The following is a 106,954-nucleotide window of genomic DNA, read 5'->3' on the forward strand; positions in this document are numbered from 1 at the left end:
AAGAAGGAAAATTGAGAGGCGGGGGTAGTTTGATGGGTTGCAGATACCTCGTCTCAATTCTGGGTCCTGGGGCTATGCTTGCAGCCCAGTGAGAGCGCCATCTTCTCTGAGACCTGGGGTTCTACAGGCAGGGAATTTCACTCTTCACCATCCTCATTCCCTTTTTCTTCCTGTTGAATCCAGACCATAGCTTTTCCTTTTCTAGGTCATGCATGAAGGTAACATATGAGTCATAGGAAGAGAATGAATACTCACTTCCTTGGTTTTTCAGAACCTTCTCATTCCAGCTTTAGAATAACAAGAATATCTTAACTACAAGCTAAGTGATAGGCATGACATCCTCTTCAAGGGAAGATCATCACTCCCTTTTTCTTTTTGTTAATTATGAAACAGGTCTCTGGCAGAAAAGGGGCCTCCAAGGGTTTCAAAGACGTTTGGGGCAGAATTTACACCAATACGTTCACTCAGCAGTGAAACAAATATTATAAAGTGTCTATTATATGCAAGGTTAGATGATGAGGGTGATTTAAAGTTAAATAAAGCACTTTGGAGAATCTTAGCTAGCTGAGCTGAAAAGACATGAACAAAATTGTGAATTGTGCCAAATACAGAGGATGGGGAAACAGTCCCAAATCCCTCCCCTCTCCTTAATGAGATGTTAAAGCTCTTGATTAGGTTAATTCTCCTTGTTACCCAGGCTAATTCTTTGAAGCCTTTGTTCTGGCATTAATGGAGTTACCTTGATAAGGTATTAGCTTATTAAGTTATGGCCTTGGGTACTGTTAATACCATATTAAAGATTACCGATTGAGTCACAGATAGTAATCCACCTGAGCTATACCTTGGACTTGGCCTTTTTTTAGGCCTGGAGAGCTGGCAATACCCAGGAGAGAACCAGAGCCTACAGAGGTAGAGAAAAGCTGGTCAGACACACAGACACAGTTCAAGTTACCTGAAGGTAAATCCACACAATGCAGTATCAGGGGGCCAAGGTGGGCCCAAGGATAGAAGCAGAGAGGCAGAAGTAAACAGCAGGGAATTCCTAGACCAAACAGTGAGCTGAAAAAACACGGGCTTCTATCAGTGGAGGGATGGTGGCAGAGCAGAAGCACAGGCCTTGGACGATGAAGAGTTATGAGATCAAGCTTCCTATACCCACAGCCAGAGGAAAAGTTCCTGAACCAAGTGGAGGAATTCTTGCACTAAGTAGGAACTAGAGTCAGGCTGTGGAGGGGCAAACCTAGACCCTGACCTTCACAGGTGCTGGGATTTGGGTGGATTGTACTGGTCCAGGTGAGCAACAGTTGACTCTCTTCCTTGTTGTTATTGGCAGTGATGGAGTCTCAACCCTGGGATACTACTATAAAGCAGGAGAACATATAGTTCTTTGGGGGAGGAGAAGGTTCATCACCCAGAGAGGAGAATTGTCTTGGCTGTTAAAGTGTTCAGGTGTCAGGTCCTTGGCATGTTTTGTTGGATTAATTAAAGCTTCTTCTGTATTTGATATATTGTCAGGTGGAGCAAGTACATGCATGAGAAATGAGTGCCCCTTTTCTTTTTCTAAATAGACTTGAAGAGTAGCTGAATGATAATGTTCTCAGTGGAAAACCTGGGAGGGAGCATAAGCCAAAAAGATGGTAATTAGTGAATTCCCGAGGTTGAACCAAGATCATGTAAACCCAGAGAAGTGGTAGGCAGAGACAGAAAGGGAGGGCACTGCAGGACCAAGAATGGCATGGGCAGTTCCAGGATGAGGAAAAGTGTTAAATATACTCAAGTAATGGTGAGTAATCTGGTTTGGCTAGAGGCAAGATATAGCCCAAAAATGTGTGTTGGAGCCAGATTGTAGAAGGCCTTGAATGCAGGAGAAAGACTATTCACTGGGCAACGGTGAACCACGTAAGGTTTTTTTAACAGGAAAGTAACATGATCAGAGCTATGCTTTCTTGGAGATTATTAGAGATTAACCTAAGAGAAATGGACAAAATAGATTGGAAAGTGGCGAGACTGGTGGTTGGAAGACTAGTTAGGAGGCATAATGGTGAGTCTCATTCTGTGTTTCATAAAAATCACAGCCATGGAAGAAAATAGGTTAACCTGATACCATATCATAAACAATGCTAGCTTGGTACTTGTGGCTATTGGCTACGACTGCAAAGCATTACAAGAGAACAAGCCTGACCTCTCCTGGACATAGAATTGACTGTTAGAGATTCTTAAAGTCTAGTATGATGTAGAGAAAGACAAGGAATGTAGAAAATGGTGTAAACCTTTCCCAACTGAAGGTATTCTAGTACTCTACTTCTAACAAATGATTTGGTGTGAAGTCAAGAGTCAAAAGTATTAAGCTTTTATTATAAATGCCAGTCACTGTGCTAAGTTCCAGGGGTGAAAAGAAAGTCAAAAATAGTCTTTGCCTTCAAGGAGTTTACATTCTAATGGTGGAAACAACATGCAAATACATGGGTACTTGCACAATAGTCAGTCAGTAAACAAACATTTATTAAGCACCTACTATGTGCCATGCACTGTGTTAAACAATGCAGATACAAATACAAAAAAAGAAACAATCCCTCGAGGAGCTTATAATCTAATGGGTGTAAGTCAATACACAAAAGGATTAAGGGGCAGGTGGTTGGTTATCTAAGTGCATGAAGGAAAAGTCTGAAGTCTCTGAGGAGAGCAGCTAAGATGTGTGAGCTGAGCGCTCTCTGTACATGGAGGGTTTAGGGCTCATGGCTCCACCCTCTACAATCCATACAAAGGAAATGGAAGGCAATCTCAGAAAGGCATTAGAAACTGGGCAGATAAGACTAGGTCTCCTGGAGAAAGTGAGATCTGAGCTTCATTCTGAAGGAAGAAAGGGAAACTAAGATACAGAGGTGAAGAAACAGAGCATTCCAGGCATGCTGGAAAAATGGTGCAAAATCACAAAGATGGAAGGTGAAGTATCTGAGGATTAGCAAATAAGCCAGTAGAAATGAATGGCAGTACGTGGAGAGGAAAAGGAGGAAGAAGCCAAATTGTGAAGAGGACTGTCAAACAAAGGACTTGATATTCAATGCTGGAGTTAATTGAATGAGTGGGGGATGACATGGTCTGGTCTACGCTTTAGAAAAATCACTTTGGCAGATGATTCGAGGATGGCTTAGAGTGGGGAGAGACTTGACACAGAAAAAAAAAAAAAACAATCAGGAGATGAGTGCAATAGTCCAGGTGAGAGGTGGGTGAAGGCCTGAACTAGTAGGGCCACTGTATGAGTGGAGAAAGAGACATAAACATGAGATGTTGTGAAGATAGAAAAGGCCAGATTTGGCAATGGATAACAGGTGAGTGAATGACAGTGAGGGGTCAAGGATGACACCAAGGCTGGGAACCTGGGGACCAGGAGAACAGGGGTACACTGTCAATAATAAGGAAGTTCAGAAGAGAGGAAGGCTTGTGGGGAAAGATAATGAATTCTCTTTGGGATGTGTTGAGATGCCTACAAAATATTTAGTCTGAGATACTCAAAAGGCAGTTGGTGATACAAGACTAGAGCTCAGGAAATAATCAGGGCTAGATATGTAGATCTAGGAATCCGTTGCACAGAGATGATATTTCAATCCATGGAACTAATGAGATTACCAAGTGAGACAGTTACTGGGGAAAAAAAGAAAAGGGCCCAGGAAAAATTCTTGGAGGACACCTATGGTTAGTGTGACATGGATGAAGATCCAACAAAGAAAGAGCGGTTAGGAAAAGAGGAGGACTCAGTGAGTACAGCACCAGCCCTGGAGTCAGGAGGACCAGAGTTCAAATCCAGCCTCAGACACTTGACACACTTACTAGCTGTGTGACCTTGGGCAAGTCACTTAACCCCAATTGCCCTGCCTTCTCCCCTCAAAAATAAAAAAGAGAGGCGGAAAACCAAGACAGAGAAATGTCAAGAAAGCCTAAATGAAAGCGTATCCAGGAGGAGATGAGCAGTGTCAGATTCTGAGGAAAGGACAAGGATGAGGATTGAGAAAAAGAGAATTGCTTTCAATATTAAGACATCATTGGTAACTTTGGGAGGAAAGTTTTCATTGAATGATGAGATCTGAAGCCAAGGGTTTAGAGGTGAGGAAGTGGGCAGGAAGTGGAAACGTCTAGTAGAGATGAATTTTTCAAGAAGCCCAGCCAAGAAGAAGAGGATGGTCCTATCAAATGAGGGCATATGTATATATACACACAAAGGTACATATACGTGTATGGGTGGAGAGGGGCTCCTCATTATTCATGGATTCATGAATTTGCCTCCTTGATAAAATGTATCCATAACACCATAATGTGTACTTGTGGTGTTTTCACAGTCATTTATGGACTTGCGCACAGCAGCAAAAAACTGCAGTCTCCCATTGTGAATGTTCCCAGATGGGTGGAATAAGGTGACACACTTTTCCTTCTTTTATCAGCTCTTGCATTGTAAACATGTGTCCTTTTCTCAGTCTATTTGGTGCCACATTATTTTGGTTTTTGCACCTTGTGCTTTTTGTTGGAGATTTCATTATTTACCTAGTAATGCAAGATGCTGGATAGAGGAGAAGGCTGCCAACCGTGAGTCTCCTTTCTAATAATCCAAGCATGATCTGATGAGAGCCTGGACTGGAAGGGGTGGGGGAAGCTGGAAGTGGCATTACAAACTGGGGAGAAAGGGACACTCTGAGGGACATTTTAAAGGGGGAAATAATAGGACTTAGAGAAATAAGAAGGAGTCAAAGATGATGCCCAAGTTCTGAACCTAGATAATTGGGAAATTGATGGTGAAAAGAGACAAGCTAGAAGGGGAAGTTGGCTCAGGAGGAAAGACAATGAATTTGGTTTTCACATGTAGAATTTGTAGTCATATGGGCATTTTGCAGTTAAAGTGCCTAGCAGAATTTGAAGAATCGGGACTGGAGTTAGGTGAGGAAAAAAAGGCTGTAGATATTAGATTGGGAGCCACCATCTGAAAGGTCATTAAAAGCATAAAAATAAATGAGCTTGCAAGATAGACAGAGAAAAGAGAAAACCTGAAGAGTTCCTTAGCAGGGAGACAGGAGGAAAAAGAAACAGTTGGAAAAACACTTTCACATCTTCCCAATACTTGTGTGGTAAGTAAGGAATGCTTTATTATCTCTATCTTATTCATGAGAAGACTGAAGCAGAGAGAGAGATTAAGCCTAAAATCACAATGTTTAATTAGGGGCAGAAGCAAGCTCTGTGACTTTTTACTCCAAAGCCCCGAATTGTTTCTTTTTGTCCACAGGAGGAAGGGAAGGGAAGGGAAGAGAACGTGTATAGTAGTGCCTACTATGTGCCAGGCTCTGTGCCAAGAGCTTTAGAAAGAAGCGCATTTCTGACTGCTTGGGAGAATGAGCTCGGAACTCTGCAGATAAAGAGGGGCTTTCTGGGAAACAGCCCTTGGGGTAGCCCCTCAGCTCCAAGGGAAGGCGGTCAAAGCTAGGAAGCTCTTTAGAGCTACATCACAACAAGATTTACCAGTGAGACAAGTTTGAATTCTGGACCTTCAACCAAAAATTTCAGAGGATTACCTTCCTCAATCCCTGGACTTCACATATACAACCATGTAACAGTATGAGGTCTGGTCCTGATTCAGCCTCTTAGTTTCCTCTCCTCTGAGAAAACAGTATGATGGATGGTGATAATGATGATGATAATGATGGTGATGGTGATGCCAATAGTAATAATAGCAGCGAGAATTTATAGAGAGCTTTAAGTTTGCAAAAGTACTTGTAAAATACCTAATTTTATCCTCAAAACAACCCTAGAAGGTAATCCTATGTTATTTATACGCATTTTACAGATGAGTAAGCTAAGGCAGACAGAGGCCAAGTGATTTGGCCAGGATAACAAAGCTAGAGTCCGAGAATTGAGGTCTAGCACTCTGACCTGCTGTACCACCTAGCCAAGAGGGGAATCTATTCCAGGAATGGGGAACGCATGAACAAAAAAAACACAGACAAGAATGGGAGGATGAGAATGAGTGGAGAAAGGGTAGTCCCCGAGCCCACCTCTCAAAGGTGACCAGCAACCTAACTGATAAATCCAGTGGTCTTTCTTAACTCTCCTCTTCCCAAACCTTCCTCCACACTCTCAGCTCTGGCTTTAATGACACCACACCTTTCCTGGTTTTCATCCTTCTCCCCAAACCACTCCTCTAACACCTTTTCTCCAGCTAGATGGTCAGCATCCCCTAATACTGTTCTCCCTCCATTCTCTCCTTACTGACATCCTAATCCTAGTTTCTACTCTTCACCATACACTTAAAGTGAACTCACCTTCATTGATCTCTAGGGCTATGTACTCCTTTTATTAACTATAGTCCAATTTGTATTATAATCATCTATGCATGTCTAACACCTCTTAAGAGATTGTAACCCCTTCATGGGCAAGAACTTTATTTTTTTTTATATTGCTATCTGCCCTCGCACCCAACACCTAACATGGTCTTAATAAACACAATGTCCAAGTACTCTGGTGAATGAAAAACTCTCCTAGAAATGAAACATGGGTCTTTCTCCTCATAGTTCACATGTTCCCTTTCTATCTACAAACTCAGTGTTTAGCATTGCTGAAATTGCTGACAAACAATGGAAAAGAATGCCTTGGACTTTCCTGAGTCTTCCCTTCCTCTCCCACTGTCTATATAACATTTTCAATTACCCTACATATTGTTTTTTCCCCCATTTCTCCGCTTGGTGCTAACTGTCTAGGTCGCAAAGAGAGAAGTGGAATCATGGGGTCACTAGAAAGGTGAGACTGTCAGGGCAAGAATTGTCCAGAAGCTTCACACAGCCGTTTCGCACCTCCTACATGGTCTCTCTCCTCCCTGAAACCTCACATGCCAGCCCTGGGCACTAGATCACATAGGCGCAAGAAATGTTCACTGATGGTTTCCTGTCATCATTACTGGCATCATCACTGCATCATCAACAACAGAGATTTGTGGAACCTATGCTATGTGTAGAGTACTATGTTAGGCATAGGAGATAAAGAGAGGTTTAAGTTCTAGTCCTTCCTAGCTCTCAAAGGGCTTACAGTCTAGTTGGGAAAATAGAACATATTATTAATATTAATAATGATGATGATAGGACAAGTTATCATATGCTAAGTACCAAGTGGTACAGAAAAGAAGAGGCCGCTATCATCAAGGAGGATGTGGTGGTTAGGGAAGTCTTCATGGAGGAGGTGGGTCTAGAGACAGACTTTGAAGGAATGATAGGATAAGGGGGAGAAGGGAAGAAGGAAATTTCCAGTTAGGAGAACATTGTGAGCAAAGGGGCACAGACAGGTACATAATATGTTTCAGAAAGCAATGAGCAGAAGGGTTTAGTTGAAACACAAGGTTTGGGGAGCACTAGGAAATGAGGTTGGGGAAGTAGGTAGGAATCAGATTGTGGTGAGTTTTGAATGTTAAATAAGATAAGGAGTAAACATTTTATCTTACAAACGATGAGAAGTCACTGAAGGTTTTTGAATGATAGCATGTTTACTTGTGCAAAAGGAAATTTTTAAAATCACATATAGGATAAATTGATTAGAAAAAATTAGAAGCAGGAAGATGAGCTGGGAGGTAATTGCAAAGGGAGAAATGATGTGATAAGAGACTGAACAAAGTTAGAAAGAAAGAAAGAAAGAAAGAAAGAAAGGAAGGAAGGAAGGAAGGAAGGAAGGAAGGAAGGAAGGAAGGAAGGAAGGATGAACGAACAGGACTTGGTAACTACATGTAGGTGATGAGAGTCAAAGATGACTCCAAGGAGTCTGAGGGACTGGAAGAATGATGGTACCCCTGGGACAAATGGTTTGAGGTAAAAGATGGTGTTAGCTTTTAGACAGACTGAGTTCTAGAGGCGATGGAAGTCAGGAAGAAGCAGCATGGTGCAGGTAAAAATATACTACATTCGGACACAGAAGACCTCAGTTCAAAACCCCGTCTGACAAGATCTCCTATCTACTTGTTGACCGCCTGGGCAGAGTAGCGTCACTTTTCTGGTCTCTTTCCTTATCCATAAAATGAGAGGATTAAATTAGATGACCTCTAGGGTCCCTTCCACTTCTAAATCCATGACTGTGTGATCTAGGTGAAGACGTCTGGTAGACAAGATGACAGATTTGAGGACAAGAGATATCCGAGCTGAAGGCTTAGATGTGGGAATTACTCGCATAGAAGTGGACAGCAAGAGCAAAGAAGCAAAAGAAACCAGCATAGGAGAAAGAGAAGGAGCAACCTAAAAGGTAGGAAGAAGGAGCATGTAGAGATTCCTCCAGCCACTGGTGCCTGCCCTCCAAAATGAGACTATGTTTATTTTGTATATATTTTGCTTACATTTATGTTTACATGTTATCTCTCAATAAAATGTGGACTCCTTGAGCACAGGGGCTATTTCATTTTTGTCTCCATATCTCTAGCACCTGGTATAGCCCGACACATGACACACACTTAATAAATGCTTTTTGACTAAATAATGGTTTCTGGAAAGCTAAGGGAATAGACAATTTCAAGGAGAGGAAATTGCTAATAGAGATGAGTATCACAGATAAATAAAAAAAATGAGGACTGAGAAAAGGTCACTTTATTTGGTAATTAGGAGATTACTAGAGATTTTGGAGAAAATACTTTCAGTAAAGTAATGAGAAAAGAAGCCAGTGGGTATTTAGGAAATGGAAGCACTAAATGCTGAGAAATCAGGTTACAGTATCATTGAGAACTGGATTATCATCTAATAACTAGATTCTAATTGAACTTCCTTACGTTACAGATGAGATGTCAAAGATCTGAAGGGTCATCCCCAAGGCAGACTTGAAGACCAAGGCTCTTTTCACTGCCATTTTTGAAAGGTTCAGAAAGAAAGAATGTACCTGGAAGGCATAACAGAGTCGAAAACAGCTTTAAGGAATGGGGAGGCCTGAGCATATTTGTAGGTAGAATGGATAGAGAGGAACAGATCATGGAGAGAAAATTAGGGCTGTCCAAAATGTGGCCCACCTACAAGCATAGAAATTTACATAAATGCTTTAGTGAACAAGCTGAGCCACTGCAGAGCTCTCGCTAAAATGTCAAATCAAAATATGTTGTCCATTGTTTCAATAAAAACCTAAGGTCGGACAGCCCTAGACTAAGGTCACAGAAGGGACATCAAAATCTGAATGGGATCCAGGACACGGGTAGAAGGGCAACCCTTCTATAGGAGGAAAGGCCTCCTGAGATGTAAAGGATGGGTGAATAGTCACAGATATTTTGAGGTAGAGAAGTAAACAGTGGAGATTGTGTCTGATGATCTGGATTACTTTTAGTAAATTAAGATAGGAGAGGCAGCATAGAGAGTGGGTTTCTGAGTAAGGAAGACCTATATAAGTCTTTTATCTGATACACAGTGGCTTGTGACCCTGGGCAAGTCACTTAAACTCTGGGCGTCCTCTGGCAAAATACTAATTTATTATTATTTATGACTGTATTTATTACTATTTATTATTATTATTATTACTAAATTACCACCTTCAGAGAAGGTGCCGATCATTTCATTAGTCGATGTAGTATGTATATGGAACTCAGGACACCTATGGATTTGCAGATTTTTTTTTTAAAGGCAAGGAGTAGGATTATATTTTAGGGTAGGTAGGGGTAATTAGTAACTTATGGATAATAGAAATAGATTAAAATAGCTGCTGTAGGAAACACAGTAAAGATTCAAGTAACATCTTTAAGTATATAATATGTGAAAAGTGCTAAGGACAATAAGGCAAAAATAAAACAAGAGCACCCTCAAGGAGTCTGAGTTCTAGTGGAAGACAATAAGAAATAAAAGAATTGTCAAGCAGCAAGGAGGACCTGGTTGAAGTATGATAGCATGACGCTGTTGTAGACCCAGTCAGCATGGCTTCATAATTTTTTTCCCAGCAAATCAGAAATGCCCGTGTTTAGAGTCTGTAAACAAAAGAGGGAACCCAATGATAAGCCCAGTGAAAAATCAGAAGGGGCTTTAGGACATCCTGGGATGAATGTCTTGAGTCCAAACTGGGTAGAAAAGAAAGCAAAGTCAGAAGGAACTGATGGATCATGCAAATAGGGAAAGGAGGAAAGGGACCAGAAGTCGGGGTGAAGGCGAAGATCAGATTTACAAGGTATCTTCTACAACAGTATAGCAGGAAAGTGAGAAAAGGTGACGAGCTCCAAGTGTGGCTTTGCCAGTATCGGGCTGAAGTAGATTGAGCGATGGTGTGTTTATCTCCCCATCGATGCCTCGCAGATGTTCAATAATTAATATCCCACGTGCTAATCTTATCTCCCCAACTAAATAACGAGCTCATTGGAGAAAGGTATCCTTGTCTCACACTTCTTTGCTATTTCTGCTTCCCTACACACAGCCTAGCCCATGTGGCACACAGCGGGTCTCCAATGCTTGTTGAGTCACAAAACTAAGGACGCGGGCTGCACAGCGATGGTGGCTTGGAATTATGAAATCATAGAAAGGCGGAGCTGGAAGGTACATTAAGGGTTCACATGGTCCAACCTCCAAATTTTAAAAATGAGGAAACGGGCTCCATGGATATTAGGTGCCTCGCCCAAGGTCACACACCAAGATTTAGGGGCAAGGCAAGGCTAGAACTCAAGGGTCCCGACTGACTGCCAGGTTGTCGGCCCCCTTCCCTATCAGACAGGCAGGGAGTTCTGGATGGGAAGGCCATGGGGAGAGTGAGGGTAAGACACGCAGGGGACGAGCCCCTAACACCTGCTGAGTCAAAAAGGGAAGACCTCCATGGGCGGTGGGAGAGGACCCCACCCTCCAGTCCTTCGCTTTTATAGCTCTGGGCAGGGGGCGGGGGTCGTATCACCAGAAGGAATGTGGGAGGGAAAAGAAGAGCATCAAACCCAGCTTTTCGAAAAGCACGAGAAGGGACAAGTTTCCATTTCCCTCGCAGTACTTTCCTGGGAGAAGGGCAAATACTCTGGCATAGAAGAAACTACATCTCCCAGAATCCCCTGGGGCTCCAGGGCTCACAAATGCCCGCCGACGTCACCAACAACCAATCCGCAGGTCAAGAGGCGGCATTTCCTGTTTCTATTGCTGTCTTCCCCCAAGGGTTTGTTTGTTCGTTCTTTTAAAGATATCTGGAGACCTTTTTGGTTACCTCAAAGATATAAGAGATAGTTTCCCGTAAAAGGATGACTCCCGCCTGACCTCTAACCAGTGCCGCCCCCACCCCCATCCCGTCCTATCCCCTCAGTAAATCCTTCCTGCGGAGGCCCACTCACCTACTTCCTCCACTTTAGTGCCGCCCTCTCCTTTACGTGATTGGCGAAGACTGGACTGATCCAATGGTGATTGGTGAGAACCAGTGTCACTCTGAATGGGGTGCGAGAGGCAAGGGCCGCCTTCCCAGGATGGTGATTGGGAGAAGGAGGAAGCTGGGGATTGGCTTTGGCGTTTTGGGGTAGCTGAAGGAGGAGGAGGGAGGAGAAGGCGGCTGAGCAAACTGAGCCTCGGGGTACAAGCGTCGGACGCTGATTACGTAGTACAGGGAACATCAGGAGCCCGCGGGAAGGGGGCGGGGAGTGTGCTGGAGGCTGGCACATGACAGGGATGGGGGGAGGAAGAGGGAGTTGCAGGGAGGCATGTGCTGCTGGGGAGAAGGGCGCGTGCGTGCTGGAGTACCACGTGGGGGCCGGAGCCTTGAGTGGCAGGGTGTAGCAGCTGCTTGGGGAGGGGGCCTGGGGGTGTAATGAGCCAGCCACTTTGTAGGTAGCATTTAATCACAGCGGAAGGGCTTGGGGTGGAGGAAGGTGAACAATATACAAATTGGTAAATTGCATGCAGGAGACGTCATCTCCAGGTGCTGGGAGTTTCTTTTCCTTTCCCTCGTCTGTTTTTGTCTGTCAGATTTCTGACGTGGAAGGCATTCTCCTATTGGAGTGGTCCTAACCCCTCTGTTGCTTGATCGTAGACACGCTCTGGAAAAACCTCCAGGAAATGTCAGAAAGAGAGGCGGAACAGGAGCCCCAGGCGGCTGGGATGCAGGCCTCTAGCCCCCCTGCCCTTGGAGGCCTAGGCAAGACCCGCTGCCCAATGTGCATGGAGCTCTTTAAAGCCCCCAGGATCTTGCCATGCTTGCACACATTTTGCACGACCTGCCTGGAACAGTTGGAACCCTTCTCCGTCCTGTTGTTGGGACCACCAGACCCAGAAACAACCTCCCATCGTCTGTGGGTCTGGGATAAGCAGCCCCAGCAGCTGGAGCCACAGCTTAGCATCCTCTGCCCGGTCTGTGATACGGAGGTTGATCTGCCTCCTGGAGGAGTGAAGGCCTTAACCATGGACCACTTGGCCATAAATGAGGTGCTGCTACAAAATCTGCAAGAGGACGCTCCAGGTGTGGTGTGTGATCTGTGCAGCGACAGGGAGGTAGAGAGTCGGTGTCTCACCTGCAAGGTGAATCTCTGCCAGTTCTGCAGCCAGGCTCATAGGTAAAGAAGGGCTCGCCCCCGTTTGTCCTGGGACTAAGTGGAGGGCACAGAGCCCTGACACAGAAATTCAGTATGGGAGAGGAAAACTGTCTCCAATGGAGTTGAAGTAAACTTTCCTCTTTTTTGTGGATTCTACTGAACCAGGAGGGGCCCCAGTTCAGTTCAGTGATCATTAAATACCAACTGCATAGAAGACACTGTGCCAGACAAAAAAGAAAAATCCCAGTCAAAATGTCATGTTGTAGAATGAGGATACTGAAACCCACAGAGGGGAAATCACTTGCCTAAGATCACACAGGTCATAAGTAGCAGGCCTGGGAGCAGAATGCAGGACTCCTTTTAACACTACAGCATGCACAGAATACAACTTAGAGGGCTTTCAGCATTTGTGTTAACAGAAAGCCACTTGGTCAAAGGTTGTGCCAGGCATTGGAAGGCCCGGTTTGACTTACCTTAGTGTGTCCACTGCTGCTCTGTGAGGTAGGCCAGTGTGTGCTGGCAGCAAGTGAATGTCTTAGTATTTGGTGGGCAAACCAACTCCTGAACTTTCTGTGCCCCCAAGGACCCTTCCCACCCCCCAGTGTTGTTGAGGCATTTCAGTCATGTCCAACTCTTCATGACCCCATTTGGGGTTTTCTTGGCAAGGATACTGGAGTGGTTTGCCATTTCCTTCTCCAGCTCATTTATAGATGAGGGTGAGGTCAGGGGTGTAAGTGACTTGTCTAGAGTCATCTCGCTAAGTCAGGGCCTGGCACTCTTACCTACTTTGATACCTAACTGCTTACGGTGTTAAGTGGCTACAACAACCCAAGTTGCTTGTCCATGGTTTTTTCTCCTTAGTAGGGCCATCTGAGAAATAGTTTCTTCTTGTCTTTTAATCTGCAGTTGTGAAATGATCCTTAAGTCTCTGTCAGACAGCTGACAGCAGGTCCCTCCTGGGTGACTTCCTACAGGCCCCCTTCTAGCTCAGGATCATGCTTGTTTTGTTACCTTAAATAGATTCCTAGATGCTAAACATGGTTATGGTTTTGTTTGTTTAGAATTGGTCACTGACCTGGACCTTTCTCTGATACTAAAAGTAACTTATGGAGAAGCCAAAAGAAGGCAGCTTGCGTCAAAGGTGCCATTGACTATCGGGGACTCTCCTGGTATTCTTCTGATGTCTGTTATAAGTGTTTGCAAGTGGTAGAACTCTCTGAGTTAGGAGCAGCTGGACATCAGAAGTGACTGTGCAACAGGGAAAACTTGCACCGGCTGATTTGGGAGAGTAGCTGCTACCCAGAGGAAATGCCCTTCCGAAGCCTTTGACTTGAACTTTATCTGGATTGCTTCCACACAAGCTACTCAGTAATTCAGTTCCCTTGCAGGGTCACTGCTGAGTCATGTAGCAGATTTTCCATCTCCTACTGTAGAGTTTCACTGGAGAGCACCTGTCCTGTTGCCAAAAGGCAAACCATTCTGCAGGCTCTTGTTTCAGCTTGTTCAGACCTAGGTACGAGAGTATAATCCCCTTTATGATTCAGTGTGACCTTTTGGAATTTACTACCCCTTGTGCCTTGAGGTGGCTGTTTTGTTAGATTGCTTAGAGATTTGGGGGTCAGCTGAAATTTGCCTAGATTTTAGCATTCTGAGAAAACCATGGACTTAATTTAGAACTCATCTGTAGGCTATGCTATAGAGCCTCTGCTGGTTGTCAATAGAATTTAAATGGCTTCTGATCAATAGTAGTGGCAAAGAGACATACTTAAGCATATTGGAAGGAAACATTTCCTAATCGGTTGGTTATCCAAGAATGGAACAGGCCACCTTGGAAGGTAATGGGTTCCCTTTAAGGAAGATTTTCAAAGAAAGGCTTGATGACTACTTGTCAGCTATATTGTAGAAGGGGTTCCTAATCAGGTATTGATTAGAGTAGATAGCTTCTGAGGTGCCTTCCATGTCTGAGATTCCATGGTTACCATTTCTGTGGCTCTTTGTATATTTATTCATTTAGTAAACTACCTTGCATTCTCTTTTCACTTACTGCTCCTACACATTTATGTCTGATCACAAGTCAGTACAGTGATTTCATTTTTTCACAGAATCAGACACATTAAGTAATTTGACCCAAAGAATTGGCAGAAGTGGGCTTAGAACCTATAGCCCCCCTATATTTCATAGCCACCCTTCATTTTGCTGAGTAATAATCTCCATCTAATCATGTATCTGTCTGTTTAACCTAGGCGGCAAAAAAAAACTGCTTCCCACTCTGTCGTGCCCATGCAGGACCTGAAGGGATACAGCCAGATCGGGAGGCCAATTATGTGTTCTGTCCACCCTGCCGAGGAGCTGAACCTGTACTGTGAGCAGTGTGACCAGCCAGTGTGTCGGGACTGTGTGCTAAGTGACCATCGGGAGCATGCCTATGACTTGATCAGCAACGTCATCCACAAGCACGGGAACTCCATGCGGGAGCTTCTTCACAGCACCCGGCCCCAAGTGGGCACCTTGGAGAGAGCCCTGGCCCAGATTGAGGGTGTAGGCAGTGCCCTCCGGAGCCGCATGGATGCCCTGTCTGCTGACGTCCGGGAGTTTTGTGATGGCTACATCACCGCTATCAGAGAACACCGGGATCAATTGCTGAAGCAGTTGGAAGACCTCCGGATCCAGAAGGAGAACACTCTGCACCTCCAGAAGCTCCAGGTGGAGCAGCTGCTGGCAGACCTGCGGACCGGGGTCGAGTTCACGGAACACTTGCTGAGTAATGGCTCTGACCTGGAGATCCTCATCACCAAAGGAGTCGTGATGAACCGGCTGAAGAAACTCAAGATAGTAGACTACAGCATTGGCCCTGGGGTGGACGATGGCATCTGCTTCTCCCCACAGGAGAAGGCTGGCCAGTATGGTGGCTATGAAGTTTTTGGGGTCATTCTCACCAAAGGGGTTGATCCAGCCAAGTGCATTCTCCAAGGGGAAGGTAGGGAAGCACTTGTTGTTCATCTCTGGTTGGTTTTGGGGATGAACTCTTCCTATACTGCAATTCATGGCCCAGTACTCACTTTGGGAGCATTTCCCTTCTGGTGAGTTTACTGAGGCAGAGGAGACCCCATTTGAGACATTGGACACCTGCGTCCTTCTTATCTAGTTACCGTGGGAGTCAGAGGGAGACACTTTATAGACTTCTTTTAAAGGTCACGAGGTTTAAATTTTTTCACTTGAGGAAAGTAGCAGTTGCCTAGCAGCTCAGAGACGGCGCCTTCTTTCTCTGAAGTGGACAGGTATGAGAGCAAGAGATGACAGCAGGGCCTTAGCAGTCACGCTGTGCCCTGTAGTGCCCACAAGTTACATTACAGCAGGCTCCCAGGGGAGACAAGGAAGGACATGGGGGAATTCTAGAAACTTCATTTGGAACAACAGACTCCTTTTCTCTTGTGTTCTTTCCTTAGGTTGGGTTCGTAGACTTATAAATGTTAGAGCTAGAAGGAGCCTTGTTGTTTTACAGATGTGGAAGGTGAAGCCCAGCAGTGGTGACTTGCTTTGTCCAAGATCCCAACTAGTCAGGGGCAGAATTGGGAATAAAATCCAGTCCAACGTGTGTTTAAAAACTTCTATTTTACAACTCAGTCATCCTTTTTTTTTTTTTTAGTAAAATCTCTTCCATAGGAAGAGATCAGCAACGCCACTGGAAACATTTGGGGCTGCCCAGCAGCCTGTGGGGTAGCCACAGCCAGTCCATATCTACAAGACATAGGTTAGCAGGCCAGCAGTAGCATTTAGGGGGATCCATGGGGAATCCCCAGGGGAAAGCTGATTCAGGCCAGATTCCTCCAGGATTTTCTCCAGTGACCCAGAATCCCAGGAGGAAGGGGGCTGGGACCAGAGAACTGTGCTCTTGTGGAGTATTAAGTAAGGAACCAGCCTGCTGGAGATTCTTTGGAGTTTCTGTTACACAGGGTGCCCAGCTCCTTCTGAGGACCATAGCTTCTAGGATTCCTTCCTTCCTGTTCAGGGATCCACCCCTCCTTTCTGGGACTTAGGCATTATTTAGATGCTGTGTCTTCCCCCTTCCTTTCTACGTAGTAGGAATTTTGATTCTGTAGCCACTTTGTTTTTCCCATGGCCTAGGAGTCAGAAGGCAAAGACTGAATATTTTAGAAACAGGAACCTTAGGGGCAACACTTGAAGAAAAGGAAAATATCAGTGGGGCAGAGAGGAGCCTTTCCTTAATTCTTCTGTTCCTCTTACACTTTAGCCCTTCCTGAAAGGAAGCATGTTAACTTGGGGTGTGCTGGTCCTTTAACTTTTCTGGGTCTCAGTTTCTTCCTCTATTAAGGTGCTGTACTAAGTGACCTTTAGATGATCCCATAAAAGGATAGCAGGGACCAAACTGAAGTGCTGAGTGGTTTGGTTCATTGTGCAGTTGGCAGCGGCGGGTCTTGAGACCACCCTTAGGCTTCAGGGTGGTCCTGAAGCCACATGAGTTTGGATTGGAGATGGAGCTGGCTGAAGCTCACAATTGCCCTGAGGGTTTGTTTTCTACTCTGGGTATGGCTCAGGTTCAGGGCTCCTATGGGGCTGCCATGTGACCAGTCTTTCTAGAGAATGCCTGGAGATTCTCTTGCCTGAATCTCTGGTTCAGTCTTGGGAGTGGGCTTGAGGTATGTTATAGGGCAGTGTTGCAACAATTCAGCTAGCAGCACCTGTTGAGGTGTAAGACCCAACAAGACCAGCATACAGGAGCTGCCAGCACAAGTTCTTTTGATCTGCTTTACTAAGGAAAGTAACTGTAAGGGGTTAACAATCTTCCTTTTAATCCAGCATACAAATATTATTCACTTAGTTCAGGAGGAAAAGCCAGCAACCCGAACTTCAGAGCAAATACAAACAAATTACCAACATACATTAGAAATAGACCAAATCACAATTCGTAGTTACCAGGAAAACATCAACATCTGGGTTCCCAAGCCAGGAGGCTCTTAGAGTGGCTGCCCAGAGTCCCATCCCACTCTTCCAGTGGCTGAGAGCCCCAAGGGAGGATGCCAACCTCTGGTTTTATGTGTCTTGTTCAGAGTTAAAGGTGAATCATAAACATGCGACTCACCCAAGTGACCTAGAAGCATCACAAACATACACCTTAAACCCATGTGGCCTAAAAGCTTCTGATGTCACAAATATATGACTCAAACCCATGTAAACTAGGCTTTCCCTTGAGGCAAGGAGGTCATCAAAGACTCCTAATTGAATCAAAGAAACAAAGGCCAAATTCTTCAAGGGCACTTGATTAAATATGTGTTAAAAGCCCACCTTAATTACTGTACAGGCACATAGCCTAAAAATGGCTGTGGCATGAAAGTGACTTGCAGTTAGGGGCACTACAACCCGGGGCAGTCACTCAGTGACAAGGTAGAAAGCATGGCCATGGAGCAGGCTGAGAAGGCAGGAGACAACGGTAAATTATTATTTTTCTCTAAAGGCTGTGGAATACACTGTTGTCTAATATGAGTACTTTCAGTCCTTTAAATTTGTTCTTTTGCAGTAATGATTGACTTAATGCTTGCTTCCTTAGACATCCACAAAGCTTGGGAGAAGCAGAAAGTCACCTTTACCCTGCTCTGCAGAGATACCCTGGGAGAGCCCATGGGCAGAGGAGGAGAGCACATCCGTGTGAGCGTCAGCCATAAAAATAAGAAGGACTGGTTGGTATCCAATGCTAAGTTTCACGGGTAACACACACCTAGAACTGAAAAATCCAGACTCCAAGTATTTAGGGATGTAGGTTCAGTGACCACCGTCATACAGGCAGAGCTGCCCCCTGGGGTGCTTTGGAAATTGTTTAAAAGCAATGATTCCCATTGGCTATGCCTTTCCTTCTCAGGAGAATGTTATCTGGGTGGGGGTGAAAGCAGGACACTCTTCATTGGTGACATCAGACCGGGTATTACATGGTCTTGTGACCATGTACGGATTGCTGTCATGGGGTTTTCTCTGAGATCCATGTCTCTAGGCTTTAATTTGTGTTGGACTGATGAGCAGTGACTTCCTCAGAACCTAGTATCTGCTTTGCCACATGATAATATTAAGAGTACACTGTTCGTGGAACAAAGAGGAAGAAAATTCTAATAGGAAGAATAAGATAAAATTAACTGGGATTAGAGTCATAGAAGCAGTTTTGGAGATGAAAGGGATCTCAGCAATAATTAACACCTCATCCCTCTGTGTTTCTTTGAGGAATGAGGCAGTATGGTATACTGGAGAGTACTTGCTGTGGACTCAGTGGACCTGGGTTCAGCTCCTGCCTCTGACGCGATGTGACCTAGGCTCAGTCACTCCTCTGTAAAATTAGGGAGTTGATAACTTTAGAAGTGGATGGCCTCACAGGTCTGGCCAGTCCAGCCCCCTCTCTTTCATAAATGAGGAAATCAAGGACCAGGGAGAGATAATGTGTGTAAGGTCATTGAGTTACTGGGAGTTAGAGGTGAGATTTGAACCCAGATCCAGGATCTGATTCAAGAACCTGTTCTTCCACCATATCATGCTGTGTGGTGTAGACAGATGCTGAGTTCTCTTGGAACTCTACAGTCTGTCAGCTCTGGTTCATGGTACTTGTTCAGATGTGGAATTAACTGGAGGAAGGTAACTCTCCAGTGAGCTACCTTGGAAAGCTCCCTGACAAAAGGGAAAGCCTGCATACTGATTCCCTTGGCCTCTGGGGACCCCAAAGTGTAATCGGTTCCTGTAACTGATGCTCAGGCATGTGTGAATGAGTCTTTCGTGAACTCTTGTCCCTGTTCAGTGTTCTTAAGACGATGGTCCAGGATAACAACAATGGGACTTACACCATTTCCTTTATCCCCGAGGAGCCTGGCCCCTACACCGTGTGCGTCTGTGTCAGAGGGCAGCACATCCAGGTGAGTGGCACGTTCATTGACGGTCATGCTGCCCTGATCACCTGCACCATCGTAGCCTCCTACTGCTGAGGATGGTCCTTTTCCCATCCTAGGCAGACCTCATCATTACTTTGGTGGCCACCTTTGAGGTGCTTCAAGTAGGATCTGTAACAGGATTACCCCGGTGGTGAATAGAAGATGTTCTTTGGAGCACAGGGTGATGTGGCTGATCACGAGGTCCTTGTATTCACCCTCTCTCTTCTTCATTTAGTTCATTCTTTCTCAATCAGGATACCGTACATCAAAATGTCCATAATGGTGGAAGACAATCTACTGACAAATAAGCATATTAGAAAACCCATCTCTGTCCTCATTCCCCAAACTTGAGGCTTTTTGACCTTACTGGAAGAGTTCAGGGAGTGTTGTGTCCACTCTACTTTGCCCACCTTGTATTTGTGTGGCTTCTTATGATTGGTTTGGGACCAGAGGTGGTGTATGACAGACAGACATTTTGGAGATGGGAAATGGAGATGTTGAGATGGAAATTGTCCTGTTTTTCTTTCCATGACATCTAAGAACATGAAATTTTAGATCTGAGCCTTAGAAAGTGGTAGTAAGCAGTCTACACAGCTGATTCCTCCTGGGCATTTAGCAATTTTGGGTAGAAAGGATGTAGTGTTTGATATAGGATTCACTTCAGAGATTGGAGTTAGCTCATGCAGAAATTAAACTGTCACTGGTAATCATTTCCCAGATGGAAAGCCTATCCTCAAACACATCCCTGTTTGCTCCCCTCCCCCAGAATACTGCTGAATGGCTGAAGGTGGGAATTGGATAGGCCATAAGGGGATGGAGGAAGTGAGGCAGAGTGGTCAGACATGATTCCAGGAGCTCCCAGGGCACCAGAATGTATTTAGTATTGGGGCATTAGGCATCCTAGGAATTCACGAGATATGACAGGTACTCATACAAACAGACCCACTTAACTTGGTTGTGTTGGAAAACTGCTAGTACACATGAAGGTATACATGTTTCCACTCAACAGAATACACTAGGATCACAGATTTAGAGCTGGAAAGAGACCTTAGAGTCAGGAGGGTGTGATGAGAATGACCACACGGAAAAGCCCAAAAGATCTGGTAGCATTAAAAATAAATTAGTTATTTTTGTTGTTCAGTCATGTCTGACTCTTCTCGACCCCATTTGGGATTTTCCTGACAAAGATCCTAGAGCTGTTTGCCATTTCCTTTTCCAGTTCACTTTCCAGATGAGAAAACTGAGGCAAACAAGGGAAAATGACTTGCCCCAGGTCACACAGCTAGTGTCTGAGGCTGGATTCAAACTCAGCTCTTCCTGACTCCAGGCCCAGCCCTCTGTCCACTGTGCCACCTGGCTGCCCCAAATTAGTTATTATGAATTATTTTAATCACATTATTTAATCAGCACATAGCCAGGAGTGCAAAGTGGCTAGGCGAGGCCTTGGAGATAGCTGAGACTCACAGGGTGTCTCTGGAGTTCAGTTGCCTGGAACAGAGCCTTATATTACTTTAAAGTGCTCCGAGGGTCGGTTGTGAAAAGCAAACTGAGGTCTTGTACCCTGCTTAGCATGAACACACTTACATATAGAGGCTTATGCTGTTTGATGGAACAGATTTTACCTCCCTGACTAAATGGCAAGCTTCCTGAGGACAGTAATCATCCTTGTGTTTCCTCCACAATACTGGAACTATTACATGCTACCTAAATCCTTCCTTCCTAGGGCCTGTCCTCTGATTTGTTTGTGGTTTTGTAGGGCTCGCCATACACAATGACTGTGAGAAGAAAGTTCCGCCAGCACCAGGGGATCTTTCATTGCTGCTCATTCTGTTCCAGTGGGGGCCAGAAGAACGCTCGCTGTGCCTGTGGAGGAACCATGGCAGGTGAGGGACCCCAGCGTCTGACCACGTGTGGCAGGACCTACGCTCCTCCTACCTCGTCCTGCAGTCACTGGATGTGCCGACTGACTTAGTGGTGGTCTGGAGGGAAACCCAGGAAGTCTTTGTGCACATCGGTCTGAAGGGTTCTTTTAAGCTGAGAACTAGGCTGCAGGTTTGAGAACTTTCTAGTTATGCTGTGAGGCAGCTAATCCTGCCTGGTGTGGACCCTGGGGGTTGAGCCAAGTCAGAGGGGAAGAACAATCCAGTTAGGCCACTTCTGGTTCTGCACGTGGAAGGGAGCCCTGCGAGGCGAAGGTTTAGAGATTCCTTTGGCCCAGTGGGAGACCAGAAAGCAGATCGCAGAGTGTCCACTCCCCTCCTGTACCCACTTATTTCTCTCCACTTTTCCTTGTCTGTCATTCCCTTTCAACCAGGCTTCACTCAGCTTGGTACAAGGGGAAAAAATGCTGGTTTTGCAATCAAAGAACCTGGATTCTGGTCTTGCCTCCAATTCTTGTTCATGTGATCTCGGACAAGTTACTTCCTGGGCCTCAGATTATTCTTCTGTAAAGTGAGGGAGTTGTCTTAGAAAGGCCCCAGGTCCCAGCTATCTCCAGTGCCACTCCTAGCTGCTTTACACTCTTGGCTATGGGCTGATGAAATAATTCATGATTAAAATAACAATTCATAACAACTAATTTGGGGCAGCCAGGTGGCACAGTGAGTACAGGGCTGGGCCTGGAGCCAGGAGGACCTGAGTTCAAACCCAGCCTGACACTTACCAGCTGTGTGACCCTGCAAAAGTCACTTAACCCTGTCTGCCATCCCCCAAAACAAACCATATTACCTTTCACTTATCTACCAACTTAAGATAACAGTTCTGGCTAATGCGGTTGTTGGTTGACAGATATTGTGAAAATCACGTGTTGCCAAGCTCTGCGTTATAACCTCTAAGTGCCTCTTCAGCCACAGATAGCCAATAGATAGGGAGAATGTTGTTAAGCCTTCATTTTTTTTTTTTTGGAGGGGGGGAGGCAGGGCAATTGGGGTTAAGTGACTTGCCCAAGGTCACACAGCTAGTGTGTCAAGTGTCTGGGGCTGGATTTGAACTCAGGTCCTCCTGACTCCAGGGCTGGTGCTCTACTCACTGCGCCACCTAGCTGCCCCAACAACAGTATCTTGGCTGTAGTGAATGAATTTAATGCCATACTATGGCCAAAGCTGGCTCTGTTAAGAGTTGCTTTCCTGGGCTTTCTTTCTGAAAGCCGATGCTTGGTCTCCTTTCCACTAGACCTAGGCATCTGCCGCTCAGTTAACAGGAAGCTTTCATTGAGCAGCACTGCGTGCAAGGCACAAGGCTAAGGCTGGAAAGAGAAAACGAAACAGTTCCTGCCCTCAAGGGAGCTCACGTTCTATCAGGGAAAACCATGAATGCAGAAGTAGACAGAAAATACGGACAAAGGGCCTGCCCTTAGTAAGCCTTGTTCCCATCGGAATCTTTAGAGTCCAGTCTAATTCTTGCTCTTGTTTGTGCTGGGCAGGTGGGTACCAAGGTTGTGGACACGGACACAAAGGTCACCCAGGCCGCCGACATTGGTCATGCTGTGGAGGCACAGAGGAGAAGTCAGACTGCTCATGGAAGGTGGAAGTGGGGAGTTCCCAGAGGAGTCTGGTCAGGACAGTGGCACTCTGAGCTGATGATGAAAAGGCTGAGTTTGCATGAATGTCACTTACCAGTAAGTCCCCAAGCCCTGTGGCAGAGCTGCTGATTAATTCTTAAGAAACCACTAAAATAAACGTGCCTTATCTTACCATCTAGGTCAGTGCACGTGTGTGTTCCTGAGGTGATGACACCCAAATGAACCTTCAGACTAGGTGGTCTTTGTATCACTGTCACAAAGTATCTCACAAAAAGCCACAGACTCATGGCTTGGTATGTCTTTACCACTACTGGCTAAAAGCCAAGGTATGTTTCTTGCCGCTGGTGGATCAACAGCATTGCCTTCATCTACAAAGGGGCTGTGCTGCTAGATGATAATCATGAAAAAGGGATATTTTGTAATCTAGAGCTTTCCTTTCGATAGCTACTGCTTTCAGGCTACTAGAGTCGTTTCAGTCACGTCTGACTCTTTGTGACCTCATTTGGGATTTTCTTGGTAAATGTGCCGGAGTGGTTTGCCATTCCTTTTCCAGCTCATTTGACAGATGAGGAAACTGAGGCAAACATGGTTAAGTGACTTGCTCAGGGTCACGCAGCTAGGGAGTATCTGAGGTCAGATTTGAACTCACAAAGAGGAGTCTTCCTGATTTCAGGCTTGGCACTCTGTCCATTGCACCATCTAGGTGCCCCTACTGGCTAAAAGTCAAGGTTTGTTTCCTGCTGATTGTAAATCAACAGCATTATCATAAACTACAGAGGTTTTGCTACTAAATAATAATCATGGAAAAAAAGGATATTTTCTAATCTAAATAGAGTTTTCCTTTACATAGCTGGGTATCTCAGGCTACCAGAGTTATAAGATATACATACTTTACATTAAACCTGTAAGATCTTATTTTGGTTAACAGGAGTAATAACTTGAATATATGGTTAATCATTTTATGTCCTTGTGGTACAGTTTCCTACTGTGAGGCTGAAAGAAGACTGGTTATAATTTAGCATTAAACCTGTTTTGTACACTTTGATCTTGGATGCCTTTTGGAACACATACAAACTAGACTTCTTATGTGTACCTCATTTAACAAAATGTTACCTACATAAAATCCAGCCTTTTTCTTGAACACTCCTCTTATAGAATTGTTTTCCAAGACCCCTTTTCTATTCATTGTGTATGTGATAAGTTTTTAGTTTGAAAAATAAGCACGATAATCCTCAGTTTTGCATTTTTGTGATAAGATCTCCTAAAATCCTACTAAAATTCTTCATGGTTTTTCTCTAAAGTAGCAGTCCTGTACAATAAAGAACAGTAGCTCTAAGCTTACCTTGTATTGACTTTCTGGCAATGTTAACTTTTATCAGATGATGAGAAAGAGAAGCTGTACTTAGTGGCACCCAACACAACTAGACGAGTATCTTTGGGCAGTATGGGGTCAGCTTGGAGCCACTATGACAAGCAGCACCAACTAGAACAAAGAAGCATGACTTGCCAGATGCTGCAAAGCAGCTGTCAATAAACTCCAGTAGTTGGACAGGGCAGGGGCCAAAGGAAAGAGTTGACATTTAAAGTTACCTTCCTTTCTTACAGTTCAGAATGATCCTCTTCTCATATAACCTCTTTTCAAGGAGCCTCTTAAAAACATATCTCCAAAAGCTGCCATTTTATAACGTGGGGGAGCTAATAGCTCTTGTTTGTTTGCACAATGCCTTTGTTTAAACAATTCTCTACTAAAAAGAGGGGAAAATCTCTTTAGAAAGAATGTTGAAAACAACTCTGAGACACCACATCACCTTGGCTGAGATATCAGAAAAGGAAAATGACAAATGTTGGAGGAGATGTGGGAAAACGGACAGTGGTGCACTGTTTGAGGAGCTGTGAACTGGTCCATCATTCTGGAGAACAATATGGAACTATGCCCAAAGGGCTATAAAACTGTATACCTTTTGACCCAGAAATACCACTACTAGGTCTACATCCCAAAAAGATCAAAGAAAAAGGACCCACATGTACAAAAATATTTATAGAAGCTCTTTTCATGGTGTCAAAGAATTGGAAACTGAGGGGGTGCCCATCAATTGAGGAATGACTGAACACATTATGGTTTATGAACATGATGGTTGTGCTGTAAGAAACGATGAAGGGGAAGATTTCAGAAAAACCTGAGAAGACTTATATGAACTGATACAGAGTAAAGGGAGCAGAACCAGATGAACAATCTACATGGCAACAGCAATACTGTAAAGATAACCCAGCTGTGAAAGACTTAGGAACTTTGACCAATACAGCGATCCAGCACAAATCCAAAGAAATCATAATGTACAATGGTTTTGCTTTTTTTTTTTTTGGAGGGGGGAAGGCAGGGCAATTGGGGTTAAGTGACTTGCCCAAGGTCACACAGCTAGTAAATGTGTCAAGTGTCTGAGGCCGAATTTGAACTCGGGTCCTCCTGATTCCAGGGGTGGTGCTCTAATCACCGCACCACCTACCTGTCCCTCATAATGTACAATGATATCCACCTCTAGGTAGAGAAATGATTGAAGCATATTTTTTTTTCTTTATTTTTCCTGCTTTTTCTCCCCAGAACATGGCTAATGTGGAAACATTTTGTATGTATATACATACACATACACACACACACACATAGTCTATATAACTATATATATGTGTATATATACATACATACATATATTTAGAGAGAGAGAGAGAGAGAAAATATCAACTTCCTGAACTTCATAGATTATGATCTAAATACCAATAGAAAACCCTGAAGTACTGAGGTACCAGCAGGATAATATAGCAGGGAAGCTGCCTGGTGGACTTTCTCTGAGAGGATCCTGCCGCTCTTCTGCCAGATAGGAGTGGAGTCTGCTGAGACCAGCTGTGTGCACGGCCATGTTCTTGGGCTGAGCTGGAGGACACCAGCTTGCTCCCATTATCACTAACAGTTTCCTGAGGACTTTGCTGAGTGCTCTAGAACACAACACGATGCACATTTCTGTGAAGGTTGTCAGGAGCCATAACCTCTTAACCCTATAGCTACTCTTTTCTACATAAACAGAGAATATCCCTTTGGGTTTCTATGGTCCTTTTTTCCCCAGGGAGTTCACACTGATTTACAAACAAATGCTCAATCCTCAGTTTTCCTGATGACCGTATGACTGTTTCCTTCTGGGGCTATGGGAGCAGGAAGACGAAAAGGTGACTGGCTGAGAGTGAAACAGTAGAAACAGAACTGACATGCCTGAGTCTCCCCGTCATGAGAAATGATGAAGGAGGTTTCAGAAAACCTGGGAAGACTTATATGAACTGATGGAAAGTGAAGTGAGCAGAACCAGAAGAATAATCTACATAGTAACAGCAATACTGTAAATATAATCAGCTGTGAAAGACATAGCAACTTTGAAAGATATAATGATCCACCGCAGCTCCAAAGGAATCCACTTCAGATAAAGAACAGATGAACTCAGGGTGCAGATGCCCAAACAAATCAACCTAAGAAGCATCTGAAAATTCCCCAGCTAGGTTGTTCAGTTCTTAAGTGGAAAATTAAACACCAAAGAGGATTTTGAGGTCAGCAAGAGTGAGCTTGGTGAAGGATTCCCCAGATCCAGATAGAACCTGTGTGGCTAAATCCTTCTTCCTGGTCTGAAGGTGCGAGATCTTCTCTTCTACTGTGTCTTCACAGACAAACCTAAAAAACCCAAAACATAACATCATTTTCTTTAGGCTGCACGGGAAAAAAAGGCAAAAACTTGACAGAACTTGAAACTTGTGCACTATCCTTTTCATGGAAGTCAGAGGTTTTTATTTCTCTAGTGCCTAGATGATTGACGAACTCTTTAATAAATTCAAGTCATTCCTGAAAAATGTGACTCTAGATGCCTATTTTCTTTTGAGATGAAAATAGTGGAGGAGGACTAAGTCAGCAAAAAGATGCCTTTCTGCAAGGTGGAGAAAGTCTAGCCTCAACATACCTTGCTCCATTCTGACAGGTTAGAATGCTACAAAGTGTACTGGGTTTATTCAGGCACGATACTGTATCTAGCAACAAGGCCTCGGGACATCCTCTACCAGAATCAAACAAAGCTGAGAACAGGTTTTGCAATTCAGGGTAAGTGCCAAAGAACTTTCCATTGGCTCCCTTTATTAAAATAAGGCTTGCCTCAATATCCAGACAGATGCCTGTTTCCTTTTGTGGCACAAAATAAGTATCTAAAGTTCCCCTAAATTTATTTCCATTTCTTTACTGATTATGAGCCCCAAGAAGGGCAAGCCTTAGCAACCTGCAATACAATATAAATGAATTCAACAATTTTAAGTAACTACAATGTGCAAGATGCCACATTGAGAAAGATAAAGATGTATGACCCTGTCCACGGGATCAATAACTGGAGGGGAGCTCAGATGTTGAGTCCAACCTGCAGATGCACAGGAATGCCCTCTACATCCTCAGCAAATGGTCATCCGGCCTCCACTCTCAAGTTCTCCAGGAAGTGGCAGGGAGCCCATTACCTCCTGAGACAGAGTGGGTTTCAGGAAAGACTTCTTGCAGAAGAAAAGTTTAAGTCTTTTAGGATGGGTAAAATTTCAGAAAAAGCTGAATGTTTAATGAATAAAGTCAGCTTGCTGCAGAGTCAAGAAGACTTGTGTTCACAACCTTTCCTTTAACAATCAATGGTTGTGTGATCCTGGGCAAGTCATATAACCTGTCAATGCTCCCACAAAACTCTCAGGAGTATAAGTTACAAAATTAATCTGACAATACGCATTGGGAGAGAGAGTTTACCCCATTAATTAATTCACTTGTCCAGAGCTTTTCCCCCCCACCCTAAAATATGAACAGGCCCAGAGGACAGAAGGTAAGTCCTAGTAGAGGGGATGGCAAAGCAAATGATATACTGAAGAAATAATGAGTAATTAGTAGCTCAATTTGGCAGGGACAGAGCCCATGAAAAGGTTTATAGGGTGAGAGAAGGCTAGAAAGGCAGTTTGGCACCAGGTTGTAGAGTGTCCTAATGCTAGAATAAGGAACTTGGACAGTGATGTAGGGAAAAGAGCAGTGTGTGGAGTCTAAGGATCTGGATCTGAATCTCAGCTCTGTCACCTCTGTCTATAACTCAATCTTTCATTTGTAAAATGAAGGAGTAAAAAAATCACTGAATTAATAAATAAACCTAGAAGTAGGTTTAAACCCCGCCCCCCAAAATAAACCATTAACTTTGATTTAAAAGAGAAAGGAAAACCAAATACAAGTATCGAAAAATGAAAAAGAATTCACAACAAATGAAGAAATAAAGGGTATTATTAGCAACTATTTTGCCTAACTATATGCCAATAAAATGAACAACTTAAATAAAATAGATGAATATTTACAACATACCTAGATGAACAGAATAGGAAATAGAGAATTTAAACAACTCAATCTCAAAGAAATTGAACTCTCAAAGGAAAAAAAAGGACGAATTCTATCAAATATTTAAAGAACAATTAATTCCAATATTATTCAAATTGTTTACAGAAACAGAAAAATGAGGAATCCTACCAAATTCCTTTTAATATATAAATCTGATCTTGACACCTAAACTATGGAGTCAAAAGGAGAAAAAAAAACCCTATAGACTAATATCCTTAATGAAACCTGATACAAAAATCTGAAGTAAAATGTTAACAAAGAAGGTAAAAGAACATATCACAAGGATTATACACTATAACCAGTTTGGATTTATTTCACAGTTGGTTTAATATGAGGAAAACAATAAACATAAGTGACCATATTAATAACAACAGCAATGATTCTATCAAGAGATGCAGAAAACACTTTTGATAAAAGTATAAATATCCATTTTTGTTTAAAAAAGAAACACAATTATAAAACATAGGAATAAATGGAGCCTTCTTTCCCACGATAAATAGTATATATCTAAAATGAAGAGCCAGTATTAAATGTAAGGAGAATTTGTGAGATTCCTCATCAAACTAGCAGGATATAAAACAAATCCACACAAATCATCAGCATTTCTGTATATTATGAACCAAATTCTAACAGGAAGAGATAGAAATTCCATTTAAAATAACTACAGAATGTATAAAATACTTGCGAGTCTATCTACCAAAATCCACAGAGGAACTAAATGAATATACTTACAAAACACTGTTTAAGGAAATAAAGACCTAAATAAGTAGAGATATGCTAACTGCTCCTGGATAGGCCAAGGTAATATTACCAAATTAGAACTAGAAAAAAAATAACAAACTTGTTTGGAGGAGCAAAAAGGTCAAGAATCTCAAGGGATATAACGAAAGAAGTGGGCGGAAAGGGTATTACCAGAGCTCAAGCTATACTACAAAGCAGTAATTACCAAAACAATTTGATCCTGGTTAAAATACTGAGAGACTGACCAGTGCACAATCTATGTGGGTCCACAATACACTGAAACACAAACCTAGTACCCTAGTATTTGATAAATTCAAAGACAACATAATCTGTGATAAGGACTCACTACATGTCAAAAACTGATGGGAAAACTGGACATCTGTCTGGCAGAAATTAGGTTTAGACTAACCTCACACATTTTCCAGGATAAACTCCAAATGGACACATGATCTTAAACTGGTCGCAACCCCACATGGGGTCTCGACCCATGGTTTATGATGCACTGTAGGGGTTGAGCATGGAAAAAGTTTAAGAAGCTCTGATCTAGACGTAAAAGGTAATTATCATAAACAAATTAAAGGAACAAAGAAGAAATAACGTCTAAGAACTATGGATAAGGAAAGAGCTCATGAGCAAACAAGGAATAGCAAGGATCACAGAAGATAAAGTAGACAATTTCAATTACATAAAATTTAAACGTTTTTTGCGCACAAAAAAGAAAACAACCCAATGCTGCTAAGATTAGAAAGGAAACAGTTAAGTGGTTAAAAAAAATATACATCTTTTTAGTAAATTTCTCTAATAGAGGTATGATTTCCAATACAGATATATAAAGACTGATTCAAATTTAAAAGAATTAGGGACATTCCTCAATTGATAAACAGTCAAAGGATATGAACAGGCAGTTTTTGGAGTAAGAAATCCAAACTATCAATAGCCATATATAAAAAGTGCTACAAATGACTAGAAAAATGAAAACTAAAGAAACTCTGAGGTTCCGCCTCACATCCATAAGATTGGCAAAGTTGACAAAAAGGGAAAACGACAAATTCTGGAGAGATTGTAGGGAAACTGACACATTGATGCATTGCTGTGAATTGGTGGAGCCATTCTGGAAAGCTATTTGGAACTATGCCCCAAAAGTTAATAAACTGTGCAATACTCTCTGATCCCACAATACAACTACCAGGCCTGTTTACCAAGGGGATCAAAAGAAGAGGAAAAGGTCTTACATATACAAAAAATATTTACAGCAGCTCTTTCTTGTGTTAGCCAAATAGTTGTTGAACACATACATAAATCATTTCAAACCAACAAACAAGGTAGAAGACTTCATACCCTATCAAGAGAAGGCAGAGTAACTTGTCAAGAATCTTAGAGGGACTTTGAGTCCTGAAAGATCATTTCTCACCTGTGTATGACCACATTTTTCTTCTGTCCAACTCGGTAAATTCGGTCACAAGCTTGGTCCTCAAGTGCTGGATTCCTGCCAGGGACAAGAAGAAAATAAAGATTTCAGCAACTTCAACTGTACCTGCCTAATGATGCTAAAAACTTGCTCTTCAGTGTCTCACAGTAACACTGTGTAACTGTCTATCCTCCACATTTTTTGGATAGAGGTGACTCTTCTTAATAATTCCTTGGCCAGTCATTACTTGAGAACTGTTAGCTATTGAGGCAAGGGTAAGATTAGATCTCTCTCCAAAGAGTCAAACTGTCTTGATGCTCAAAAATATCTATTTTCAACCCCAATCTCTTCTCTAATGCCTTCTCTCAACATTTCAGTGTCATACCCTTTAAAAATCTCTGGGAGTCATCTTCAGTTTCAGGAACTGCCATGATTGTTTACCCTACATTCCTTATTCAATCTTCCCTCATAAAGATATGTGTGGTACCAAGCACAATAAAGCCTGAACCTAATTTTCCAGAGCTCAGCACAGTATGGTAGCTTTAAGTGTGTCAATTCTAAGTTGGGGGGGACTGAAGCACAGCAAAAGTCCCTGGGAGCACTGCTCATTATGGAAATTCCTGATTGGAGTAAGAGTTCAGAAAAAAAGAAATAATTATTAATAAACCTCACAGCACATAATTAATTTATCTTTATATAGAGAGTATAACTGTGTTACTGGTCTTTATCCTGTCAAGTCCAACATAAACACTAATGTAATTCAGCTCCCTTTACATGTAATTGGAAAGTTCTTCATGTTTTTTCCTGAGTGACATTTTTTTTTAATCCTCTCAAGTTGAAATGTTCTTGGGCTGCAGAAAATGTATTTGGAAACTGGCACGTTGTGTTGCAGCTGAAACTGACAGGTGTTTGCTCTCAGCTGCTAGGAATGGCCCTGCTTCAGTTACCATGGCAACAGATGTGAGCTTTAGCAATCAAGTGGAAGACTTTAAGTCATCATTTGAAATCTACTCAAGAATTCTGGGACACCCCTCCCCCACCCCCACTGTTATTTCTCTTGTAACAGCACATAAGCAAACACACATCCATGTACACAGCACAGGCACTTCTAGAGAATAAAGAACTCAATGAGTGAAGCAGATCTCTCCCTTCCACTCTGGCCATCTGGCCAGCATAACGAAAGAAAGCAGCTGGTACCAGTGCATATCCAGAAGAAAAAGGTGGTTCCCTCCGGTTAGGTTCAGTCCAACACCTCCAGCCAAAAGAGAGATCAGCATCACCTTCAAAAGGAAGCACATGTTATGTCACTAATTCTGAAAGGCCATCATGATCATCCCATGGGCTGCTGCCAGATATTTCCTCCTCTCACCAATTACTGCATGATTCCACAGGGATCACAAGATCTTCTTTCCATCACTTCCTCTTTTTAAAAACTCCCACTTTACCTGTTCCAATCAGCCAGACATCAAAAATAAAGCCACTGTCTATGACAAGCACAGTGCTATGCTGAAGTACAATATCCTTCCTGTAGGCTCAGCTTGAGAGTCAGGTACAAAGCTGGAGCTTTGATACGTAGTTCAGACTAGCCCGCTACACCAACTTGTCTGCTCTTAACAGGCTATGAAAATGGAGAACCCCAGGAAGAGCAAAGTCCTTACAAAAAAACATCATGTTAACAAATACATAGGAGGAAATAATCCTGTGTTCAGAATTTGGGTGTTTTGATAGTGTCCAACAATTCATACTCTACCCCTGGGGGAAGCAGACTTGAGTCCAACTCTCAACCTTGTATGTAACTGCCAAAAAAGAGTCAGCAGTTGTGGGTGCAATTATAGATTCTGTTTAATGGTAACTAAACTTGTGTTGATATCAGAGACTGGCAATCCTATTGTTAGCAATAAATTACCTCTTAGAACTCGTGACATCAAAGGATCACAAAAAAAATAAAAGAATGGGACCTATGAAGCCAAATATCATCTGCAAGAGAACTAATTGCCTTTGGCAAGGCTGAAGGCTGTGACAGCCTCATACTGGCATTGTTATTTACTTCTCTGCAGACAGTTATTATCAAATTGACCAATCTGTGCCCTGGTGAGAGAAATGACAGACTGCTGATCTTCAAGAGATTTCAGTTAGCAGATTTCATGACCTGTTTCCTACCTGAGGCCCCCTGCAGTTGTTGTTGAAGGCCTCTACCAGGTCCATCCTCTGTTTGGGATTGACAGAGCCATCGATGACGGCATAAGTCAGCCCACGTCGTTGAAGATGCAGAGCTACAATTTTCAGCATGGAGGTCCATTGAGACACAATGACACTAAAAGATAGTAAAGGGAAGAAACAAGCTCTAACTCAGTCTGTAGGTCTCAGGATCCCTGTTATGCATGGCCTCAGAATATGTTTCTGCTTAAGCATCATCTCCAAATCCCTATAAATCTGATACAGGGGAAAGACCACAGGCTCTAAAGTCAGAGGATGTGGGTTCAGATCTCACCTCTGAAGCTATCAGTCAACAAGAGATTAAGTACTTGGTAGCAGCTGCTGCTGCTGTCGTTGAGCTGTTTTTCAGTCTGTCCAACTCTTCTGACCCCATTTGGGGTTTTCTTGGCAGAGATGATACTGGAGTGGTTTGCCATTTCCTTCCCTAGCTCATCTGACAGATGAGGAAATTGAGGCAAACAGGGAAGAGTAACCTGCCCAGGGTCACTCAGCCAGTAAGTGTCTGAGGCCAGATTAGAATTGAGGAAGATGAGTCTTCCTGACCCTGGGCCTGGCGCTCCATCCACTGGGCCACCTTGCTGCCCATTAAGTACTTATTAGGCACCATAAACTCTGAACAAGTCACTTAACCTCCCTGAGCCTCAGTTTCCTCACCTGTAAAATGAGGGGGTTGCAGTAGGATAGCCTGAGCTTGCTTCCAGCTCTAGATCTGTGGTTCTTTATGCCCATCTGAAGAGGTGGCTCTTCTTGCCAACGCCAACCCCTTTACTTGTGACCTCGGTCACACCCACTGAAAGCTTTCTCCATCCGTTATCCCCCTTTGGTCTTTTCCTACTTCAATGTTTCCCTTGCCGGAGGCTCCTCTCCTACTGCTCAGAAACATGACCAGACCCTGAGCGTTTTTAGAAAACCTTCTCTTGGCCCTGTCATCCTCTCAAGTTCTGATCTTTCACCACCAAGCTCTTAGACTTGCCTATCATTGCCTCCACTGCCTCCCGCCACCCATTTCTGGACCCCTCTTACAGTCAGGCTTTCAACTGCACCCCTGGATGGAAACTGCTCCCTCCACAGTCAGCAACAGTCTCTTCACTGCTAAATCCAGTTCTCAACTTCCTTGACCACTCTGTATTTGTGACAGCATTGCCCACCTTCTCCCACCAGCATCATCTCTCCTTTCTTGGCTTCTGTGATACTGCCTGAGCATAGTGACAGAACATTGGACTTGGGAAGCAGAAAGACTGAGTTAAAATGTTGCCTCAGACACTTAATACCTGTGTGACCTTAGGCAAGGTCACAGCTCTCTGCCTCAGTTTCCTCCTCTAAAGTGGGGATAATGACAGCATCTACTCCACAGGGCTGTAGTGAGGATCAAGTGAGATTATGCATATAAAAGCACTTTGCAATTCTTAAAGCACTGAAGAAATGTTAGCCACCACCATCATCATCATCATCATCATCAGTATTTGTCTGTTTATTTGACCGTTCCTCCTTAGTCTGAGAGAGAGTGAGAGAGATGGAAGGAGGAATACATATGTGTATGTGTGTGTGTGTGTGTGTGTGTGTGTGTATACACACGTATATATATACACACACACATATGTACATATATATACAAGGTATGTATACGTGTGTGTGTGTGTGTGTGTGTGTGTACATAGAGAGAGAGAGAAATCTCCAGATTCAATCTCTCTCCTTAACTCCAGTGTCAGATCACTAATTTCCTGTTGGACAGCACCACCTGGCTGCCCCACTAGCATTTCAAATCATACATATAAAACTGAATTCAATGCTTTTCCCCATAAAAGCCACCTGACATTTCTGCAGTACTTAAAGCTTGCAAAATGCTTTACATACATTATTGGACCTGGGCCTCACAACAGCCCTAACCAGGTTGTTACCACAGTTACTTGAGGGTTTCTGTTTTTTGTTGTTCTAACCTGTAATTTTCATGCGTGCAGGAATTCCCATCATGAAAACTCCCTCCACAAATGCAAACTAGCAACTCTCACCTCTAACTTAAGTTTTAGAGAACTGCATAGGTGACTGAGAAGTAATTTACTCCAAGTGATACAGTTATTATGTGTCAGAGTCTAGACTTCATTCTAGTTTTTCCTGACTCCATCCTGCCTGCCATGCTGTTTCTCACCATTTTACTGATAGGGAAACAAACTCCAAGGTTCAGTAACTGGCTCCAGGAGACAGAGATAGTACAGGCAGAGGCTAGATGTGCAACTTAGCCTTCCTGAGTCCCTAGCACAGTACAGATGTTCACCAGCCATTTCTGCTCTCCTCTGTGCTCCCCTAACCCCAGGGAAGGCAGGCATTGCCCCTTTCACTCACATTCCCCCAGGTTTATAACCCTGGAGTCCTCCAGATCCTTCAGCCTCTCTCCCCCAACATCCAATCAGCTAGTAGCCCTCCCCAAGCTCTTTCACTAACATCCCCAAATGGCTCTTATCCTGGTTCATACTTTCTCTCCATTTTGCGTTCTAGTTCCCAGGCTCTTTCCCTTAAAAATATCCAGGTGCCAAAATGATCTTGCTTAATCACAGATCTGACTGTGTCATCCCCTTGCTTACAAGTTGTCCCTGGCTCTACTCCCTAATGCTTCTGGGATAAAACAACATACTACACACACAAACTCTCTCTATATATATGGCTAAACTAGACTACTAGTTATTCTCTGCACCCAGCTCAGCATTCCACCTTGCACATCCATGAAGTCACTCAAAGGCTAAGCTAAGGTAGCCTGGCTTCTCAGGACTTTCTCGGATTACCTTAGATCTCTCTAGGGGTGTACCTGTTATAGCTAGCTCCCCAGTAGAATGAAAGCTCTTGGATGGCAGGAATGATTTTGGTTTTGTATCCCCAGAGCACCTTATACATAGTAAGCTGTTGAAAAATGTCTATTTAATCAAACTGCCACATCCTTGAGACCTATCTCTGAGGTTGCATAAAATCACAGAATCTGACTGAAAGGGACCCCAGCAGTCACCTAGTCCAAATCATATAGGAAAGAAACCCCCATTATAACATGCCCGATGAGTGAACCTCCCAATGTTGCCTGAAGGCTTCTGAGGAACAAGGTCATACCACCTCCAGAGGCAGCCTGCCCCACAGTGGAAGGCTCTGATTCTGCCAGTATGGGTTTATCCCATGAATTGATGGTGAAAAGGGCAAGGAATTAATTCTTTGAACTGTTTATGCTAAATAATGTCAAAATAAAGTAACAGCCTATAGTTAAATTTCTTTTTTGTTATTCTATATCCTTGGTATACACCTAGAAAATAAATCTATTATTCTATCAGAGACGGGAAATAAGAGAGGAAATCAGACCATCTCTTCAGCAGCTATTAACCTCAAAATGCTTTTTTACTTTTAGAAAGTCTCCCCCAGACATTTAACTTATCATTACAGGGCTCCTATAGAGATTTCTTCTTCAGTCTGAACCATAAGAAAATTTTAATTCATAATCACAGATAGGTGATGGTTTACATCTGCTCTAATTACTGTGGTCTTTCCGTTTTGGTGTGAAAAGGTTTTTTTTACTATCACAGAAAATGGATTAAAAACAGCATCTAACTCTTCAGTTTAGTCACAACCAAGCTTTAGGAAGGTGAGGCACTGCATTTACCTTTTTTGAAATTCTGAATTTTTCTGGATCAGCTCCAGTTCTGCTAACAGAGATGATATCTAGATAAGAGAGAGATTAATTTGTAAGTTTATGAAAATCCCAGTCATATATTACCTGTATATATTATAATTTAACCTATAACATTGTAAGAATCCACAGAGCTGGTATTATGCTTTGTATACAACAGTATCTAGCAAAGCATCGTGCAAAGATGTTTTACATCTAGCCACCCACATCTACCACTCCCCACTGCCCCACGTTTAAAACCCTGAACTGAATATATTTGTTCATTTGTATCCTTCCCATATGATCATGGTTTTTTGTTTTGTTTTTTTATGAAATGGGCATATGTGCTACTCATTATTAGTTCCTATGAATAACCCCCTATCAATAAGCCAATCTCCTAAATAGTGTGAGTAGGTGAAACAGGGAGTAACTCTCAAATGACTCCCTTTACTTGCACCCAAATGAAAACTTTCATTGGATCCTAAACAGAAATGAACTTTAAGTTCCAGTTTGATTAGGTCACCTTGTAATTCAACCACTGTCAAATATTTTTCTTTTAACATTTTAATAATGCCTTTTTCCTTTACACTAGTCATTCCCAAAGTGCCTACTTCAGAAAGCCTCTCTGTCAACATATATTTGTTGAATGACTAATTTATTACAAAATTCACTTCCACTTTTCTCCTCTACTCTAACTTGCTGTTCCAACCCATCTAGTGTCCATGACTGGGTCAGCTGGCCTCCATTAAAGTTCTAGGGCACTGGCTAAAGAAGAGACCAACCAGAATTTAAACAACAAAGCAACCAGTCAAGTCAGCAGGTATTTACTGAAAACTCATAAAGCCAAGTACTCATTTGGGAACAGCTATAAACAAAACATGGGGACTGAATCTAAAAAAGACCAGGTTCATCCTGCTATGTAATGACAACAATATTATTAACAACAAATTTATATAGCGTTTCAGTTAGGGTTTCCAAAGTACTTCACATACATTACCACATTGGATTCTTATGACACCCTGAGGTAAATACTATAGATATTATATCTTCTTATACATGAACAAACCAAGGCCAATCCACTTCGTATGAGTTGTCTGAAATGCCAGCGGGACAGCAAGGTTGTGGTATCAAACAACAAATTAAACGTGTGACTTGAGTTAGAGAGATTAAATCTGGATATGTACGTATGTGTGTTTGTCTGGATGTATGTACCTATGTTTGGGAGGCCTCTAAATGGAGACAACTAATTGAACCCATAGAAGCAGAAGAGATTAACCAAGCATGTGTAGAGTGAAAGAGAGAAGGGACAAGGACAGAGTCCTGGAGTACACACCAATGCTATCTGTTGGGTACTGATGATCCAGCAAAGGAGACTAAGGAAGAACGGTCGAATAAACAAACAGACAAACAAATACTGATGATGATGATGGTGGTGGTGGCTAACATTTCTTCAGTGCTTTAAGAATTGCAAAGTGCTTTTATATGCATAATCTCACTTGATCCTCACTACAGCCCTGTGGAGTAGATGCTGTCATTATCCCCATTTTAGAGAAGGAAACTGAGGCAGAGAGCTGTGACCTTGCCTAAGGTCACACAGGCAACATTTTAACTCGGTCTTTCTGCTTCCCAAGTCCAATGTTCTGTCACTATGCTCAGGCAGTATCACAGAAGCCAAGAAAGGAGAGATGATGCTGGTGGGAGAAGGTGGGCAATGCTGTCACAAATACAGAGTGGTCAAGGAAGTTAAGAACTGGATTTAGCAGTGAAGAGACTGTTGCTGACTGTGGAGGGAGCAGTTTCCATCCAGGGGTGCAGTTGAAAGCCTGACTGTAAGAGGGGTCCAGAAATGGGTGGCGGGAGGCAGTGGAGGCAATGATAGGCAAGTCTAAGAGCTTGGTGGTGAAAGATCAGAACTTGAGAGGATGACAGGGCCAAGAGAAGGTTTTCTAAAAACGCTCAGGGTCTGGTCATGTTTCTGAGCAGTAGGAGAGGAGCCTCCGGCAAGGGAAACATTGAAGTAGGAAAAGACCAAAGGGGGATAACGGATGGAGAAAGCTTTCAGTGGGTGTGACCGAGGTCACAAGTAAAGGGGTTGGCCTTGGCAAGAAGAGCCACCTCTTCAGATGGGCATAAAGAACCACAGATCTAGAGCTGGAAGCAAGCTCAGGCTATCCTACTGCAACCCCCTCATTTTACAGGTGAGGAAACTGAGGCTCAGGGAGGTTAAGTGACTTGTTCAGAGTTTATGGTGCCTAATAAGTACTTAATGGGCAGCAAGGTGGCCCAGTGGATGGAGCGCCAGGCCCAGGGTCAGGAAGACTCATCTTCCTCAATTCTAATCTGGCCTCAGACACTTACTGGCTGAGTGACCCTGGGCAGGTTACTCTTCCCTGTTTGCCTCAATTTCCTCATCTGTCAGATGAGCTAGGGAAGGAAATGGCAAACCACTCCAGTATCATCTCTGCCAAGAAAACCCCAAATGGGGTCAGAAGAGTTGGACAGACTGAAAAACAGCTCAACGACAGCAGCAGCAGCTGCTAAGCACTTAATCTCTTGTTGACTGATAGTTTCAGAGGTGAGATCTGAACCCACATCCTCTGACTTTAGAGCCTGTGGTCTTTCCCCTGTATCAGATTTATAGGGATTTGGAGATGATGCTTAAGCAGAAACACATTCTGAGGCCATGCATAACAGGGATCCTGAGACCTACAGACTGAACTGGAGCTGAACTCAATGCCTTTCCCCCTAAAATCACCTGACATTTATGAAGGACTTTAAAGCTTGCCAAATGCTTTACATACACTATCGGATCTGGGCCTCACAACAGCCCTGCCAGGTAGGCACCACAGTTATTTGAGGGCTTTCTTTTTGTTCTTGTTCTAACCTGTGATTTTCATGAGTGTAGGGAATTCCCACCACGGAAACTCTCTCCACAAATGCAAGCAAGTAACTCTCATCTGTAACTTAAGAGTTTTAGAGAATTGCATCCAATACGGTCAAAGAAAACATCACTCTTTAATCTCTTTTCCTGCAAGATTTCTCCCACCAAACATCAAGCTCATTCAAAATTCTTTAGAAGTAACAGAAATAACCCTGCTCAATGACCCTCCAACAATAAATATCATTCAAGGCATAAAATAGGGAGATGCTAAAGCTATTTGCCAGTGTGAAGGAGAACATCCAGAGTAAAGTCCAGGTCAAAGAACAGTTATCTGTGTATGGTGAGGTGCTCGAGATGTTCCTGTTTGTGGATCACATTATGCTGACTGCGTCAAACCCCACACCTGCAAAACCTTCTGGAAGTCTTCTGTAATTACCTGAAAGAGTGTAGTCTGTCATCCACACGAAAGACCAAATGGATAAAGAATGTCAGTTGCCCAGATTTCAACATACATTTGGATGGTCACTCTCAAGAGTTTGTCCAATGGTATGTATTTTAGAACAGACATTAAAGACAGAGAATGAGCTTGGCCCAAAGTTGAATAAAAAGAGAGCAGTGGGCCTTGTATCTTCAGTAGCACCACTTTATCAGCATTGCTCTATGGCAGTGAATTGTTCTCTTGGTTTTGCTCACTTTGCTACACAAAAATTCATAGTAATCTTCCCAGGTTTCCCTTTTGCTATTTTTTTTTTTACTGTGCAATAACATCCCATTACTTTCATATACCATAATTTGTTTAGTCATTTCCAAACTGACTGATGGGTTTACAGTTCTTTGTGACAACAAAGTGCTACTATAGATATTTTTTGTACAGATGAGCATTTTCTCTCTCTTTGACCTCTTTACTGAGTAGTGATATTGCTGGGAGGGTACAGACCAGGGATGGGGAACCTGAGGCCTCGAGGCCACATGTGGCTGTCTAGGTCCTTGGATTTGGCCTTTTGATTGAGTCCAAGTTTTACAGAACAAATCCTTTTCTTAAGGGGATTTATTTTGTGAAGTTTGGATTCAGTCAAAGGGCTGAACTTAAGGGCCCAGAGGGCCACATGTGGCCTCAAGGCCGCAGGTTCCCCACTCCTGGTATACAGTTTAGTGACTTTTTGGGTAGAATTCCCAAATCCTTTCCAGAATGGTCAGATCAATTCATAGTTCCAGCAATAGGGCGATAGCATCTAGCCCAATTTTCTGTTGTCAAGATCTTTTTAGATCCCAACTGTCACCAGTGAGTTAGTTTTTCCTCCTAGTGTTGTGTTGTCAAAAATTTTGACAAGAATGTCATTTATGCCTTTTTCCAAGTCACTCATAAACATGTTAAATAGCATAGGGCCAAGGAAAGTTCCTTGAGGAACTCCACTGGGGATTTCCCTCCAAGGTGACATGAAGTTATCAGTACTACCTCCGATTCTGGTCATTTAACCATTTCCATACTGGCTGGTTCCACACTACCTGGGGGAGAGAGGAAAATTATACTATCACCTACCCCAAATTGCTCCATCTTTATCATAATTTTAGCATAAGATACTTTATCCAACATTTTACTAAAAATCTACTACGTAAATACATCTTTAGCATTCCTTGATTTACCAATTTGAAAAGCCCATCAAAGGGACATAAGGTTGGTTTGGCATAACATGTGTGACATGGCAGTGAAACAAACTAATGAGATCTTGGGCAGCACTGGGGGGATGGGGCAGAGCTTCTTTCAAAATAAGGAGATGCTGTACTCTGGTCTGGTCCAGACCATATCTCAGGTACTATAGCCCATTTGGGACACCACAGCTTAGAAAGGACATCAATAAGCTAGAGAGCATCCAAAGACAGGCCAAACCAGAATGATGAAAATCCTAAAGTTAATGTTGTATAAGCACTGACTGAAGAGTCTTCGATCATTCTGCCGGGTAGAGAGAAGTCTGGGGGGTGGGGGTGGGAGACCTGCCAAATGTCTTCCAGTATGTGAAGAGCTATGAAGAGTGATACCCTGAACTCCCCTTTCCCCCAGTTTCCATTAACTGATCCACCTTATAGGAGGTTTTAACATTTAATTCAACAACAAACCTATGAACTTCAAAGGGCAGATTACAAAATCTCAACATTCAAAGGGACATTTGAGGCCAACTGGACTAACTCACTCTAATTCTGAAGAAACAATAACTCCCTAAACAACACCCAGATTTTACGTTATGAAATCCTCAAGTAAGAAGGAATCTCCTCAATGAAAAATCATTCTTCTCATTTTAAAGGTAGGGGAACAGGCTCAGAGTAGGTAAATCAATCAACAGTCATTTATCAAGTGCTTGGCATTTGTCAGGCCTTAGGCTAGACACTTGACTCGTAAATGACCTAGCTAATAAATGACTGCGGCTGCACAATAGCCCAGGTCATCAGACTCCTCCATCTTTCTTCCACACCACGGCTGGACCTTTCTTTACCCTTTGGCTAACTCTTGGAATTGCTGGAACGGGAAGGCTCCTGTCCCACACAGCCCTACTCCTCTGTGCTTCTCAGCTGTTGAGGCGTAATGACAGGAAACAAGCTAAATGCATTTGAAATTTTAACCAGACAGCAGTATAGTTCTTCCTGTTCAGACAAAAATCATTCCCTTGTTCTCTATAGGCAGCAACTCCCCTTCCAGGTATATGTGAAAACACAAAAAGCTCCAAACTGGGCCACAACAGTGATAACGAAGGAGCTCTGAGATAAGAATGGCATACTTCAGACAGAAATTCGGAGGACAGGACACGCACTTAGGAGAGTGGAGAAGAAGGGCACACAATTATAATCCAGCTAACAAAGAGGGTGGCTGGAAGCCAGTTACATCATATCTCTGCTACCCTCTGGAAGGAACTGTCAGCCTTAATAAGCTTTAATGGAACTAGAATGGAGTGATTAATGAACGTAGCAGGCTGTGTAAGAAACAATACTTACAGCTAGAAGGTTTTCAGTGAGCAAAAAGCCACTGGCACTCAGGTACAGCCTGCATTTCATGGATTGAGTCCTTTTGTGGCTTTCTGATAAAGCTCTTTCTCAAAGAGTGTATTTGCAGCTTTGTTCACTGCTTAGGCATTTCCCTACAATGTAAATGGATATGTGACACCCTTTTTCATCTCCCAGAAAAAAAATTAAAAACCTGTCTTGGCCTTTTTTAAATGCCTCAGACCATGAATAATCAGCTGGTATCACCTGGCCCTTCTCAAATTTACTGCAGTCTGGCCAGCTTAGCTCTCTCCATTACAGGGTTTGGCCATTACCAAGTCTGAAAGAAATTGAAGACTGGAGGAAAGAGAAAGCCATCAAAAGAAATCCAAAAGCAACAAGGAAGAGCGAGACTTCTACCCCTTCCATCACAATGATGATGACTCTCTAACCACACAGTACCTTGGTACTCTCTCTTGTGTCTTCAAAGAGTTCCACCTTGAATCGTGTGCCATTAAGGCAGACAGTGGCAGAAGGATCTGGGGTATGGAGTTCTGACAAGGTCAAAGCACTGAGCTGCTCCTCCAGGGAAAGCAACAGGCCTTCACTCTTCAGCTCAGTCTGGTCAAGAGTCTAGACATAATAAAACAAATCCAACATCAGCAAAAGTGGCCTAAAGGCTTATGCCAGTTTAGGAGGCTGGCCAAACTGCTGAGCCAGGCTGAGGTCCGTGTCCAACACTTAACAAAATACTTTACGATGCACCATTAGTAAGTCCTCACAGAAACGTTAGCCAGAGTATAATTCCAACCATACTAAAAGCCTGACAAATAAGAAAAAGTTGAAAGGTCACAAAATATAAGACATGTCCATTTCTCCCAGTTTTTAAACTCAATTTCAGTTAGTTAAACATAAGTGTAGTCCCAGAGTAAAAGACAGTTCCATTCAGACCTACAGGCCCACAAAAATCTTAATTAGGAGAGTGGGGACACCGAATTACCTAGACATAAGCACATAAATGCTCCTTTAGTTAAGTGGTTTATGGGCACTAGCTGACACATTTCAATCTAAAAGCCCAAATAAGAACTGCTTACAGCTCTGGCTGCCCACGAAGACCATACTGAAGAGTAAGTATGCCACTAAGTCACCCAAGTCTGTGAAACCAAGGCATTCCCAGGCGGCCTCTCAAGAAAAGATTAACTCTTGACCTGACAGACACAAGTCAGCAAGCAGACAGACAGAATCATAACTAAAATGGACCCAGGAGCTTCTCAGATCAATTTCCCAGGGTATCACACAGTGATACATTGGGGGGTCTCCTTACCGATTTTAATAAAGAGAGGTGACAACAGCACTGGCGGAGTCTCAGCAACAATGACAGGATGTGGATGGTGCTAGAACACTGGGAACCAGCTGTGGGGCTTCGCCCAGGATCACAAGATTCAAATTCCTTTTTCACTGCCAAAGGGAGAAGAAAACCAGAAGATGAAGCGAAGGGCAGAGAGAGAGAGTTGTTAGAAGTGCCAGGGCAGGAAGAGGTCTGTTTTCAAGTTCAGGGTGAAGTGCTAGAACATACTTTCAGTTCAAGAAAGAATTTCCCAAGCTCGCAGTTATTGAGACAGCCAGTAGGCTTTGTCCCCATCAGATTGAGTGCCTTGTGAGCAGAGACTGTCTTTTGCCTTTCTTTGTATCCCCAGTCCTTAGCATAGTGCCTGGCATGCAGATGGTGCTGAATCAGTAACATGCCTCAAGTGTACCTGTGGTTTTCTGCCTTCAACAAGGGACCCAAACTAAGTGAAATCCTGGTTTCAATGACTGTTGACGATGTGATTTGGGGTTTTTTCCCTCCACTTGAATTGTTTTAAAAATACACAGGTTCCATTCTGACCCGAACTCCCTCCTTAAGTGGTTTGAAACAACCCTGGCCCGGCGTGATCACTCTGGTCTCTGCTTAGGACTAAAAGGGACCTTAGAGGCCATCAAGTACAATCCCTTTATTTTAATAGACAAGGAAAGTGAGGCCCAAAGAGGTTTAAGTGCTGGACCATGGTTATCTATTAAGTGTCTCAAGCAGGATTTGAACCCAGGTCTTCTTGACTTGGAAGACAGCTTTTTGAATACTATTGCCATGCTACTTCTCCAAGAAAACACCTTATTAAATGCCCCAGATGGTATTTTGCTGGGTCCCTTTCCCTACCCTGACAAGCACCCACTATCATACAGCATACTCTCTTCTAGCAGCCTCCCTCCTCTGGATGTGAAAGTGAACCTGGGCACTTCAAACTCCACTTGGCAAGAGGGTGGCAGATTCCAGCACCTCCTGCCAAGCTAGAAAGGTGGCCAGCTGACAGACGGTGGGACTGAGACAACTTTATCACGGGGGGGGGGGGGGGGGGGGGGGGGGGTCCGGTCAGCATGTGTGCTTACAGAATGACTGACACAGCTATGGAGGAGGTCGTCTATTACAACATGGAGGGACGGAAGGAGCATAGGGAAGAGCCCAAACTAATTAACTTGTCGATCTTCTGATATGAACCCTTACCTCTTGAGTAAAGCTCACCTCTACTGAAGGGATTATCAGGGCTCCTTCCAGATGGCTTGTTTTCACTCAGATGCCTTTTTAAATAGGACTGTAGAGTTGACCTGGATCAAACAAGGGAGATGCTATGATAACCATGACAATGCTCTGCCACATACAGCACACTTCCTACACAGCTGCCCTGTGGTGCTCAAAGAAACTGTAAAGTGGAGGTCATGATCACTACAGGTTTGCGCTGGCAGCATGCAGCTGATAAACAATTACGGTCACCAGAGAACCTGTCGGCTGAAATCAATATAATAACAATGACCAAATATGATGTCATAAGAACTAAAAAAAGAGTCTGATTTTTAACAAAAGACAGAAAAAGTCACAAAGACAGAGGCAGAAAACAACAGCTAGAGAAAACCTGAGGTGGAGGGGGAAAGACAGCAGCCCTTAACAAAGTACCATTGAGTGAGGTTGAGGAAAAGGCCAAGCGTGATTCTGAGTGTTATGTACTAAGACAGCAGAGAGAAAGAATTTCACAATACTGGTATGAGTGGGGGCCAAACAAAACCTATGCATATTACATTAAGATCGAGGGATTGTTGTTCCAGAAAACAAACATGAAAGAACAGAATCAAAAGGCTGGAATATTGAAAAGATCCAATGAATTAAATATTGGTCAACTCACAACACATAGCCTATGGGGGCCCAACCTTTCACATATTACCAAAGGAAAAAGAGCATGGGTGATATGAGAGTGAGAGAGAGAGAGAGCAAGAGAGAGACAAAGAGAGAGCGAGCAAGAGACAGAGAGAGAGAGAGAGAGCGTGCACTTCTTTGATCACACACCTTGATTTTGTAAAAAGGACATCATACACAGCTTTTTCATCTTCTGAAAGTTTCAACTGGTGCAACTTGAAGTGACGTTGGGGCAACACCACCTGGTGGAGAGTATAGGAAATACTAAGCTGGTGTGTATACGTGCAGACATATTTATCTTAACATGCCATTTAAATGATACTGCAGAGCAGATTCACAGCAACTTCCACTGGAAATCAAGCTCCTAGTCATTATGTAAACATTAGGTGCCACCTTGAGGACAGAGTTCTGATAATGGTGCAATCACTGCAAAAAGTAGCAATCCTGTGGTCTCTTCTGAAGTGGGAATTTAGGAGCTACAGAACCCATGAAGGTAAGCTGGTAACCACTTCAGCACAATGAAAAGAACGTCAGCTTTCTCCTACTCTGGCCACCCAACTGAAAGATATAAATGAAGTTACCAAGGGTTTTCCAGTTGAATCCAGCTGGTCTTTCGTTCTCCTCAGTAAAAGACTCTTGGTTAAAATACTTAACCTCTCCCCTCCTTTCGATGAATCATTGTCGACCTGACTCTTCCACACCTTAAACTCATCAAATGGGGAACAACGGAGAAACCTGATTTTTGGAGAGGATGGAACAAGATGGAAAAAAGGAACAGCAGTGAAAGGTTAAAGCACAACCTGAGAGGAATAGTAGACCATATTCTGAGTTTCATTTGTCATCCAACTACACTAAAAAGAGATCATCACAGCAAAACCCTATCAACCAGATCAAGACAGCCCAGGCAGTCACTAAAACCACATGATAACATGGGAATTTCTCCATATATGTCTGTGAATGTTTGACAGTCACAAGAGCACAATAACCAAGAAGACAAATTCTCCGTAAGTCAGTCCTGTATCCCTTGCATCCCTCTTGTACACATTAAGGAACAACCAGTAACACTCTTTTTGTCTGCCTCAAATAACTGGGGACCTTGCCCTAGACCCTGCTTTTTGAAGAACATGTGCATGACTTTCTGTTTTCTTAAATGGACTTTTTGCTTCATTTTTAAGCCAACTTATTAGGCATTTGAGAGGCAGGGTGCTATGCTTGAACAACTGCATTAGATTTGGAGTTGAGAGAGACATAGATTCACATCTCATGCCCAAGCTTATCAACTGAGTAATCACATGAAATTAGCTTAACCACTCCAAGTCTCAGTTTACTCATCTAAAAAACAGAAATAATAACAACTGTAAGCAGCAAGGGGCCCTGACAGAGAGTAGGCAGCAGTCCCAAGTGGATCAAATTCCCCCCACCATTCTGCCAACACTTTCCCTCACATGAGAGCCCATGACCCTACGCTTGAGAACCTCAGGAAGAGCTGTACTGCCAGACCACCAACCTTGCTTCCCAGCTCCCACAGGCATCATCCTGGGGAACAGCTCCTAAGGAGAAGTCTCATCATCGCTGCCTGCACCAGTACCTCCCACTGAACAACTGTCACCAAAAGACAGGTAGGCACAAGAGTGCCAGCATGCAGCTCCTACCCCTACACCCTTCACCACCACTACCAGCCCTGCTTCCAGCCTGCCCCTGCAGCCATTGCTCAGGGAAGCCACCCTTGTGGAGATGAGATCTGGTAACTAATTCTGCAGTTACTGCAGACCCAGAAAAGAAAGTGCTCATCCCCAAAGTCCTTGGCACTGTGGCATAGTTCAATGTCAGAAACAAGAAATGACACTAAAGAAGGCATATGACCATGTCTTGATGCTTCACCCTAAGGACCACTGGGCCTTCCATTTGACTTGTAGCTAAAACCTCCTAGCTATGTTGTCTCCCCTCTATTAGAATGAGTTCTTTACAAGCAAGGATGGTCTTCTCTCTTTGTAACCCCAGCACTCAGCACAGTATGTAATACACAGAAAGTGCTTAATAGATGCTTTTTCTTTCTTTCACTCACTCATTTCATTCCATCAAACATTTAGCTCACAGGGTTGCTTGGTGATTCAAACAGAAGCAAATAGAATGTATATAAAGCACCTTATAAACCTGATAGAACTGCAGAAATGTGAGCTACTTCTCTAAATACAAAGACCTCTTATAAAGACACAGTCATTTATCAATCGGCTATGAAGCACTGATTTATAAAGACCTTTTGCCATCAAAAAGATGAATAGACTCATCTTCTGTTATGTAAGAAATCCTTCTCACATTCAAGTTCTCCATGTACAGAAGTTTGTAAAGTGCTACAAAACTCACCCACATTCCTCCAGAATCTTAGAGAGCTAGCTTACCTCAGCAATGAATACATGTCCAGTAGGTTGTTCTGAATAGGGGTTCCAGTGACAGCCCAGCGGGCAGCAGCTTGTAGCTTACAGACAGCTATGGAGGTCTGCACTCGGGGATTCTTAATATTGTGAGCCTCATCCAGTATGATGCGAGCCCAGACTAACTGGAGCAATGGTGATGTGCAGTCCTAGAGAAGATAAGAACCAACAATAGCTTGGAAGAATGGACATTCATAAATTGGTGATGTGGTAACTTCAAATGGGAAGACTAATGTTAAGAACATTAAAATGGGAATTGGTTTAGGACCTAAAGTAACTCAAGAGGTGTATACATAAGCAAGTCATTTAAAGTTGCTCTTCCTCACCCTATCCATATTTTTTCAGTAAGACTTAAGGTCTGGAGAACACCTAAGAAGACCCTGACTTTCTAAAACAGAAAGCAATCTTTCAAAAACATGGTAAGAGAAACCCTCACCATTCACGATGGCCATATTCAAAAGATCATCACAAATGGATAAATCTGTAAACACTAAAAATTGCAACTGATACTTGCTGCAGCAGCATATACCCTAAAATGCAAGTGACGCGGAAAATATTGGCATAATGACTGTTCAGGGACAACACAGATTCATGGGGCTGTCATTATTTTTCTTTAAATTGGGTTTGTTGCTACCATAAAAAACATCCTACTACTAAAAAACTGTTTCATTTAATAAAGAATTATCAATATCACACATTCTTCCTTATAGTACACTAAAACCACTCATAAACTTACCTAAGTTAACTTTCTTGATTATATTCACTACTTTCCCTATTCTTTCACTTCTTACTCATCTTCCACAATCATTTCTTTTTTCTTTTAGATACTATGAATATGGATATAGACATGTCCAGCATGCTGTAGAATTTACATTATTAAAGTATCCAAAAAGTACAGTAACAACCTGATGACCCTTGTGGAAAAACTATGAGTTTACACATATAAGCTTCATTATGTTATTATTACAGTTTATGTAAAGTGGACCTATTTCTACTGTAAGAAATAATTTGAAATATGCCTAATTTCAACATAAAGTAATATATACAAATATATAAATAATAATAAATAATGTTTGTTGAAGTATGTTAAGAGCTTGATCGCGGAAGTGACAGGGAAGTTGTCAGGGAAACATATTCACTCCCACCAATAAGGCATATTATAAATAGCTTTCATTTTTACAGAATTAGAGAGACGAGCTGTTAATTCCATGAGTTAGGTAAAAAGTTCCACCCCAGCTAATGATATATGGTTTCTACAACTGTTTTCCCTCAAAGTACCTTACCTCCACACAGGCATCAGCAGCAGGGACATCTCCCTCTTCCTTCCTGGTAGGGATCTCCTTGGCAAGAAGACTATAGGTGGTAATTACTACATCATATCTGGAGAGGCTGTATGCACAGAAGACACGGACATGAATCAATCAGGAAGGCAGGACTAATACTTGTACCTGAAGGACCTGTGCCTGCCTGATCGAGTTACTGGGGGGAAAAAGTATTTTTACAAATCTAATATGAACACATTAATGTGAACTATTATTCATTAAACTAAACAATGAAATTCTTCTACACAACTTCTCTAATGTATTATCTCATATATACTAAATAAAGCTGAGCTGGCTTCACTCCTAATAAAGGAAGGATGTGGAAAAAAAAATCACGGACACTGAAAATCCCCTAAACTAGGAGAAACACAGACTAGGCCTACTTTTAAATAATAGTACTCTTCCTTGGGCGAGTGCTGCTGCCACCTGGTGGCCAACCCAAGGAATCCCAAGGCCTTCTAGGTTATAGCCTTCAGTAGTGCCAAAAATAAGCAAAGACCAATATTTGGCTCTCAGTAAGTGCATATCACTCTACTCTATGATGAAAGGAAGTAGGTTCCATTCTAACAACAAGAGGGATCTCCCCTTCCTTTTCCAATGAGATCCCTGGTGAAAGATGGTTTGATCTTTCTCCCAGCTCCAAACATGGGTGAAGGTGGATAAATTTTGAAATTGAAAATTTGTGTTTTGGTCATCATACATACCAGCAACATCAGTTAGACTGGAATCTAAATGGGATAGTAAGTAGGTGACAGAAGAGATGCCACCATCTTGGTCTTACTGGTGAAGATTAATTCTAACCTACAGCCCCCTTTAGGCTAACTGGATATTGAATGCTTTCTAAGTCATCAACAGTCTTGCACTTACACTTTTGCGTGTTGCTCCCGATTAGACCCATGGTAAAGATAGATCCTCAGTTTGTTGCCACTCACACGTTTTTCTATTTCCTTTTTCCAATGATGAATCAGGGAGGCAGGGCAGATAATTAGAGTGCCATGGGATGTAAAGCTAGTGGAATCTTAAAGGAAAAAACATGCAAATTATCAAATCTTGCTTTAAATTCTTGTTGACCCATCACCTTTTCTTGACCTGCTTAATTTCTATTTTTACTATTTATTACTCTTACTTCTGGAGGTTTCTGAATATGAGCTAGAAGGGATTATTTTTACAAATCAAATGGCTTTAACTACTTTCCGCCCTTTCCCTCATAAAGATACAGTGTAGGAAGATAGCACTGGCTCCTTAGTAGTACAGAGAACTGTGTTGTAGGTCTTTTTAGGATAGTGCTTTGTATATTCTAAAAAGTGACACTATATATAATCTGCCTGGAAAGAGAAAAAGTAGAATGAGGGACAAGAGGACATTAGGTAATTCTCTAGTTTCTCATTAGTTGGGTCTTTAGTATGACTATTATTTTGAAGTGCTGTGAATCCCCAAAATAAAAGCACATATACAAATAGAAGTATAAAAAACAACCTCCAAAGCCAAACAGAAATTATTTGGGGTAATTCTACCTGGGTCTCTCTATTCATATAATTGAGAAGACTACGAAACATGTTCAAATGTATGCATTCATCACTCTACTCGATAATGGAACTGGGTTCCATTCTAACAATAGGTACGACCACCTCTTTCATTTCCAGTGGGGCTTCTGATGGCAGATGGTCACTTTTTTTTCAGCTTCTAGCTTATCTTTAGTATTTGTACATGATCCAAGACATTCCAAAGGGCTCATGATGAAAAAATACAATCCACCTCTAGTGAGAGAACTGATGAACTCTGAGGGCAAAGTGGACTATAATTTTCTCACTTTTTTTGCTTCCTTTTTGCAAGATGGCTAATACGGAAATGTTTTGTATGATTTCACACATATAATTGATATTATATTGTTTGCCTTCTCAGTGGGTGAGGGAGGAGTGAATCTTGAACTCAAAATTTAAAAAGAAAAGAACACTATAAATAATTTTTAAAAAGCAAATATAAACAGGAAACATTTAACAAAGAAAAATATATTAAGAAAAAATAAAAATAAAACACTGGGAAAAAAGAATTGTGTGAATTTGGTTATAGTATATTATATGTAAATATGGATTTACAACTGGTCAGATGACTAGACTCAAGGAGTAGTAATTAATGGCTCAATGTCAATATATCAGGAAGTCCTCAGAGGAGTGTCCAAGGGATCTATGCTTGACTTGGGCCATTTAAGATTTTAATCAATGACTTTTGGATAAAGGCACAGATGATATGCTCATTAAATCTGTAGGTGTCGGTAGGATGAGGAGAGCTGACTAGAGGACAATCAGAATCCAAAAAGATCTTGACAAGCTAGAGCACTGGGCTGAAACTAGCAAGATGAAATTCAACAGAAATAGATGCCAAGTTTTACACTTGATACAAGAAATCAACTTCATCCATAGTTAGACCACAGTGTTGTCTGCAAAAGATCGGGGTGGGGTGGGGGCGGTTAGCTCAATGAGGCAGCAATGCGATGTTATCAGTCAAAAAAAGCTAATGCCATTTGGAGCTTCACCATACCAGGCTCTTCTCAGATCTCAGGTGAAGTGATGTATTCAGTTCTGGGCAGACAGTTTAAGGGCAATGATATGCTGGAGAGCACCAGTCATTCCCCACCAATAAACAGTCAAAGGATATGAACAGGCAGTTTTCAAAGGAAGAAATCCAAGCAATCAAGAGTCATGTGAAAAAATGGTTCAAATCACTCACAACTAAAGGTGCAAATTAAAGTAACTCTGAGGGTTCACCTCAGATTCATAAGATGGGCAACACTGGCAAAAAAAAAAAAAAAAAGTAAAACTAATAAATATGGAGATGCCATTGGAAAATATGCACACTGTGCACTCTTGCTAGAGCTGTTAACCCCTCCAGTCATTCTGAATAGCAATTTGGAACTATATCCAAAAAGTTATTAAAATGTATACCCTTCGACCCAGTCATACCACTATGAGGTCTATATCCCAAAAAGATCAGAGAAAATGGGTAAGGCCCTGTATGGACAAACATATTTACAGTAGTTCTTTTTGCGGTGGCAAAGAACTGGAACTTAAGGGGATGCCCACCAACTGAGGAATGGCTGACAAATTATAGTGTCTGAATGCAACAGAATACTATTGTACTGTAAGGAATGATTAAAGAGAAGGCTCCAGAGAAAGCTGGGAAGATGTGTATGAACTGAGTGAAATGAGAAGGGGAAGGGAAGAGAACAAGTATTACAGACATACTAAACACCACTCACTGTGCTCAGTGTTTTGTAAGTATTATCTCATCGGATTCTCAAAACGACTCTGGGAGGTTAGGTGGTATTATTATCCCCATTTTACAGCTCAGGAACCTGAGGCAGAGGTTAAGTGACTTGCCCAGAGTCACACAGCTAGAGCCTAAGGCTGGTTTAAACTCAGCTTTTCCTGACTCTAGGCCCAACATTCTACTCACTGTGCCAGGAGAAAAACAATAGACATAGTAATAACATCGTACAAACTTAAGTCTGAAAGACCTAAGAACTCTGATCAACACAATGATCACCCACAATTCCAGAGGATTCATGGTGAAACATGCACCCACTTGACAGAGAGCAGATAGGCTCAAAGTGCAAGTTAAGGCATATGTTTTGAATGTGGACAATACAGGAATTTGTTTTTCATGACTAGGAATATTTGTTTTTCTTTCCTTTTCAGTGGAAGAGTAGGAAAGATGGATTTTTTAAAATACAAATTAATTCAAAAGCATTTTCTAGATAGAAAATTTGCTGATTTTAGTCAGGTCTTTAGTTATTCTGAGTTTTTATTAAAAATGACACCTGAGAAATTAGTTGTCTCCCTCACAGATGGACCAGATATGACCCAGGGTGTTTTGGCTGCTTATAATTTGAAGCCTCCTTCTCTCAGCCCAGAGGAAACCCCCCTATCCTCTACCATCTTTGGAGAGCGATAAAACAAGCTTTTGGTCTTTCTTTTTCTTCAGCTCTTGATTTTTCTGGGCTAAAATGAGTGCAATCATCGTCAAGGTCTTGCCTAGGCCCATATCATCCGCTGGAAAAGAATAACACAGAAGAGAGTTCCAGTTATTCAGGGTACAGGACTAACTTGCCTTCAAAGTCCATGTGCCCCAACATTCTTTGCTTCCCCTTCCCTTCACAGGGCTTCATTGTGGTTAATCTTCTTCCCCTAAAACCCTCTAGCTAAAAACAGACCCAGGTTTTCTTCCCATTGCTGTGTATTTTGATTCTTTACTACCTGACTCAGAACTTCCAAAATACCCAGAAATTACACACTTGAAAAAGGTTCACAAACAAATTTTAACCTTACATCAACTAAAAACACTCAAAGTGGTTTTACTTGATTGCCAAACTGAATTGTATTCCTAGAAGGGATGGTAATACTTTTAAATTTTACAAAATGGAAAAACTAAGACCAAATGACATGCCTTCCATGCAAAAAACTAGCTACCAAAAGAGAAGTAATTACATCACAAAAAATATGGAAACTTATCTTCTGGCCACTTGAGGAGTTTTATGCTAGGAATAAAAGCTCCTCCCTGCTAATTACTGTGGATTTAAGAGTGAGTTCAGTCTCATTAGAACCACAGCAACTAAAATATAATTAAGTTGCAGAGATTCTTGTGATTAATAAGTAGCATTATGCTGTTTGAAAAGAAACAGCAACTTGTAGAAGTAGGTTTAAGAACTTAATGTGAAAAAGGATGAATCAAGGGGTAGGACAAAAAAAAGCAGGTGGGAGTAGAGTGAATTTTAAAGGAATTTGGGGATTTTAGAAAAAGAAAATAGAAACACCAATATGGAAATATGTTACATCAGATTGTTTACCATCTCAGTGAAGGGTGGAGGGAATGAAGGATAAAATCTGGAACTCAAAACTTAGGAAAAAACATTTAAAATAAACCCCCGCTAAAAACCAAATAATGTTTTAAAAATAACTTAGTAACTAAAACAAACTGATCCCGAATATATATGCCAGACATTCATTTTAGAAGAAAACACCCGGGGATGATATTCTAAGTTTGCAAATTTTATTGTATTTTCTTATTTTGATAAATAAATGTCTGTAGCAGAATGGCAAGAATAAAAAAAAATGGAGAGCTAGGGACAATCAACTCCAAAACAAACAAATCTACAAAACTCCTGAGGTTCACAAGATTGGCTATAATTCTACCCTTCCACTGTTCACCACTTCCTTCCCCATACCTACCTCTCTGCAGGTATTCTTAGGCTACATGTACTCACAAAGGCCAGTATTTCTCCATTTACCTAGAATTCCTCCACAAGGTTTTTGATTCTCTCTCCATAATAACCACGCCAATGCTTGTTTCTGATGCAGAAGCAAAGGGACCTGAAAAAGAGAAATGAAATGTAAAGTATAACTTGCCTGGTCATGCTGTACTTTGTTGTGGTTACTCAGAATCTAACAACTTTGCTTCTTTATTACATACTCTTCATTTTCAAAAGAAATAGTATTATGAAACCAACTAAAGTGTACAGTGGTCCTCCCATCTTCCTTCTCCCCTGTCTTACATTCTTCCTCCTTCTAACTCCTTGACTGAGGTCAAGATTCTACTCTGCCTCTTCAAATCCTAATTCAAGTAACTTCTTCCATTTTTAAAGGGCATTTCATTCCACCTGATAACCTGAAGAGTAAAGAGATATTCCTTGAACCCCATTATCTTTGCTCTAGGCTAGAAACCAGCCTGTATTGTGAGCATTAAGAGCAGCTACTTAGCTATGGCAGAAAGACAGAGACTATTCCATGTAGATCACTGCAAATTTATCCTTCATGTTCATACTGGTTGTTGAAGAAGAAATAATATGAAACCCTGGAAGTGACCACTCAACTCTTAGAATTTCTGATAGAGTACAGGTGAGCTGTGTACCGAATTAGAGGAGAGCATACTTCTAAGGGTTCAGAGACACACTAGATGAGATCCCAAGGACTAAAAGGAAAGTTGGTCCAGGGAAGACGGGAAACAATAATAAAATTCTGACAATATAAAGAGAAATGATTTCAATGAAAAGGGTAACTTGTCTAAAAAGACCAATGTGAATGCACACGGGAACTCAATCAATTTAGATTTTGAGAAGATAACGTACAGAAGAAGGAAGCGGGGACAGATAAGACAGGATGAGTAAAAAAGCATGCTTGATGAATACCAAAAGCAATACCATGAAAATAATGTGAGGAAAGCTAAAACTCTGAATGACTTGATGCAAATAAAGAACACTAGTGCAACAAATTCCATTTTGTTGCTTTTGTTTGTTTTGTAATTTTGGGTTTTTTTTAGTTGTAATGGGCAAAAGAGAATGATCAAAGATTGATTCATTGAATGTTGGAGGGGTTGTAAAAAGACAGGTACTAATGTACCATTTGGTAGAGCTGTGAATTGGTCTGACCATTATAGAATGCAATTTGGAATTATGCCAAGAAAGTGACTAAAATGTCTTGTCATTGACCCCATATGGCCTTAACAGGTCAATGGTAAAAAAAACAAAAAAAAAAAAACAAAAAAAAAACAACCCACATACACCTAAATATTCACAGAAGTACTTTTTGTAGTAGTAAAGAACTGGAAACAAAGTAGACAGCCATCAACTGGGTGGGGAACAGCTAAACAATTTATAGTGCATGAATATAAAGGAATAATACTATGCAGTTAAGAAACAGACCAGATAAGACACATGAACCAATCACAATAAAGTAAGCAGAACCATGAAAACAATACACACAATAATAATTCAAATGAAAACACCAAAATAAACAAAACTGGAATTATAATGACTAAAAACCTCTCCACCCCCTTTTTTGCAGTGGTGGGGAACTACAGGTGTAGAAAAATACAAATAATGTGACTTTTCGGAGTACTGGTTAGTTTGGCTGAGCTGCTTTTTAAAAATTCTTTTTTCATTCAGTTTACCTTCAACCCATCTGGATCTTCTGCCACTGTCTCCTTGCCAGGACATGATTCAAGAGACTTGTGGAGCTGATCAATGGCATCACTTGTAACTTTCCACACAGGCTGAAAGCGATCTTGGGTCATCCGGCCCCCATACGAATGGACTTTGTCTAGGAAAAGTGTTATAAATCTAATTTTACATAATCTGGCTGGACAGAGACCATTAATTCTTTCCTGCTAAAATGCCACAATGGCTGAAACATATGAGAGGCAGTGCAGTGAAATAAGTGTTAGTTTTGGAACCAGATGACCTACACTCAAATGCTAGAAAGATGGGAGACTTGGTTGTGGAGGGTACCTAGGTGGTGCCATAGTGAATAGAGCACCGGGCCTGGAGTCAGGAAGACTCGCCTTCCTGAGTTCAAGTCTAGTTTCAGACACTTCCTAGCTGTGTGACCCTGGACAATTTTCTCATCTGTAAAATGAACTGGAGAAGGAAATGGCAAACCACTCCAGTATCTCTGCCAAGAAAACCCAAACGGGGTCATGGAGAGTTGGCCAGGGCTGAACATGCCTGAGCAATAAGGGTCTGGAACACTGCACACACTGCCAGACACGAGCCTTTTGTTGACTAGTTCTGCAAACCTGGGTACAATGTTCGGCAAGGTCAGGGGAAAATACTGTAATAGGCAACAACTTGTGTGAAAACAATAGGCATCAATACAACTCTAAAAATAAATCAATTTATGATCCTACAAAAAAAGTTTATTAAAGTACAATCCTAGTTCTCTAAGCACACAAACCACATGAAAAGGTATGCGTGCATCCAGCCACATATACAACCGGTGAGAAGAAAACTACCACACGAACAAAATGCTTCAAGGATGCAAAGAGGAATTGGATTAGGTTAAACTTTCCAGAGTGCCATCATCTTCATTAAGACAGGGTTCAAAAATAGCTTTTACTTCCACATAGGCACAAGGGCATCCAAAAGCTAGCACCTCTCCATTATCTATGACGATATTTATGATGGTTAAAAATGCACAACAAAAAGTGATCTTACCTCCATAGTGCTGGCTGGGTCCTCCAACAGATGCCTGTTTGGGAGCATGCAATCCCAAAGAACCACCCAAAGGGTGAGAATCCTGAAGTTGCAGTGGTTTGGGTGGCGCCACAAAAGGTGCTTCTGCAGTGGTTTTAGTGAATAGATTGCACGGCAGATGGTCATGAGCATTGCTTTCTTTCTTACTCCCTCCTCGAAAAATAGAAAACCATCCAAAGTTTGGAAAGATAAAGAGGTCAATCAATAATGTGAAAGTCACAGGAGCTAATATGAGCAGCCATCACTACTGCTCTAATTAATGAGGGGCAGCTTCCTGCTAGCGTTAGTGGGATTCCCAAAAGTGCTTAAATGATGGAAATTAGAGAGCTGACCTTTGGCACCCACAACTAGCGTGGGCTTTGGAAGAAAACTCAGAGGCAAAAGCAGGAGGACCAAATGAAGAGCACGGCGAGTCAGTTCACATGTTGCTTGCCTGTGTGGGGGGCTTACTGTGGCTTTTCTGAACTACAACCAGATGTTTAACCAGGGCATAACTCACTTTACCTTGTTCTGTACTTGTCACTGTGGTTAGCGATAGAGCACTGAGCGCAGCCTCCAAATCCTGCACTTGCTTGAGAAGCCTCTCACCCTTGTCTGGAAGGGCCTGGATGTTCACTGTTGCCAGCATACTCTGAAAAGCAGATTCTGTTAGACTGATGCCTTTGTCTTCTCAGCATGCGAGGGAGAGAAAATTTTAAATAAAAACAGAGCAAAGTACTGAGCATCTTGAAGCTTAGCTGTTACATGGTGGTCTGGAATTTTTTTCCCTAAAATTTTTCCCACACCAGAAAAGCAACAGACAAAAAGGGAACAGAGGTGGCATGGATAATTCCCTTGACTATTACTTTTTCTTATTTGCATATTATGCTTAAAGCTTTTACATGTTAAACTTCTGGAGCTCTCTGTTTGCCCATAACAAACACTGACTGTATGAAAACAATGAATTTTTCTTGCTGGATGCCTACTCGAAACTATGTTCTGGGTTCTAATTTTCATTACAGTATTATCTGAAGTGCCCACACTCCAAAATTCCCTCTAATCCAACAGTTGGTATCTAGGTTAAGTATCCAAAAATTTGCTAAGCACAAATACTTCTAACAGTCACTCCTCGGAAAGTATTAACTCTAAATTACCACACTTACAGACTAAAGTTACTCTCACCACAAACAAATACCAAAGTGCCCAAAGTCACCTTTTTTTGCTTAAGTTGTGCTGTGAGATGCAAATGTTGAGCCACAGGGTCTAAAGGCTCCACCGTCTTCAAAGTCTTGGTGAATCCTGGGATTGATCTTGGCTCACTTGTCTCAGGCACTTCAAGATTCTTTTTCTGTATTGAATCCTCAGCCACCTGAACACGTAGGGAGTTTTCTTGTTTGGAGGAAACAACATCATCTTCACTGCTTTCACCGATGCCTTTCCTTTCTCCTGGAGCTGTTGATGGTATCTGTGGTCCACTGGCCCCTCTCTGAGGGACTACTTTGGAAATCTCCAGCTGTAGCAGGCTTTGAGTCTTTGGTTCTGTCTGTGGGCCAAGATCAGCCTTGCCCTTTGTTTCTCTGGCTTCATAATTCTTAAGCTGCTCTCTCTGGGCCTTGTTTAAAGTGTCCAGATTGACAGTTCCTGGAGGCCCATGCAGAGTTTCATTCTCCCTTTGAGGCACTGATTCACCAGAGACTAAGGGACTTGCATCTTTTGATTTCTTCTCTTTAAGAGGAACAGACTGTTTCCTGAAGTCTTCCTCAGTGGGCAAGTCTGGTTTAACCTGAGAAAAGCTTCTTGGGTGTGAAATTTTGTGATCTTTTGCTTTATTCTGAAGCACTGTTCCCTTCTCTGATGCCCGTGGTTTTCTTATTACCATATCCAGTGGAAGCTTCTCTCGCACACTAGATTCTGGCATAGACTTCTGCTCCTGGTTTTGTGGCAAAAGCTGATCTTTCTTTTCCTTCAGCTTCTTTTCAACTCTCTTTTCCTCATTTTCACCACTTTTTAGTTGTTTCCAGAGGGATAGTTCTTGGTTCTTGTCTAAAACTTTAAAAGGATTTCTCGGGTGGCTGCAATGCTGTAGCCAATCAGATGCATCCTGGGCCTTACTGCTTAATTGTTCTTTAGCACTGGGCTCCTGAAAGAGGCAACCAAAGAATAAAATTCTAACACACAGTTACAATGATGGTGTGTATGTGTAAAACATCTCTCTCAGAAGAAATGGAAGGAATGAAAAGCATAAACTTATATTCTTTAACTTCCTTAAAACAGTCTCTCCTGCAGGCATTCCCGTTCCTCGAAAGAATCAAAATTTAGGAGACTTGTTTATAGATCCACTTACAATCCGCTACAAGACCCCTCATAATGCACTAGTTTAGGCCTTAGTCTCAGGAAAATATTGACCAACCTCTAAGGGATGTTTTGCAGAATCAAGAGCTATCATCAAAATGGTAAATAGTAAATACTTTCTCTTGCCGTCATAATGTTGTCTACTGCCCGTCTTTCTTTTTGCTAGGCAGAATATTGTGAGTAATCGTAATGATCCAAATGCACTCCAAGAGATGACAAATTATAGCGGAAAAACGTCTGAACTTAGGATCAGGAGACTTGGATTCAAATCCTGGCTTACTGTTTAACTATAGGTAAATCATTCACCTTTTGGGGGGGAAGGGAGGGACACAGGTTTCAGTTTCCTTGTCTGTGGAACAAGATAAAATTCTTGCCTTAAAAAGTTGTTGTGGGGAAAATACCTAGAGTAAAAGATTCATCCCTCAGACTATCTAGAGATGTGAGAATGAGCATTATTCCCATTTCAGTAATCAAGCACTGCATAATCTCTCTGCAATGGAAAAATATCCCACACCTACATGATGTCATCAAATGAGGATTTTGAGCAGGCGGCATAAGTGATAGAAGACAGGATTTGTGTCAGGAAGACCCGAGTTCCAATCCTACCTCCATTTAGTATTTGTGTGACTACAGACAAGTCACTTAACTCCTTTGAGCCTCAGTTTCTTCATCTGTAAAATGGTGAATATGTATTATAACTACCTCACAGGACTGTTAAATTCAAATAAATGTGCACAAAGCACCCTGCAAAACTTAAATTGGCAAATGAATGCCAGGTGTGATGACAGTAATGCCTAATCAGTCTTTCAATTAGTCCGAGTGAATATACATTTTCTCCAACTTTCAGGACATAAAAGCTGCATCAACTTGGTAGAAAGAACAAGAAGTCCTAATTTTGATTATAATTGTTGAGGTCTACAGACCACTCTTTAAGTCAGTGGGGACATATGGATCAAAGTAGAGCAGTTCAGAATGGGATAAGATGTCACAGGTCAAAGTTGGAAGACCTGAGGAGCCCATGTCCAACTTGAACCATAATCTCCACTCGCCAGAGAAGTGGTCAGTGCACTTCTGGATAGTCCTCATAGTTACATTTGCCTCTTGCAACTTCCCCTCTTTCCTTAGATTGCACCAACAGATGCTTATTAAGTACCAGTTATGCGCAAAGCATAGTGTTAGACTCCACAGAGATAACAAGGACCCTCAAGGGGGATCGAGAAGTAGAGACTAGAAATGTAAGTCAGAGTCAGATTGTTATTATTTTTAAAAAACCGGGCCAAGGAGTTTTCATTTTCGTCTAGAGGAAACGGGAAGTCACGGTTCAAAATAACACAGGACAGTACCCAGATCACATGAATACCTTAGGAAGATTTAAGCAGCTCTATGAAGGGGTGGACTGGATAAGGGAAGAGAGTGAAAACAGGGAGACCGATTATCTAAGCAAGAGGTAATGAGGGCCTGGTCTTAGAGTGGTGGCACTGAGAATAAAGAGAAGGGAGATGTTAGACAAATGATGGCAGCAGAATAGATTAATTCTGGCAAAATGACTGATTATGGAGAATAAAGGAAAGGAAGAAGTCAGAGATGACTGTAAGATCATGAGACCAAGTGACTGGGAAGACAGGTTTGCCCTCAACATAAATAGGGAAGCATGGAGGGGTGTGTTTTAGAGGAAAACATGATGAGTTCAGTTTTCGAAAATCTCACTTTGAGCTACTAGTAGGACAACCAACTGGAGATAAGGGACTAGAATTCAGACAAAGATTAGGAAGACATGAAGACACAGACACACACATGTATGTATGTAATTGTTGCTGTTCAGTCATTTTGCTGTCACATCTGACTCTCCATGACCCCATTTGGAGTTTTCTCGGCAGAGATACTGGAGTGGTTCACTATTTCCTTCTCCAGCTCATTTGACAGATGAGGAAACTGAGGCAAACAGGGTGAAGTGACTTGCCCATGGTCACACACCTGGTAAGTGTATGAGGCTAGATTTGAACTTGGATGAGTCTTCTTGACTTCAGGCCAGGTACCTGATCCACTTTCTACCTAGATGCCCCATGTGTCTGTATATGTATATGTATACAGGCGGTCATCTTTATAGGGCCTTATCTGGAGTCAGGAAGACCTAAGTTCAAATCTTGCCTCAGATACAAGCTATGTGACCATAAGCAAGTCATTTACCCTTTTTCTGCTTCAGATGCTTCATCTGTGAAGGGGGATCATAACAGCATCTACTCCCTGGGGGTGTTGTAAGGATAAAATGAGGTAATATTCATAAAGTGCTTTGCAAACCTTAAAGCATTATAAAAATGCCAGCAATCATCATTATTATGATGATATAGTATCATCATTATTATTAATACTGACACATGAATCCATAGGAGCAAATGAGATCACTCAAGCAAAGAGTGAAGAAAAAGAAGACAAAGGGGCCAGAACAGAGGCTTGGGGAGACCCATGCTAAGGGAACAGAAGATGGATGGTGATGAAGCCAAAACTGAGGAGTCACACAAGAAAGAAGAACAGTGTCACAAATGGCAAGAGATGAGAGTATGTAAGAAACAGGGATGATCACCAGGGTCACAGAGACTTTTTTAAAGATGGAGACTTGGGAAAGGCCATTGCCTTGGATTTAGCAGTTCAGGAAATCACTGACAACCTATAAGAGAGTAGTTTGAATAGCCTAAGAATTTAGCAGTGAAAGGAAAAAGAGAGAAAGGACAAGAACTTGAGGGAATAGTTGTCCCACAAGAAAGTTGAGGGTTTTTTTTTTTTTTTACAATAAGATATGTACACATTTATACACAGCTAATGGGGGAAGAGACAAGGGTAAATCAAGAGGGAGAGCGGGAAAGAACATGAGAGGAAGACAGAGAGGGGAAGGGAAAAAGGAAGAGAAGAAAGAAGGAGAAAGGGGGGTTTAAGAGAAGACAGGGATAAAAGGTGACTAAAGGGACAAGAAGGGGGACAGAAGGGACAAAAAAGAGAGAGAAAAGAAGAGAGAAGAAGAGAGATAAAGGGAGAGAAGGAATAATAGGAGATGAGGGGAAGAAAGAAACAGGAGGGAGACAGAGATGGGGAGGGAACAAGGGAAAGAAAGGGAAGGAGAAGAGAAGAGAAGCGCAAACATAAATGTAAATAATAACCAGAGAAGCTTCCAAAGGATGAGGAATGAGATAGGAACAATTGTCCCAGTCGAAGGGTTGGAAAGTCAATGAATCTACTGAGACTGGAACAAAGTTGAGATGGGGTGAGAGCTCAGAGAGGTTTTGAGGCACAAAGTCGGAGAGCTGAGGAAGCTTAAGACGCTTGGCTTCAATTTGCTCAGTAAAGCATGAGCTGAGGTCACCTGCTGAGAGTGAAAGGGACTGGGGGCAGACTTAGAAGCCTGAGAAGAAAAACGGTTTAGAACAGCCATCATGGAGCGTGATAGTCAAATCAGGGATAAATGAATCGCCACAAGCAGTAAGGGCCTAGTTGGCTAAATAGATGTAAGGTTTAACGTGGGGAGTTATTGGTTTAAATCAAGACGAGCCATTCCTACCTTCCAGGGAATGTTTCCGCACCAATGTTTCTTCTCTGCTTTACTTCGACTACATCGATAGAACAATCTAACAGAAAGTAAAACACAAAGCAGAGCCATGAAAGCCCAACCAGGAGTGTTAAGTTTATTTTTTTATAACCAAGCCTGAAAGCTTTGTTAAGGCAAATGACTTGTTTGTACTCCATAATGTATAGTATATATGCCAGATAGTACAGTACTATTTGAAAATGAAGGAAAAAAATAATAATGATGATGATGCTGCATTAACCAGAGGATATAGACATTTAACTGAGCATTGATTTAAGTCTTTCTCAAAATGGATTCATTTTTGTCTTACTTGAAAAGCAGCTACAAAGACTTGAATCCCAGCTGAATTAGTTTTTATTTAATATGTTCAACACCCAGGGAGTCAAATTATTTGCATTCAGGAAAAAGTATCCCAGAGTTAAATCGTTTTAGTCTTGATTATAAACTGCTTTATGCAAAATAAGTCAATCAAAAGCTATAGAAAATTATCATTGAATAAAACACGCAAATGAAATAAAGAATTCCAAGAAATAGTGAAGACGTCGATGCTGCTTCACGCTGGCTCTGCTTGCTAGGCCTCCTGCTGGCATTGTGTAGGCCTCTGTGTCTGTGATTCCTGGACCTCCTTTCTTCCATCCCTCCCCAGGTTTGGCCTGAGTCTATTTTTCATTCTCACTGGGGCCCCCAGTACTTTCCTGGGCCAGTATCGATTCAGATTTCATTCGCCTCTGTCCGAATCTCAACCCTGTACTTTAACCACCTCAAATCTATGCCTGTCCTCTACTCTCAAATCTTGACCTTTTATCTGCTGACCCCCTAACCCTGTATTGCTCACTCCCATCATGCACCTCCTCTGGTACTCCTATTTACAAGCTGAGGGAGACAAGAAGGTTCTGTACCGCCAGTGTTGGCTGGGTCCACTACAAACTTAACCAGTCTCTATTGGTGATCATTTTACTCCTCCAAAAAACCTTCCTCACACTGCCCCACCCTTAAGCTAAGGACTTCAGCTTAATACTTAAAAAAAAAAAAATAGAAGCTACTCCCAATGAAACTGCCTCTCCTGACTTTCTCTGCCTATCTCAACTCTTAGAGGTTATTCTCCATTATCAACCACTTCAATAGAGAGGTGGCCATTTGCATTGATAATTAAGATAGGCTTTTAACACTTATTCAATCAAGTGCCCTTGAAGAGTTTGGCCTTTGTTTCCTTGATTAAATTAGGAGTCCCTGATTCCTAAAGCCTAGTTTACATGGGTTTGAGTGACAAGTTTGTGACATCAGAGACTTTTAGACCATGTGGGTCTGAGTGGCATTTTTGTGATGCTTTTAGGTCACGTGGGTGAGTCACATGTGTGACTCACTTTTGACCCTGAACAAGATATATAAACCCAGAGGTTGGCATTCTCCCTTGGAGCTCTGAGCCACAGGGGGAATGGCGCATGATTCTGGGCCAGCCTTTGTCAAGCTCCCCAGCTCATGAACTCAGATGTTGATGCTTTTTAGTAACTATGAATTATGATTTGGTTTGTATTTGTATTTCCTCTGAAGTTCAGGTTGCTGGCTTTCCCTCCTGAACTAGGTGAGTTTATATGTATATGCTGGATTAAAATAAGATTGTTAACCCCTTAACACTGCTTTCTTTAGTAAAGCAGATCAAAAGAACCTGTGCTGGCAGTGTTCTTGTTGTTGGACTTGTGTTGGTCTTTCGCCCCCAAAACAGCTGCTAGCCGAATTGTTGCAATACCATTCCCTTACCAAATTCCTTTTAATCTCATCTTCTCCTGTTTTCTCCAGTAGATTGCCCCCAAATCATCCACTTTCCTTCACATCTTTAATATCTCTCTGTCCACAGACTTCTTCCATGCTGCCTACAAACGTACCCCAGTCTCTCCTAACTTTGAAAAGCTTTCACTAGACACTGTATCTTCCTAAACTACCATCCTACCTCTCCCCTCCCTTTCAATGCCAAACTTCCGGGAAAAGCCTCTTCTTTCATTCACTCCTCAGTCTTTTGCAATCTGGCTTCTGACCTCACTATTCAAATGAAACTGTTCTCTAAAGTTATCTGTGACCTCTTAATTGCCAACCTGATGGTCTTTTCTCAATTGGCATGCTTTTTAATCTCTCTGAAGCAATGGCAGTGTTGGCGACCCTCTCTGCTGCTTTCTCTTCTGCTGGTTTTTGTGACACTGTCTCTCTTGGTTCTCCTCCTTCGTGTCTAACTTTTCTTCTCTCTCTTCTGGCTCATCTTTCTTACCACACCTGTTAGCTATGCATGCATTCCCAAGACTTTGTCCTAGGCCATCCTCTCTTCTTTCTCTACACTCTCTCACTTTGTGGCATCAACAGATCCCATATTTAATAACTGTCTTCTGTGCATACTGCGTATACAGGAAACCCAGTTGCTGTGTTGGCTGGTTTTACTGATCTGGTTTTTTTTTCCTTCTTTCTTATCTTTGTTACAAGACATGGCATACTCAGTGGTGGAGTCAGGGAGGGAAACATTCAGCAATGAATATGACATAAAAAAAAAAAGATATCAATTTTTTTAAAAACTTTAGCACCAACTAATCAAGTCAAAGCAAATCTCTAATTTCCGTTCTCTTGTGAGGTTCTCATGGCTTACTTAGTGCAAGCACTCAAAAGCTATTCCTGGGAAATGACTGGTCTGTTGAGAGGCTCATCGGATGCTGGCCAGTAGTACCACCTAGTGCTAAAATTCAAGAAATGCACCTAAAGGGAATCTAAAACAATTTTGTAGTGATATTCTTGAGAAATGAAAAATCGTCATTTTAACCTTGTCTTCTGCAACTATGAATATGCTGTAGGATTAATGTGATGGCCCTGACTAAAGAATACAATTTTTTTTTAATGCTCTTCGGAGGAAAACCAGAGCATCTCACTTCTGGAAAGAAGAAAACTAATTTTCATTTTCTGTTCCTGTCATTTTAAAACACTGGAACTCTTAAAAAATTTTAAACACACATCAAACACAACGTATTACAGTACTTTGTTATATTCAGTCATCAGCAATTCAGTGATTTGCTGACCTCATGGCCCTGAATAAATTCAGAGTCTCTTACAAAGAACCACTTCATCAAATCTTCCTTTGCAACATCAAGAGCAGTTATTACTTTCTCTCCATCCCCACTGCCTCCAGGCTAACGTAGACCCTTATCACCACATACCTATATTGCAAATGCCTTCTGATTGGTCTCCTTGCCACCAGTCTCTCCCCTGAAATCAATCCATCCTGTATAATGCTGTTTAATATTCCCCAAATATCATCTTTATCACATCACTCCCCTGGCTAAAAAAATCTTTAACAGCTACTTACTATTACCTACAAAATAAAAGTCCAAACTCTTTAACCTGGCATTCAATTTAACAACCTACCTTTCCAGGTTCATTTTGCATTACTTCCCTTCATGAATGTTCCTGTCAAACTCAAACGCCTAGCTGTTTCCTCATTTTAGCACATCATTTATTGTCTTCATAAATTCACCAAAAAACACCTGAAAAACATTCCTTCCTCATCTTTAAGAATCCTTATCTCCCTGAAAGGCTGATCGCAAATGCCACCCTCTCCTTGCAGTATTCTCTGACAGTCCCACCTTAAAGCATTATCACCAGACTCCAATTTCCCTCGAGCATTTTATCTGGCTATCTCCTTTGCCTTCCTGGCATTATATTCAACTGTGTTCATGTTACATCCTTCCTATAAAAAGAAGAATGGAAGTGCTTTTAGACTTGGGATTGAATAATTTTTTAATCTTACAGTGCCCTGTAATATTTCTCCCTCTCCCACATAGCCTATATCCAGTCAACTGCTAACTGCAATGAATTCCACCAACAGTGTCCCTTCCATCTGTCCATTTCTTTCTATTCCCCCATCACCACTTTAATTCGGGTCCTTATCCTCTCTCACATGAACTACCACACCAGCCACCTAACAAGTTTCCCTGCCTCCAGTGTCTCCTCAGCCCAATCCATCCTTTACATTGGTGCTGCATTACATCTGCCTGAGCATAGGTACATCCCGGTCACTCCCCTGCTTGGGAAGGCTCAATGCCTCCCTACTGGCAATAAAACCAAACCCAGAATCTCTAGCATGGTATTCAGGTCTTCTACAGCATGTTATTGTTGCTGTTTAGTCGTTTCAAACCTAGCCAACATTTTGTGACCCCATTTGGGGTTTTCTTGGCAAGGATACTGGACTGGTTGGCTATTTCCTTCTCAGGTTAATTTTACAGACGAGGGAACTGAGGCAAACAGGGTAAAGTGACTTGTCCAGGGTCACACGGCTAGCAAGTATTTAAGCTGGATCTGACCTCAGGTCTTCCTGACTCCAGGCCCAACACTCTATCCACTGTACCACCTAGCTGCCACACAATATATCCTATAATATACCCCAACTTATACTTCAGTCATTTTTAGCATCACTCCTGTAAATACTGCAGCCAAATTGAGCTAATCACTATTCTCAGAACACAACCCTCTTTTGCTTATGGGATTTCCTCTTTGTGGAATGCCTCTCATTTGCATCTCCAACTACTGAGGTCCTACCTACACGTCAAGGACTGCCTCCTTAGGAAGCCCTTGCTAAGCTGTGTGTCTCCCATGGCACTTACCAGAAAAGAATACGGACTTAGAAACTTACACCCTGGAGGCCATTTAGTCCAACCTGATTTTACAGATGAGGAAACTGAGGCCCAGAGACAGGAAGAGATTTGCCCAAAGTCAGGTTGTAAACAGGAGAGTTGCAAAATCCAGGGCCCTTTCTGTAATACTATACCGTTCCCCAGTTCCTCATATTCTGCCTTATGCTATAACTCATTTGGCAGTTATCTTTCCATATCTAGCAAATCATAATGCTCTCAAGATGAGGGACTGCATCTTACTACAAGAACAATTATCATTATTATCGATTTAATCAAGAACAGCTTATATTTCCAAGCCCTGTGTGTACATCACATCTTTGTGCTACGTGGGCGGTATGTGTATTCACAAAGAAGCTCAGAGATTCGTGACTCACCCAAGGTTACACAGTCAGGTCTTATAACTTCAGGTCCAGGATTCTTTCTACTACATGCCCAACAGTGCTTTGTACATGCCGTGCTTTTAACAAACACACATTTAACAAACAAACATTTTTTAATTGAATTAAAAGACGACATTATCAGAAACAGTCAAAACCAAGGGAAATCTACCAGAGGATTATTTTGGCAGCAATCCCACAACTTACATGGACAATCAGGGACAGCTGCGGTTTCAATCAAATAATTCACAATATATGTGATACACATCCAGGGAATCAAGTATTAACTGCAACCATACACTGAATTTCTTTTCACAATTGCTGCTACCACTCACTTGCAATTTCCATGTATAGAATGTGTGCTTTCCTGAATATAGTACTAGACTGTTAAACCTTTAAGAGGGATATTAAAGGGGAACTGAGGCAAGCAACTATCTTTAAGGAGAGAATAGCAATTACTACCTTTTTTTTTTTAACTATGTATGGCTCCTTGGATTTCCCTAAGCAACCCTAAAACATGAGGTCAAGATACAAAGTAATCTAGTTTTTAAAATGGCATCTTAAACCAGGCGTCCTCCAACAGTTCATTTAAGTCCAGGTTGAATGAGAAACTCTGGTAGCAACTTGGCAGAATGTTGAAAGAACCTATATGAAACTATCTAGTCCAACCCTTTTATTTTACAGATAAGAATTCAGAGGGGGCACATACCACCTTTCCACCAGTTGTTACCAGTAGAGAAGGAAGCAAGGTATGTTAACACTACATCAACAAACTTGTTCTTCCATATCACCTAGACATATCTTCTCCATTTTTGTTTTCTCAGTCTTAACTACTGATGTACATCCTATAATCAGCGTGCTAAAGCAGAGATGTCAAAGTCCCAAATGCCGTCTGAACCAGATTAAAATGTAACTGGGAAATGTTTGATGAAATGAATAAAAATCAAATACAACACAGACAGTGGTAATTTGTCATTTTTAAGTTAATATGCTGCAATACATTTCCATTCAAATTTGACACTACTGACCTAAAGCCTCCCAAATTTTTCCTGATGATATATCTTTCAATTTCCAGAAATCCTACGATCACCAATGAGGACGGGAGTGGGGTATCTGCTAGCCCTATGATTAACCATATTAGTATTTGAGATTAACCAGTCGGTCAGAATCACCTGGTCAGGAGGAAAAGATATGCAACAATTAACAAAGAGTAATTATTCAAAGAGTACAAAAGTGTTAGGAAGACTGAGCAAACATTTTTATAGGTGTGTGTATATTTATGCATGTATGTTTAACACACATAAAAAAAACATATACATGAGACACATGACACAAACATCCTTTGGACATACCTGTATTCTTTCTTGTCCTGCGGCTGAAGCAAACCCTGAAGCTCTACCACATAATCTTCATGTAATAAACAATGAGAAACAGGAACACTGAAGACAAAAGAACAATATCAGATTTTTTTTTCCATTTCAGGAGGCAGTTAAGCAGTCAATATCCTAAGATCAAATCCTAAACACAACTTTTCTTAAATATAAGAGAAACACAAAACTCATTTACAAGGCCAGGACTCTAAAAGCATTGCTGTTCTGTATAGCAATATGATACATCCTGATGTTGAGGAATTTTGCATAAGACTTTGCCAAAAAAACTGAAATTTACTCTCCTAAGCAGCAAAGCTCCCTTTATTTTAGATGTTTTTCATAGAATCTTTTAAAAACACATAACACATCGTTATCTCCTTAAACAGCAGATAGCAAATATAATTAAAAGTTTTTGGTAACTCTGGGTTGTTATGAATATACTATTGCATTGTGTTATAGTACAGTGGGACCACTGAGGTACATAGTTTGCTCTTATATTAAGTCACCCTCAAATGTTAGGCTTATTGTGTTTGCTTTAGTTTTTCTATTAAAAAAAAAGCTGTCAACTCTACCTTCTTGCTGTCACTGCTTTTATCAGGATCTTTCACTTTTATCTTGCTACTTCTACTCTGCTATATTGGAGAGGGAGGGAAGACTAACAAGTAAGTTCCAACATTCAACAAATACATTTATTAAACACTATGTGCAAAACATTGCTAGATACTGAGGACTGTTGTTCAGTCACGTCTGACTCTTTGTGACCCCTATGGACCACACGCTTGTCTCTCCTCCACCGCTCCTAAAGTCTGTCCAAGCTTATGTTGTCCAGTTCCATGACACTATCCATCCGTTTCATCCACTGTCATCCCATCTCCTTTGCCTTCAATCTTTCCCACTATCAGAGTCTTTTCCAATGAGTACTATCTTCTCATTATATGGACAAAGTATTTAAGCTTCAGCTTCAGTGTTTGTCCTTCCAATGACTAGTCAGATACTAGGGATACACCGCTCAAGTTTCTTAATATGTGTAGGCAAATAATTTATGCTAATTAGAATATGCATATGTGTTTTGTAAGAGGTCAAGTGATTTTTTTTTAGGAAGGGGAGCACTGCCCTGCCCCCCCCCCACCTCCTGCAAAAAAAAAAGGTCAGGAAAAACTTTCCTGAGCTAGGTCCAAAGGGAAGGATGGATTTCTTTCCACAGATGCTGATACAACTGAGAGAAGTCTATTTGAAACATTGTAAAACATGTATGTAAATGCCTTGCAGGGGGTGTGGGCTGTATGAAGCCAAGTGATATAAACAGCTGTTTATCTGGCACTACTAAAGTGCGTAAAGGGAGAAAAACAAAGGTTTGGAAGGTAGAATCCTATGAAACAGTAATGGGCTCTGACGGGCTTTCCCCAATGCATGATCTTTGGAGAAAGAACCTTATAACAAAGATTCTGACTGCCTAGAAACCTTTGCAGCTTGTTACCTGTCCTTGGCTTTCTTCAGCATAGTTCAAGTTTGCATATAAGTAAGGAACATCCATCTGTAGAGGAGTATGTGTGCAGATGGATGTTGCCACTGGCTGGTCTGCTACCAAAAGCCTCCTGCTTTACACCTGTCTTCATTTATTTCACCCAGATCCTGAACTGGTTAGAACTGAGCTACTGAACTTAGGAAGAATTAGCTTGCGGATCCTTAAAGGTGGGCACAGGAGCAAAATCTAAGATTATGAAGGTGGGATAGTTGTAACATAGTTCAAGCATTTTAGATACTTGAACTTAAAAACTTGATACATTCTTGAATTTGATATTTTCTTATAAGAAACTAATTCTGTTATTCTACACGTTTGTTACTCTATCTGTTAAGTTGTAAAAAACCACTCCAACTAGTCTTCTGTAATTTCTCTTCTCCTATCCAGGTCTAATACAGTATTTTCCCCCACATGTCATTTTTCAAAGGTACAGGTAAAAAGAAAGTATCATCTAGTTTTTTCAAGTAACTCAGATTCATTAGCTAAAAAATACAAAGCCAAGCTAAATGCATGTATTGAGAGGACAAACTTTCTTTTCTGAAACTAAGCCCAACACCTCACACTACCTGCATAAATATTGAAACTTTTTTTTAACCAAGCTTAGTTAAAAAATAAATAATAAAGACCAAAATGGGAAGACAGAAACTTATTTTCTTATTCTACATGTAGTTTGTTAAATCTGTTAAGTTGTAAAACTACTCCAACTGTCAGGAGAGTATTCTGAATTGGGTAGCACTCGAATAATCTCTTCCTTTTATTACCAAGTGAGGTATGAAGCTGGAAGATTTCTTAGGAGGCGGAGGGACTCAGCTGAATTAGATCTGTGGATTAGAAAACCAATTTCATACTCACTGCAAGGCCATAAGCAAATTACTTCACAACTGTGTACCTTCTTTCCCTACTTAGAAATTTCACACATGTGAAAATGTTCACAGGGGGATTGATTCTAAGATGGGAATAATAAGCCACTGCCAATTTAGTGCTGGACTTAAAAGTCAGGAAGGCCTAAGTTGAGATCCTCCCTCAGACACTTAATAGTTAAGTGATCCGGGACAAATCATTGGGATCCTCCCTCAGTCATTTAACCTATCAACCTCATATACCCCGAAATTGGGATAATGCTAGCACCTACCTCCCAGGGTTGTTGTGAGGATAAAATGAGACAGTAACTGTAAAGCACTTACACAGTGCCAGGCACACAGTACACACTATACAAATGCTACCTATCATTTAGCAGAGGGACAGGGGAAGAATTATTCTATTTTTGGCCTTATGTCCCTAGTTGCTAGAACTGCACCTTGCACGGAGTAGATGTTTTAATGTTTTAATTAGGTTTAACTGAACTGTGGGATAAACAAGTAACCATTGCTAAAAGAGGATAACAGCATCACAGAATTTTGCTCCGGGAAAGGTCTCCACAGCTAGCTGGAGGCAGAGCAGGGACAGCAGCCTGACTCCCAAGTCCAATACTTTCTACTTTACCGTACTGCTTTCTTTTAGGCCATCCTGGATTTCCTACTCCCACTCCATTCCCCAATCAGTTAAGAGGCAAGAGTGGACTTGGAATCAGGAGAGCTGGATTTAAATCCAGTGTTGGACACTGTGATCCTACAAGTCATATTAGCTCTCTGAGCCTGTTTCCTCATCTGTAAAACTGGGATAACTGTGGTTGGCTACCTATCTCACAGGTTTGGGGGAGGAAAGGAAACTTAAAGCTACATAAAGATATGTTATAACTTTGTTCATATCTAGCTAACCCAAGAGTTCTTAACCAGAGTCTGTGAACCTAGTTTTTTTTTTTTAACGTTTTGATAACTATTTCAACATAGCTGCTTTCCTTTGTAATCCTATATACTTTATACATTTAAAATAATATGTAAACGTGAGTTATTTTTTAACAACTATGTGCCAGGCACTCAGAATATGAACATAGAAGTGGTACAGACTCTTTGATCAAGGAATTTACATTCTATTGGGAAAATGTTTACAGATAAGTGAATATGGGAGATAGGTGAAAGAGATACAAAGTGACGGGGGCAGGAGCTGAGAGACAACCTACCAGCCCAATCGGGAAAGTGCTCTTGAAGTAGGAGGCATATGTGAGTTGGCCCTTAAAGGGGAACGGGGGTTCCAGGTAGGGAGGACACTCTATGCAAAAGCACAGAGGTAGGAGATGAAAGGACCTACTTGTTGCTCCCAACACAAGCAGGCCAGCTTGGCCAAAGCCAAGAGTGAAGGAAATGGAATAGTGTGTGATGGGGGGGGGGGGGGGGGGGTTGTAGCTGCTCAAACTGAAGTCAAATGTTGAAATTTTTAGTATGAGCGTTTACGCTTGAAAACTGGCAAAGAAATCGGAGCTTGATTTATTGTTTTGTTGGTTGCCTAGGATGAAGTGATACAAGAAAATGTTAATAAAATGGATTAAACTTAAAGGTGTGTCGATCATGCCCCTCCTCTACCTGAGCCCCTGAAATGGGTCCATTGGCTCCACTGGACTATCACACACACACGCGTTAAGAACCCCAGCTCTTAATCCTCACAGCCACCATACCAGACTCTAAGCTCTTCGGGGGCAGGGGCCTGGCCTTGGCTAAATTCTGATAACTCTCGACCCCTAACAAGCCTCAGTCAAAGCCATTTCTAACCCTAATTCGATCTCTGACTCAAGCCCTAGCCCAGCGCTCTGGAGACTTCATCAGTCTGGGGAACTTCCAGGTGAGCGAAACTCCCTTCATCAGTGCAGGTCTGCAACGCCTAGTCTTACGAAGGCTGGTGAAGGGACTTGCTCAGGGTCACACAGTCGGGTGTCGGAGGCGGGACTCGAACCCGAGCCTTCCTTAACTGAAACGGCCTCGCGGACTGGGAGACCGGCACGGCACCGGCAGGCTCCGACAGCCGGTCGCGGGAAGCTCCGCCCCCATCCCCACCCCGCCAGGACCTACTCGACTGGTTGCACGAAGCCGCAGGACTGTTCCCGGCACACGAAGAAGCTCCGCCCTTTATTGGGACCCTCGCGGACTCCGGTTTTCAAAAAGCAAAGGGTCCCTGAGGAGAGAAGGCGACAGTGAGGACGCTCCACTACCGACCCCGCGGAGGCAAAAGAAACCCCTCCCTCCAGGCACACACCCACCCGAGTCCCCGGCCCCGAAGCCCTCACCATGATCCGGACACAGAACGCGCTCCATAGCGGCAGTCTGAACCACTTCGGCTCTCTCTTTCCCTCCCGAAGCCCCACCCCCTAACTCTACCGGGAATCTACCCGCCCCCCGCAGCTCGTCGTCTTCCGCCATCAGGCCGCCCACCCTGAGGCGCAGCCAATCATATCGGAGGCGGAGCTCACGAAAGCCAATCAAGATCTCCGGCAGCCTGGTCACTTCGCGAATTTAAAACGACAGAGTAGACTGATTGGTCAGGACGGAAGGATTGCCCCCGGAGCCCTATTGGCGGAGGAAAAGAACGACGTGGGAGGGAGCCAATAGCAGCAAGGCTCCTTCTATCTAAAGTCCAGATTCAAGAGAAGTGCATACCCGGGAAAAGTCACGTGCGACTGTAGGACAGAAAGTGTAGCTCAGTGGAGTCCGGGCCCGGGGGGAGGCGAGCGAGAGCTTCTGTGTCTGCAATAAAATACAAGGCGCTTTTATCTCACCAGGAGATTCTGTCTAGTGTCTAGTGGTGGTGGTGGTCAGGATGATGATAGACGATCGACACCAATAACAATAGTATCGATAATTATAAGAAGCTCACTATTCAAGCCCTCGTGGCTTCAGCCAAGCTGGCCTGCTTGTGGCTCCCCTCCCCCTTACAAGTAGGTCTTTTCATCTCCCACCTCCGTGATTTTTCAGGCTGTCTCCCATACGTGCAACAGCTGCCCCTCTTTAAGTGTTAATTCGAATGATCTTCGTGAGATCTTGAAGCTGCCTGCGAGCTTGCCCCACTGGTTGCCCAACAGTTTGAATCTCTCCCGACCCCCGATCCCCATCACCTTGTGTCTATTTTGCATCTATCTTGAATTTACTTATCAGTGAATAAATATTCCCCCAATAGAATGTAAACTCCTTGAGCAAATGGTCTGTTGCTGTTCAGTGGTGTGGGACTCTTCGGGACCCCATTTGGGTTTTGTTTTTTTTTTTTTTTGGCAGAGATACTGGAGTGGTTTGCCACTTCCTTCTCCAGCTCATTTTACAGATGAGGAAACTGAGGCAAACTGGGTTAAGTGACTTGCCCAGGGTCCCACAGCTAGAGTCTGAGGCTGGATTTTAAATCAGGAAGATGAGTCTTCCTGACTGTGGGCGTGGCAGTCCATCCACTGCACCACCTAGCAGCCCCAAAGGGATCTGTACCACTTTTGTATTTGTATCTCCAGTGTCTGCTTGGTATTTATACGGCAGTTTAAGATTGCAAAGCACTTTGCTCACGTTGACTCATTTGATCCTCTCAATAACCCTGTGAAGTAGGTGCCTCCCCATTTTACAGATGAGGAAACTGAGGACAGGAGAGGTTAAGTGATTTGCCTAGGGTCACCAAGGGAGGATGTGAACTTGGATCTATGCTGACTCCAGGTCCAACACTCTATCCACTATGGCACCTAGCTCATAATGCTCATAGAGGTTCTTGATTATGCACAAAGGCTGCGCCAACTGATTTGAAAGATTACCCACTATTAAGAATGCACATTTATTCAAAATTCTGTGCCTAATTGACCATATTAATAACAAAACAATAAAAACTATGATTGTTCACAATTGACATAGAAAACATAACTTTTTTTTAACCCTAAAAATCACAGGAATAAATAAACCTTTCCTTAATATGGGAAACTATCTATATGCCAACACCAAGAACTCCTCCATTAGACTATGAGCTCCTTGAGAGCAGGTGCTGGTTTTTTTGTTGGTTTGGTTTGGTTTGTTGTTGCTGTTTACCTTTCTTTGTGTCCTTAGTGCTTGGCCCAATTCAGGGTACATAGTAGATGCTTAGTAAAGGTTAAGCAGACTGACAACTAACATCTGTAACATCTTACATCAGATGCCACAATAAGTTCTAAATTGATCCAGGACCAAAATATATAAGGTCATATAAAACACAAAAGGGGAGAAGAAAATACTTTAGTAACTATGGATAGGGGAATAATTCTTAGCTAAACAAGGGACAGAGATAACCATAAAAGATAAGATGGATAATTTTGATTATGTAAAATTGTTAATATTTTGCATAAGCAAAATCAATTTAGTTAGAATTAAAAAGGAAACAGTTATCTGGTTTTAAAAAATGTTTGCAGCAAATTTCTCTGATAAAGATGTGATAGCCAAGATATATTGGGAACAGATAATATATATGTGTACATTCATACATACATATACACATGCATGTATATAGATATATACACATATATACACACATACATGTTCATGTGTGTGTGTATGTATACACTTATAGATAGACAGACATGCAAATACACATACCCACACAAGAGCCATTTCCCAAAATGTAAGTGGTCAAATAGGCTGCTAAGTATTGTTTTTGTCCTCCGTTCTCAAAGAAGACTGTGGTATCAGGGAAATGATAACATGATTTGCAATTGACTTTGATTTGACTGAGGGAGGGCTGTGCAAGGTCACCAGCCTCACTTTCTCCTCCAGAGCCATCTGGGTCGAGTGGCCTGATATTTACCAGGATGACTGGCGATGGCCCAGGATACATTGGGAGACCCTGGCCCTTTTAGGCTAAGGTTTTTTCAGGTTCTCACTTTGAGTGAGGTAAGGCCCATTCAGTGAATAGGCCTCTTTAAGAAGTTAATCAAGGGATGGCCCCTTTAATCAAAACTCAAAAAAAAAATTAAACTAGGAGGAGAAGACCCAAAGGGTTCCAGGCCAAAAGAGAAACAGTTACTATTTACTATTTACATTCACTCTGTGCTAGGAGGGCAGGGACCTATTATCCAATCTATGAGCTCCAGAGTGAATTGGGTTTAAGGCTTGGGAGGAGAGGAGAGGAGAAGAGAGGAGAGGCTATTCACAGGTTGTGTTTGTCCTTTGTTCTGGAAGAGGACCACAACACCAGGGAAATGACATGACTTGCCATTGACTTTGATTTGAGTGAGGGAGGGCTGTGCAAGGTCACCAGCCTCACTTTCTCCTCCAGAGCCATCTGGGTCCAGTGGCCTGATATTTACCAGGAGGACTGGAGATGGCGCAGGATGCATTGGGAGACCTGCTAAGTGTTACCAAAGGCTGCTAGGCATCTCAGTGGAAAGAACACTGGACCTTGAGTCAGAAAGTCCTAAGTTCAAATCTCACCTCAGTCATGAGGTGTGTGACTCTGGGCAACTTAACACTTAACTTCTGTTTCCCTTGGTTTTCTCATCTGGAAAATGGGGATAATAATAGACCTACCTTCCAGGGTTGTTATGAAGATTAAATGACACAATACTTGTAAAGCACTTAGTAAATATTTATTCTCTGCCCTTACTCCCCCATCTAGGCAGCTAGGTAGCATAGTAAATAGAATGCTATTTCTGAAATCAGGAAAACCTAAATTCAGATCCTGTCCCCAGACATGAATTAATTGTGTGATCATGGCAAGTTACTTCTCTTAGCCTCAGATTCCTCAAATATCAAATACATTTATTTACAGTGTTGTTATGAGGAACAAATGAAACAATGTATACAAAGAGCTTGACAAACCTTAAAGCACTATATAAACATTACCTATTATTATTATCTCTTGGCAGACAGGTAGGAGGATTACATTTAAAACTGTAATCCTCTATTACAAATAGCTTTTTGTTGGTTTTTTTTTTAAAGTACATAACAATTCAACATATTAGTCCCAAAGCTGTTTTGCTCATTCATGTCTCCCTTTGGACTTCCTTATGTCCCTTTCTCTGAATTAAAAAAAAATGCTTCATCGATGCCATTTACTTTAATTTTCTTTTTTGTTGTATAACCATCACTATACCCTCTCTCATTCAGCATCCCCCATAAAGCCTTCTATTGTTACTAAAGCATGCAGTCCAGCAAAAGAAATCCACACATTAGCCTTATCTAAAATTGTATGTCTCATTCTGTATCTGTAGCACACCACCTCTCTGCCTAGAGGTGGAAAGCGTATTTCAGGCTACTGGGGTTGTGATTGTTCATTGTTTTGATCAGAGATCTCAAGCCTTTCAAAGCTGTTATTTTTATAATGTTTTACTTTGTAAATTGCTCTCCTGGTTCTGTTCACTTAACTCAGCATCACTTCATATGAGTCTTCCAGGTTTCTCTGAATCAATTCCTTTAATAATTTCTTATGGTGAAATAATTTCCATTAATCCATATATTATAATTTATACTAGGGTTATTATTAAACTATTGATCTTATCACAATTCAATCAAATGTAAAATATAAATCATATTTAGTTAAATTACATTTTTAAGATTATCCTATTTTTTTCAGCCTTTCCCTAGTTGATGAGCACTCTCTTAATTTCCAGTTCTTTGCTAGAATAAAAAAATGCTATTTCTTTTAATAGAGGTCCCTTCCCCTTTTCTATTATCTCTTTGGGATTTTTATTAAATTTAATAGATATTTTTAAAACTATGTCAAGGTTCACAGTTTCATATGTAATCCTCTTTTTCATTCTTCTTTATATGCTGAAATGTTTATGTTCATTGATGATTTTTTAACATTAAAAAAGAGTTTACACAAATGTTTGTTGATTCATCTGGACATCTAGACCTCCATTCCTTTTTCTTTTTAGATCTCCGTTTGTTAATGGCTGTAATCTTCAATAGTTATTTCCTAGACATTACTTCCTAGTTTTTACTTCTGTGGCAAAAATGAACAATATTTCAACTGTTGCAATGCTTTCTGTGATGTATCATCTCTGTGGATTCTATGCATATTATGTGCACAAAGATATACTTTTGCCCTTTTTTAAAACAATTTGGAATTATGCAAATAAAATGATTTTAAAAATCCATGCTCTTTAACCCAGAGATTCCACTACTAGGTATATATTCCAAAGATGTCATTGATAAGAACAAAGTCCTCATATACACAAAAATATTTGTAGTAACCATTTTTGTGATAACAAACAATTGGAAACAAAGTAGGGGCATGGCTAGGCAAATTGTAGTGCTTGAAGGGAATGGAATGTGACTATGCTATAAGAAATGACACTGAGAAGCGTGAAAGAATTTTCTAAGTAAGCAGAGCCAAGAAATCAACATATACAATGACTACACCAAAATAAGCAAGAAGAACAACCATAAAAAGTTAAAAAATGAATGTTGCAAAGTTACAAAGAATAGGCATGGCCTGAAAGAGGAGATACGAGATGTCCATGCCACTCCTTTGCAGAGGCAGGAGGTACATAGGTATGGAACATCACTTATATTTTCAGGCTTTTTTTGAGGTTTTTTTTCCTATTATTCCTCTTTGTTTTCTTTAAAAAATTTTTGTTACATGGAATGGAATGGCTCTCTGGGAAAAGGTTGGGGGAAGGATACTGGGAGAAATTTTAATGCTATAAAAACAAAAAGTATCAATAAAATTTATTTTTAAGAAATATGGTCATGATTTTTAGAATTTTGTAACTGTAAGTACTATCCTCACTCTGAAGACTGTAAGTGAATTTTATTGTGTTATTTGCTATAGAAACATGCTTACATATATATTTATACACATTTATACAATGCCATATTAATAAATAAGCCTTTGTTAGGATTTAAGTGTATTGGAAGTTTATTCTTCTTTCCATGTGGAATCTGAGTTAGCTTTTCATATGTAGAATGTCAAAGGAAAAACAAAGCAGAACCATAAGCACCTCTAGGAGGCACTTTGATCCCTCACTTGAAAGAATAACCCAAGGCCTTCAAGATTCTGCTCAGGTGCTACTTTCTTCATGAAACTTTTCCCTGGCCCGCCTGCTACTCATGCTTTTCCTTCTAAGGTTACCTTCCATTTACTCTGCTTCTACCTCATATGTACCTATTTGTGCACATGTTGTCTCCTTTATTAAAAGACAAGCTCCTTGAGGGCAGAGTCAGCTTTTTACTTTTTATTTGTATCCCTGGTACTCAGCACAAGGCTTGGCACATAATAAGGTCTTAATAAATGCTTGATTGATTGAATCTCCAGATAATTGGCATCTATTCCAAAAGTATGAATTTTTCTCCCTTTGCTCCTAAAACCATCTAAGAATTTCCTTCCCAGTGATAACTTCCATAGATAAAGTGTCTTTCTGGGCCCAGACAGCCCCATAGCACCCGCATCAGAGATAAGACTTTTGTATCCCCTTTGAGTAAATCAGGACATATTCTACTTTCATACTCTGCAAAAAACTACTGGAATCAAAGATCCAAAAATGTAGATCTGATCAATTGATAAAACTTTGTTCTATCAGTCACTATCCCCAAGCCCCCAAAAGCCAAGTCAATAAGCCTTTACTGACCACCTGTTATGCCATGGTGCTAAGCATTAGGAAAGCAAAGAAAGGCCAAAACAATCCCTGACCTCAAGGATCTCATAGTCTAATGGGACAGAGAAATATGTACAAATAAGATATCTATGTAGTAAATTGGGGGGAGGCATTTAAGGGAGACTATGAGAGGCTTCCTGCAGATGGTGGGAGTTTAACCGTGACTTGAAGGAAGCCAGGAAATCCAGGAGGTGGAGATGAGAAGGAGTGGAATTCCAGGCATGAGGGAACAGTCAGTGAAAATACCCCAGATCTCAAGAAGGAGTAGCCTGTTCAAGGAAGAGGAAGGTCAGTGTCATAGTATCGTAGAATAGGTGGAAGACAATAAAGCATAAGATGACTAGGAGGTTAGGAAGGGATTAGGTTCCAAAGGGCTTTGAACGGCAAACAGAAGATTTTATATTTGATCCTCTGGGCAATAGGAAAAGACACTGGAGTTTACTGAGCAGGGAGTGCAGGGGTAATATGGTCAGAACTGTTCTTGAGGAGAGGTATTTAGGAAGAAAGAAAATAAGCATTTATTAAGTCCTTGTTGTATCCTAGGCACTGTACTAGTCTATTTACAAATATTATTTCCTTTGATCCTCACAACAGCCCTGGGATTTAGGTGCCATTATTATCTTTATTTTATAGTTGAGGAAACTGAGGCAGACAGAATGATTTGCCCAGAGACACAGCTAGCAAATGTCTGAGGCCAGTTTTAAACTCTACAGGTCAACTCCCAGATGCCCATTTCTAGTCTGCTTCAGGGGTGGTCCCACCTGAGATATCACAGTCGCCTGGAAACTGCTCTGACTCCAAGATCCTAAACTTTGAAATCCTCTTCTTTGACCTTCTTTTCCTGTTTTCCTCTGGCCCCCGTTCCCTGGCCCTCATTGTAATCTCCCACCTTCAATCCCTCCCTCTTCTCCTAGATCTTCTTCATTCCAGGCTCAGTGATCCATTGTGCTACCTAGTTACCTCGTGCCTAATGTCAAATGAAGGAACTGAAAAAGATAAATATAACTGATCAAATCACTTCCTCGTTTTTGAATTCCTTGAACTCAAGGAACTCTCTTTTTAATTGCTGCTGTGAGAGGCACTAATTTATTTTTTTCCCCGAGTAAATAAATAATGATTTAATAGCAATGAGTCGACAGGTTACCATTAAGTCAGATCAACTAATTCCTCAGTAATTAGTGAGAGAAGTTATTTACAGAGCTTATTTTTATAACAGAAAAGAGGAATAAAAAGTTACAGCAATCTTAGGAAAGTTGTTTTGAATATAATTAAATTGGACAAGACAGGTCATCTGATTAGTTTGCTTCTCCCAAGCTTTCTTAACCCAAATTTATACTGTTGGCAATGTTTAGCTGGCAAAGTGAGGTTGCCTCAGAAGTACTCGCCCTGCAGTTGATGCCTTTTATAACCAGAAAGCTTACTTTATTTTGTTTATACATATACAATCTTGTTAAACATACTTCCACATTAGTCATATTGTAAAAGAGGAATCAGAACAAAAGGGAAACCCCAGAAGAAAGAAAAAACCAAAAAAAAGTGAAAATAATACTCTAGATGTGGGTAACATTTTCCATCATGAGTCTTTTCGGTTGTCTTGGATCATTGCTTTGCTGCAAAGAGCTAAGTGAGAGGCACTAATTTAAATACAATACCTCAACCCAAATGCTGCCATCAGCTTCTAACCTGATACCTCTTGAATACAAAATTACATAAAGTCTTCACATGCTTCATGCCTGTCATTCAAGAAAAATCAAGTGATTGGAGAGTATTGTCCAGGCTGTGACACATATTTGGAAGGCTAGCCCACAGAATTGATCTATCCTTACATATAGCTTGAAAGCACACTTTAAGTAGATAATAAATTGTAACTAGAATTGAACAATAGGAAAAGAGTGGTCTGTTATTCGCTTGCGAAACTGCGTATCTACTTTAACCACCTCAAGCTCCTCCCTGAGATAAAAACCCATCTTTTAACATCGTTATTCTGGTGGTGCCTATTTAGTATACCACATCATCTTAAATTAAAGAAAGGAAATATGCAATAATTGTTTTAGTATGTAATTTGAGCTCCAGAGCGCATTCATATGGGAATTTCTCTTCATTGGCAGAGATCAATGCCTTAAGCCTGCATACGGGCCCAGAGCAAAGTTGGTGAGAGTGGAAGAGAAGAGAGATCCAGGCTCTTCAGGTTTTTCTAGCTTCCATCATCAAGAGAAAAGATTTGGACTCCAACTTCTCTTCAGTGCCATGGAGGGAGAAAGATCCTGGGCAGGAGTCAACATGTAGAACTTCAGTCATGTTCTTATTCTTAGTTTACCACACTGGAGACTGAGGAATTTTCCCTTCAGTGAAATCTGAGATGCTCTCTCCACGTTGAGTTGAGTTATCTGACTCCCAAAGGGAGAGTTCCTTCAATTTTTATTGCTTGGTACATATTCTCATAAGTGTGTGTATACACATACACACACATATGTATACACACGTATGTGTATGTATGTATGTACATATATGTCCATGTATATGTGTGTGTATTTCTCTGATTTTGGTTTTGTTATCAACTTGGATAAATAAGTTTCTGTACTATATTCTCTGTGTGTGTTCACTGTGGAAGTGGCATTTGGTGGGAAGGGAGTCAAACCTTGGCTATAAAACTGCCTGCAACCTCCCCTCACCCCCAATTAAGGAACAAAAATCAGGAGATTAACTTGAACTTAAATATTACATCTCCTAGATTAGTGTCAAATTTAAGTAGAAATGGATCCCTGTGGGTGTGAGCTGCATGTTGAGTTAGAAAACCACAAATTAAAATTATCTAAGTTGTATTGTGTTATTATTAGTTTTGTTAAATATTTTCCAATTATATTTTAATCTGGTTTGGCCCTGTGAGTGTTTGAAACCTCTGACTTAGGCTAACAAGATTTAAAGGAGTAGACAGATATAATTCTAACCTGTTTCCCCTCCCTCTGAGGAGAGCAGAGTGGCCAGCTTCTGCCTTCCAACCTCCTGCTTCGTCTTCTGGCAGGAATTAAAGTCTCCCTTGAAGATTTGGAGGAGATGCTCAAACTGTTTATTCTTGCCTCCCTGTAAACCACACGTGACACCTCATACTACAAATAAATCTGAAATGGATTACACTAGACTGAATTTTTCAGGCTGCAGCCTATCCAATTGACTCACTCCTATTTTTCATTATAAAAATATCGTGGTTTTTAAAAAACTCCTGAGTGACTCTTTCTACTTAAATTTGTATGTAGCCAAAATGACTACCTCTTTTTATCATGCATTGTGCATCTTGACATAAACTCAATCTGCTGTGGGAAATCCATATTATAAGATTTCATGTAGTTTGATAGAAAGTTTATTTTGGATCAGTCTGCCAACTACTGGAAAGAACTTTGCAGAATGTACTTTGAGGACCACTCGAAACTGGTATAAAGAAATACAATTAGAATCATTTGGGCAAAAATGACCTTTTTATCTTTTGAGAGGAAAGATTTTTACTGCTATTCAGTCTTGAATTAATAGGATACGTTGCTATTATTTATACCTGGTTGGTCAAAGGCCAAACTTAAACAATAGAATAATAGCCAGAATGTGTATAATGCTTTAAGGTTTGCAAAGTATTGACAAATATTATGACTTTTTATACTCACAACAACCCCAGGAAGTAGGTGCTATTATTATCCTCCTTTTACAGATAAGAAAACTGATGCAGGCAGAGGTTAAGTGACTTATCCAGGGTCATCCAGCTAGTAAATATCTGAGGTAGAATTTGAACTCAGGTCTTTCTGACTTCAGGTCCAGTATTTTATCTACAATACCATCTAGCTGCTTAAGTTGTTCCTTTATAAAAGGCGGGGTAATAAAAGGCCCATAGTCCCTTCCCCACCTCCAACAGAAAGAGATCTTATTAGTAGAAAAAGGACTATGTCATCAGTATATCAAGCCCTGCATAGTCATTGATTTTTGTAGTATTGAAAGGGATCTTGTCATTGAACCTCAGCGTTGGAAGGAACCTGAGAGGTCGTCCTATGCAACCTTTTTAGCTAATGCATGAAATCCTACAACCACATTCCCAGCAAATCGTTACTCGGCTTCTGAAGCACCTCCTCCAGGGACTAGAAACTCAACTACCCTCCAAAGCAGTCTATTCCATTTTTAGACAACTCTAATTATGAAGTCATTCACCCTTATTTGGAGTTGAAAGCCTCCTTCCCGTAACTCCTGCCCACTGGTCCGAGTTACCTCTTTCAGAGCTGCCACAGAATAAGTATCATCTTCTTATTTTATCGATTTAAAAAATTGAAGTTCAGAGAATAACAGATCTAAGGTTATCCAGCTAGCTGGTTAACACCATCTGGTCTAAGACTAGAACCCAGGTCTTCTGCCTCCCATTCCTGTGCTCTTATCCCTCCTATACATTGGGAAAACACAAATACTTCATCAACCCATTCAGTTACTTGACCTGTCTTCACTGGTTGTGGTACAAAGATGCTGTTCATTAATTGTTCCGCTATTGTACAAAAAGCTTCTAAGGTTGTGCCGTTTTACAAATGGTCACCAGGAGGCAGCATTCTAACACAAAATGCAATAAAAGTCAGAATGAAACCCAGGGCTTTGTAACTTTCTGTGCCAAGAAAAAAATATGGCGATTTACAGAGCTCGATTCATTTCATTTTATTTCCCTTAAAAATGTGGCTGCCTTAAACAATGTCCATATTTTATTAGAGTCATAAACTAGATATACTATGATCAGGTCAAATCCTTTTACACTGAGCTCTAAGGATCAATCCACATATGTGGAGGGGGGTAAACTGGAATTTTACTGTATTGAATTTGAGCCAAATTAACTTAAAATCATAATCACAGAGTGGTTTGAAATATGTGTGTTTTCGTGTGGGTAATTGAAACAGTAACTTTTTTTAAAAGCTCATGTAGCTGTCTGAGTGAAAACGGAAGTAGAAAGGATACTTTGGGCTCAGAAGGGTTAGAACAAACTTTGATAAATATGATCTCTCCCACAAGTGACCCAAGCAATATGCTTTTGCACTTTCATCTGACCCTCTTAAGGGTGTCCCTTTCCAGTTACACAGCCCAATGTTTGCTGGCTTGATCGTTAATGCCGTACCACTAAGGTCAGTAGCAAGAGCTGGCCTTTGGAAATGTGGGCCAGGGACAAGAATATGCTTGTAGGATCTCAAATCTTTGCAGGATGGGGTGGGGGGGGGGAGGAGCATAGGGGATGAGATTCTCTTGGTTGTTAACTTTCTCTGTTGGTAGGAACACAAAGCAAAAATGGCACTATTGTAGAGCTTGCTCCCATCACCTTCCCACCCCCCACCACTTCTATGTCACCAAGGAAACACAGAGCAAAGATGCACTTACATGGCCAGCTCCACTTATATCCCTTGAGGATACTCTGGCTCCGGTTTAGTTCTGGGGTCTAACTTCAGAACTGGGATGTGAATAGCTCTGGGAGTCTGATTATCCCCAAGTCACTTGTAGATTGAAGGAACATTTGGGTTGGATTGACTCTGTCTTTCCTAGACTTCACACCAAGTTTGGTTCAGTGTTACTCCAGGCCCTCTATGACATGGACTTGAACTCAGAAATAAAGCTTTGAACTTTCTAGGTGATTCAGTGGCTATCTCACTCTGAAAGCCATCTACCCTGGAACCAGGCTTTATGGACCCCTCTGAAGCTGACTCACAGTGCTGAGGGTTCCGAGCTGGACCAGCTGTTAAGATTGTGGGGACCAGAGATTAAGGTTGGAGCACTTCCTTGGAATTCTGCCCATTTTCTGCCTCTTTTCCCCTGCCCTTATTTTTTTCCTGTGTATTTTCTAACTCCACTGAGGGAGGGGCAGGATGCTTTCCTCCAGGACAGTATGCTGCCTGCCTTACTGAAATTTCATGGAGACATTGGTCAAGAATGTTTTCTTAGCACCCACTTGGTATTTCCAGCCTTAATCCTTCCCAAATGTGGTTCCTGTTATCTTGTCTCCAGCTTCTGAAAAGTAGAACCAATCACTGTGTGCTCAACACTCCATGTTCTCTAAGCCTTGTTAGTGACTTTTATGGTTGTCTCTTTGTTTAGGAATTTCTTTATGAGTGAATCCTCTGGAGGGAACAGACAAATCATTGTATTTGGGAATAAAAAGTTAGGTAAACTCCAAATGGGGCTTTAGCAAAGATTTGTTCTCTCTCACTGCATCTCCCTCACACAGAAGAAAAAGAACCAGAGATCAAAGAAGCCTCCCCACTATGTTTATGCCTCCCCACTATGCTTCCTCCGCAATTCCATGCTACAGCAGTCCCGAAGAATTTTAAAATTGAATAAGAGCTTAAAAAGATAAACCAATTTTCCATCTAATGTAGGAATCCTCTACAATAAAGCTATGAAATAGTTATTCGTGTCTGTTTAAACACTCCTTGCGATTGGGAGCTTACTACGTCATAAAAGTACTTTGTTCCAGTTTTTAATAGTTCTAATGTTTGAGAAATTTTTCTTCTGCGAAATGGAAATTTGCTTCATGAGTTGCTTGCCCAAAGAGTTAGATTCCTTATAAATGGCAGAGATATCCTGATGCTCCCATTTGCAACTAACACTTGATTGCATCCTTCATTCATTCAACAAGCATTTATTCAAAGCCTACTATGTGCCAGACATTATGTAAAACAGAGGTGTATAATTCAAACAGAAACAAGATCCACTAAATCTGTGCACAAGGATCTTGGCTGGCTGCACATTGGGACTAGGAAAGGCTTTTTGCTGAAAGTGGGACTTTATCTAACACCTAAAGCAGCCAGAGAAGATAGGAGGCAAAGATGAAGAGGGAGGGAATTCTAGTATTGAGCATAGTCAGTGAAAGTGCCTGGAGTTGAGGGATAGAGCAACTTGTGTGAAGGGTAGTAGAATCCAGGGCCACTGGATTTCAGAGCATATAGAGGAGCTGTAAGTTTTAAGAAACCTGGAAAGTTAGCAGGGAGCCACAATATGAAGGGCTTTATAAGCTACAGGATTTTATACTTGAAGCAGGAGGCAATAGGGAATCACTGGAGTTGATTGAATGGAGGATTAGACTTGTGTTTTAGGAAAAGCACTTAGACAGCTGAGTGGAGGATAGACTGGAGTGGGGAGAAATTTGAGGCAGGAAAACTAATCAGCAAGCCATTGCGATAGTCCAAGGTAATGAAGTGAGCAAAGTTTATACCAGGCTGCTTGCACATGAGAGGAGAGAAGAGAACATACATATGAGAGATGGTATGAAGGTGGAAGCAACAAGGTGTGACCACTGATTGGATATTGGGAGTGAGAAAGAGTGAGGAGTTGGGGATTGCACCTAGGATGGGAGCCTGGGTGACTGAGAGGAGTACCCTCAACAGTAACGGGGGAAATTAGGAAGAAGGGAGGATTTAGGGAAAAGATAGTAAGTTCTGGTTTTGACATACTAAGTTTAAAATATCTTTGGGACATCCAGTTTGAGATATCTAAAATTTCTCAGTTATTGGAGATATGAGATTTGAGACTGAGAGATTAGGGCAGGCCAAATAGATCTGAGATGATAATGGGAGCTGATGAAATCACCAAGTGAAATTATATACACATATATATGCATATGAATATGTGTGTATGTATATAGGTGTGAGTGTATGTATGTAATATATACATATGAAAAAGAGAGGGAGGGAGAAGGAGGGAAAAGGAGGGAGGGAGAGTGAGGAGGAGAAAAGAGGGAGAGAGGGAGGGAGAAAGAGAGAGAGGGGAGAAGAGAGAAAGGGAGAGGGAAATGGGGAGGGAGGGAGAGAGAGAAAAAAAGAGAGGGAGAGTGAGAGAGGAGGGAGAGCAAGAGAGAGTGGAAGGGAAAAAGGAGGCAGGAAGGGAGGGAGAGAAAGAGAGAGAGAGAGAGAGAGGAGAGGGAGAAAAAGAAAAAGACAGGAAGACAGGGAAAAAGAGAGAGAGAGAGAGAGAAAAAGCGAGAAGGAAGTTGAGGAGAGAGGGAGGAAGAGAGAGAGGCAGGGAAAAAAGCAGGGAGGAAGTGAAGAAGGGAAGAAGGGATGGAGGAAGGGGGAGAGAGAGAGAGAGAGAGAGAGAGAGAGAGAGAGAGAGAGAGAGAGAACTTTAGAGCCCTGGAGTTCCCTCATAGTTAGCAGGTATGATATGTATATCTGGCAAAGGAGACAGAGAAGGAGGAGTCAGATATGTAGGAGAGAAATGTCATTAAAACCTAGAGAAAAGAGAGTATACACAGACATTCTGTAACTGGTTCCAGTCTGCTAGCCATGTGGGTAGGAAAAACTTTTTTTGATTCCACATGAAACTAGAAGCATCTTCAAAAAGGCTTAATTCAGCCCCAGCCTAGTCTTTTTTACCTCATTCCCAGCTGTTCTACTCTTGATTTGACTTTTTTCTCATGTTACCTGGTGAGAGGCAATGCTATAAGAGGAATGCCCTTGTGCCTTCTCCACTCCAAGGCATTGAAGCCCTGGTAATACAGGCCTGAGTTCTTTGCCTGCTCTGGCTTTTGTTCTTTTGTTTTAGATAAAAGAAGAGCAACATCCCATTGTCCCAGCCTCAGGGATTTTGCAGCCAGATCAGCATCAATTCTCTGAGGAACAAAGAATGACCTTCAAGAGTGACCTTCCAGACCTAGTCCACAGTAGCTATGATTAGGGCTCGTCAGTAGTCTTGTGGTATCTGCATGTGAACTTGATGGAACCAATGTTTTGCGATAACTGTGCTAAGAATGCATCCACTCCTTCCAGAGACCAAGGTGATATAGGAGAGGCTGTGCCCATGATGTATTCGGGGAAAAATTTTTTCCCCAATTTATTAATTTATTTATTCTTAGTTTTCAACATTCACATCCGTAAGTTTTAAATTTTCTCCCTCTCCATCCTCTTTCCCTCCCCAAGATGACATGTAATCTGATACGGGAAATTTTTTATACTTTGTTCTTGCTATATTTTCTGAGTAAATATCACGTTTATAAATGCTAATTGTTGTTAAGTGGTTACATGGAACTGGAGTGCTAGCCAGTTATTGACACCTAATAGTGAGAGGAACACAACCAGTGTGGGCTGTGAGCTAATGGCAATAAAGAAAAGACATCTCCTAAGCCCTCATGGAATACTAGAATCATAAGGAGGAAATATAGCTGCCCTTGTATAACTTTCAAAGCTGTCTAGCTTGTCTGTGTTTCCTTTTGGTCTTTTTGCTGTTCTCTCTTGAGAACGTTTCAAGTGACCTTCTCTTTTTGGTTTATTTATTTGTTTTGACAACCCTGTATTAGTAGCTACCTTCTCCACTCTGAAATCTTATACCCAGACTGAAAAAGAAAAAGCAAAAAAAAACTACCTTGTAACAAATAAACAAATACACTGGTCAAGCAAAACAAATTCCCATATTGGCCATGTCTGAAAAATTAAGTTTCATTTTGCACCTTGAATCCACCACTTCTCTTTCAGGAGGCTGGTAGCATGCTTCATCAGTCCTTTGAAATCATGACTGACTTGTCGTTGCATGGTTCAAAGATCTTAAGTCTTTCAAAGGTTTTTTTTAAATGATGTTTTATGATGTTATTGTTAATTATATTACATGTTGTCCTGGTTCTACTCATTTCACTCTATAATAGGACATATAAGTTTTCCCGGGTTTCTCTAAAATTGTCCCATTTCTCATTTGTTACAGTGCCATAATATTCCATTCCATTCATATACCATAATTTGTTCAGCCATTCCTCAATTGTTGGGCATCCCCTTAGCTTCCAGCTCTTTGCTATAGCAAAAAGAGCTGCTATAAATATTTTTGTGCAAATTGGTCCTTTCTCTTTATCTTTGACCTCTTTGAGGTATAGGCTTAATGATAATGTTGCTGGGTCAAAGGGTATAAATTTAAAGACTTTTAGGGGCAGAGTTCAAAAATGCTTTCCATAATTGCTGGACTACGTCATAGCTCTGCTTCGAATATGTTCATGTACCTATTTTCCTGCAGCCCCTCCAACAATTGTCATTTCCCTTTTTTTGTCATCTTTGCCATTGGTTATGAGGTAGAACCTTAAAGCTGTTTTAATGTGTATTTTTTCTAATTATTGGTGATTTAGAACATCTTTTTCTTATGGTTGATAATAGCTTGGATTTTTTCCTTTGAGATAATTTCCTTTGACCATTTATGTATTGGGGACAATCCCCTCATTTAACAGATGAGGACACTGAGGCCCAAAGAGTTTAACAGACTTCCCCAGGGTCACACAGCTAATAAGTTTCTAAAGCAAGACTTGGATTCAGGTCTTCCTGATTCCAAGCCCGGTGCTGTATATATCCATTTCTCTCTTTAGTTGTCTATTTCATTCAGTTCGGTCCATTAATCATACTCTTTCAATATGGTTTTCCAATCAGCTAAGAATTTGCTCGATTGAACTATTGTTCAGTCCATTTGTCAACTTCTTGTCCACAAGTATATCAGAGATTTTGTCGAATATCTTGCTAAAATTCAGATACACTGTGTTAGTATCATTCCCTTGAATTATCGTTCTCAAAACTACATCAAGAAAGGAAATGATGTGAATCTGGCATGGTTTGTGGAAGAACACAGGAAATAGCTACAAGTCCAGGCAGGATGCAGCTCTCTAGAGCAAAGGGACGCTCCCCACACTGAATGAATGATTCCATCAGTCATTTCACCTTTCTGCCCCTTCTGTTCTCTTTTGTTGTGCTATTGCTACCTTATAGAAATCTGAAAACTTTCACTTTTCATCCAATCGCTAACCTTATTCCTGTCCCTTCAAGTCTTTCCTCAAGGCTTATTTCTGTAGGAAGTCTCAATCGATATAAAGGTTATGGGGGAGGAGAGAGGGAGGGCAATGGTGGTGGAAGGATGCCAGACCTATAATATCAACAGTTTGAAGACTCCCATTGTGGGAATGCCATCCATTGATGCAGACCTGCATCTTACCTGGAACACATAAAATCTTAGAGAGTTCCTTAAGTATACTGAGACATTTATATAGTGTTGTTTTTTTTATTCCCTCCTTATGTCTTTATTTTTCAAATAGTATTTTGTTTTTTCCCAATTACATGTCAAGACAATTTTTAGCATTCATTTTTACAAGATTTTGAGTTCCAAATTTTTCTCTCTCCCTCCCCTCCCCTCTTCTGAAAATGGTAAGTAATTTGATATGGTTATACATGTGCTATCATGTAAAACGTATTTCCATTATTAGTCACAGCTGTGAAAGATGAAACAGATCAAAAGAAAAAAGCCATGAAAAAGAATAAAGCAAGTGAAAAAATATGCTACAATATGCAGTCAGAGTCCATCCATTCTTTATCTGGATGTGGATAGCGTTTTCTTTCATGAGTCCTTTGTATTTGTCTTGGATTATTGTGTTGCTAAGAAGAGCTTAATCATTGATGGTATCATCACACAATGTTGCTGATACTGTGTACAATGTTTTTCTGGTTCTGCTCATTTCATTTTGCATCAGTTCATACAAGTCTTTCCAGGTTGAAATCTGCCTGTTCATTATTTCTTATTGTACACTAGCATTCCATTATTTTCATATAATATAGCTTGTTCAGTCATTCCTCAGTTGATGGGCATCCCCTCAGTTTCCAGTATTTTGCCACCATGAAAAGGGCTTCTATACATTTTGCACATGTAGGTTCTTTCCATTTTTCTTTTATGATCTCTTTGGAATACAGACCTAGTAGTGGGATTGTTGGATCAAAGGGTATGCACAGTTTGGGTGTCCTTTGGGCATAGTTCTAAATTGTTCTCCAGAACAGTTGGATCAGTTCACAACTCTACCAACAATATATTAGTGTCCCAATTTTCCCACATCTTTTCCAACATTTATCATTTTCCTTTCTCATCATATTAGCCAATGTGATAGGTGTGAGGTGGTACCTCAAAATTGTTTCAATTTGCATTTCTCTGATCAACAGTGATTTAGAGCATTTTTTCATATGCCTATAGATAGCTTTGATGTCTTCATCTGAAAACTGCCTGTTCATATCCTTTGACCATTTATCATTTGGGAAATGGCTTATAGTCTTATAAATTTGACTCAATTCTCTATATATTTGAGAAATGAGGCCTTTATCAAAGTCACTTGCTGGAAAGATTGTTTCCCAGCTTTCTGCTTTCCTTCTAATCTTGGTTGCATTGGTTTTGTTTGTACAAAAGCTTTTTATTTTAATATAATCAACATTATCTATTTTACATTTCGTACTGCTCTCTATCTCTGATTTGGTCATGACTTCTTCCCTTCCCCATAGATCTGACAGGTAGACTATAACTTGCTCTCCTAGTTTGCTGGTGTCACCCTTTTTGTCTAAATCATGTGCCCATTTTGATCATATCTTGGTATACAATGTGAGATATCTGTCTATACCTAGTTTGTGTCCTATTGCTTTCCAATTCTTATCCCATAGATTGACGTCTTTGGGCTTATCAAACACTGGGTTACTATGGTCATTGACTACTGTGTCTTGTGTACATAATCTACCCCACTGTTCCACCATTCTATTTCTTAGTCATACCAGATAGTTCTGATGATTACTGTTTTATAAAATAGTTTAATATCTGGTATTGCTAGGCCACCTTCCTTCATATTTTTTTCATTATTTCATTTGTTATTCTTGACATTTTGTTCTTCCAGATGAATTTTGCTGTTATTTTTTCTAGCTCTATCAGGTAATTTCTTGGTAGTTTGATTGGTATGGCACTGAAAAAGTAAATTAGTTTAGGTAGAATTGTCATTTTATTATATTGGCTTGGTCTATCCATGAGAAATTGATATTTTTCCAATAGTTTAAATCTGATTTTATTTGTGTGAAATTCTGTTCATATAGTAGCTGGGTTTGTCTTGGCAGGTAGATTCCCACGTATTTTACACTGTTTACAGTTATTTTAAATGGAATTTCTCTTTCTAGCTCTTGCTGCTAGACTTTGTCATATAAAGAAATGCTGGTGATTTCTGTGGATTCATCTTATATCCTGCAACTTTGCTAAAGTCATTAATTATTTCAAGTAGTTTTTTTAGTTGATTCTCTGGGGTTCTCTAAGTATACCATCATATCATCTGTAAAGAGTGATAATTTTGTTTCCTCATTGCCTATTTTAATTCCTTCAATTTCTTTTTCTTCCCTTATTGTTATGGCTAACATTTTTAGTACTATATTGAATAATAATGGTGATAATGGACACCTTTGCTCCAACCCTGATCTTATTGGGAAGGCTTCTAGCTTATCCCTATTACAGATAATGCTGGCTGATGGTTTTAAATAGATGCTGCTTATCATTTCAAGTAATGCTCTCTTTACTCCTATGCTCTCTAGTGTTTTTTTTTAATAGGCATGGATGCTGTATTTTGTCAAAAACTTTTTCAGCATCTATTGAGATAATCATATGATTTCTGTTGGTTTTCTTATTGATATGGTCAATTATGCTGATAGTTTTCCTAATATTGAACTAGCCCTGGGTTCTTAGTATAAATCCCACTTGGTCATAGTGTATAATCTTTGTAATGAATTGCTGTAATTGCCTTGCTAGTATTTTGTTCAATTTTTTTTTGCATTTATATTCATTAGCCTATAATTTTTTTCTCTGTCTTAGCTCTTTCTGGTTTAGGTATTAGTATCATATTTATGTCATAAAGGTAGTTTGGTAGGATTCTTTCTTCACCTATTTTTCTAAATAGTTTATACAGTTTTGGGATTAATTGTTCTTTAAATGCTTGGTAGAATTCACTAGTGAATCCATCTGGCCCTGGGAATTTTTTCCTAGGAAGTTCATTAATGGCTTGTTCAATTTCTTTTTCTAAGATGGGGTTATTTAGGCATTCTATTTCCCGACCTGTTAACCTATGTAATTTATATTTTTGCAAATGTTCATCAATTTCACTCAGATTGTTGGATTTATTGGCATATAATTGGGCAAAATATTTCCTAATGATTGCTTTAATTTCTTTTTCATTGGTGGTGATTTCACCCTTTTCATTTTTGATACCAGATATTTGGGTTTCTTCTTTCTTTTTTAAGTAAATTATAAAACTGGCTCTTAGATTTATTTGTTAGCTCAATAGTTTTTCTCCTTTCAATCTTATTAATCCCACCTTTGATTTTCAGCATTTCCAATTTGGTGCTCAAATAGGGATTTTTAATTTGTTCTTTTTCTTGTTTTTTTTTTAGTTGCATGCTCAATTCATTGATCTGTTCTTTTTCTATTTTGTTGATGTAAGAATTTAGAGAAATAAATTTTCCCCTAAGTACTGCTTTGGCTGCATCTCATAAATTTCGGTATGTTGTCTCATTGTTGTCATTTTCTTTAATGAAAGTATTGACTGAATCTGTAATTTGTTTTTTGACCCACTTATTCTTTAGGATTAGATTATTTAGTTTCCAATTAATTTTTAAACTATCTTTCCACTACCTTTTGTTGAATGTAATTTTATTGCATTATGATCTGAAAAGAATATGTTTAATATTTCTGCCTTTCTACATTTGATTTTGAGGCTTTTATGCTTTAATGCATAGTTAATTTGTACTCCTAAGAAAAAGGTATATTCCTTTCTGTTCCCATTCAGTTTTCTACAAAACTTTGTCATATCCAACTTTTCTAATATTTTATTTACCTCTTTAGTTTCTTTCTTGTTTGTTTTTTGGTTAGATTTACCAAGTTCTGAGATGGGACAGTTGAGTTCCTCCACTGGTATAGTTTTGCTATCTATTTCTTCCTGTAACTCACTTAAGTTCTCCTTTAAGAATTTGGATGCTATAACACTTGGTGTATATGTGTTTAGTATTGGCGTTGCTTCATTGTCTATGATACCTTTTAGCAAGATGTAGTTTCCTTCCTTATCTCTTTTAACTAGGTCTGTTTTTGCTATTACTTTGTCTGACATCATGATTGCTACCCTGCCTTTTTTTTTTTAACTTCAGCTGAAGCATGCATTCTGCTCCAGCTCCTTACCTTTAGTTTGTGTGTGTCTTTCTGCTTCAATTGTGTTTCTTGTAAACAACATTGTACAATTTTGTTTTTTATTCACTCTGCTATCTGCTTCTGTTTTATGGGAGAAGTCATCCCATTCATATTCACAGTTATGATTACTAACTGTATTTCCCTCCATCCTATTTTTCCTCCAGTTTGTCCTCTCTCTCCTTTCACCCTTTCCCCCCTCACCAGTGTTTTGCTTCTGTCTACCACCTCCTCCAATCCGCCTTCTTTTCTGTCAGTCCTGCCTACCCCCTTACTTAATATTCTCCCCATCCTACTTCTCTGCCAGGTAAGATAGATTTCTATATTCAACTGATTGTGTGTATTATTCCCTCTTTGAGCCAATCCTGATGAGAGTAAAGTTCTAGTAATACCCATCGCCCACTCTCCCATTTTTTCCCTCCATTGTAATAAGTCTTTCATGCCTTTTCATGTGAAATAGTTTACTCCATTCCACCTCTCCCCTCCTTCTGCACCCAGTCTACTTCTCTTTCTTATCCCTTACTTATTTTTTATCTCATTCCCTCAAATTCACCTTACATCTGTACCTTCTGTCTATGTATATTCCTTCTGGCTATACTATTAGTGATACAATTTTAAAGAATTTCAAGTTTCATCTTCCCATGTAGGGATGTAAATAGTTGAACTTTATTGAATCCCTTATGTTTTCTTTCCCCCTTTTACCTGTTTATACTTGTCTTGGGTCTTGATATTAGAGATCAAATTTTTGGTTTAATTCTGGTCTTCTTTTTGTGAAAGCTTGAATTCTTTCTATTTTGTTGAATGACCACTTTTCCCCTTGATGTATTATGCTTAATTTTGCCAGGTAAGTGATTCTTGGTTGTAGTCCTAGCTCCTTTGCCCTCCAGAATGTCATGTTCCATGACCTCTGATGTTTTAATGTTGAAGCTAAGTCTTGTGTGATCCTGATTGTGGCTCCCTGATATTTGAATTTTTTCTTTCTGGCCACTTGCAGTATTTTTTCCTTAACCTGATAGTTCTGAAGTATGGCTATAATGTTTTTATTTTGGGCTCTCTTTCCTGAAGTGATCAGTGGATTCTTTCCCTGCCGATTTTGTCCTCTGATTCCAGGATATCAGGGCAGTTTTCCTTGACAATTTCTAGAAAGATGCTGTCCAGGTCCTCCTTTTGATTATGGCTTTCAGGTAGTCCAATGATTCTGACATTGTCTCTCCTAGACTATGGTCCAGGTCAGCTGTTTTTCCCATGAGGTATTTTACATTTTCTTCTATTTTTTCATTCTTTTGAATTTGTTTGATTGACTCTTGATGTCTCATAGAGTTATTAGCTTCACTTGCCCAATTCTATTTTAAGGAGTAGCTTTCCTCAATTAGTTTTTATACTTTCTTTTCTATTTGGCCAATTGTACTTTTTAAGGACTTGTTTTCTTCAGTGGATTTTTGTATCTCCTTTTCCATTTGGCCAATTCTACTTTTTAAGCAGTTGTTTTCTTTTTCCAAGGTGTTGACTCTTTTTTGATAATTATTTTGCATCACTCTCATTTCTTTTAACAATTTTTCTTCTACCTTTCTTATGTGATTTTTAAGCTCCTTTTTGAGTTCTTTCTGGGTTTGAGACCACTTCCCATTTTTCTTTGAGGTTTTGCACATAGATGTTTTAACGTTGTTGTCCTCTTCTGAGTTTGTGCCTTGATCTTCCCTGTTACCATAATAACTTTCTATGATCAGATTCTTTTTAGGTGTTTTTTTGGTCATCTTTTTTGGCCTTTTCCCTTTCTTTTAAATTTGACCTCTGTTCCTGGAGTGGAAGGGGTACTCTCTCAGGCTTCTTGCACTAGGGGCTGCAGGCCCTGGCTGCTTACCTGGTGCTGCACTGATGTTGCCCCGAGGCCCCCAGGGCACCCTTGTGATGGGTGCTGTGCTGAGGAGTTAAGGGTGGGAGGCTGGTGCTTCTGGAGGCCATAGGAGTCTGACAGCTTACCTGGTGCTGAGCCTGGGTCCTAGTGGTGGTGTCTGGCATGTGCTGAGGCCAGTGGGGTATTTCAATGTTTCCCCAGGATACACTGAAGCACATGGTGGTTCGGTCGCTGGAGGTTGCCTGTTTGCCCAGGGCTATGATGAAGCACTTGGAGGTTCTCAGAGCTAGAGTCTTCTCATTCTCCTGGCTATGTGACTATGGACTGGACACTTCATTTCCCTGAGCTCCAATTTTATCATCTGTAAAATGGACATATTCATATTTGTACTAGTTACCACATGGGATTGCTGTGAGAGGTACTTTGTAAACCTGATGCCAGATTTGGCATTCTTGTATTTTTTGTACTCCTTCTTCAAGCTCTGCCTGAATACTTCTGCAGTGCCTTGCCATTCCTCCAACCCAAAGGTTCTTCCTGCCAGCACTACCCCAGCTACTTAAGTAATATCCTATTTCTGATAAAGGAGCTGGAGCATAGCTAAGTTGTAAGCTGGGAAAGTTTTGTCAGCTCACTTGGATAGTTTTGTTTTTGAATTGTCCATTATCCCCAAGTGTGTTTGCAGAACAAAAATAATAAACAAGTGGCATTCTAAGGACTCGTTCCACCTGAACCATGTCAGTGGCTGGGAAGAAAAGGCCTGTGGACAGGTATAGGGTAAGTCACAATTCAATATATTAATTAAATGGTCAATTCCCTAGTCAGTTATTTGCTGTCTTCAATAACATTTGTTTTCCAAAGAAATGTCCCATCTGTACTTAAATCTACATATAAATTGAATTAACTAATTAATATAGGAATAAAATACCCCAGGACAGGAGTCTCTGGTGACTCCATTTCCCATTAATTCCCAGGTATTTATATATCTTCACCTGGAGGTCTTGCATAAAACTCCATTGGTTATTCACTTCACTGAAAAGCCATCAGGAATATTTTATCAAAATGCTCTTCTGTCCCTATTGCCTTAGCCTACCAACACTTACCTGCATCATCACCGTTGCTATGAAGCTGGGAATTAGGAAGCTGAATGCAAATGTCTAGTTTACTAGTCAGTGGTGTAGAGAACAGGTAGATTAGCAATTTTGTAAGTTAGAATAATATAGTTCACTTTTATGTAGTCCTTTGCAAAATAAGCAATATATTGTAATTGGAAAAACTCGAGAAAATCTGCCTTCAAATCCTGGTGTGATTCTGGAAAAGTCATCTCTGGGCTGCAGTATCCTTGTCTGTCAAATGAGAGAATTGGACTCTGTGATTTCTAAGACCCCATTTTAGCTGTAACTCCTATGATTCTGTAGCTTACAAAATATTTTGCAAATGTTAGAAAGGTACTAACCACAGCTTTAGGAATGCAAGATGCAGGTTTCCAAGTTCACCCCAATTCTCCAGAGTTGCTACTTTGCAGATAATCTACATGACCCTGAAGGTAGCTATATGGTGGAAATTGAAAGGAATTTATTCACCCTAACCCAAATATCCAGTGAGCCTCAGGAAGTTCCTGATGAGGAAGAGCTGGGTGGTCAAAAATATAGACTAACCTGAGGGACTCTTTGTTGGTTGGGTGCAATGCTTGGAAGCCAGACTCACAAAAGAGTTAAAAGTGCCCTGAGGTGTGAGTTTTTTCCCAAAATAGCAGCAGAAACTTGGTAATAAAATATCCTAGTATGAGCTTCAGAGGCAGAGAGCTATTCCAGCTGAGGTGCAACCCTATAAACACAAGTTGTCTGGGGAAAAGTGTTCTTTCTCCCACTAGTAGTTTGGGAATCTGTGAGAGATCATGACTCTATGTTTATGGAGGTGGGAAGGTGGTGGGGGACATTCCTTATTATTTACCTTATCATGTTATTTCATTAAAAGTGGTGTGTTTTTTGATAAATGGTCAAAGTATACGAACAAGTAGTTTTTAGATGAAATTAAAGCTATCTATAGGCATATGAAAAAAATGCTCTAAATCACTGTTGATTAGAGAAATGCAAATTAAAACAAGTCTGAGGTACCACCTCACACCTATCAGATTGGCTAATATGACAAAAAGGAAAATGGTAAGTGTTGGAGAAGATGTGGGAAAATTAGAACCCTAATGCATTGTTGGTGGAGTTGTGAACTGATCCAACTATTCTGTAGTGCAATTTAGAACTATGCCCAAAGGACAACCAAACTGTGCATACTCTTTGATCCAGCAATGCCATTACTAGGTCTGTATCCCAAAGAGATCATAAAAAAGGAAAAGGACCTACAAGTACAAATATATTTATAGCAGCCCTTTCCGTGGTGGCAAAATATTGGAAATTGAGGGGACACCCATCAATTGAGAAATGGTTGAGCAAGTTGTGGTATATGAATGTAATGGAATACTACTGTACTATAAGAAATGATGAGCAGGCATATTTCAAAAAAAATATGGAAAGACTTACATGAACTGATGCTGAGTGAAGTGAGCAGAACCAAGAGAACACTGTACACAGTAACAGCAACATTGTGCGATGGCCAGCTTTGATAGACTTAGCTCTTCTCAGCAATGCAATGATGTGGGACAGCGCTGTCCAAAACGTGGCCTACAGTGTGATTTATGTGGCTTCCTACAAGCATAGAAATTTATATAAATGCTTTAGTAAACAAAGCCGAGCTACCACAGAGCTCTCACTAAAATGGCAAATCAAAATATGTTGTCTATTGTTTCAATAAAAACCTAAAGTTGGACAGCCCTGATCTAAGACAATTCCAAAAGACTCATGATGGAAAATGCTAAACACATCCAGAGCAAGAAGCATGGAATCTGAATTCAGATCGAAGCATACTATTTCTCTCTTTCTCTTTCTCTGTCTCTGTCTCTCTTTTCTTTTTTGTGTTTTTCCCTTTAGTTCTGATTCTTCTTTCACAACATTAATAATGTGGAGATCTGTTTAATACAGATTTCATGCTGTTTTGAGAAGGGAGGAAGAGAAGGGGGGAGGGGGAAAATTCGGAACTCAAAATCTTATAAAAATGAATGTTGAAAACTAAAAATAAGTAAACAAAAATACGTATTTTTAGAAAGTGCTTTGTTTTGAACTGATGTGTAATCTTGTTTACTCTAAAAAAAGGAACATTGGCTGGGGAGTTCTGTACCACAGGTTTGAATAGATGCTGATCCAAAGAATACCTTGAATCTGAATAAAGCTTTCAGGGGACCACAATGAGAAAGTGCCGGATATAGGTACATTTGATCCTTACAATATCCATTGAAATAGGTATTGTTATTCTCAGATTACAGATCGCACTGTCATAGTTTTAGAAATGGAAAGGAAATAAGAGGCCATCTAGTCTAAACTTTTCATTTTACAAATGCAGAAAATGAGATCCTGTGAAGTGACTTACCCAAGGTCATACATGCAGACACAGAAATAAGCTTTGAATTGCCATCTTCTGACTCCAAAGAGTTTCCAGGAGCACACCAGGATTTGAAGCCTTTCCCATGTGCCATGCTATATCGCTTCGGAAGAAACTAAGGCTTCTTGTGCCCAAGGTAAGTGACAGAATCCAGATATATTAGGTCCACCTCTCCAAGGTTCTTTTCACTATCCCAAACTATCTCTTAAGCACTATTTGTTAATCAATGGGTAGCTGAAAGTCAAATTAATGGAGTAATTTTGAAGTGTCAAGTATTGATGGCCTTGCTAAAATGACCTTCTCTCTGGCGACTAGCACGCCTTTTGGAAAGAAGGACCGGCCTTATCGATCCTCATTTGATATTTATCCCTGTCCTATAGCGTAGCAACTTCTCTGTATTTACTACATTGAAGTTATCCATACTTAGTCCTAAAACTATATTACTTTTATCAATCAAAGAAAGAATTGACTTCCCAAGATGGTGTTTAGGAATTATGTTTATGGAACGCTGACGTCAGCAAAAGCAGCCGCTCCCAGAGTGAGTCGTCTTTCCTTAGTACTAAAGCTGGACTCAGCCATTTCAGAGGGTTGAAATTTTCTCTCTGTACTTTTTCAAGTGATTTTTTTTGACTGAGTTTGCCAATCCCTTCTCTAGAATTAATCAAAAATTAATTAATTCATAGGGAATAGCACCATTTCATGGATTCATTTATGTCTCAGGAATGGAAGATGATAGGATTCTCTCTAAGTGTTTTTCACTGCTGTCTTGGTGACAGAGTGCTATTGGCCACCCTGTTAACAATGCAAAGATTTCTTTACCCACATTGCCATACTGCTTCTACCTGTCTTATACCATTTATATATATAGTACTTTGTGGATTTCAAAGCATGTCATATATGTACATGTACACATGTGTGTGCATACATACACGGATACGTGTTTATGATCAGTCAGCATTTGGTCGTGGGACATGGTAGTGAAAATATACTTGGCATGACCTCAGGTTTATCCAGGCACTCAGTAAATACTTGCTGTTATTATTAAATACTTTAATATTAAATATTATGTTAATATTAAATACTTGCAATATTAGCCACGACCAAGAAGGAACAGTGTAAAGCCTTCTGGGACTATTGCAGCCTTCATTTCACTTTTTTGCTCTGAACCCCTATAGATGAAATGAGATAATATATTACATTTCAAGAACGTGTCATTTCTACGGTATGGAAATTCCTTCGTCATGAAGTACATAACCCATCTTTTACCCTATTCTTTTAGAAATGTACCTGAGGGGGCAGCTAGGTGGAGCAGTGAGTACAGCATTGGCCCTGGAGTCGGGAGGACCTGAGTTCAAATTTGACCTCAGACACTTGACACATGTACTAGCTGTGTGACCTTGGCACTTAACCCCAATTGCCCTGCCCCCCCCCCAAAAAAAGAAATGTACCTGAGGTTGAGAGACATTGAGTGACTTATCCATGGCCAAACAAGTAACAAGTGTCAGAGATGGGATTTGAATATAGGCTTTCTCATTCCAGGTTCAACATTCTATCCCCTATACCTGCCTTATGTAGGATAGGGATAGAATTCATTGATATCTAGAATTTCAAGACGAGAAAACTACCAATGTAGGGTGGTGCCTTCTCTCCAATTTATAATCTTAGGGGTTTGGCTGGATCGCTTAGTTAAGTGACTTGTTCAGGGTCACACAGCGAGTATGTGTTAAAGATCAGGATCCTACTTCTGAGGATAGTTCTCTACCCATTGTCATATTGCTTCTGGTTGTGGGACCCTAGGCAAGTTGCTTAACCCCAATCGTCTCCAAAAAAAAGATATTGCATATGAGAGGTACTATAATTGTCTCATGTACACAAATCATCTACCTCAAATTTATTTTTAGCTGCTTGAGGCCAAAGATTCTATCTTATGTTTCTCTTGTTAAACACTCCCACAGCCCTAGCATAGGTGGCCCTGTGGTTCCAAGACTGACCTAAAGACGTTCTTATACTCAGAGAATTATTAGCGATATCCATTCATCTGCTCATTTCATAGGTTATAGAATTTTTTAGCTAGAAGATGCTTAGATCTAGCTGTAGCATATATATATATACATATATATATATATATGATTACATCATCAATACACGGTCAGAGGCTAAGTGACTTGTGCAGGATCACACAGCTAGGTCAGAATCCTGTTCTGAGGACAGCTCTCAATCCACTCTGTCACATTGCTTCCATCTGATGTATGCAATGTATGCAAAGTGCTTTGTATACCTTAAGACATTGCATAGGCAGCTACTATAATTGTTTTATGCATGCTTACTACATGGTAGGCACTGACTACTTCCCCATCAGTATATCACAAAGGAAAAAAACCAGGAACTCCTTCTAAAAAAAATTGGTAAAGCTTTCTTTTCTGAAGTTTATTTTGAGATGGGGCTAATTATAAATATATCCATGGTGTTTCAAAGAAACGTTCATCATAGGCCATGCTACCAAATCTGTCTCATGGGATACTAACAAAGTTCATAGAATTTTAGAGCTGGAAGGACCTTTGAGGACCTCCTTACTAGGAATATAAACCACCAAAGAAGGCTTTAAATAAAAAAAAGTGTGGGGGGAGGCGTTCTTAGCTTTGCTGTCAACAGAAAGGATAACACTTTAAAAATATCGGCTCTAGATTTCTGAATTAAGCTCACGCGAGTCTCACTACTTGGAGTACATCATGCTCTGCAATTAGATCCTATAGAGGGAAGCTACAATATGGGGAGAAGAATAGCTGGAGAAATGCTCAGAAATTCACAGAAGGCAAAATCTAAGAAAGGAGCCAGCAATCCAAGCCAGTCTAAGCTATCCAGAGACAACTGCCCAAAGTATGGGTGACAAGAAGGCTGACCCGGAGATACTAAGGCCAAGAAACAAATTTAATTTCACTGGTGTCACTGAGACTTTTTGGAACTGGGATACATGACTGGACTACATCTAGAAGGAGAGCATACCTCATTCAAAAGGAGTAGGGTAAGACCTATCTGATAGGTAAAGGGGGTAGGGAAATGGTACAAAATAGTGTTGTAGAGTAAGAAGATATATTCATGTAAGAAAATTCAGGCACCAGATCAGGCAAGGCAAGCTGGAGAGCACTTGGGTGAAGAGCAATGTAGGGGGAAAGAGAGGTGTTACGTCATGGATCAGAAAGGGGGAGTAGGTGAGGTCTTCAAGAAACCATGCCCACGCTTGGAACGTAGGCATGACATAGCAGTGAGAGATAGGATTGTGTGAGAAAAGGAGCACTGGACTTGGGTGCAATAGAGACCTAGGCAAGTTCTGCCTCTAAAATTTACTAGTTGTATGATCATAGGCAAGTCACTTTGAGCCTATTTTCTGACCTATAAAATGGGGTTAAGACTGCCTGTGGTCCCTATCTCACAGGGTTGCTGAGGGAAATGAATTAAGCTTTTTTAAGTCTTATGAGCAATATATAAATGCTAGGAATTATTAATGGTGGGGGATTTCAATTATACAGATATCTCTTGGAGAAGGCTTAGGTATGAGAAAAGTAGATTAAGGGCTGGTTCAGAGAAATGACAGGTTTCTTAGAACTAAAATTCCACAGCTGAAATCTGCTCAGAGTAGAAGTGCTCCACAATGATTTTTTTTTGTGTTTTATTTCTATTAATAAGCATTTATTTTTTCCTCCTCTTGCCCTACCCTCATTTAAAAAAATATAGACCAAAGCTTTGTAACAAATAGGCATATTAAAACAAATTCCCAAATTGGCCATGTCTGAAAATGTATATCTCACTATGCATTTTGATTCTATTGCCTCTCTGTCAGGATGGGGGTAGTGTACTTCATGATCCATCCTTGAGAATCATGGTTGGTCATTGCATTGATCAGAGTTCTCAAATCTTTGTCTTTCTTTATAATGTTGCTATGATATAAATTGTTTCCTGATTCTGCTCACTTCTCTCTGCATCAGTTTGCACAAGTCGTCCCAAGTTTCTCTGAAGCCATCCCTTTTGACATTTCTTATGGCACAATAGTATTGTATCACCAAGAATGAAGTTCTAAAGATATAAAGTGAGACAATTCTGATAAGGAGGAAAAAGTTATCTGAAGATAACAATTTGGATGCATAAGGAACTTAGCAATAAGCTTAGATTTCAGAAAGACCTTTACAGAACATGGAAGCAAGAACAATAAGTGAAGACTTACACATGCAAACACATGGCATTTCTCCAATGCAGAAACTTTCCCTGTCACCAGGTAACTCCACTTGGTGAATTCAGGCCATCTGGCCCTTTCAGACTCACAGCATTATTTCCAAGCAGGGACATGTCCTTCTTGAGGTCAATGTTTGGTCACCTATACTTAGCAAAGAAACACAAAACAGAAAAGGAACCTAGAGCTCTAAAATCTAGTCTCAGGCTCACACTTAAGCAGGATACATATTTTTAGCTGCTGTGTGCTTATGGGCAGACAGAAAGGGTGAGCCGCCCTTCTCCTACTCCTCACAGGAAGTCGCAGAGTTATGTGATGGTGCCTGATGGTTTGAGGGAAGAGAGATCCAGGGGTAGAGTTTTTTTTTTTAGCCCACTAGTTATGATCTCTTCCTATTCAGTGTTCAAAAATGGGATTGCTTCATCATCCCCAGTGCACCACTGTCCTGTCACACATGACCAGAAACAATCAGGGAGTTCATCACCCTGCCCCACCCCCCACCCCAGAGCACTCAAGCACATGGATAGCACATATAGTTGGTCATAATCAGGCAGGTGAGCTTCGCACATGCTCTGTGCAATCCCCACTTATAGAAGAACACACATTGTGAATGACCAAAGGGCAGTGGAGAGATATATGATGGACAGAGATGGGCACCTGCATGATACAATGACTTGTATGCAGAAGACAGCATAATGGCAGCCTCTAGAAATTTATCATCAAAAAGGAGGGAGTCTGATCATAAAATGAATCCAAGGGATAATAGATGTGTAGCTGAAGTGTTACACTTGTGTTCACTTAATGTTAACCAGTGTGGAGAAAGGCCACCAGTACATTGTGTAGTTAGTTTCTAGATGTATGGAGAGGGACACTGACCAGATAGAATGACAAGACAAGAAGACATAGATGGTTTGTATTCTGCATCAGTGGGGGGAGCACCCATGTTAATGAAGTGCTCCAGTAGATCTGTTATCTCATTAGTGTAGACGCTGCCTCTGGTGATGCAGGTCACAGTCCATACATTTCTGTCTATCACCTAGGTGCCTAAGTGGTTAGAACACTGGCCCTGCAGTCAGTTTCCTGAATTGAAATCTAGCCTCAGATGCTTACTAGCTGTGTGAACCTGGGCAAATTATTTAACTTCTGCTTCAGTTTTCTAACCTGTGAGATGGGGATGATAATAGCACCTATCTCCCAGGGTTGTTGTGAGGACCAAATGAGATAATAGTCTTAAAACATTTCGCACAATGCCTGGCACACAGTAGGTGCTTAATAAATGTTTTGTTTACCCTTCCTTTCCCCCTCCCCCACTATGTATGATTCTTATCCATGTCCTCTCATAATTTAAAGAGACAAATTTAAAACTGAAAAATGTATTAATCCTTGCTCTTAATTGTCTTTCATATAAATTAATTTCTCTCTGCCCTACCCCTTGGTATTTTTCCCTTCAAGATTTATCAATATACCCAATCTAGATCTTTCTTTTTCTCTATCTCTGTCAACTTTGGATTATAGTTATCTGTGCATATGGAATATTCTCCTTAATCTCTCTGAGGGCAAAGACTTATCTCTGTAGCTCTGGTCAGGACCTGTGATTTTACCATTGTGAGGGACATTCTTCTAAATGTAGATCAACTCTACTGCAGGAGATCAGCAAATGTTCTCAGACTTTGTATCTTAGAGAGTGGCCTGGAACACCAAGAGGTTCGATGACTTACCTACAGTCACACAGCCAGTAGGTGTCAGAAGTAGAGCTTGAACTCATGTCTTCCTGCCTTGAAGGCTAACTCCCTATCCCACACTGGCTCTCTAGGAGGCATTTAATAAATATTCATCAAATGGCATAGTCAGTAAGTTTGCTTTTGGCAAGTGGATCTGATTGAAGAGGAAAGGTAGATTCCA

General features: G+C 41.0%; 2 protein-coding genes across 3 annotated transcripts; one reads left to right on the forward strand and one right to left on the reverse strand.

Moving 5' to 3' along the window:
• Positions 1 to 11,384: 11,384 nt before the first annotated feature.
• On the forward strand, positions 11,385 to 23,952 carry TRIM45 (tripartite motif containing 45). Its single transcript, XM_036765908.1, has 7 exons — positions 11,385 to 11,511; positions 11,968 to 12,487; positions 14,710 to 15,443; positions 18,033 to 18,162; positions 19,260 to 19,374; positions 21,146 to 21,272; positions 22,811 to 23,952. The coding sequence occupies exons 2-7, from the start codon at positions 11,994 to 11,996 to the stop codon at positions 22,960 to 22,962; spliced, it is 1,752 nt and encodes a 583-aa protein (XP_036621803.1). The 5' UTR covers positions 11,385 to 11,511; positions 11,968 to 11,993; the 3' UTR covers positions 22,963 to 23,952.
• Positions 23,953 to 25,627: 1,675 nt separating this feature from the next.
• On the reverse strand, positions 25,628 to 74,257 carry TTF2 (transcription termination factor 2). Of its 2 annotated transcripts, XM_036767522.1 has the most exons (23): positions 74,202 to 74,257; positions 73,987 to 74,089; positions 69,505 to 69,591; positions 63,085 to 63,151; positions 58,396 to 59,322; positions 57,708 to 57,834; positions 57,165 to 57,353; positions 56,123 to 56,271; positions 54,465 to 54,546; positions 53,113 to 53,229; positions 50,048 to 50,198; positions 49,142 to 49,247; positions 47,826 to 48,007; positions 46,008 to 46,161; positions 45,577 to 45,668; positions 44,761 to 44,843; positions 43,525 to 43,658; positions 42,663 to 42,833; positions 36,341 to 36,399; positions 32,650 to 32,803; positions 31,687 to 31,769; positions 30,493 to 30,567; positions 25,628 to 26,618 (listed from the first exon to the last, which is right to left on the reverse strand). In XM_036767522.1, exons 1-23 carry the CDS (start codon positions 74,227 to 74,229, stop codon positions 26,474 to 26,476), a joined length of 3,465 nt encoding a protein of 1,154 aa, XP_036623417.1. In that variant the 5' UTR covers positions 74,230 to 74,257; the 3' UTR covers positions 25,628 to 26,473. The 2 variants fall into 2 exon arrangements, with proteins under 2 accessions (XP_036623417.1, XP_036623418.1); XM_036767523.1 differs by lacking the exon at positions 42,663 to 42,833.
• Positions 74,258 to 106,954: the final 32,697 nt, after the last annotated feature.

This window comes from Trichosurus vulpecula, chromosome 7 (genome assembly GCF_011100635.1).
Source record: "Trichosurus vulpecula isolate mTriVul1 chromosome 7, mTriVul1.pri, whole genome shotgun sequence".
Lineage (NCBI taxonomy): Eukaryota > Metazoa > Chordata > Mammalia > Diprotodontia > Phalangeridae > Trichosurus > Trichosurus vulpecula.

Bases quoted from the DNA above. Each gene is read 5' to 3' on its own strand.
- TRIM45 (XM_036765908.1), top strand. From the start codon at position 11,994: ATGTCAGAAAGAGAGGCGGAACAGGAGCCCCAGGCGGCTGGGATGCAG. The intron at 12,488-14,709 runs GTAAAGAAGGGC...TGTTTAACCTAG, and splicing joins TTCTGCAGCCAGGCTCATAG to GCGGCAAAAAAAAACTGCTT. The intron at 21,273-22,810 runs GTGAGGGACCCC...TGTGCTGGGCAG, and splicing joins CTGTGGAGGAACCATGGCAG to GTGGGTACCAAGGTTGTGGA.
- TTF2 (XM_036767522.1), bottom strand. From the start codon at position 74,229: ATGGAGCGCGTTCTGTGTCCGGATCATG. The intron at 54,547-56,122 runs GTAAACTGAATG...TCTCTTTTTCAG, and splicing joins AAGATCCAGATGGGTTGAAG to GTCCCTTTGCTTCTGCATCA. The intron at 46,162-47,825 runs GTAAGCTAGCTC...TCCAAAAATCAG, and splicing joins GACATGTATTCATTGCTGAG to GTTTCTCCGTTGTTCCCCAT.